General features: G+C 38.8%; 10 protein-coding genes across 14 annotated transcripts in view; 3 read left to right on the plus strand and 7 right to left on the minus strand.

Annotated features, from left to right (window-relative positions):
• Positions 1-13,628, plus strand: part of apcdd1l (adenomatosis polyposis coli down-regulated 1-like) — a 15,796-nt gene extending 2,168 nt beyond the window's left edge. The window contains exons 2-4 of the mRNA XM_020629423.3: positions 8,676-8,859; positions 10,322-10,841; positions 11,186-13,628. Of these exons, the coding sequence (XP_020485079.1) occupies positions 8,676-8,859; positions 10,322-10,841; positions 11,186-11,953 (1,472 nt within the window). The 3' untranslated portion in view covers positions 11,954-13,628. The remainder of the gene's footprint in view (positions 1-8,675; positions 8,860-10,321; positions 10,842-11,185) is intronic.
• An 8,834-nt stretch (positions 13,629-22,462) lies between these two features.
• LOC109980843 (vesicle-associated membrane protein-associated protein B/C) lies at positions 22,463-43,006 on the minus strand. Its single transcript, XM_020629388.3, has 6 exons — positions 42,754-43,006; positions 36,899-37,051; positions 29,050-29,153; positions 27,530-27,610; positions 26,581-26,760; positions 22,463-25,212 (listed from the first exon to the last, which is right to left on the minus strand). Exons 1-6 carry the CDS (start codon positions 42,809-42,811, stop codon positions 25,057-25,059), a joined length of 732 nt encoding a protein of 243 aa, XP_020485044.1. The 5' UTR covers positions 42,812-43,006; the 3' UTR covers positions 22,463-25,056.
• Positions 43,007-45,795: 2,789 nt separating this feature from the next.
• rab22a (RAB22A, member RAS oncogene family) lies at positions 45,796-59,505 on the minus strand. Its single transcript, XM_020629395.3, has 7 exons — positions 59,188-59,505; positions 57,834-57,913; positions 55,963-56,044; positions 51,789-51,860; positions 50,576-50,682; positions 49,911-50,020; positions 45,796-49,254 (listed from the first exon to the last, which is right to left on the minus strand). Exons 1-7 carry the CDS (start codon positions 59,221-59,223, stop codon positions 49,157-49,159), a joined length of 585 nt encoding a protein of 194 aa, XP_020485051.1. The 5' UTR covers positions 59,224-59,505; the 3' UTR covers positions 45,796-49,156.
• A 160-nt stretch (positions 59,506-59,665) lies between these two features.
• ppp4r1l (protein phosphatase 4, regulatory subunit 1-like) lies at positions 59,666-77,848 on the plus strand. Of its 2 annotated transcripts, none has more exons than XM_020629396.3 (20): positions 59,666-59,829; positions 61,878-61,922; positions 62,435-62,564; positions 65,213-65,319; positions 65,510-65,652; positions 65,826-65,972; positions 66,312-66,419; positions 67,511-67,576; positions 67,985-68,143; positions 68,896-69,020; positions 69,467-69,984; positions 70,070-70,413; positions 71,037-71,123; positions 71,279-71,464; positions 72,999-73,160; positions 73,344-73,444; positions 73,611-73,731; positions 74,390-74,524; positions 75,090-75,231; positions 75,760-77,848. In XM_020629396.3, the coding sequence occupies exons 1-20, from the start codon at positions 59,823-59,825 to the stop codon at positions 75,903-75,905; spliced, it is 2,979 nt and encodes a 992-aa protein (XP_020485052.2). In that variant the 5' UTR covers positions 59,666-59,822; the 3' UTR covers positions 75,906-77,848. The 2 variants fall into 2 exon arrangements, with proteins under 2 accessions (XP_020485052.2, XP_029132365.2); XM_029276532.2 differs by having other exon boundaries at positions 69,506-69,984.
• Positions 77,849-78,130: 282 nt separating this feature from the next.
• LOC109980850 (pre-miRNA 5'-monophosphate methyltransferase) lies at positions 78,131-79,680 on the minus strand. Its single transcript, XM_020629397.3, has 2 exons — positions 79,434-79,680; positions 78,131-79,148 (listed from the first exon to the last, which is right to left on the minus strand). The coding sequence occupies exons 1-2, from the start codon at positions 79,632-79,634 to the stop codon at positions 78,591-78,593; spliced, it is 759 nt and encodes a 252-aa protein (XP_020485053.1). The 5' UTR covers positions 79,635-79,680; the 3' UTR covers positions 78,131-78,590.
• A 1,125-nt stretch (positions 79,681-80,805) lies between these two features.
• cox14 (cytochrome c oxidase assembly factor COX14) lies at positions 80,806-82,495 on the plus strand. The gene is made up of 2 exons (XM_020629398.3): positions 80,806-80,963; positions 82,011-82,495. Exon 2 carries the CDS (start codon positions 82,021-82,023, stop codon positions 82,195-82,197), a length of 177 nt encoding a protein of 58 aa, XP_020485054.1. The 5' UTR covers positions 80,806-80,963; positions 82,011-82,020; the 3' UTR covers positions 82,198-82,495.
• Positions 82,496-82,540: 45 nt separating this feature from the next.
• On the minus strand, positions 82,541-108,548 carry cers5 (ceramide synthase 5). Of its 2 annotated transcripts, XM_065954647.1 has the most exons (11): positions 108,020-108,548; positions 95,736-95,841; positions 94,642-94,772; positions 94,226-94,283; positions 94,050-94,100; positions 89,968-90,060; positions 87,854-87,982; positions 87,179-87,285; positions 85,999-86,155; positions 85,366-85,515; positions 82,541-83,617 (listed from the first exon to the last, which is right to left on the minus strand). In XM_065954647.1, the coding sequence occupies exons 1-11, from the start codon at positions 108,190-108,192 to the stop codon at positions 83,453-83,455; spliced, it is 1,320 nt and encodes a 439-aa protein (XP_065810719.1). In that variant the 5' UTR covers positions 108,193-108,548; the 3' UTR covers positions 82,541-83,452. The 2 variants fall into 2 exon arrangements, with proteins under 2 accessions (XP_065810719.1, XP_020484993.1); XM_020629337.3 differs by lacking the exon at positions 85,366-85,515 and having other exon boundaries at positions 108,020-108,374.
• A 2,719-nt stretch (positions 108,549-111,267) lies between these two features.
• LOC109980872 (glycerol-3-phosphate dehydrogenase [NAD(+)], cytoplasmic) lies at positions 111,268-117,006 on the minus strand. Its single transcript, XM_020629422.3, has 8 exons — positions 116,848-117,006; positions 114,036-114,213; positions 113,768-113,908; positions 113,479-113,617; positions 112,880-112,992; positions 112,413-112,649; positions 112,197-112,303; positions 111,268-111,466 (listed from the first exon to the last, which is right to left on the minus strand). Exons 1-8 carry the CDS (start codon positions 116,889-116,891, stop codon positions 111,370-111,372), a joined length of 1,056 nt encoding a protein of 351 aa, XP_020485078.1. The 5' UTR covers positions 116,892-117,006; the 3' UTR covers positions 111,268-111,369.
• A 2,985-nt stretch (positions 117,007-119,991) lies between these two features.
• Positions 119,992-134,445, minus strand: smarcd1 (SWI/SNF related, matrix associated, actin dependent regulator of chromatin, subfamily d, member 1). Its single transcript, XM_020629419.3, has 13 exons — positions 134,218-134,445; positions 130,046-130,221; positions 129,496-129,538; positions 128,720-128,842; positions 128,140-128,262; positions 127,815-127,931; positions 127,027-127,128; positions 126,107-126,268; positions 125,528-125,625; positions 124,692-124,827; positions 122,965-123,087; positions 121,185-121,286; positions 119,992-120,873 (listed from the first exon to the last, which is right to left on the minus strand). Exons 1-13 carry the CDS (start codon positions 134,401-134,403, stop codon positions 120,820-120,822), a joined length of 1,545 nt encoding a protein of 514 aa, XP_020485075.1. The 5' UTR covers positions 134,404-134,445; the 3' UTR covers positions 119,992-120,819.
• A 3,529-nt stretch (positions 134,446-137,974) lies between these two features.
• asic1b (acid-sensing (proton-gated) ion channel 1b) overlaps positions 137,975-143,453 on the minus strand; it is a 173,471-nt gene continuing 167,992 nt past the window's right edge. For all 3 annotated transcript variants that reach the window (XM_020629372.3, XM_029276533.2, XM_020629371.3), the window contains 4 exons: positions 142,835-142,926; positions 142,407-142,486; positions 141,231-141,332; positions 137,975-140,493 (listed from right to left, as the gene is read on the minus strand). In XM_020629372.3, the coding sequence (XP_020485028.1) occupies positions 140,398-140,493; positions 141,231-141,332; positions 142,407-142,486; positions 142,835-142,926 (370 nt within the window). In that variant the 3' untranslated portion in view covers positions 137,975-140,397. The remainder of the gene's footprint in view (positions 140,494-141,230; positions 141,333-142,406; positions 142,487-142,834; positions 142,927-143,453) is intronic.

Here is a 143,453-nt window from a genome sequence, read left to right on the forward strand (position 1 = left end):
AATATTTGGAAAGAGTCTGGTGGATCCTCGGACGCAAGAATTTCCTGTTTTGTCCCAAGTTTCCTGAACTTAATTGAACTGAACTGGCTGGGAATGTTTTGCAATCCAAAAGTCGAACATCTTTGATATGTCTTGAGACAGACAAAACCCTTCATCATATTCAGAAAAATTAAACCTTGGATGCAAGTGTTCCTGTTTTGGGCCTTTGAAAGTCCAATTTGAAAATCCTGTTTGAAACAGCCACTGACCGGATCTCCGTAGACGTCTCCAAACCGAGCCTTTGGTTTAGGGTGAATTTGGTGTAATCGCAGCTTGAAAACATCAGCGGACCATCAACTCTTTTTGTACACTATCTACATCTCTAGTGTCTTGTCTCTCCATCAAGAAAAAACACCACAATGCACGACAGGGGCTATTACAATCAGGATCATCTCCAGTGTTTGACAGAACATAAAACCAAATAAAATCTACCTCACATCCATCCGACCAAATTACAAAAGACACGAACAGGGAAAAAAGCATGACATGGTGCAATAGGTGAATGTGATATTGTTGATTTTCCAGCTCTTTTCTTTATAACACAGGTGTGAGGTGCAGCAGGACGATGTGTGTTGCTGCTTTTTGAAGCCTCTAACCACAGTGGAGCTGGCAGCAGCGTCCGCTGGGCAAACCCCTGTAGATCCCTTGTCTAAATAAACGAGGCGGCTGGATTAAGCAGCTTACTCTGTGATGAAAAGACAACAGTAGTCATGCATGGTCTGCCCCAGGGACAGAGAGGGGGGACTCCTGGTCATGGAGACCGCTATGAGATGTTAGGGTTAAAGCCCAGGGAAAAAAAAGGGAAAGGAGGGACTCAGGGTTAGAATAACACAACAGACCTCATGTTCTTTGAAAAACCTCTAAATCAACCTGACCGCAGCCTGACTTGGGGACAAGGGTGGACGGATCGAAAAGAGAGCAAAACAGGGAACTGCAGCAGGAAGGCCTAAAAATGAAGTTTGGAAATACTTTGCATATTTTCTGTAAGCTGTCATCAGTCCATGAAAGTGAAGGGAGGTCAAATATTACATTAAATAACAACTTGTTTGACAGTTTTAATTGTTAATAACTTGATATTGTGATCATAATTTGATCATTACATAACAGTATGGAATCCCAGCCACACTATTATATTCTTGTAGTTTTGTAGTTGACATGTTTTGTGACTTCAGGCTCTGTTAGCTTAAGCAACAACAATAATGGCAGAAACTTTCCGTCTGTGACATTAAAATAAACCTGTTCACAATCCACCAGATGTTAAGAATTCACCTTAAAGAGGTGTCACATCTTGGGATGAATCTTTGGACTTATTTGAGAATGTTAAGAAAGGAGAAACATCTTTCGTTTTGTCATGCAGGTGTGAATATGTTTTTTAAGTTTTGAAAATTCATAAATTCAGGCTGAAAGTCGTAGAGAAACTGTTTTTTGCTTCCTCTTTGTTTTGGTTGGGTAGTTGAGCAAACTTTTTGAATAGTCATGATGAAATTTAGCATCACTAGTAGAAGAAAATTCCACAATCTACAGTAAATGGGAAGAGTGGACCTAAGAAGGCTTTTACTTTATGAATGAGCTGTCCTTGCTTTTAACAATGAATATGTTCATCCTGTGTTGTGCATGCCTTCCTCAGAAAAGAAAATCAAGAGGAATCTGTAAAAATGAAAACTGTGACAAACATGTCGCAGGTCAAAAATTCTGAGAAGTCTTAATATGAGAAAAAATTGTTCACACAACACTTTTTGTGTTTGTTATTTGGACCCTTGGCAAAGAAGCTTTTGCGTCTCTAAAAGTTCAATAGTTTTGGCCCTGATGGCCGTCATTTCATCACTTATTGAAATTAAACAATCAGAGACGTTTAGAGAAGAAAAAAGGTTGAAGTTTACAGCATGCATGATACTTGAATTGAAGTGAAAAAACAAAACAGTCTTGCGTTGAAAGCGTCGTGAGCCAGAAAAAGTTGGGAATCACAGTCTTATAACACCTTTCCAAGATCTGGAGGACAGCTCAGAAACTCAACAGTAGCTGAAAAAGCAGCTGTGAACTGAGATTAATGTGAAGCAGTCAACTAAATATGTGGAATGAGCAGAATCTCCACAGAGCTACTGTATCATCGCACACAAAGAAAAACACGCTCTCACACACATGCACCTCACTAATCTTGTCATGAAGAAGCGTCATTCCACCCTTATTCAGCCCCTCAACTTCATTCACCTCATCAAACACAGACAGACAAGGAGGGAGAGGAAAAAAAGTCAGGAAAAGAAAGTAAAGAAAGGAAGGAATCTGAAATCCATCCACATGAAATGAGCCGTAAACATCACAGCTTTTTCATCAGAGGAGGGGGGCAGCAATCAGAGGAGGGGGAGGAGGACCAAGAGGGTACGGGCACTTCAGGGACAGTTTGGAGAGTGCTGTCCTGCACGATTTAGACACAAGACAGTGACAGAGGCTGTATGAGACACAGGGGGTGACAATAGGGTAAGGATGTAAAATAGAAAGAAAGAAGGAAACACATGAGGAAGTAGTTTAAATACTTGAACATGGAGGGATAATTCTTGGTTTGCCATCTTTTCAGCGCACCAACAACATTTATTTTAATTTCACAGCCTTAACTTTCGCAGTTTTAATGACTGTCTGTTAAAATCGTCGATAGAAGGAACTACGAAGCAGACAAAGACGTCTCTCTCTAATTAGAAATTACCTAAAAGTCAAGCCCTCGATTCCCCCTGCAAACTCTAAATCAAACCTTCCTGGATGTGGTTCTTGTTTTTGCAGGACAGCTCCAAATAAAGAAGCACATAAAACTGTATTTTTACTGAGGTTCTGCGGATGAGACTTGAGAGAGGAGAGCGACGGCTGCCAAACCCTAATCATAAATGCAAACAAACAAACACAGTGTAGCATGGAGGTCTTTTATAAATGGTGTCCCTTCTGTGCTGTAAAGCATCAATGTGGGCTCTGTGTTTTTGTGTTTTTGAGAACGTGCATGCATGCATGTGTGGGCAGTATAATATTGAAGCTCAAAGACAGGTAGATTACTTTGGCTGGTCATCAGTCGGCTGAAGCGAAGGCTGGTGGTGGCGACAGACTGTCAGTCCAGACCACACGCAGAACACAGGCCGCTGCACTGACCCCTTGTGGGAGAACAGGGACACTGCAGGAGGACAAACTGGAAATACATTCTGTTTGTGCATTTCTGTTATTTAAGATCTTGGGTGTGTTGTTCAGGTGCTTTTTTGTCAAGTATATCAGCAGAGCAGAAAGGGGGAAAAAAATGAAGAAATGGCTTAAAATCATTATAGCCTCATCTCAACTCAAGCACGCCTTTTAAGTAAGACTTCAACCCGAATTGATTAATCTAAGTTGCCCTTATTCAATGTATAAATTGCCCTGGTCCATTTGAGCAAAATAAGATTGCATTTGGTTGTAACCTCTCTGGTGTTGTAGCTTTGTTATAGCAATCAAAACAATATGTGCAGCTTAAATGTTGGTTGTGTCTCAAAGGATTTCAAACAGCAGTCAGGTGTGCATAAGACCAATGAGACAGTTTTCTTGTGTAATAATTTCTCCTGGTCTTACTGGCTGTTAAGAATCCTGATCTCTTGTGCATTCAATTGAACCAACCTGGGATCAAATCCATTTTCCGAGTTTTATTGAAAAACATGTGTAAATGTTTATTTGCCGCTAATATGAAACTTCAGACACTGAAATAATAAACTCCAGTGAGTGTCCTCTAGAGTGATGTTGAGCTGCAGCAGAGCGCAAATCCAGAAAAGAAGAACACTTTCAGTTAAACTTTTCATTCCCTCTCAAACTTGTTTTTTTGTGTGCACAAATTAGGGAAATGAGGACCGTGGATGTTGTAATTGATCCTGTCAAACTGGAATCATATTACAAACATATGCAGTAATGGTAGGATGAAGATGAGGAGGATTTTTTTTTTTGCCAGCAATCGGTTTCCCTTTTCACATGTGCATCCCTCTGTTATCAAAAGACAAACCTGAAATATATAACCGTAACCTCTAACCTCGGAGGAGCCAGTACAGTGATGAGATTTTATTGAATTATTCACATGCTACATATTGACCATGAAGTCACTGATGTTTGTGACATGTTTGGATTTATTTAAAACTTGAGTCAAACCCGATTGGATTAAATGTTTGTTTTTACACTTGATGAGGTGAATAGTTTGTCAGTTAGAATAAAAACCCTCACAAATGTCTGTGATCCTTACTGGTTTTGCAATGAGGCTTTATAACTGACATCCACATGATTTCAACAAAACATTTGGAATTTTTTACACACAGTAAATGTAGTTTGACTGCTAGTTTATTATGTACATCTAGCTAAAACTAATGAAGTCCAATACACCAGTGCTTCAATAAATCTTACCTTAATGAAGGTTATAAAGTTGTGTTTGTTAAGATTGTTTAAAGACATGTTTACTGTCTACTGGAGGCTCCTGCTAACATTCTGGTGTGTTAAACTGTGAGTATCCATCAGTGTGTTCACACATGTACAAAACTCAGGCATGTGTATTAACAGCTTTTGATTATTGTGAAGGTGGGCTTTCAAATGGGAACATGTGGGTCGTGGTAGCCTAGTGTAAAGTGTGTGCACGGAGAGCGGGCTGTTCAGACCGGTCCAGTTGCTCCTTTCCAGCATGTCGCTCATCACTCTCTCTCCCAGGTTTCTGACTCTATACACTGTCTCATCTCCAGAATAAAGGCATAAAGAGCCCCCAAAAGATCTTACAAAAACAAATTCAACACATTTTCTCAGTCTCTACATTGGTTTGATAATAAATCAGTCCATGACTCAGTATTAAGCACATTTGCATGGAGACAGTTTTGATAACTTAAACAATCCAACATAAACCTCAAAAGTTACTAACTGCATGGTTAATAAATGAATCTGACAGTGAGCTTTATTGGTAAAAACACATTATGTGTCTCTCTGAAGGTTGCACTCAACTGTTAGGCTGCGGTACAGACTGAATCAGGGAGACGTTTAAGGCCCCATAGTGGAAAAATAAATCAGTGGGAACTATTTCAGGGTTAAACTAATCATATCTGACTGCATGTGTAGGAAGTGAATGAACTAAAACAGTCCCCCATCTCCTCCAAATTGAAATGGGGGTCGAATATTTTCATATGTATTACAACATCTCCTCACTTGTGGTTGGAATAGGCCCTTTGTAGAAGAAAACCATGATGAGCAATTTTGTTTTACTAAGCTCTGCTGTTATGAGCACTGTTTTCGTAAATGCAACCATATGCCCGACTGGAACGAGATCCAAGAGAGGGGAGGGGGGATGAATGACAAGTGACCTCAAAAAACACTGTATAGAAATGCTTTGGCAAAAACAGAAACTGGAATATGGCAGCCAAATGACTCCACAACACATACAGGACTCTGCCTTTTGCCTCATTGTCCATTCAGAGTTCTGTATGGGAGGAAGCGCTCAGGCAACATGTTGCTCGCAGCTACAAAGGCTAGATGACACGAAGCAGACCGACGGGATGACTTGTGAGATAGAGTGAAAATTAATTAATCCTGATTAGTTTTGTTCCGCGAGCACTCCTGTGGGAGCTCAGCTGGTTCCAGCTGACCGGATTCCCTCGCCAGCTGCAGTGACATGGAGCATAAACAAACGCATCACCGCGTAGGGGAAAATTGCAAACATGTTTCATTGCCTGTGACAGGAAGAAAAAGTATTAATCATATCAAAGAATTGACAGACTGCTGGAAGAAGGGGAAATGCGCCTTGAGCTTGAATCTTGTTTATACAGTTCAAACAGTCCAAATAAATGGATGTGTTTGTGTGTGTGTGTGTGTGTGTGTGTGTGTGTGTGTGTGTGTGTGTGTGTGTGTGTGTGTGTGTGTGTGCGTGTGTGTGTGTGTGTGTGTGTGTCAGGTGAAAGGATGTTGGGAAATGGCTGAGCTGCACATGTCTGTGGTTGTGATGAACATATGGTAAGCAGAGACCAAGGAACAAAAATATCCTCTCTCTGACACTAACAAGATTAATAAACACCTATCACTCTGCAGCAATCTTGGAGCCCTTTGCAGAAGAAAAACATTCAACAATCAGAATCCAAGACTTCCCTTTTAAAGTAAGAATTTCCTTCAGCTCTATCTGGTCAGTCGTAAAAGAGCAAACTGACCCGGGGCTCAACTGGAAAATCAACAGGTGATGTTCTCCCAAAGTGCATGCAAAGTCAAACGAAAGAAAAGTGCTGCGAGACTTTGCTTGTAAAGCTGTCAAACCACAGATGACCGAGAGGAAAGCTGAGACGTGAGAGAAAGAATGTGAGACCTCTGAGGATTAAAAGGAAAGAGGGAATAGAAGGGAAATACAGGAAAAAAGCAGACTGGATACAGCGACTTGAAAGAAGAAAATTGAACATTTTCTGAAATATTCTTCTGGCAGACATCTAGATCGTTAGATTTAAACCCCTCTCATATTTGTCTGTTGAAAATAATGCTACAGTCAGCAGTTTAATGTAGTAAAAAAATGTGTTCCCTCTGAAGGTAACCAAGTCCACCTACCATCAGACGTGGAAAAATAGACTCATTATTTATCAAAGAAGAACTGAAGGTTGAAGTTAAAAAGTAAAGAATTTTGAAAAATAGTCTCTGATGCACATTTCTACCTGAATTTCAGAAGTATGAACAATTGATTTGAGATTATGTTCAAATCAGTGGGATGGGAAATATCTTCTTTTACAGACTCTGCTCAAACATCAGCAGCAATGTTGACCATCATAGACATCACGATCGCCTCTAGATGTCTCCTTTTATGGTCTATTAGCATCTTCATACATCTTTGACATTTTTTCATGTTGATCACGACACAAAGGGACTGTTACTGTCTCGTCCCCTTAAGGTTGAAAAAAGACTTGATGTTGGGAAAGTGGTGTGCAATAATGCAAAAATAATAACAATGATGATGATATATATTTTTTTCAAATATGTAAAAGCAAAGCAGCGTATTCAAAGTATTGAGTCTGTTTTTTAAATAATGGGGAGTAGAAAGAACATATCTTTGTCTTGAAATCCCGGAGGTTAGAGTAAAAAGTTGTCAGAAAAATCAATCAACAGAAACTTAGTTTTTGTACTTAGCTTGTTTCTACTAGGGATGTTCCTGGTGACTAATTTCACTGTCGACTCTACTCAAATTTAAATTCAGACTAGTTTTTGTAAAAAAGACATTCAGAAAGCAGTCAAAATAGAGCACAACTCTTTTTACACAGCTTAACAAGGGACCACATGGATAAACACTGTAGTACTGGTTTGTGAGTGAGGCTAACTTTAGCAGTGCTAGCACCATCAGGCTTCCTTTCCTCCTTGCAGGTTAACGCCCACATGCCTGTGATAGTATCACCATGCTTCAGTCGATGTGCCAGTTTAACTTGACACAGCATACATACACCTTTATCTTCATTTTCTAGATCAAAACACTGCCAAACCTCTCCGCGCAGCAAGATGCCATCGTTCTGTGCTGGTTTACAGCCAGGTAGAGCTTTATGGCAGTATTACAGTAACCTCATATACATGCTTTATTTAGTTTTTAGTTTAATCTGCTCAAAAACCACGATAAAAAACAAATAAGTAAGATAACTGTGAGAGGAAAACAAGAGGAAAAGTCTGAGAGAAAACAGGAAATCAAGGTGCAAGTTAGAACTCATCACCACTGATTATGTACATTTGTTTGGGACAAATGAAGCTGAAGCTATCACTTCACACACACACGTTGCCAGGACAGACCCCAGAAGGTTTTCAGCCATGAGGGTGTCATCAGAAAAACTCCTTCTCCTCTCTTTCAACTGAAAGCAGAACAGAGCACTTGGTCTTAGCGTGTTGACAACACATGCACCTCTGTGCAGCAACATGTAGAAAGAGAAGAAGGTGTAGTTATGACCATTGACAGGCAGACAGATTGCAAGTCAAATCAATAAACATTACAGAGTGAATAATGCTTTCACTGAGATTAACCTAAACGCCATAGTTTAGGGGAAAACTCAAGCGAGAACATTAATCACTGTAAGTGTCTTTTAAATCATATTATCAACAGATGTGTTTGGCTCGAATAGCCTGCTGCTGTCAGTGACCCTCTTGTTGTGGTATCTTGATGATAGCAATGCATATACACAAAAAAATGAACACATCTGCAGGCGCTGATGTGCACAAATACCCAACAATCTCCTTCACATACCCCTCCTGACCAAAAGACACGGCCATGTTGTTGCAGCTGCAGGCTGATTGAAGTAACAAGCCAAAACTGTCCGCATCCAGGCCAACATCCTGATTCCCAGCTATGTATGGTTTCTATAGCACCCGCTTTCCACTCATTACATGGAAAATAAAACAAAATTGTAGCTTGCAGTCAACCAGAATTGTAGTTTGAGGTAACAGGGAGAATATATAAATATTCCCTTATGGCTGTTATCTGTTCGCTTCACTTTCTGAAAGAGGAGGCCGATAATCAACTCTGCAATGTAGTCAAAATAGTGTTCCCATTTCCTTAATCCACACATAATCAGTCTGGAACTTTAATGGAGCCTCTGTGTTGATCTGATTGCATATTAACGTGTGCTTTACTTATTATGTTTTCTGACTTTTTTCTGCCTCTGTAGTTGTGTTTGTGGCTGGAACTGGAGGTAAACTATGGGAGGTGCCCACAACTTCCTTTACCTCTTCCTCAAACCACAGTGAGAGCATGCAGTGGGAGCACGAGTGTCAGTACCGCCACCTACAGGACAGAGTGAAAATTACAGCAGACATCCCCCCGAGACTTGATGGCACATGGGTGTCAACAAGGTAAAATCTTCAACTAAATAGTGTTGCAAGTTGAAAGGGATTGTATTAAAGGTCAAAGGGAATAATTCAATCACGCTTTGAATCTTGAATACTGAAAGCAGCACTAAACATTTTTTTCTTCTCATGTATAAAAAATAGATTTTCCTGTTTTTACATTTTCTGCCAATCATTTTAAAAAGCTGTATTTTAGTATTTTATATTAAGTAACTGTATTTTCTTTTCCTACAAAGCGTTTCAAATGTCTGATGACTCATCCTGCACTCAGGGTTGTTGACAATTTGTTTTTGACAAATTAAAAAGCTTTGTTGAAGCTAACGATCCAATCAAAATCATGCCGATGTTATGTCCCGCCTTCTATTTTGGGATTGATTCTATCCTGTTTCAGGAAATTTCATTGGAAATATTTCAAGATGTGGAAGTTAGATACTCTCGAAGTTCAGATTCATGGGGACTTAAATAGGTGTTGCTCTAAGTTCCACTCACCTTTATCATGGTTTATGGCTTTTTTCAGTTCATTGTTTATTTTTTTGTCTCGGCCGTTTCGATATCAGGGACCAATAGGCAGCTGTTCTCATAACAACAACTCTATGTAAACCCTTTGTAGGCGACCTGATAGACACCATTCACAGGTGCTGTGACAATGCCGACTTAGTGTATTATTTTGCAATAGGTGGAGACAAAAACAAAAGTATCACAGAGTGAATCGAACTTACATACACAACTCCAAAGTGATGCAATTGTAGGCTGCTAGGCTGGACAGCTATTAACAACCATCTTCAATTGGCTGGTAATTCATTATATTGAATACAAAGTTTTCACAACAAGTCTTATAACCTAACCCCATCTTTAATACTGATGCCTCATCAAGTTCAGAAAGTTTGTAGGCAGCCATGTTGGTTTGAAACAAACATGCCTCAGCGACACTCCACTGTAAGGTCAGTCATCATATTAGACCTGCTGCATATCAGATAAACTGTTGTGATTGGCCTGACCAAATTCAGGCTAGATAGATATCTGCCTGATTATGAGGGGGGCCAAAACATCTCTAAAGCAAATAAACATGAGCTTGTACATTTGTCTGGTTGTTGCCGAACATCTGTTAATGCAGGTTTGATTATAAAGTCAACAACATGAAGGATTTGGATCCTGTTATATAAATATGAATGTCATAACTATGAAAAAATGTTCACCATGAAACCTGACAGTTTTGTTGCTTTCTGCCCCGAAAGATTTAAGTTTGAATTGCCAATAAAAACTAAAAATGTGCCCTTATAAAGTCAAGACTTGAATTGTCTAAAACGACTTGATTGACTGGATTGAGATTTACCCACAAAACAAAGACTGTTCTGAATAAAATGTCAGAACACCAATGTTTGCTCACTACTGCCTGAAATGTAAACATGACACACATCATTGCTAAAATGATTACCCTGTGTTAACCCTCACATTGTTCTGTGTTCAGGTGTGAAGTTCGCCCTGGTCCAGAGTTCCTGACCCGCTCCTACACCTTCCAACCCAGCCGTCACTTCCAAGCGCTGCAGCATTACTACACAGACAGCAGCTGTGCAGACCCTGCATACTCCCTGATGATCAGGGGAAGGCTGCGCCTGCGTCAGGCCTCCTGGATCACACGAGGGGCCACAGAAGCAGAACATCATATCAGTAAGGTGGGCATTGTGGTCCACAGCCCGGTAGCAAAGCAGAGGCTGGCCTCAAGGCTGCCTCAGGCCTGCGTGGGTCCAACCCTGAGTCGAGTGTTGCCGGGGAAGCTGTTTGAAATGTACAACACCCGGGCAGGGAGGGGATGCCTGGCAGCCCTGGGTTTCTCTATGTTGGAGATGGAACTGATTCGGGTGGAGACGCAGCACCACAGCCATGGAGGAAAAGTCCAGGAGCTATTTTTAGGGGACATTCACACTGACTGGACTCAGAGGACTCTTCACAGACCTACAGGGTACCAACAGCCACTGCAGAACGCCATGGTGAGACATAACTGTGCATTCTTTCAGCTATAGTTCATCAGAAAGTTAACTAGATTCATTGTGTGAAAAGGCAAAAACTAAAAATGTCTTGAGTTGTTGGTTGCTATGTAAATGAGCTCTGTGTTTTCATAGCCTTTGGATAGTAAGTAAGTGTGATTCATTATCAGAAATGTCCAACAGGAAAGATCACAAACAAGAGCAACCACAAAATGGACAGTTTCAGATTTTTTAAAAAAGTTTTAATTTTGGACTGTTTCCGAAACAAAACAAGCACTTTTGAGGGATTAACCACACTTTTATATATGATATAACAAACAATTAATAAACTTATTTGTTGTTTGCAGCATCACATCCACCCCTGCCCTGTATGTGCCCTGGTGTACCGCTCCTCGGAGCAGCGCCCCCCGGGATTGCCCCGTAGCCCTGCAGCTCAACTGTCTTTATCGGGCCGCTGGGTCAGCCAGGGCTGTGAAACTCGTCCTAATATCCTCTTCCTCACCCGGGACTTTACCTTTAATCCTGACCAGCATGCATGGGAAGGCGTCTACCGTCACTTCTCTGACCCCATCTGCACTAAGCCCACATTCACACTGAGGGCCTTGGGCCACTACGCACAGGGAAACCCCTCAGTGAAGATCTCAGGGGCCACCGAGTTTGTCTTCAAGGTCACCCAGGTCTTAGTCACAGCTGAAGAGGAGTCCACAGCAAAGTTGCTGAACGGGACAAGGCCGGGAAAGTGTGGTCCAGTGGGAGGCTGGGAGGTTGGGGTGGAGCAGGACCTGAATCCAACAGCTGGATGCAACCTGCTGGGCATCAAGCTGCCACACAAAGAGTATGAGCTCTTCAAGACTGAGCTGGACCACAGGAAACACCCGTTGCTTTTCATCGGAGAGAGACCGACCGATGGGTCAAGTCCAGACCGACCACAGAGGAGACCCACGTCCTTTCAGGCTCCCATGGTGGTTTGTGGTGGTGAGGAGACCCATCCCTCACATCGTTATGGCTTTAACAGCAAGCAAGTTCAGTCAGCAGCCAGTGGGACAGGCAGACTGGCACAGCTGGTGTTATTGGTGCTGGGATGTATGCTGTTCAGCTGGTTGTGTTGTTTTTAGAGACTTTGCTCCAGAATCAAATCTGTTACACAGCTGAAGTCATTGATGGACATTCATTTCTGGCAGCTGTCTTTCACTTTTCTTCCATATGATGATGAACACATGCGTGATAGTCAGAAAAAAATCATGAGACACCCAGGAGGGCTGGATAATGTTTGGAAATCTGGCTCTCAGATGCTGCCTGTAACATCACTTTAATGACTCTTAACTTCAACTGCATTTCTACCTAAAACTAATCTGTATATAATCCAACGATTCATAAATGTGCCGTCACTTCAGCATGTAAAATATATATTATTGTAAACCCTGTTTCTTTTGTATAATGATCAGATGTTCTCATTTATCAGATTTATTTGTTTTTAATACTCTTGGGTTCGGTTGCTTCTTCATCAAAACTGAAAGCTGCGGACTTTCCAGCAAACATCACTCAAGACTTTATTTTTAACCAAGATGCAGTATAACTAATGCACTTTGTACAGAACAATGTCTCCTAACAAACTGGAAAGAAAGATGGAAAGTACAAACATTTGTATTAAGCCTTCTAATAGCTGTCATCTTCTTTGGTCGGATGCCACTGTAGTGAAGTGTTGCCTTGTCTCTATTGTCTTTCAAAGCTTGTGCAGTTTTATGATTTTCTTTCAGCAGTAAATCCTACAATTCAGGCGAGTGCTGCACAAGGTAAAAAAAAAATAGAAAAATGATGTGAAGGAATCAGGTGCTCTTCAAGGATAAGGGACAGAGGTCAAGTTGCATGTGAATAAAAAATTACTGACCAGGTTATTTGGTTTATTCAAATTAATTTTATGGTGTAAAAAAAGTCTGCGGCACTCTGATACAGTATAAAAATCATTTATTAATAGGGATGTGTCTACACGTTAAACTCAACTAAGTCTTCACCAGGACATAATGGACAATTAAAAAACAGGACGCAGCCATCTTAAAGAAAGGACACAAGTCAAACATCCCTTCATGTAGTTTACAGATGTCATAATATAGCAGAAACAAATCCTGCCAGTATACAAAGGAGGATATATCAAATAAAGTGTGTGTAACCAAATAAAGACATGTCTATATCACAAAATTGATCAATTTTACCTCAAGGCCAGCAGACGACATAGCATGACATCATAAAAATAAAGTATATAGTATAAACAAGATATAAAAGCAGCCATGTCTAAAGTGCCTCAGATTTTCAGTTGCACACTGCAGACTTTTTTCACCATGAACTTTTTTTTTGCAAATAACCTGAACAGACATTTTTTATTTATTTGCAAATCATAAGAATATTTATTATAACAATTTATACTTAACTTTTTGATAAAAGGAATATTTTGATCCAATATTTCAGTTACTTTTGCCATTTAAACAGTGATTTTTTTTCTATGATTATTAAAAATGGCTTTTCATAACATTGTGTGGTTTATGAGTCATTAAAATAACAGAGTTTCCTGCTTTGCTAGCCGCTGGCTGAACATAGCGGTCAAAAAGCTCCACCAGCACTTTTAACTGTATTAGACCAAAGCTTGTAATCAAAGTCATCAAGGAACGCACAGCAAGCATCATCTGAACTTAAAGACCTTTTAGATCAGCTGTTAGTATGCTATGACACTCACAACAGGGATGCCAACATGACCTTTTTTGTTGTTGCTGTTTTTCATAGCTGCATGATATGTTTTACAAAATCAAAAAACTTAAATAATTTAATTTAATATATTCTATTCTATTCCTAGTTGAGACAACAACTTCACCTTGGTAACATGTTCATATGAGTGTTTTGTTTTGTTTGCTTGTTTTGCATGTTTTGGCAAGGCAACCCATTCAATTGTTATTTTAATATTTTAGCAGAAACAGATGTCATTGTCAAGTTGGTGCTTCCAGAAAAATCAAGTACAGTCAGTTGGATTATCCTCTATGAACCAGGAATGTCTTCTAAAAGTTTCACGACAATCCATTAAATAGTTGTTGCCAAAAGTAGTGGAGAGACACCAACCCACTGCTACAAGTAAAACATTTTACAAGTGGTGTGTCCCAAAGCTGCTGTTTTCTCTTAAGTACCACACAGAAAGTTGTGATTGTAGCATCAGCTGGATTTCATCCTCTCGCCCCTGCTCATACTGTGGTCTGATTCAAAGCCCAGATAGTGGGTGAGCGTACAGCCGTATGATAAATAACTGTCATATGGTTCACACATTACACAAGACATTCCAGTACACGTCCAACCGCAGAAAACACACACAGAGGGATATCAGATTGGATGCACAGAGTATCGTAAAAAAAAACACACACACACACACAGAGCTGTAAGCCAAAATAAATAGATTTCGCTCCAACAATATATGAGCCGAGAGCAGAGCAGCAGTTAAAAGAGACAACAGAGAAATATATATAGCCCCAGATTTTCAATGTTATGACTGAAGCAAGTGAAGCATTTTGCTACACTGAGAAAACCCTTCAATTTCAATTCAGGCAATTTAACTCAGTTTAGTACAGGTATCACTCCTGATACTCACCTGTGTCACAACTTTTACATGCAAACATGTTTGTTAGTTAGCTGGTTGGTTGGTTGGTTGGTTGGTGAGTTGGTTTGCTGGTTAGTTGGTTGGTTTGTTTGCTGGTTAGTTTGCTGGTTGGTTTGCTGGTTAGTTGGTTGGCTGGTTAGTTAGTTAGCTAAATGGTTGGTTGGTTGTTTGGTTGGTTAGCGGGTTAGTTAGCTGGTTGGTAACTCTCAATAAGATCTGATCAAACTACACCTACACAGTTCTATTAAAAACCTAATGTCAGCTAAATTCTACATTTGGCCTGGATATAGTTTTTGTCTTTTTGCTCACAACCAGCAAGGATTTTTAAGTTTTAAAGAGCCCATATTATGCCCTTTTTGGGGTTCATATATTTAATCTATGTCACTACTTTTGTAATGACAATGACGTCACACTGACAAATTTTTATCGAGGGGGGCTAGGACCGAGCGTTACATGCGGCTAATGCTACAGCTAACAGGAGGACGTAGGAGAAGCCGCGTTTCCCCGAATGTTTGCACATAGATGTGCCTAAACATGCACAGGACACTTGGAAAACACACAAAAGAGCATATAAAACCAGAAAAAGCATAATATGGGACCTTTAAAAGCTGTTCCTTTATTTCTTCTTTTTTTTGGTTTGATGTGGAGGCTTTAGCCATCTATCCCGTAGTTCAAACGATGACAAAGATTGAGCTGAAAGATTTTGCAAGTTCTGAGGAACCACACACTCCACTAGTAATTCTTTGTGAGTTGAAAATATTGATCCTCAAAACCCATTAATCAGCTCTTCAAAATAAAGAATGGCATTCCAGGTTTCTGTGCCCTTTTAAATGAGGTAATGGTTGTGGTTTCTGTAAAAAGGAAAACATAATGAAGGAAATAAAACATATAAGTTCTCTCTCACAGTCAAATTGTGGGGACACAAAAAGAAAGAGAAATAAAGTGGCAGTTCTTTCCAGAGGCTGCATATTGTTCCTATTAACTCCTGCAAGAATGCTGATGGCAGCTGCTAGACCAATGAGGTCATCATTCAGACTTGGATACAGGATTGAGGTCTGTAACCCCCCCGCAAGCCACGCAAGGAGACCAGAGCTGGATACAAAGAAGATCCAAGAATGGATGATTGACATTTATTTATACAATGATGTGCAGAATCTGTTATTAAATTGATTATGAACGGGGATCATTCGTATTAGTAACCTGTAAATCCAGCAGCCAAACCGTGAAACATGCTGGTTGTGTGCTGGAGATGCTTGAGTGGAGAGTTTTAGGTGAAGAGTTAAGGAGCTGGAGCAGCACTGTTTTTTATCGTCATTTTGTGGTTTCTGTTGTGCACCACAGAGAGACTGAAAGGCAGAAGAGAGTGAGTGCAAGGGCCATCCTGTTAGCAATCAGGCCTTGTGGCTTATTGAAAGCATCCACTCAACAACAGAATAAAAACGAGGATGAAACCAAAACCTCATTTATTTAGTAAAATACAAAAGAAGTGATGATTGCAGTCTGGATGGGTTTGTTTCCTCTGGGCTGATATTAAATAATGTGAATCTCAGCAGAGAGTAAACCATTGAAGGTAATTAGCATTTGTATAATTCTTTACATAAAATATTTAAATATGCACCGGCTGGGTTCTTTACATACCGGTATTTAATTTTCTAACATTGTGGGAAAAATTTCAATTAGTTTTTTGTTTTTTGCCCAGAATGAGATAAAAACAAAAAATAGAATAAACTTTCTTAAATTTGAGGCTTCAGACAGGAGTGGTAACAGTTAGCACTAATGCTGGAAAATCATGTTATCAGGGCCTTTAGCACACCTAAAACTATAGTATAGTAGCACCTATTTGCTGTCTGAGGAGTGTAGAAGAGATGTATCAAAGACCAAATGGATATCTCTTCTTAAAGCTACAGCCAGTATTCAGTTAGCCTAGTTTATTTAAGCTTAGCTTAGCTTAGCATGAAGGCAGGAGGAAAGTTTGCCTGCCATCTCTGAAGATTAAACACATTTAAATTTTATTTAAAAAAATGTATGTAAGGATATTTGAGTCTATAAAAAAATCCAGAGAGCTAAACCAAGATTGTTTCCTAGCTTGAAAGGGACTTTAGAGGGATATCAATATTTACATCCTTATTAGAGGGAAAAAGTACATTTCCCCAAAATATCAAAAACATAAAGGGACATTTGCATTACTCAGTATTTTAACAGAAAACCTAGCAAATTTGCAACAAGTAGCTTAAGGAAACATTCTTTCTCAGCATCACAAGACTAGAAGTTATGTACGAAACAGATGTAGGCCTATATGAGGAAACTCATAAAGGCCACAAGCACAAGAAGATAAACAAAAAGCTGTTTGTGGGCCACCCAAACACATGCAAGATTTAAGGTTATATTTCTTTAATAATAAATCTCTTGAGTTTGTTGTTTGACTTTCTGTAAAGTAGGACCATAAAAGGCCCAACCTCTTCATAGGGCTTCAAGAAAAATGTTCCTTTAGTCAGTAAAAAAGAAAAAAAAAAAAAGAAAAACAAAACAAGCCCTAAGGAGTTTCCTTTCAGCTTAACCAAGTTTCCAAACCGCTAACAGTTTGGTGGTTTGGTCTGACAAATGTTCTGGTAAAAGAAAGACACAGTTCTGCTTTTGGACAGAGAGTCAATAGAAAATACAGCAAAGGTCCGATCTCCTGCCTTCCCATTAAACATTTTTTTAAATACAGTTAATACACACACACACACACACACACACACACACACACACACACACACACACACACACACACACACACACACACACACACACACACACACACACACACACACACACACACACACCAATGGTTAAAATGACATCACTGCAGTAGTACGGGTAACTTCCAGCCCTCTCCCTCTCTTACTCATTCAAATTTCAGGCTCTGTGAAGAAAATCCCATTATTTCTATGAGAATATGAGCTGCAGCTGCCTCATAAAAGACAACATCAGCCTTCACTCGGCTGGCTCAGTTGAAACAAATGAGTTTCTATTGAAAAATGTGTCCCCTTGGCTCTGGGACAGATGAACAAAGTGCTATGTTTTGCCCACAGAGCTGCAGCTCGGGGCAGCGACTGCACTCTCCTGCTTGATCTCAGGCCAAACAAAAAGTGGGTTCCTTTCTGTCATGACCTCATGCTCATATACTTAACCAACTACTGAACAGGTCCTGCCACATACCGGCAAGTAATTTTCTCCTCAGCCATCAGGAAGAAACAGAAAATGTAATGTAAATTTCTAAATTTTACAGAAATTGGTCTCTTTGTCTGATAATATACTGTATATTTAAATTAATGGCATAATTTTCAATGTCCACTTGACTTTTTAAAATCCTATTTTCATATCTCAAGATGAAGCCTGAAGCCCCTACTGTAACAGAACCATACACATAAGAAAGGAGGACTACATGCATCACTCATAGCACTCTGAAATATAATAAATCATCTTAACTTTTAAGGAAAATAACTAGATGTCAGAGAACTGTCTATGAGCAGCAGTTTGAAGAAGTATGACATGATAATACTCAAGTTAAGTAAAAATACATAAAGTTGAACTCAGGAAAATTGACTACATCATATTGAATCATCTTTTTTACGGCTTAAAAGATTAGTCCAGTGCTTCTCTATATCTGAATCAGCCCTTCCAATGTGGTTACTTTTGACAACTGCGGGACAAATTGTATCCCAGAAAACAACAAAAACATGACAGATGGACAATAACGTGTATCAGTCATCATACGAGACAATCTTTTTCACATATTTGTTGCCTTTTGGACTCATTTTGACAGAGAGAATCCCCCTAGGAGCTATCTGTCAGTTGTGGTGGCTTATTAAATCAGGTCATGTTTCTTTTCCAGGGTTAAAATCACACAAATGATTGAAAAGGTTTTTGCTGGACTGATCTGCCACAGGCCTGTTCTTCCAGACTGCATCCCTCAGTGCCAGTTGTCCTGCCTCCAACCTTTCTGGCAAGCTGCAGGTCCTTTTTCAAACAGTTACAGCTCCAAAACTCTTACAGGGACCTCTTGTAAGTCAAAAATCTACATGAAATGTGGCTTATTTATGCGCCAAACAACTATGCCGTGCAGAGGATTTGGTTTCACTGTGTGCAACTTTGAGGGGGGAAATTAATCATAGGTACATATAAACATGCCAAATTTGTAAAAACCTGTAGATAAAGCAGAAGATAAATATTTTTTTCTCTTTGTGATTTAACAACACTGTAAAATTATACTTAATGAGTTGCCAAAAGTAATTACAGCTCAGTTAACATCAGGAATAGGAGTGTGACGGGCCGATGCATATTTAAATATTTTATATGTTTAACCAAGTGGAAGGGCGGCCAGACATCGGGTTTATTGTGCAGACCTCATTGAAGACCAGCAGATTCAGTGAAACAGGCCAGGAACAGGGTGGGAACGAGTCAGACTAAAGATCAGTCTAAGAATCTGAACAAAGGATAAAAAGACATCCTCTGAGGTGGTTTCAATTAATAATAAAAACAGCCAACAGAGCAAGCGCAGCAGAAAGTCAAGAAATTGTTGACCTATTCCTGTAGGAAGTAATTGATTCCCTTAATGTTAGCTCAGATCTTTGTATTGTCCTTACTTGTAAAGATGTAAACATTTGTCTGGAGGAACACTTGACCAACATACAAATCATAGAAAGCTTATTTTTCCAATATAACATTGTTTATTCCGTTTGTTACTGTTGATTTTTCGTGTTTTTGTCCATGAGATTCTTCAAAAAACCTGATGTGGACCCAGCAATAATTCAGAAGTCTGCGACAGATATTGACATGAAACTTACGTTCCAGGGATCAGAGTCCCCTTGTTGGAAATATGTAAATAATTCAATATTTATTTGTACAACATCAATTCATAACAAATGCTAGCTCAAGACACTTTACAAAAAGAGCAGATCTAGACTGTACTCTTTGTTATATTATTTAAAAAGCCCATGAGCAAAGCCCTTGGGAACTTTTAGCAAAGTATCAGCAGCAAGGAAAAACTGCCCTTTAACGGCAGAACTCAACTGTGTTGGCTTTAGTGCTAGCAAACTTTATCCCACTGTCTTCTTCATTTCCTTTCATCTTGCTGTCAATTTCTTTGGTCAATTACCTTCCATTCACCTGCCACTTGTGTAATAAAAGCCATGCCATGAGGAGGAAGAAGAAGAGAGAAGGTGATTCAAATTGCCAGAGAAATCTGTTAAGAGCGCCATCATTTTTTAAACTTCAATTATTATGAAGACCTAATCAAGACAAACATGTCTGTTTCTATGTTGCTCTGTTCTTCAGGTGAGCAGCAAACCTCAGGACCTCTGGTTATTTTAATATTTTCAGTATTTTAAAACATTCCACTGTGATTTACTTTGGAAATGGATTATTTCCCTACAGAATCTAAAAATGTAAATAAGTATTGGTCTGTTTCCACCATTTAGTTCGCAGCTGTGTTTTGCAGTGGCCAAGTCAAACAGCCGAGGAGCTACCGAGCCCAGGTGCACAGCGGGGGGTTCCTGACACTAACTCTGCTCGGCTGCCTCCGACCACGAGGTGAAGACAGAAGCACTTTCTGGTTGTTTCTGACACAATAACACCTAATTAATCTCCACATTTTTATTACATTCAACACCTCGAGTGCAAAAGTAAAATAAATCCAACCGGTAATTACTTTTTTTGCAGCTATTTATTTTAACACTCTTTTCCCTATGCAAATTTTGGTACTGCCAAATCAAGCAAAGCAGTAGCAACTAACAAGCCAGGACAAGTTTGGATGTGAGCAGAATTATTATGTTGATGACATATGAATGTTGATGAAGCTGTCCTTACAATGTTTTGTAATAATAAGAAAAACTCTGATAAGCAATGAGGTAAGGTTATCTCAATTGATTTAGTGTAATCACTCATCTTTGTGTACACCTGTAATGTTTGTTTGTTATTTTTTGGGAATGCTATGGTTAGGAGTGGCACCGGGGAAAGGTGATCGGGGGAGATCTGGTTGTGCTTGGTTGTTTTGCGTTTGATTAGCCTACCTAGAAAAAACACCTGTAAATCAACAAACAAAGACATAAATCTGTTGATTTCTGTTAAGTGCCCCTTAAGCAAGATAGATAACCACAACAATTAACTAGCTAGCTGTGGTATTATATTTTTTTGACATATTAGTGGCTGGATACATTGTCAAATAAACCCACAAATTACCTAGTCAGCTCTTTGAGATGGATAACTCCCTAGAACCTAAGACTGCACATGTGGTTTAGCTTGCTAGTTAGCTAACTACATTATCTTACTATCTAGCCAAGGTAGCTAACTAGCTGGCTAACTTAGCTAACTAACTTAAAAACATTGGCTTCATGAGTAGTTATTTGATGGCACTTTGAAAACAAGTAGCTTGCTAGATGGCTAACTAGCTTGCTACATTAACTAACTAGCTAGATTAGCTAACTAACTTTCAAATAAGATCATCGTCATTAGGAACGCCCAGGAGTCAGAACTCGCTCTCTAGAATTTTAGTCTTGTTTTTGTGTAATGAAGTCAATCACACTGTTAGTACCATGCAAGTTCTATCTGTTGACAGGTCGTCATGCTGCTTTCGCCCCAACTATCATGTGTTCTAATCACCTGGTATCAGCTTTCAAAACAAAGGTAGGCCTACTCCTGGAGGCGTCCATGCTGCTTTTCCAACTTGTTGCCAACTTGTTGCCAACTTGTAACCGGAACGAGGTCAACTTGGTTGTGACGAAATTTCCAGCTCCGACATCCAACTTCTGAGGTAAATGGAGCGTACCATTAGATCCAAGGAAATGGTGGCCATCTTGGATTTGACCTCTCACAGGCCCTCAGAGGTCATATCTGATTTCCATCCACATCTGAAAATATACCTTATGGCATAAATATACTAACTGTATCCTTTAATTTAACTTTTCAGACATGATAGATTTTGTGTAGGTCGATTTGCTACGGTATTGAAACGTTGTAGTGGTGAGATTCCACTTAGTGCTTAAACTAACTTTGCAAAGACATAACCAATAAAAGCACATTTGATTATCAGACCCAGACTCAAAGGATGATTATTAAATGTAACATTAAATGGGGGGGGGGGTTCAAAATATTTGTGTGTCAATTTAGGGTTTGTTCTTATGAAAATATGAGAACCATTTAGACATTTCAACCTCATTTGCCCACTACGCTCTGCCAATGAAAGGCGTCTGATCCAACCTTTACAACAGGGTCCTAAGACGCTGACTAGACTCTTCTCTCCTCTGTTGCCCCCCGGTGGTGGAATGAACTTCCAAACTCCATTTGATCTGCAGAGTCCCTCTGTACCTTTAAGAAAACGCTAAAGACCCAGCTCTTTCATGAATACCTACAAACTGATGATGGTCTCAATGTTATTGATGATGATGGTTGTGACAATGGTTTTTGTTGATAACGATGACTTATAAGATGGTTTCTATACTGATTAGAGCTCTCAAGAACTGCCGTCAATGTTGTGCTTTGCCTCTGTGCAATTCCTGTCAGCACCTGTGTGTCCAATCGGACTCAAAGCTGATCGTTTGCTCTTACTGACATTGTTCTCTTTTTTCTAGATCCTTGCTTGTGTTGTACTTACTCTCTGATGTACGTCGCTTTGGATAAAAGCGTCTGCTAAGTGAATTGTAGAATTTGACACATTTTATTGACTCTATTCTTTAAAAAGTTTTCGCATGGTCAGTACCTTTATAGTCTGTATTGCTTTTGAAAGGGGAATAAGCTTTGCCTTTATGGTTGTATTTTTTTAAACCTCGGACTAAATGAGCTAACCTCTGTAGCAATAGTTGGTGGAAGAGATCACAAGATAACACTTTCTCTATACTTGTTTGGCACATTTCAAATCGTAAACATACCCACACTACAGGAACTTAGGGACCACCTTTGTATAATGCACTACATACTGTATATGAATGTTCATGACAGGAAATAACTTCACTCGGTTTGGTAGGGGCTTTATTCATTTAATTTATTAAGATGCTACATAGTCCAACCAGGTTGGGTAGTTTTTATACACCAGAGAGACTACTTGACTAGGAATATTAATCTTCTTCTCAGATAGACTTATTTATTTATTTATTTATATACATACAAAACAGTTTCCCGACTGCTTACATTGATCACGGTGATGGTCAGAGACTCCAGAAAAGGTTAGTGTAGTGTGTTTTTACAACCCTGCCTGGATCAACTAGTATTTACATTTTATTGTTAGTTCCTGTTTGGAGTGCCCGATAAGCATTAACGGAATCAGAGCCGGACAGTGGTAAATTAATAATCACGCAACAGTATATTCTGGTTCTTTTAAAATATTTTACTTGTTTAACATGTTCTGATACTCCAACCAGGATTCAATGAACAAAAAAAAAGAATTCTGCAAGTACTAAGTGACCCAGGTCTGATGGCCTGAGACTTGACTGTAGCTCAGGATCAGCTCTGCCCTCATTTTAAGCAGCAAGTCATCCTCAACCCAACGACTTTACAGAGATACAGTTAAAACACAAGCTGATGTTTATTTCAATTATTTAACCAGCAATCAGATCCATTGTGTTCCACCTCACTTTACACGAAACGATGGGGGCATTTTGTCCTTTTTCTTTAATTTTAGCAAAGCGGGGAAACACCCAAATTTAAGTGGATAAAATGGGATAAATAATTTACTCTTTTTCTGTCAAATATTGCAAAGCAAAATGACATACTCCTCTTCTTCTTTCCTTGTGCAAATTTGGATATGGAACATTATGACAGTTCGTTTTTTTCCCTGTTGTTTATTTTTACGAGAAAATAACCATCAGTTTTTAGAACAGTACATTGTCATCATGTGGTCCCATCCAGGCCTTAAGCCAGTCTGCTGTATGCTTATTTCCACCCCCATCTTTCTATTGCATAAAAAACATGTGGTATGCTGAAGGAAGATCAAAGAAGAGACACTCTTAATCTTTGTGCATTAAATACAAACACAACTTAAAATGCAGTGAGGATACAACATTAATAAGCAACGGATAAATGCTGAACAAACACCCAAAATTAAACTGCAGTGGAGTTGAAAGAAAAAACAGCAAACTCACCAGCAGTGGAGGACATGCGGCTCAAAACACTTAGTTGATCTCTCGCATACATTTGCCCCAAGCAAAACAGAAAGTCAACAAATGTATGGCTCAGTAGGAAACAATAAAGAGATGGAAAAGACCAAGGTGCCTTACACTCTTAAAGAACCTTGATGTTGTTGAAGTTGGCAAGGAAGGACATAACCATTCAACTCTGCATGCACCTTCTGTCCATTCTTTTCTCACTACAGTATATGTATGCATGCTTTCTCTGACTGTGCGTGTGTGTGTGTATATATATGTTATTGTACTGTGTGTGTATATATATATATATATATATATATATATATTTATAAACCTCCATCTTGGCCTGAGAATAACTTGCCCAAACAGGTCACAAGGCAAGGCTTTATCTGGAGAACAAAAATGAACTAATCCTACAAATCTGGAGCTCATTTCTGGTAGCTGCAATATTCTTAAATGCTTCAACCCTAACAACAACAACAAAGAAAATTTACTTGAAATCATAAAAATGGAACAAAAAACACAAAAGAAAGAGAAAACAATCAGAAAATGTAGTTGTGCAAACCTACAGCCAAATCACATTATTATCACCATTTAAAAAAAAAGCAATTAAATTAGATTGAAAAGTCCAGATGCAACACTCTGTTGTGTGAACGCATGCAGTCAAACGTCCCCCTCAGACAACCGGGGGTGTGGTGAGCACTGAGTGAAAGGTGAGCGGAGTAAGGTAGAGTGAAATAAAAACACGAGGAAAGAAAATACCTATGGTATTGTGTTTCATCCACTGATCAAGGTCGCTCTACAATCAAGGATGAGCTGATTTTTACAAAGCCTCTGATTGGACAAGTCAGTTTCTTAGCCCTGTGTGTAACCCCGACTGTGCGGATCATCTCTCTGGTTAATCCCTTCCTTAAAGGGGGTTTAGCTGGAAGGAACACCTGGATGTACTGTACAGTGGGGAGAATGGGGGGGGGGGGGGGGGGACTTTGTTTAAATATACATAGGCTCTGGCCTCTGCCGTTTAGAAAAAGAAACAACAATACACTAAAATGACATTCGTACAATTGCAAACTGACTCAATCACACCAACACCACTTTGCCGGTGTTAGAAAATCCATTGGTCTGAATCACGAGCATTTATCATGTTTTTGTTAACCCCCACCCACAAAACCATTCATCTATACAAGAAACTTTGGGAAGAGGACCAGAATGATTATGTGATGATTACGCAGAGGCAAGAGCTGTAACAGTAGGTTTGTTCATAAGATCATAAATCGTTTTTCTTCTTTTTTTCCTCATACATTACTTTTGAAAGTTTTTTACATAAATGAGACTGAATCAAAACTAGTACCACCCCCCCACCCAGCGACATTATGGCATTTCTGATCCAAAAATCCCAGATCCCGTGTTTGCTTTTCTTCCCCCCCCAGAAAGCATGCTGCGGCCGACCGAACTGCGCTGCCGTCTACAAGACCAACTTGCCCACGATGACGCCCACCACGAAGAAGAGCACGATGAGGGCCACTGAACGGGCGCTCAAGCCCTCCTCTCTCTTCATGCCAACTGAGGAGTGCTGAGATGACATCATGTTGCTCTTCCTCATCCGAAGACCGTCATCCTCCTAGAGCAATAAAAGGGTGTGGAAAAAGATATGAGTTAGGTATAAGGCTTATTGAGGAATAATTAAATTAGTAAAAAAATAAAAGAAAAAAACAGAGAGCAAAATAAATGAAGTGATTGTTGAAGTCGAAAACAGTCAGTTTGTCATCAATATGATAAGACAGTATTTATTTACTAGCTCAAAGAAATAGGATCTGCTTAAATCTTCATCTGACCAAATCCCCCAGGGACGGCAGAAGGCGCCAGGCTTCAACACACTTCATTTCCCAGCAGCGGGTGGGGGGGGGGGGGCTCTCTGTTAGTTTAATCTCAGCCGCAGGAGCAGCCAACAGTCGTTCTGCCTCTGGCAAGAACTGAGAGGGGAGAAGGAGGAGGTGGTAGTGGTGGTGTTGAGGAGAGGACCGCTTTCCCTTAGCTGTCTGTGGTGTGTGTGTTTGTGACTCATTTCCAGCCAAACCTTAATAAACCCCCAATTTTTTAATCTTACTTCATTGATCGTTGTGATGGATGTCACACTCATTGATTTCTTGAACCCTGAGGTCTGCCACTGATTATAGAAATGAGCAGTTTTACTTCTTACAAACCTCAATCTGGAGTTAATGTTAAAAAACACTAAAGGGTGGAGAACACCGCAATGTCTTGTGTTTCCAATCAATTTTCTTATCTTGATTGTGAACATTGATCAGGACAAGAAATAACCAGGAACCACTCATGTAACTGTGATCTCATCGCTCATTTTGTTGATTGAGATAAAACGTTGCTCATTTAGTGGAAGAAAAAGTTCCTTACAGTTTTTAATTTAAGCCTGAAGACAGATGGGTTGTTTGAACCATGTGTTACGAGATTAAATATACAGCAGATATTATAGTTATTAGAATAGATTCATCATTTTCTTAAAAGAGGAACATCTTTTAGTCTTATTTTAAGCAGTGAAGCAGATATTCCCCTCTTTTAGCTAGGGTTGTGTATTGGCAGGAATCCTGCAATTTGATACTACTATCACTATAATGATAGTGATGAACAATTCAGTTCATCACAACTTATTTTTCTTATTTATGGAAAACTCATATAGGATTTAGACACCACCATTGCATAAAAACAATTTGAAAAGTGGACCCTTCATTTGTTACACTTAATAACAGGAAATCAGGAAAACTGGGAAAAGTTTTACCCTCAAGAGTCTCTGCAGTTAGTTTAAAGTGCAGAAGGCAAAGCTTGAATTGTATCACCATTCTTTTCAGTTCTCCTTGCCAAACACAACTCAAAAGAGTGTATCAGTGCCACTGACACTAGTGATACCTGTGGCTTTGCTATATACAAATGAAATATACAAATTTATCAGCTGAAGTCCTGGATTCCTCTTACTCACCCTGATCTGTTTGTTTTCTTCCCGTAGCCTCTGAGCCTCCATCTGCAGCCTCTTGCACTCCTCCATGATCTTCTTCACCTCCCCATCGTCCAGGGTGGAGCTCATTGACTTCAGAGGCAGCGAAGAGGACTCTGACTTCAGCAGGTTGGACGACATCATCTTGTTGGACTCCATGTCGTGCTGTAAGAGTTACAAGTTATCATGCAAAGAGTTGTCTTTTGCTAAAACAGTGTTTCCACGTTGATTTTGTCGATGTAGCTGCCTGGCACATGTATATTTTTAAAGTTTATTTGAGGAGACTTGTAGACTTTTAACAAACATTACTTCTGCGTATTCACAGGCCTGCAGAAACACAGAGCCTCTACCTCTATGTCTGGGGTAGAGTTCACCCAGGGGTGCCTTTTATAAGTGGAACAAGTTGGTTTCAATCAGCATTGTCGTTGTGTAATGGACTCTGTGTTGCTCAGTGACGACTGGGAGCCATGTGTTTGCATTGCACAGCGCAAGATGAATTGCAACCAGCTACCATGGGTCCTTTTCTGCTCCTTGTGATCATGAAGGCAGTAGAAGTAGCTCATATCATGACGAGATAATATCCCTCTAAAAGGAAGGGATGCTTGTGAGTGTAGCTGAGAGAGGTTAAGAAACTTTAGAGACAGAGCAAACAAGAAAGAGTGAGAATGAGCAAGACAGGAGGAACGATGAAACATTTTGGGAAGTTTTTACATATCAAAATATCAGAAGAGGGATGTGAGACAGCCTAGCAGTAATAATGAGGGGTGTTGGAAATACAAGTAATAATAAAAAAAATCTTTGGCACCCTGCTGAGGCCAAAAGAAAATGAGCAGGAGACTTTGAGATGCATATTTCCTATGCATATTGAAGTTGCAGTGATGGTGAAAACTGACATGGTGAGGTGTAGAGCAGTGCATAATCAGCATGTGCTTACCGTTTTTTCATTCTCGGCTGGCATGTCAAAAACACACCTCAGCTTAGAGTCCATCAGCTCGTCTGGCTTGGCCTCCTTCCACTAGAGACACATAAAGGAAGAAAAGTAAATAAAAATAATTCCAACAAACGATACTTTTAAAATCATATCAAGGCACAAGGGACCAGTGTAACATAGCTAAAGAACATACAACCAACTCCAACATTTGTCGGTGTAGTTTTTTGTTTATAGCAAGTCAGACTGAATGGCTTCAAAGATGACTGTTATATGCCAAGAAGAAAGACAAAGGGAAGGATAGTTTGAATATTTCAGATCAAAAGCAGCGAACTCAGAGTGAGGAGGGGGCTGGCTGCTGATTATGGCTCTTCACAGGAGGATTAAAAGCTCCAGTAACACCCCCACTGGGTCCAAGGCTGAGGCCACTGAGTAGAAACACCAGAGTGGTGCTTTGCTGCTCAGCAGAATAAGTCATATTTCAAATGTAATCATTTCAATTTAAGCAAATGATGACTTTGACGATTATCTTTACAGTAAGATTGCCGTCAATATAGCATGTAAGGTAAGTAATTTGAATCTTTCAGGGTACGTTAGTACTGTGAAATTATCTGAGTGGGTCAAAGTCTTGCAACCTTTAGTTGTTCCAATTGGGTGTCTGACTCCACATCTCATGTAAAGCAGGGGGTGTGCTCTTCTGATTTAAATCTAATTTCTGTGAAGGTTACGGACACAGGCATGGACAGTTATGGAACAGGATTCAGGCTGTCTTGCAGTGGACTCTCTCTATTGTTAGAATGGCTTAGGTTGATTCAGTGTGTGTAGGTATTTTTTATGTAAGTGTGAGTCACTACATCATGCAACACATTTGCAGGCAGATTAAAGCTATCCAGTGGTGTAAGGTCCCGTTCTCTCGGCAAGCCTTAAAGCTCAAATCGGAATTTTTGCTCAGATACGTTTTTTCTTGTATGGCTGTTCACATTACAGCATGCGCAGGAGAAAAAACCCAATCACATCACACTGTAGAACTGATGATCTACAACCATCAGTAAAATAAAAAGTGTGTTCTTCCCAGTTATTGAGGTAACTTTATGGTTAACCCTGTTTTTTCAGCAATACGAAGGTGTTTCACTTCTTACTGGGTTAGATTACCGTTAAAGTTGCTTTCCGACCTCACTGTTAAGACTGAAGCCACACTGGAAAAGATCCGGACTGTATCCGATTTGGATTCACATATTAAAGTGGCCAAAATCTGATTTGAAAAGATCTGATATCATGTGACCTGTGCTATTCACACTGTCATAAACAAATTCCGATCAGAGTCACAACGGAGCAAAATAATCCGATTCAGGTCACTTTATCCTGCTGTGTGAGCATTGCCTAAGAGACCACACATGCTGCTTTGGCTTAACTCTCCTCATTTTCTTTTGCAATGTGTCAGCGCTGTGACACAACCTCTCATCCTGGCTGATTGACTGCCTCTTTCCTTACAGTAAAAGTCATGAAATCTGAAGTGAAGCACTCACCACTCCCTCCATGTCGGTCATGTCAGGAGGTGCTAACAGGGACTGGACCATGAACTTGTGTTTGCTCTTCTCATTGGGATCGTAGTCAAAGGGCTGAAGCATAACTGAAAAACAAAAACACAACCAGTGTCAGCATAGGCAAGAGAGCATACGTTATAAAGACTTCAGGATTCATTTTCTCATTCTCTGTGAAAAGAAAAGTTAAAACAAGGTAATAAAATCAAAGAAAGACTGCAAGCTCAGGTTGGGTTGTTAAAATGATTAAGGACAGTGGTTCAGGGAAATCCATGCAAGAGCGAACAAGATTAATCTGCCGGATCCAGAGATAATAAACGAGACAAGAAAGAAGAAACATAATATCATTTTTGTGAAAACTTTAAAGGATAAAACCCCTGTTTCATTGCACTGCTCAAAGATATAGGAAGGGGATGAAAGAAAGGCTGCATTAATGTGATGTCTTGTAAGGACCTTAATACGTAGTTGTTCAATGTAACCACAAATGATCATTAAGTGTGGACATTTTCAACAAACACCATGAAAGATAATAACATACTTGGCAATTTTACTCATTGGTTTAACCAGGGAAAGGTAAGAGATGTCAGGAAATGAGGGGCAGAGAGATGCAACGAACATTCCCTAATCAGCCAGACACTGGGACGGAAATATTTACGGTAAATGTGAACACTATCAGTTTGTATTGGTAATATACTTTATTCTCATGTCATCATAAGTTGTTAAAGTATAAAGCCACACATCCAGTTAAATATAAGATTCAAAATATTATGACAGTTATTTGTTTCTATATACACGTGAAACCACTGCCGTAAAGATTGATACTAAAACTATAAGTCCCTTTAACAAAAATAAACTTCTTTAAGAGGATCTATTATTTAAGTACACAGCTGCATGAAAGGATTTATGTATATCATGAGGAGAGGGAAACAGGGGTGTTATGACAACGGTTGCACCACAGAAGACACAGCATGTCATCAGGAGGTCTACCCATGATTCCTCTGGTCACTTTTTGTTGATGTGACTCCACTTAGTTTTGTTTCCCTTTTTCAGAACCTCGTCCTCACTTCCTGTCTTCACCCAACATGTCTGATGAAGTGTCTTGTTAGTGCCCTTCAAACTGCTGCAGGCAAGCAGGCAGGAACACAATGTGATTTGTGGGAGAAACCTGCTGCACCACCAAACGCAAAATAAACACTTCTGAAACCCCAGCGATCAATCCGTTACTTTTCTTTGTCAGCATCTTTCCTTCGCCCTCCCTTCCCCAAGTCTGTGTCCACTCGTCTGGATTAAATTTGAATTAGTGAGTATCAAATACCCATGAATTTGTCAAACACTAAAGTAGGGCCTCCACGTCTTCAAGGCTCTGGGCTTGCCTCTGCTGCACGGAAAAAAGTGCTGGAGATGATTTATGTCCAAGTTTGTGTTACCATGACGGCGAAACACTGACAGATCTAGAAATACCCCAGGGGGTAATCTTTCTAACAGCTTCCAACCCTGTTTTTTTTTTTTTTTCTTTCTTAATGTTACATATCCCTCTAACAAAAAGCAGGTGTGGGGTTGGAAGACTACTTTAAGGCATCACCACATCAGGCCTCTCAGTCACTGGTGTGTTATTTGATGTCATTCCAATGACTGGGAAGGTATTTCAAAGCTGTAACGATGATTTACAATGATCACTTTCTTATGTCCGTTTTCAAGTGGAAGGGAGGGGATGAAAATAGCTGTTGATTGGTTATCTATTTACTCCTTTGACTTCAGCTTTGAAATGAGTAATTGTGAGGCATATTTGACATCAGTACCACTGTTTTGGGTGATTCTTTGGCCTTTGCTTGAAACAAATGACCTCCTAATTTCAAAGCAAGCACGGCTATCAGGATGGTTTTCATACATGGCACATGCCAATTCTCCCCAGAGTGGAAAACCACGGAGATGTAGTGCATCATTAAAGCAATCAGGGCGGTTCAATATCCCAAACCAGAAACAGACGGCATGAACAGATTGAGAATGTCCTGTTTGAGTCAGAACCAATTTGCACGGTCATCTACCTCAGGTCCGAGGGGACAATACTCGAGAGAGGAGGCAGGATAGCATGTACGTTCATTGAGAAACAGAAAATAACACGAGAACTAAAGAGCCAGAGCCAAAGCCTGAGAATGAAAACACACACATCAAGCGGGTGAAAAATGATTTACAGCTTCTTTGATCTACAGTCTCTGAACACACTTTTACAAAAAGCTACGTCTGCTAATGGCCTGACTTATTCCTTCTCCACGCAGTGTAATCATTTATAACACTCACAGAGGCTAATTGTAGTCAACACGGTCAAGCAGGAGGGTTATCGCCTGTCTGCTTGTTTATGATGAATGGAACCATTAGAGGGGTGAGGAAGGCAAGAAAACTTTCCTTTCCTGTCGCTAATTAAATGTGTCCCACGAGAAAAGGCACTCAAAACAGTCCCTGCTAACTATTTACCTTGAAGTGCTTACAGACGTCCACCCAAGGTTCATATTACCTCATATTCACAAATACATGGAGCCAGTTTTTCAGATACATTTAACAAGATAATATAAGAGTAACCAGTAGGGATGCAAATGGGTGTCGGTTGAGCATCGGTAGGAGCCAACATCGGACTTGTTGACAAACATCGCCAATCAGTAAATGATGAGGCATACACTGATGTCAGTAACCAAAGTGTCTCCATTGTGTCACTTAAATCTAAAGCTGGAAAGCTAGTACAATTGTTCCTTAAGAGAAGAGGAGTTTGATTTGGCAGAAGACTTCAGATGTTGGATAAACTGATTTGTTTTCAAGGTCAAAAGTGACAGACAATGTTGGCAGTTTGGGAGTCTTAGAGTCAAACTATATCTGACAAAGACCAGCTACATGCAGTTTGTAAGACCTGAAGTAATGACATTTCAATACTCCAATAGCATAGCGCATTTGAAAAAGGGACACAAAGAATCATCAGAACCAGTTATGGTGCCTCTCTAACCAGGAAAGTTTTATCTTCCAACTGTGAAAAAAAAGATAAAAAAATTCATAGATCTAAATTTTGACAATTATCTGTCTTCAAAAAGTTCTGCCAAAACAGAAAAATATTACCAACTCAAATCTAAATCTAATAAAATCCAGACATGAAATAATTTAAATCAAAGGCGAAGTTAAGGTGAAATGCAAACCAGAGCTGTTCTGATTTTAGCTTAATGTGCAAAATGATACCGGTATATGGGCTGAGGATGTGTGTGTCTTAGTGTATTATGCTACGTGTACGTCATGTTTTTTCTGTATATGAATACGTATCTGTAGTATATTGTGTGTTTTTATGAGCTGAAAACTTAAATATTATAGTTTCAGTATTATATAGTTAAACTTTAGGTGGAAAAGCCCAAAGAGGGGTAAAAGTAGGAAATGTAATTGCATTGCCCTGATCAATTATCATTGTTATCATTATCATTTATGTAGATTCCTACATATGGAGTAGACCTACACAAGGTTGTATATTGCTGAGCTACATCTTTGTTGTCCTTGTTTAAATCAATTAAAACAAACCAAATATATAGTTTAAAATGTGTCTATAAATATTTTGTTGTATTCACACAAGAACAGCCGAAAACCTATGTATTATGCAAAAACGGAGTTAAGTAGCAAAACTTAACATTTGAATTTACACAGATTTATTCAGTCAATCTGCAGATTTAACAACTTATTATAAATCCATTATCTCATCACTTCTGGAAAGTTTTAAGTGCAATTTTTGAAAAATGCAATGCTTAATTTCAATGTCCATATGGTATGGACACAATCTGTATTCTGTCATCCAGTTTCAATAAAAGTACAAACCCTGACCCACTTAATATAAATTCTCAGCCGCATTGCAGAAAACAAATACTGTGTCTGACAAATTAATGAAAATAAAGAAACAGATTTGGCAAAAACAAAAGATAATGTCTCCGTTTGATTACGAAAACACTGCACTGACTAACGGAACAAGATACGAGGTGGATTAGAAGGGGACTTTAAGACATGATGCGACACGAAACGAGATATGATATGACACATGATCTCACACTGCTCGTTGTGTGACACCCCTATCTATAACAGTAACCTTTTCACAGCGACTCAGAGAAGCCTCAGTTGTAAACGACTGTTCCCTATCTACGTTTCTCTATATTGCTCAACACTAAAGCTTGGTCAAAGATCAGCAAACCTACAGAGACGATATAGCGTGGGAGTGAGAGAGAAAGTCAACCAGAGCTGTGGCGATACAGGCCTTGAGGGAAAACTCACCGGGATGTAGGAGCCAACTCTCATGAAACTTTCTCATATTCAGGCTTCTCGTGGCAGCAGGATCACACACAAAATGATTGTGCTCTCCTGTGTCCATCTAATTCAATATCAACCAAAAAGGATATACACCAGATAACCCATTTTAACAACAACCCAGGAGTTGACAGCAATACATCCACCACGCTTTTAAAGGAACCAGCTGAACACTGAGAAGTTAGGTTCTGTTGTGGAAATCTAGTTAGTAGGTTAAAATGTCAAAAGACATTTTTAAAATATAGGAGCAGGCTGAGTTGGAGCATTAAAGCATAAAAGTTATATTGAAAAAAGTCAGGAGAATAGCGCTGACCTATATTGAACTATAAGTTTTATGAATTAATTTAGTCCATTCAGAGTGGATCATTCAGTGATTTTACAACAATAAGACTCTGCGTATGTACTGAGAAAGCTGCTTTACAAACTAGCTTCAATACAGACCATAGTCTTCTCAGCTGTGATGCTTTCCTACATTTTCTGCAGACTATGCTGATACTAATGTCAACTATAATTTGAGCACACTTTACTGGATAAACTGTGTGAGTCCATTTCTAAAATCACAAGCATCGTTTCTGATCTATATGTTCACTATAAAAAGTTTCCATACCAGGAAAATGTGCAATTATTGGTAAATGTCTGAAAGGCAAACACTTTTAAATATGTAAAATGTGTGAGAGAGCGAAACAAGTTTCATGCAGAATGGAGACCAATGTGTTAAAGGTTTATTATTTGAAAAATAAAAAAGAGAAAAAGTTTGAAGTGACTCCTTTGGCTTCTTTGTCCTGGCATCATTAACTCACATAAGCAGGAGCTGCTTTGTTTCAGTCTTTTATTCAGTATAATATAGGTCAGCGCGGGCTTATGAAGCCTTCAGAGATAACAATAGAGCAGTTATATGTTATTGTGGTGTTTTTCTTTTTGCTTTGTGCCTCCATTAGAAAGATAACATGTCCTGAATATGTCAGACAACTTTCTGACATAAAAAGCTCAATATTTGTGGACACAAGAATCTTCAGGACGTTGACGGCACATATTTTCCACTCGAGCTGCTACATAACACCAATCAAGCTCAGCAACATTCCTGTGGTCATGGCTACATTATATATTACATATACAGTTACAGCTGGGTTATGCTTCAAAAGCACTATGTGTATCTCAGCTAAGCCAGCAAATGACACATCTCCAGTTTGTAGGTATCCTGTGGCAGACAGCTCTCTTTCTCAGTGCAAGTGGATGTGTGTCTAAGTAGCTTCTTTGTGCTGATTTTTTTGTAAATTACAGGCTAGCAATACGAGACAAACTAGACTGGAAAGTGTTATATATATCAATGCAGTCTTGTTAAATTAAGGGAAATACCGTTAGTTTAGGAGTGACTATTTGTGAAAAATTCTGAAATTCTTTACACGAGACCCCTTTTGAAATGTTTTGACAACCAAGACATGTTTGTTCTACTCTATTCAGAGCTGTTTTGTATGCTCAGGAGACTTTATCAGTTAAGTATAATGTAGGAAGAAAGAAAGGTTGCCTTTTTGTTGGTGCAGTTTTGTTGTAAACAAACTTAAGTTTACACACACAAAGAATATATTTTGATGTATATTTAATTATATGCTTACAGTCTTTTCCTGAACTGCTTCTGCACTGCTGCATATTTCGGGGTTTTAACTCCACCATCACTTGTTCTGTATGTTGTCATCCACTAAAAAAGCATGGATGTAAAAAAAGCTAACATTCACCATCAAGCATCCAGATCTTATGCAAGTCCTATGATTTGAAGCTCATGCCTCACTCACAGATCTCTCCTTGAATTTTAAGGTGTTATGAAAAATGCTGTTGTTGCAGTTTGTAACAGTTACACTGCAGCAAGATTCGAGAAACCTAGTTAAAGAAGTACAGCATGTATACAGGAATGCTGGGCTTTGTTTGAAGCTGCAGGTTGTGTACAAGGCTGCAGGGTTAATACTGACATGAACAAAGCAAGTGCTTTTAGACAGTCCAATGTCTTTACCATTAGGTATCAAAAAAAAAAAAAAAAGATAAGTGAAACGTTTGTTAATCAGTCTAACTTGTCCCTTATGTTGTTGCTACATGTTAAGATAAATTTAAGGGAATAAACAGAGGTAAAGTCAGATCTATTGAGCACAAATAAGTGTAGTAATAAGGCTTATTTAGCGCATTCACGCAGTCCATGAGTTTTTTTCCTGCCAGTTCTTTCTGCATCTGTTGCTGCAGCTCTGTTGACTGTAGTCTGGATTATGTGTTTACCTTCTTTATATTCCTTAATATCATTATATTATCTGAGTTTTTAAACTATGACCAACTCCTGAAGGCAGACTCTTTCATGATCGTGATAGGTAATATGGAGCTAACATGGCTCCTCTTATGTGAATGCCCTAATGGAGACTCTGGGTTTGACTTAAAAAGGTTTATACTAACAAAGGTAACTTTGTGTGACTGCTTTTATCAGGGTTAGTGAAGCAAGATGACTAAATAATATCCTGGTATGTTGGTAAACCTATATGTTTCTTTAAATTAACTTAATGAGTCCAGTTTAAAAGCATACAAAGCCAACAAGTTGAGAGAGCACAACCCCTTGTTATCCTGATAAGTCCACTGCTTTTGAGTGCTCCCTAAACACAACAAGGCTACATGTGTTTGCCCATACTAACTACATCCGCAGAAAACAATCTCCTTTTGGGGCTCGAACCTGTGACCTTTCTCAACCCAATAAGTGGAAGAAATGATGGCAACTGACATAGAGAACTGTGCTGATTTGTCGCTCACTTGCTGACTGCAGGCCTCTATGACACAGTTTGCAGTTGTTGACACCAGATATGGGAGTTTGTAAATTGAGCCCGTGGCTGTAAAAGGCAGAGGTGGCACAGTGTGGAAAAACTAGCCTGTACCTGTCTCGACTGGGAATGAGGACTGGCAGGAGGAGGAGGAGGAGGAAGGGGATGTAGTTGGTCATGGGAAAGGAGAAGCTAATTATGTAAACAGAGCAAACAAATGTATGATACTAAAAACATTATGGTTCTGTGTCCTCCACGAGAATGACTGAATGACAAAAAACCAAGAGTGAGAAGAAAAAACAGCAATACCCTTATATTGGAGATGCTCTAAAGAGTAACGTATTGTTTTTTTTTTTTTTATCCCTTTTGAAACTTGTCACAGGCACAACTGCTATAACATGATCTTGAAATAACATCTGCATTCATCATTTTACCATAACATTGTTTTTCTGACTCAAAAATTAAAGAAATCTCGGTCAAGTGAATAAAAAAGAATTGCGAGAGATGTTTATTTCTTGTCATTTGTTCTTTTTGCTCTTGAAGGATGTCACGTGTCAGGTAAACAACCATTTTAGAGATTATTCTTTCTCACTGATCAGTTGTCTGCAGGGTTTTAAATCCTCTTTTTTTACTTTGCTCTGGGATAAAATGGACCTCGACATGTGGTAATACCACAGGAACCAACCACCAGGTACCATATACCACATACTCTCTTCAATCCTTACCTGAGACGTTGATTGACGTTCCTGCATCGATGATTCCGCTGTTTGGCCGCACACAGTACCGGCGCGGCGCTGTCGTCTTAACCTTGAAACACACATTCCTGTCTGTAGGGTTGGAGAGCTTGAGAATTGCTGTGACCACGTCTGAGAAAGGACCTGCGAAGAAGGAAGAGGAGGTGAAAACCTAAATAACATCCGTATTAAACAAGACAGGGTTATTTCAGAAGAACATGTGTTGGTTTGAACTTATATTATGTCTTGTAGAGACTGCAATTTTAATTTTAATTTCAACATACGTAAAATAACTAAAAAGGATCAAAGTTATTTGGCATCAGATGACATCACATCACATCAATAAAAACTGAGATCTATTTTCGTTTTGATTTTTATAAGTGTTTACCACGTTTGGAGTTATGATCTCACAAACCACATTGATCAAGTTGATTAAAATTCCACATGGTTGGAGAAAATTACACATACACAGACTGATGGAGAATGAAACTGGCATTGGCACAAAAACTCAAAGGAGCCTGAAGTGTGTGTAAGCTGAGGCATCAGAAAGTGACTCAATTAAAGCAAATGAGTGTCTCTTAGTAAACTAATTGATATACATAATCAGCATGCAATATCAAATTCATTATCTGTTGCTACACAAAATTATAATGAATAGACCTTTATGAACCTCCCTGACAAACAAAAAATAAAAACAACTGACAAGAACTGCTTTTTACTCTTAATTGTCAAGAAAAAGAGTTGCTGTTATATATTGCAGAATTAACATAGAAACACTGTTGAAATTGTGCAACCAAAAACACAATGTGATACTGTGCATAGAGTACACACAGCAAAATCAATCATTTGAGATTTTAAACAGAGGTTGCTAAATAATCAGGACTAACATACAAGCATGTATTCTTTATTTTATCTGAAATTTTAGATCATCATAGTTTTGCTGCCAAGTGCACCAAAGCTTGTTTTTAATGATTAAAAGTTTTACTCAAGTCTCAAGATTTAAAAAAAAGATTCCCACAATGCCATCATTGTCTATCATGTCTGATACTGACGTCAAATCAGAGTTTGTCCAACAGGTGACTTCCTCTGCTCAATGAAAAGCCTCTTCTCAGCATTGAATAGATATGACACTACAGGTACAACAACGGCTACTGACATCGGTTAATGCCACATTATTTGCTGATGTCTGTCAAGAGGACCGATATTGGCTGATACAGATGTTAAACCAATGCATCAAATAAATAAATAAAAATAGGAATATAACATCAAATTAAAAAGAAATGCTATTGACTCTTCAGCCATGCAGTCTCATTCCATGATGTTTCTGTTAAAATAAAGTGTTCAAACAATGTGGAGCTATTGTTTTTAAAAATCTGATTAGAATTGATTTACATCTTCTTATTGTCCATATTTAATCCCTTTACACCACACAGAGAATTCATTAGCATTGCAGTTTTTCCAACCTGGGAAAAAGCTCTCAATATGTGCCATACCGGTCCTATTTAAACTGCTGAAAATAATACAAGATGTGGGAAGACTGAATCAGAGGTCCAGAGGCACCAGACAGATTAATAAGTTCAGTTATTGCTCTTAAATTTAACACCAGCCAAAAGAGCGGAGAGCACCTTTGATTCATCCGAAGACGAATGAAGTGAAGGAATTTCCACTTTAGCGTGAGGTTTTCTTTTCATGTGAGTGATAATGACATAAACAGAAATGTAAAGTCTGTTGGACATTAGAGCTCTTTGGACATTAAAACGTGCAAATCTAATCGTGCTAATGGATTAATGCTGGGGTAAATCCAGAGTCTAATGAGTCTTAATTGATATTATCTGCACATTACTCATTATGTACAGGTTGTGCTCTTACTTGTATCCCCCATTTAATTCCAACAAATCTTATTCCATGAATAACCAAAATGCTCCCTTACAAAACCACAGAGTTACGTATCACTAATTTATTCTCATTTTATTCTGGAAACAGTTTATTTATTGACAGAAGTCCAGAAACTGTTCAAAGAAATGCATCCAGATTAGCTAACTGGCAACTATTAGTCACTCCTGTGTTTTTCCAGAACGTCTGCTGACATCAGAGCTATATGAAAAAAAGGTACGTTAACATCACAGAAAGTTAGCAAGTTAAGTGCCACCACCACCTATTTCTAATCAATTAAACTTAAGAAAGTCACCGAAAATAATTTTGAAGCTTTACAGTTTGTTAAAAAAAATAACAATATTATTCATAAATTATCCTATGTCAATGACAGGAATAATAACTTTTACATGTTTTAGGAAGGCTTGACGCAGATTTAGAGATGCGTCTAATGATTATTTCCATTGATATCATTGGTTATTTTTATGGTCCATAAAATGCGAGAAAATGTTGAAACATGTTATCTATTCCAAGATGTCATCTACTATCTTGATTTTGTTTTTCCCACAACCCAAAGATAGTCCCTTTAACATCAAAGACAAAAAAAGAAACCAGAAAAAGGTCTATAAAAAGCTGGAATCAGACCATTTTGACTTTTTTTTTTACAGAGTCACACTAAGACACTTCTTTTCTATAATTATTTATCCATGTTTTTATCACTGTACTGCTGCATATTAAGATTTGTTCATCACACAGTATCTGAACCACCCGATTGCCAGCAATAAGCAAACATCTATAGTGGTTGTTGTTGGTTTGAGACACTAAGACAGTCTTGTGATGTTTTTTAAGCTGCCGAGGCGATAAATAACTTCTACGTAAAACTCATGATTTCTCACAAGTGTTCACAGTGAACTTAACATTTGATGACCAACTTCCAGTTTAAATACAAACAAGATTGGAGCTGGAAATTGTAATTCATACACACAAATATAAGAAAAATACAAAACTTAGCCTAGCCAAACTTTCTACTGAAGCATATATTTCAAACTAACTTGTAAACTGGGTCGCCGCTGTTGCTAGTATGGCGAGTAAAGCCTGTTCACTTGAAAGAGGCCCCCTCACTGTGCATGAAAACATGGAACTGTTTCAGAATTAGCACATACACCAGATTCAAGATAAAGTTTCAGTTCAGCAAACATCCAGAGCAACTGACACTTCCCTTCTCCTTTGAGCAAAGACAGAGAGGAAACTCAGACCCTCACAGGCTTGGCTCAACTTCTAAAGGCCTTTAATGAAAGGGACTCACGCCACTGACTACTGTACACCTGATCTACTACTTCCTGTCAAGTTTCTTGGGAGAGCACCCAGCTCAAGAAAAACCACAAAAGGCAGTTAAAAACTATTATGAAGAGCAGATATTCGAAGCTGTCGACTCTCAAGGTTAGATTTAATAAATAGGAGATGAAAAGTAGGGAGCTGGCAGTTTTTTAAGATTTGTTAACAGCACCCCTGACGAAGATGAAAATGATTACAAAATGGAGAAGCCCAGTCCCTAAAATTTGAGTGTTTGGCTCACAGATGGTCTGAGACTTTGGCTAAAAAATTGTCCTACGATCCGTTTACTGAAATTTCACACTACATGCCTACATATTACATGGAGCCTGGAGCATGGGATTTCTTGTTTTGTGTAATATACTGAGAAGGCACATAGCTCCTTTCTTTGTGGTTAATGCTTGTCCATGTACACATATGATAAGACACCAAATAAATGGAATATACTTGTTACTTAAGCGTCTTTTTAAAATATATCTAACACAATTTCGGTCAACGATTTCAGTTATAAATAAACTTGCAAGCTATATCCAACTACAAGTAACCATAGCAACAGTTCATCTGTTTCATGCTAAGTAATCTGTAGAAGGATCAACCAGATCATATTTGATTTGTTCTTGTAATCCGTCAAAAAATCCTGTTAAGACACCTCAAGAAACAAAAAACTGTGTGGACATAATAATCAATGAGCTACACTCTCCACTGCATGGCATATTCCTTTATTACAAGTAACATAAGGGGAGGATTATTTTTGAGTGAGTTCCCCATCATCCTCATGCTGGAAACACTCACACACCAAAATTGCAACAATGAATTTCAACAAAAAGTTGAAATCAGTTTTGGTGCATGTTTCTGAAGCGTATCCCACTACCATAGAGCTCTGTTCTTGCTTTTGGCCAAAAGAATTGTTAAAATATTATTCTGTTTTTAGTTCAATTTGACCAGTGCCAAGTGCATCACAAGTCTAATACCACTATTCCTACAGTATTAATAAGAATAACAGCTGGTACAGTGTATGTCTGTTGGCCTCTGCTTGTATAAGGTGTAACAACCTGGAATTCAAATTAACTTAATTCGACTCCAAAGAATTTGATTAATAAACAAGTGCAGTCCAAAATGCAGAAATGTTGAATGCACAGGTGAAACTAGGAGTGTACATTATACAAGACAAATATCTTGATTGTTGTTTTAACAATGTGCAGAATGACAATATCGAGTATGTCAATCATTTTGCAAAAAACTATCAAAACACGCCTGCTGATTTGATAGTTTTTGTATTGCATTAACGTGAATAACAAACAACTGTTTTTTTTAAATAAGCTGTTTTTACTGTTATCATAAACAAAATCTAAAAAATTATTAACAAGAGCGTGATAAACAAAAAAATAAGACTTTTCCAAACACATCTTTGAGATTTACTTTACACATTTTTGAGGGATGCAACATTCTGTCAATTAACATTATAAGTAAAATCCCCCCAAAATATCGCAATATTATATTTTGGTCAATCATGCACACCCCTCAATGCACCTCAAGCCAACTAGCAGATTTACTGCAAATCACTTAAAGCTTTTATATAATTTAATATTACTTTGAATGTTATTTCATATACCTGCATTACTACTAAATGTATGAACTATTTTGTGATGGTCTATTTCCCATAATCCCAACTAGCTCATTTTTGTCTGCACTTGTATCAAAGCAGCCTACAACTTCAAGAGGACGCATAATAATGTATCTCCAAACTTCAAGAGGATGCATAATAATGTATCTCCAAACTTCAAGAGGATGCATAATAATGTATCTCCAAACTTCACTCCTGATTAGAGTAAAAGTTTGAATGTGTTAATCTCGTTGAGAGGCCAACTTTCGTTTGAACAATTTAAAAAATGTAAGAAACAATTAAGCTTCTTACTCCAGAGTTCAAGGTGCAATATCTCACACTGTGGCAGGATCTCTGTAATCTTTTCAAATCGGATATAATAGCACCATATGTGTTTATGTAACAATATTTGGGCCTAAAGCAACGTGGCATCTTGCAGCCAAATGCAGGGATTCACCAAGAAGTCTATTAGCGATAATAAAGCTCAGGCATGTTAATGACCCGTGTATGTAACACATGAAACAGGAGAGGTGGCTCTGCTATTTCGTCCTGAGAGCTGTCAGGTTATTAAATGACAGCTGGCTGGACAGCAGAGCGAGACAGCCAATCAGAAGGCGAGCTAATGTTGGCTAACTACCCTGCTAGAGATGTAGCAGATCATGTGCAGTGAAATGTAATGAATTCACAAAGCTATTGCGTTGTGAAATATTTAAGAAGACTGGCGTTTTCCTAGTGGGCATTCGTGGCGTTTGTTGCACTGGTAAAACCCGATTTAGAGGGAGCAGAAATAATGGTGACAGGGCCCGGCTAGCTTAGCTCACCGGAGCTAATCCAGCTAGCTGTTCAGCTAGTTGACCTACCGTCCCCTTTTTTGGGCTTTTTTTTTTTTTTTATTGCACATACATCATCAAATGTCTACTGCAAAGTCTACCCAGTTTGGTGATCGTAACACCGATCAGCCCCCTCCTCACCCAGCTGGCAAAGACAGCTCCCCCCCCCCCTCCCCTCCTCCCGTCCAAAGCGGGCCCTCCCCTCTTACCTCTGAATTTGAGTTCGTGCTGAGGCTCCAAGAGCAGGACCTGTTCCGGCCTGGCCATGTCCCAACAGCTGGAGCGGGGTTATCGCGCTGCAACCAGTTCCTGTCGGTAGCCCCCCGTGTTAGGATGTTTTTGAGGGTTGAAAACGCCAGTAGAGATATTCTATCAATGAATTAGCAGTGTGGATATCCTGTCCCCCGGTCACTGGTGCTACTCGAGCTACTAACGCCTGTTGTGATGCAGCAGGAAGGGACTGAGAGACAGCCCGGTGACGTCACTGCCTCTGCAGAGCGAGGGGGGGGGGGGGGGGGGGGGTGTTGGCAGGGTGCACCCATAAGGCTCTGGGTGCACCTACAGGGGATAAAGAAAGAGGGACCACCACATCGTTTATTAAGGAAACCTGAAGTATGAGAGGAATAATATTGTAAAAAAAAATGCAGGCTCTCAAAAAGTTTAGAATCGAAGTTTCTAAGTTATGATAGCCTTATTTCACTGAGTGCTTTTATGTCTTTACAGTTGTAGAAAATATCATGGTGGGAAAGTGCAAAAAAGAAATCTAAATAAAAATAATAATAGTGATTAGTATTAGAGGTAGCAGTTGTAATGTTTAACAATTATAATCATATCAATTGTAATGTCAGGAAATGTGTTTTATTAATTTAATAATTTTAATACACTTAAATCAATACTGTCAATAATAAAATGTACATGTATGATGAAGTCAATTTAAATTTTTTATTTTTTTTGGCTCAAATTACTTTTGGTTGACAAAATGCCCAAGATGACACAAATACAAAATATAAACTTATTCTGAATGTTTTGCAGTGAGATACATTTCAATACCCAATTACAAATGTACACGTTGCTTAACTTTTTTTTGTACATGAAAATTTTGACTTGAAATCACAGGAAGGCCGTACTTATTCTATTATTGATGGCTCTATTCCAATTAGTGTATCACAAAGCTGGTGTGCACAATTTCCTTAAGTATCAAATTTGCAGCAGTCTTTTAATGTACTGCAGGATACCCTAAATGACCTGCGATTAGTCCTCAATGCTGACAAAACTAAATGTATGCTTTCACAGAGAGCTACAGAAATTAACAAAAACGATATCAAGATAGTTGCCAGAAATGGGCTAATGATTGAGAGAGTCACAGAATATAAATATCTGGGCATGTGGATTGATGAAAGACTGACATTTAACTTCCACATTAATAATCTTATAGGAAGACTCAGGCAAAAAATGTGCTATTTCTACAAAAATAAAATTGTTTTTCCAATGTTCTGTAGGAAGAGGGTTGTGGAGTCTGTTTTAATGTCAGTCTTGGACTATGGTGATGTCATCTATAGGCATGCACCTGCCACAACGCTTAAACGTCTCGACTCTGTCTACCCTCTGTATTAAGATTTATTACAGGTGACCCCTATGATACACATCATTGTATCGTGTACAACAAGGTTGGATGGTCATCGCTAACAGAAAGACGTGATATGCACTGGCATCTTTTTATTTATAAAGCTCTCACAGAAAAATTACCCTCATACCTGATAGAACTCATACATCTCTCGACTGGGCATTACTAGACACATTCCTCAAGACGTTTACTGTTGAATGTTCCTCGAGTCAGATCAGAACTGGGAAAATCAGCTTTTTCTTATTCTGCACCGGACTCTTGGAACAACATACAGCGTCTTCTTGAGGGAAATTAACTTTTACCCTCTGGGGATTTTAGAAACCGGATTTTAAGCCTCCCAACCTCTGTTTGTAACTGTTTTACATAACTGTGTTTATTTATTGCAGTTTTGTACTTGCTTAATTATCTAAGTACATTTTAGCCTTTTTTTAGACTGATTTTAGCAGTCTTGTATTATCTTTCCCCTGTTTTTCTTTTTGAGTTAATGTCTGTTTTCTAATTATTTCTCTAATGACTCGATGTCATTGTAAATGAGGGTTGCCCCTCAATGATCTTTTGAGTATAAATAAAGGTTGAATGAATGAATGAATCTGTGAACAAACCTGGTTTATTTTCAAGCTACACCTGTGTTTGACAGGTTATTCTTACAATATGTAGTCAAAAAGTGAAACCCTCGTGTTTGCCTGACTATGAGACAGCTTAACGGTAGAATCAATCATGTAACTGGAATCATTCCAGTGTGTCATTGCACCTTTAACTGTTGTCATTAATTGATTAACTCTTCATTTGTTCCCCCTTATTTACAAGCTCCCCTGTTATTGGCACAATACCATGCAATGATTGATTAGAACAGTGATACTTCAGAGGAGCACTTCATTATAACAGGTGTAATAGTTTACACCATGCTTCTCACATTTCCCACTTACCAAAGTTACATATTAATGGAGACACCAATATACGTTGAATCAAAAGGTTCCAGCACTGTATAATTTCATTGTCAATGTAATATAGTGAGGTTCTTATGACATAAGGAGATTGTTAAATAAGTGGTCCGACCTCTCAGGACTATTAAAAGTGGAGTGAAATGTCTTCTGTCGGTCAAACTCACATCTCAAGTGTCGTGTTCTTATTTATAGCCAGGCGGCAGGCTGCCAACTGAACAACACAACCAATCACCACCAACATTGTCACTGTATTCCCAAGGAACATGCTCTCTCTCTGAGGCGTAACACAAAAGAGTGAGAAACTTAACACAGACCAAGATACAGATTTTCCTGAATGTACTGATGTGATATTAATATTGCCATGATTGTTAATGGTCTGCCATTAAGCTTATTTAATAAAACTGAACACAAAGGACTAACACTCTCTCCGACACACGTAACAGGAGGGGCAAGTTATATTTTTTGTCAATCTTTTATTAGGAAACCAATTGACAATACCCTTTTTACACATTTTGGAATACACTGCAAACATTTTTTTTTCAGGCAATTTGTTACAATCGATATGAAACATAGTAAAAAGCTAAATATGGTAACTACAACGCTGATGGAATTACTGCACATTGTGTACAAGTCTGTTTAGGTCACACAACTGGCTTGTAATAGAATATAGTCATAGAAATGAGTGCAATTGACGGTATTTATTTATACTGAAAAATAAACATGATACAGATAATCATCCCAGGGCCAGCCCAAGACTAATGCTATTTTTCAATGCAAAACGTCCATACTGTCGGTATCCCTCCTGTTTTCAGTTAAATGGGACATTTTTAAATGTGATTTGAACTGTCATTATAACCATACATCATCAATAAAAAAAGGTTGATTAAGTGTGGTGTAGTTAAACGGCTTTGACATCATTTGGCACCATGTCCTTCATAGCAATAAGAGCCGGGCAAACCGTCAAAGCCTAAAATAACGTCAGGGCATGTTAAGGAGTCCGACACCTTTCTAAGTATGTTTCACCAAGTGATTTCACAGAGATAATAACAGACGGCAGACAGATTGAGTAATAAAGGCCAATGAATACAAAGTGCTCCTTTCAAAGTACCGGACTGATTCCCTTTTTTAATAGAATGGCTTGCGCTAGATATTAAATACTAGACAGATTAACATTATGACATAGTGCAGCAGAGTAAATCAATAAATCAATTGGAAGTTTAAATGTTCAAATGTCACTGTTTTTAAGGCATTTGATTGGCTCCATAACACTACTCCAATGATAAACTGTGTGTGCATAAAATTGCCATCAAGTCAACAGAAAAACAAGGTTAATGTCATTATCTAGCGTTTGAGACTGAGGAAAGGCCATCACATTTTTGTACGAGTGTTCGCTCTCACTCTGTTACAGATTTCTTGGGTTAGGGCCCATTTTACATAACAAAAAATATTGCACTACAGGAAGTAGAAAGCAGCACTGCTCAGCACAGCGATGATCAGTAACAGATCCTTTTTAAGATGCTTGAAGGCAAATAAGTGGCTTGCACTGACAGTAGAGTGCATAATCCACATTTATAAATGTGGATATGCAGTCGACTTGAAGCCACATCTGTGTTATTTGGCAACTTTGTAAAGAGGTTTTTGGGCTAAAAGGGACTCTCAGGAGATACAGAGGAGCATGAGATTACACAAAATTATTACGTCCGTGGAGAGCTCATGATTCAACTTCTACTGAAGTTTAATTAGGCCAATATTAGAGGGAAATTACTCTACTCGAACATAACTTAAGGATTTCAGAGGAGAAAAGTTGTCATGTTTTTTAAGGGGATGATAGGGCCTTGTGAACGCTGCTGTAAAGTGCACCACATTTCTCTGAAAGCTGGACTTACAATAAGTGCCTGGAATTTAAAGGAATGAGTCAAAAAAAGCTTGGAGAAAAGAAATTACAAAGCAGAGGTTTGGAACAAAGCACATACAGTAATTCAGAGCAGAAAGGAGGTTCATTAAGGGGTCAGCACGTCGACACAGAGCCACGTCTAATTCTCCACCTTAAACATTACGCAAAGGGGAGATTTAAGCTCTTAAATCTGATTTCCCTCTAAACCTTGTCAAGTTTTCAAGATCATACTGTTTCCATCGCAGGCAAGGTAGTAAAACAACATTACATGTGCAATCTGATTGAGGAAAGAAACGGGAAACCTAAAAAAATGTTTATGGGACAATTAAAAAATTTGGCAAGACCTCATAAACATTAGCCTGGCCTGTTAAATGTTTTAAAGCTGCAGCAAAGTATAGAGGACAGGCAGGCTCTCCGAAGAACATGAGAGAGAAATAAAGCTCAAGTAATATTGTGAGACAAACGGTAGTATGCTGCATGCAATATGGGGAACTTCATATTCAGTATTCAGTTAATACCTTTTGAGTAATAACAGGAGGAAACGTGGAGCACATCTGGACTGTTATCATATGATAATAAACTTCAAAACTGTCATAGTCAGCACTTTCTGCACTGATTAAAGCTCCATCATCAGGAGATGTTGACTGTACAGTTCTTGAGAAAATATTTCACAATAAGTCGTTGTCTTTCTCAGGGGGAGTTGACCATCAGAATACTCCCCCAAAAAAGCCAAAGACAGAAGGACAACAAGGTTCACAATTAAAGGAATAGTTTTTTTCTAGGTAAAATCATGCATTTGTTTTCTTTCAGAGGTGGATAAGAAGAACACAAATACCTTCCTTTACCTGTCTGTTGGATATATGCAAATGACATCCACATATTAGCTTACCTTTGCATAAAGACAGGAAACTGGGGGAAACACTTTGCTCTCATTTGTTTGATAAATCCATTCAAAAAAGGATAAAGAAAAGGCATTCACTATTGTAAAAGGGTTATGTGTTGTGAGTTTATTTGCTGGGACCAGTAACTTCCCAATATATCCACTGGCCAACAAATCGTTGGCCAAATTAATGCCTGAACAATGGAACATTAATTTGGTTAAAGGGTGGTATTAACAGATATAATGTGTTCATTAAGTAGATTTATTTACCTTTGAACAGATTTGGCCCTCTTCCTTTGCTTTCCTGTTTCCAGTCTTTATGCTAAGCTATGCTAATCGGCTGCAGCTTCATATTTAGCATTACAATATGACAGTAGTGTTGATTTTTTCATCTCATGTGCAGCAAAATTTGAGCCAGCATACTTTCCCAAATTTCCAACTATTCCTTCCAATGCAAAGCTAGTAGGCTCCCAAATACCTTTCATTCTTACAGTTCCACCATGTGACCACACTGATCGCATATTAACACGTCAGTCTAATGTGAACAATCCCGCTGGCTTGACCCTAAATCAGCATGATTTCTTGAAATAATCTTTCAAACAGCTCAACAAATTGAGATGACAGAATGGTATTGATGTTTCTAACCATATCCTGCTTCAATAAAATCTCATGATAAATATGTGATTATGCACATGAACTGTATAGATGGATCCTTCACAAAGTTGACAAAAGGAAATAACTTACATAATGGCAAAATCATTTGGTGAAATTGAACAATTTTCATTCCATGATTTGATTTGAAAATTGTAGATTTGTACAAATTTACAAGTACAAACAACTTCTGACTTCTTTAAAGATCTCTGGTCAGCATAGGGCTATAATACACCAAACAGAGGTCAGTGTCCATTACAGAAGCCAGTAAAATGTATTTATATATTTATATATATATATATATATATATATATATATGGGGGGCTTTTATACATCAAAAGGTATAAATGCATGTTTTTTTCTCATTGCTCAGTATCCTTGAAGTACGTCTCCTACAAGAAATGTAACAATAGCTGTCTTGCGGTAAAAATGCTTTTGCTCAGCTATCAGTCTGCTAATGCTGCATCCGGGTGTCACTGATGGCGGGTTGTGTGGTTGTGACGGTTTGTGGTGCCTGTAAGTTGGAGCAGGTTGTGGACACAAGGGGAATGGAAAGGTCAGGCTACAGGCCATGGGGGTGGGGGGTGGGGGGGGGGGAAGACAGTCACCAGCATCAGCATCAGCAGCACGTCCTGCGAGACTCTGAAGCCTGTCGTCCCAGTTTGAAAGCTTTTCCTGATGTTCCTCCTGCTGCTTCTGCAACAGGGATCCGCTTACCTATGAGATGACACACACAAAAAAATACATGTATGCAGATGTAAAGCATGAAGCTTATCACTATGTCATCTTAGATTTAAATCCCCCAAAGTCCCATGTTGGTCGGGCACTAACACAAGTATTTCTTTCAAAGTTGTTTCTACAAACATTATTAATGATACAATAGTTGAGCTATGGATGTAAATCAAGTTTTCATGTTTTGACAAAATACAGACTACATACTGAACACGTGCTCAAGGTTATTTTGTATTTCACAATCATGCCCACATTGTTATAAAGTTGCTATTTTCTCTTTATGTTTCATTTTTCAGTTGCTATACCGAGAATGGGTTCAATTGCTCTCATAAGTAGTTGTCTGCAATTTTGTCTTTCAGAACATGGTGTCAAGATGTCCCAATAAAGTGGATTCTGCTTTTCTTTCACCATGGAGTTATCTGTAGCTTATCCTGAACAAGCTCTCTCTTCTGCCAAACATCTGATACAGATCCAGTAAACAATAACACTGTTGAACTAAATCAAAAATCTGGTCAAAACATTCTCTACCTGCTTTAAAACTCCAAGGCAGACGAGATAATTATCTTAAAGCAGCACAATAGTTAATTAGTCATGGCTCAAAGGGAACCTGAGGACGAGCAGGCAGCAGAAAACACACTCACTTATCTCTATAAACACCTCGTTGATGTTAATGGCGTTCTTGGCGCTGGTTTCTACGAAGATGGCATGAATGGAGTCAGCATAGTCCTTGGCATCCTTCTCTGGCACTTCCCTGTAAACATCAGAGACATGTTAGAATAATAACGGTGTAATATGTGAACTAAATCTCCAATTTCATGCATCATATGATAATAATCAAATGTACTTCTACTGCTATTACATGGAAGACTGACCAATTTCATGGACAATCTTATAAACAAAAGGCTTTTTTATTTTTATAACAGATAATAATATCTTTAACTTCTCTTCAAATATAAAAGATTAATGAGATGTTTATTCAAAACATGTTTGCTGTACCCATCTCCAGCATCTTGAAAGCGTTTAAGCTGACTATCAAGGTCAAAAGAGGCGAGATTGTGATCACCTTATAATTCACAACAACCTGTTTACACAGAGAACTAAACAGTAAGGGAGCCAATAATACTCCTTCATTGCAGTGGAACATATGAGCCAAACATTAAATATTATTCCATGTTTGCAATTTTAGCATTGACTCACAAGATTTTTTCACTCAAACCAGACATGTGAGATCCTGGCATCACTCTAAGGCTGTAAATAAAAAAGGAATAATCATAGTGCACCTTAGAAAATATCATTTCGGGCATACCTTGCGTCTAAAAGGTCACATTTGTTGCCAGCGATGGCAACCACAATATTAGGGGGGCCGTGCTGTCGCAGCTCCTTCACCCAGTTCTTCAGTGTTTGGAAGGATTCCTGTGAGGATCATACAGGTGAACATGTTAAAGTCAATAGCTCCTCAGAAGTCTGAGGTTGGACATGTTGACTCGAAACCTCACTTAACCATAAATCAATAGCTTTTAAGTTCTTATGCCAAGACTTAGATTTTTTTTTTGTTTAAAGGTGCAGTATGAAGTTTTGGTAGAGAAATGTGAAAGTTGGAGAAATTTATAGATGGTATTTGTTCATAACTCTCTACACAAACTGTCCTCAGAGGAAAATGTGGTCCCTTTAACACTGTGAAGATGAAGATCTATGCGAGAAGTTATGGTTGGGGGGCCCGCAACAGTTAAACCATAACTCTCCTGGTAGTTTTTTAGCTCCAAACAGTGTTCAGGGACCCATTTTTTCCTTTGAATAAAACTTGTGTATTTAGTTCAGAAAATTTAGCATATAATTGTTTCACTTCTCAAACTTTCAAATTTCAGTAATTAATAATGTGACAGGTCAGGGAATAAGACTTACAGTAGATCATATGATAGATGTCATATGTTTCTTTATAGTAAATATGAAGCTTGAGTCTGCCGTCTTTTAGCTTAGCTTAGCATGAGGACAGAGAATGGGTGGGAAATGGTAAGCCTGGCTTTGGTCCAACGTAACTAAACCTTTATACCTTAAGTCCTATGTAATTAACACACTACACAATGATTTTTAAATTCATTAAAGAATCTGATTTGTTAAAATGTTAATTTTAAAGGGGGGGGTCATTTAATTTCTTGAGACTGGACTGGAGACTACGTTTTTATAATGCGCTTCCATTTTTATACAGATAGACAAACAAGATATAAGGTGAGAATGAGTGAGCTTGGGAGAAGTTTTATAACTTTTAGAAAAGAGCAATGCTAGCTGTTTTAACCTGCTCCAGTTTGGGGATTTATACTAAATTAAGCTAACTGTCTGTAGCGTCACAGTTACCATGTAGACATGAGAACCATAAAGAAGAAAATTAATGTCTTTTTAAAAATACAGAGGAGTTACTTCAATACCTATTCATTCAAAATGAAGGAAAGACGTAACAAAACAATGAAGTAAGTAAGTACTTAGTGGATTACTCGGTGTAAGGATTAAAAAGTAAATAATACCTCTTTTGTGATGTCATAAACGATGATGGCCGCAGCTGAACCTCTGTAGTACATCGGTGCCAGGGCACGAAACTGTGAAAGGACAGCGAAGAGAAGCAATGATTAGTAAGACAAGGATGAAGCGGCGATTTCTAAAGCCAGTGTTTATGAACTATCAAAAAGGAGACGCACATCCCTCAGTGAGAGCTGGATCAAAAAAACATGATTAGGTAAAGAAAAGCAAACAAGATCCCCACCTCAAGAAGCTCCCGTTTGAAGGATTTATTGAATAAACCTTTAGTATGTTCTTCTGACACTACTATGTCTTTGTATGGCCTTGAAACCTTTTAAAACCATAAATAACAAAAGGAGTACTGACCAGTTATTTTAAAACTCTTTTCCAGACAATCAAGTTTGAAGACTGCTCACCTTAATGTTCTTGAAATGTGTTCATTATATATGCGAGTACATGGTTGCAATATAATGCGCCCTCATACATATCCACTCTACAAACAAAGATTCAGACACAATATTAGGGCTTTGGGTGGGTATATCCAATCCATTACATAGTCACAGACCGTGGTGTTTACATAACTGCGAGTTTTATCAGACTGCATTATTAGTGCTGACTGTGAAAAACACAAAAAGTAGACTAAAAATCTGAGAAAATTCACCCTTGTATCATTTTCAAAAACTGAACGCCCAAGTGGTTTGATGTAAAATGTGAGTATGGTGAGACTTTCCACACAGACCTCACACATGTGTTATATATCAAGAGAAAGATGAGCAGAATGTGTCCAAAGCTGTTAAAGTTTTGATATTTATAGAAGACCAGTTGATCTTAACCCAATAGATCAAAAAGCACAGCGTAATCACAACAACATGTGAAGAAGCCTGGGAGGCTCAGGGGGGCCTCCTGTTGCCAGGTTTTGGTATTTTCCTGGTTAAATTTATTTCCAAAGCTCGCTGAAACATGGCTTCAACACTTAGCCTGGACTGGTTCTATTCAAAAACCAAGTGTTTGAACCAATGCCAGCTGCATTACTTTATGGAATGAAATCATTCTCTCTTTTCTCTGCTACGTTGATCCAGACTTAAACATCTAAACTAGAGAATGGATTGCAAAGATGTTTGACACACAAATTCATCTGCCCAGAGCACGACACTCACCAGCATGAAGCGCTCCAAATCTTTTACTCCACCATGAGGATCATTTTAAATGTTTTTGAGTTGAATGTCACAAGAACTAATTCACAGATCTTCATGAAACTTGGAACAAGCATTCATATTCCTTCAAGGTAATGCAGGTGCAGTTTGTGACCATAAGAATTATAATTACTTTTAGGGCTGTCCAACTTTCAATCGCTGAATTTCAATTGTTAATCACAAATTCCATGAATTCCATTATTTTGGATGAAAACAGCTTTTGTTAGGCTTTTATTTTGAAATGTTGTACTGTCTTAAGACTGAGGGTACTTTAATTCCTTTTTGAGTACAAACTTGCATTTATTTTGAAATAAAATTAGGAACTATTAGTAGATCGTAAGTTAAGAAAAGCAAACAAGTTAAAGCTATAAAATGCCAGTCGACATGTTTATATGTTCATTTTAGCATGCTGCCTTAAAGTTCAAAGCTAATTCGTCTGTATAGTCATGGTGTAATCTTGTCACAGATGAAGAGCCAAGGTCTGAAAGGCATCGACCTCTCGATAGGATAGGATACAACACGATACAATATCATCCCTGTCCATCCTGGTTGGACAAACTCAGATATTTTGGTCATCAAAAAACACACCACAAGTCTAAATCCAAGAAATTCAATCACAGTTTTTTTCTACTGTTGCTACAAGTCCTTGATCTCAATACAGTTACTACAGCCTCTACACAGTTTTTAATTTGCAGCAGCCTCTCTTGAACTCCTAACCTTTTCTAAGGCCTTCTTGCAATACACTGACTGTTCTGGGGCTCATTTTGCTTGTGTCAAGTTTTAAATAATGATATTTATTTAAAAAGAAACAACCGTGACTGAAAACGACCTTCACTTGGAATGACCTGGACCTTCCCGCCAATTCTATTTTCCTTTACAATATGATGGAATAAACTATCCATCTTGGAGTGACAGTGTTACCTCAGGAAAGCACACATTCCACATAATTACAGTTGTTACTGGCCCCAAGTCCACCAACGGGAATCCAGCTTTGGCAGAGGCACTGTGGAGAGGGCCGTCTGTATCACTGCTGGTTTTGCACCACCAACAGTCCTGTGTGGTCTCTCTCTGCCTTAACCCAAAGAGTAATCACAGCGAGACCAGACGTCTGACCACACAGCAGCCCAGAAAACAGCCCATGTGAAGCCCTGTAAGTGCTGATTAATTACCGAAACCACAAGCAAAAAAGACTACAAGGGTGCATAATGAAAGAAACCCTCCAGTTCTTGTAGGCTGATGGTTCGTCTTGCCTATTTTCTATGTGAAAGAACAGCCGGAGAGGAAGGGCTCGATGGGCTGTTGACAACTGGGCTTAGATGTACTCATGAGGCCTCATCTGGTCTTGAGATATGGATTGTAGAAATCACAGAGCTTCCTTTCTGCCCAGGCCTCCCCTTGCATGTGCCTTGGCTGGCTTTGTTTTCCCCTGTCTCAAATCAACAGCTTTTGATTGGCCAACACTCCGCAGAAGTAAGAGAAACAAGCACAGAAGGGCTTCAAAATACCACTGCGCAAAAACCTACCCAAGGAATGCTGCTATTTTGCCCATTGAGAATGGAACCTTTTTGGAGACTGGGAAGCCACATGGTAGTGAAAAACATTGGAAAGAAGAGGTGGAGAAAATGGAAAAGCACACAAAGCAGCAATGACAGAAACAAAACTGATTGTTGCCAAGAAAATAATTGAAAAGAAACACTCCACTGGAGAAAATACAATAGAAAGGGAGAAAATAACACAATCTGACATGGAGATGCTGTGGCTGGAAGATAAGATACACTGGTAGGCAGTACATGTCAGTGATCTGAGACAGCTAGGGTTTCATCATCTGGTCTTATCCTAAACGAGGGCTGCATTGATGTGCCCCTCAAGGGTCTAGAAGAAGGCCGAGGCCTCTGGAGGGAAAAGGAAGATAAAAGGCCAACAGCATCTTATCTCACTCTCTGGAGAGGACAGCAGCAGGGATAAGGCGTTACAACAGCAGGGGATTGTGCAGGAGAAAAGGAGACGGGTAGCTTAGAAAAAAAGGGAAGAGTCAATGCAGGGAAATGTGGGAGTGAGTCATGCGAGAAAGTAGTTCCGTACGCTACAAATACCTGGGGTTGATGTTGGTGGTAAGGACTTTAATACTGAATTTGACTTAAAAATCAAAAAATATAATGTTTCTTCTATAATCTGTAAGAGGCGTTGGGCCTAGACATGAAGCACGTTTGGGTTTAAAAAATTATTTCTGCTTTCCACACACTGGTTACATAGAAAAGTGGCATATGATAGTTACTAATTGATGGTTATATTATATGATAGTGACATGCACATGTGTTGTTTCTGAATGTTGCTGAATCATTGTTTGATATCATTTCTGCTTGTTGTAGTCTGTTGCTTGCTTTGGAACTTTTTATGCAGCAGTCTTGGCAATGACTCTTTTTGTAAAAGAGATTTGAGAACTCAATGGGAATATTTTATTATAAATATAATTAAGTTACAACTATAAATAGGAATAGTAAGGCAATGACACTCCATCTGTATCTTGAAATATATGAATGCAATGAGGAAGAAAAGGTGCAATGGAAGAGAGATGCAGGGCACCAATCAAAAGAGTGTAAATCATGAATATACCACACATGTCTTTTGAATGATGGAAAAAGGGGGGACTTCTGTTACAAGAGCATTAAAAAGGGTAATAACTCATCAATAGAAAGATAAATGTTGCCCCCTATCGGAAATATTGAGTAACTGCACCTTTCACTCTCCTTGAGGCTGATTTAGGGAGTGGTGGGAGCACATGCGTGTAACTTTCTCACTTCCTTTAACACCACATGGGAGGAATCAGTAGATTTTCACATCGGCCAAGTCAAACCGATTGATTACAGTATCATAACTGTGTGCTGTTGTGGTTAGGCTGTACAGACTTAAAACACTCAAGATTTACAATGCTCCACTAGTCTATTCAAAAACAATGTGAAGGGCCAAAACCTCAGGGCATATCACTCACCCGCTCCTGTCCTGCTGTGTCCCAGATCAGGAACTTGTGCAGCTCATTCTGGTATTGCACCGTCTTGGTCATGAAGGAAGCCCTGGTGAAGAAGACAAATTAGTGCTTCAATTGTTTTGAATAAGACACAAGAGAAATATTAGATGATCAAACAAATAAAACAAATTCATAAGAGCTGCAACTTAAGATTCAAGGTTTTGTCCCAAAGAATGATATCAACCTATGCACCCTGTCCCTGCTTTAATGCAAATACTGTAAAAAGATGAAGAAGATATACTTTATAAATCCCGCGAGGGGAAATTCAATTTTACACCCTGTTGTAGAACATGCTACACACATGTAGCTACATGCACTAATTGAGAGATGTCTGAGTGAGGGGGCGAGCACTCCTGAGCTGGTGGGGGGGTTCGAGTGCCTTGCTCAAGGGCACCTCTGCATTTCTCAGGAAGTGAACTGGAACCTCTCCAGCTACCAGACCAAATTTCCAGACTTGGTCCGCACCGGGACTTCAACCGAAAACTATCTACCTCTTGTAAATTAACCCATCTGTTGCCTAATTACATCATTTATTATCATGTTCATTTCAGCATTAATTGCACTTTTCATCTCTGCACTATTGTATTTTTTAATTAGTCCTTCTTTATGCATTTGTTTACTGTTTCATATTTAATGTTATACTTTTGTACATAGAGAGCACAGTTTACCAAAGTCATATTCCTTGTATTTGTGAGCCAATAAAGCCGATTCTGACTCTCATTTTGAAGTCTGAGACAGTAACAGCTTCCTTTATAGCCTCATCTGGTTTGTAGTATTATTACAATGTGTACCAGCTTTAGTAAACAACACACTCCCAAATGAAAAACTTTCTCTAAGACTTGTAATAATTAGAGTTCAGCAAATAGTTTATTTTTGATATGTTTTGGTTCTTAAACAAGCTTTTGATTATAAATTCAATAACAATATGTCTGCCAATATGTAAAGGTTATTTCACAAAAATATCCAACTGTGTTTGTTAGAGTCATGCAGAGTCTGTTTGTAATTTAGTGCCTCAAACAATCAGGCCTATTTTTCATCGGCTATCTGTTTGTTATTAAGTCGTTATAGAGGCAGCAAATAATGTCCAATATTTTGATCAATACTCATTTATTAAACCAACTTTAGTGTTTTACTAAAAGTATGTTCCATAAGATGTAAAACATGTCTTCATGTCCTGTGATCTGCGACTCGACTGAACAAACTGTGAGCCTAAATCCTCAGGAAGACGTTCTGAGGTGGACTGTACAAAAGAATCTGTTTCGATTGGGTGAGACCAGCAGGTGAGTCTGTGTCCGGCGGGACAGGAAGACTCTGTAGTTAGCAACCTCAGAGCACTGGATTCTCGTGGGTGAGCAGAGCGGATCACTTCTAGTAATCGTTAATTATTATTGACAGACCCAACACAAATCTCCATAACAAATTGGTGAATATATTTTATATTCTATTATCATGTTTCTGTATTTCTTTTGGATCTTATTTCATTAATTCATTTCTTTTTAAACATATTTTCCTATTTAAGCTTTTGATGCTTTGTGTAAGACCTTTAATGCAGTCTAATATAAGGCAAAGACAATAAGCCACTCCTTACAAAGAATAAGATAGAAGCAGAAACATTTATATATTTACAGAAAAGTTTTATAAGCAATTAGTTGAATATCAAAATTGTTGCTAAATAATTGTTTTAATCTTTCAACTTTTATTACATGTTATTACATGTTTCTAAAGACAGAAATGACCTGACTTCACAATTATGTCCCACAATACTAAACACACACCACTGAAACGGAGAAGTAACATGACTTGTAGCGTGAGAGAAAGCAGGAAACCGAACTCACCCAATTGTTGGGTTGATGTTTGGGTCAAAGCTGTCCTCCACAAATCTCCAAACAATACTGGATTTTCCAACGCCAGTGTCCTGCGCAGACAAAATAAAGAAGATGCTTACTAAACACGGCCATAAACTATTAATAGAAGTGTAATCACAACTATAAAAACACACTCTCTGGCAACGTGCCCAGACATTATGGCTTTTTCATGGCAGCTTCTTCCTTCCTGCTTCCCGTGTAGGTCTGCTACTTTGTAATAGTTAAACAGGGAAGACGCAGTTAAGCTTACATTCTTGTTGCATTGTTGTTTTGCTGTACGGTATTTGAAAAAGGAGGAGTGGAGGATGTTGGAGGGGATATTATACAACGTTTCATAAAGTTAAATATGTATTAGGGCTGTAACTAATGAATATGTTTATTACTGGCTATAAAATAACAGCAACAATCCATTACTTCCGCCTGGAAAATTTAGGGAAAATGTTCTCCGTGCAAGTTCAAACGTTTTGTTTTATCTGACAGGCAGTCATAACCCTTTAGATATTAGATTTACAGTCAATTAACCTCACAAGCATATTATTGGGAGGAGGCTTGAGGTGACTTCAAGAATTTCTTAGTGAGATTGATTATAAGACAAGATAAACTACAACCATTATGGCAAGAAACTATGTGCGCTTCAAACACAAAAGGGGTATTTGTCAAGTGTAAAGACCTGCTGTCCATAAATTCATAAATGTCATTCTTACCTTTGTAAATACTGACCAAAGCAAAGATCAGTGACATTAAATAAAATACACAGCTAATACACATGTACGGCTGAAATAAGCAGTTATTTTTCTGATTATTATTAGTCTATAAAATGTCAAAAATAGTTACAGTGTGCCATAATAGATTCCACTGACCTAACCTGACATCTTCATACGCCTTGATTTGAGCCCAAATTGATGTAATCAGCAAATTTGGATTTCAAAATATGGAACCAGGAAATGTTTGGCGAGTTGTTTTACTTTTGCTTTTACTTATTGGTAGATTAGGGAGTAAACAGATGCTATAATGTTAAAAAATGATGTGGACTATAAGCTGTTGTTAAGACTGTTTAGAGATGTGGACAGGTTGTTCATCCTATGGCTGACTTAACATTGAGAAAGTGATCAAAAGACAGTAAAGTAATCAGTCAGTTTAACTTATACAGGCTCACAGATTATTAAAGTGATAAAACAGAGAAATGTCCATCAGTCTGATGAAGTCTGATGAAGTCTGATGAAGGAGCAGTGTGGCTCATTTGATGCCAGGTACAGATAAATACAGAGAAAGTATGAACTAGAAATACGCAGGTTCAAATAAAAGTCGATGCACACTTACTTACCCCCAGGAGACAAACCTTCAACTCTCTCAGGGCCATCTCGATCTCCTCTCTCTCTCTCTCAAGATGACTTTATGATGAAGAGCATTGACAGTTTTCTCCTCTGGCTACCTCTTTATGTTGAATATTCTTCAGGTGGTCTTTTGTTTACAAATAACTTTACCTCATCGTGGCCAAAAGCTGCCAAATGCACATCTCAGGGCTGGGGTTATAAATCTATACTGTCAGCGTTAAAAAAAAACGTGGTGGTAGTCCGCTGTTATTGTTTGTTATTAGTAAACAGCTAGCTAACAGTGAAGACACCAAAATCGCTCAGTCTCCATCTTGAACTCCTGCGCGCGGTCACGTGACTTTTCCGGCTTTTTTTTTTTTTTTCCTGTTTTGTTTGTTTGGAGACACACAAAGCCCCCCATAGGCTGTGTTTATGTTCAGGTATGTCGAGGTACAGTCGTAGCTGAGACGAATTTTATCAAGTGACACCGTCGTTGTTTTAACTTTTATAATCAACCGGGTCTTACAACAGCATCAGGAAGTACTTTTTCAGGAAGTAGTTCTCCTGCCTTGTTTGAGTGACAGCTGTGCGGTGGTGACAGCCCACACGGGACGGGCAGCCCCGCAGAGCCGAGCCGAGACTCAAGATGGCAGGTAATGGCACTTTTTTTTTTTTTAAACACTTATTTTCTTCCTCCTTTTCACGTCGTGTTGGCACCTATTAAGCAGGGGGTTTTTTGTTTTAATGCGCTTCTACTTAAATAAGCGGCTCCTTGCTTTTACTACATTGTCGGCGGTCTCAGGCGATGCTAAGCTAAGTCGAGCTAAGTCAAGCGAAAAGGGCTGGACGAGCCGTGTTAGCAAACTTAGCACTACTAGCCAGCTAGCTCACGAAAAGCGTCTCTTGGGTTATCGACAATGTGTGACTCCAGGGCTTCATTTAAGTGGTTGAATATTCACGGTGAGCAGGTGATTCTTCAGCTGCTGTCTGCTGCAGACATTGGGTGTCGTAGTATTCCTCCAGAAGCGATAATTATCGAGCTGTTGCCATAGCAAAGGCTAGCGAGATGACCTAGCTAACGTTAGCCATGTTGCTAAAGTCATTTTCAGCCGTAAGCTGACCAAATCCTCCTTTTATACCATAACAAAGGGGAGGTGTTGTTTCTTTGCCAGCATGTGGTTTTGTGGGGGTCTTGTTCAACCAGCTGCAGTTACGTTTAATCTACTTGTAATAAAACATGTAATGTGTCGTTTCAAGGCAGCAGTTGTTTTTCCACATTTCGTGCACATTCCCTTGCTGGTCCAGCTGTAAACACTGGCTTATAGCCGTCCCACCACATGCTGCTTCTTCTGGGATCTCTTTTCTAGGATCTTCTTTTGACCACCCTACACAGTGCTGTTGACAGGACTAAGTGTTTTTTTTTTTTTTAAAGAAACAAAACACGTTTGCTTAGTAGAGTTTTCTTGTCGTGTTGGTATGAAACTCTCTGAACGTCAAGTGTGTGTTCCTCTCATTGGACTGTGCGATACAAGGGAGGCAAAGCTGAACACACCAATCAACCAAAATAGAAGCTGATGTTAGAGCATTATGTATTTCTTAAGGCTTTTTATGCCTAAAGTTACTGGAAACTATCTTAAAGCTCCATCTTAGATGTACATTATATATGTGATCGTTGTTTGGATTGTATTGTATGTGTGGGAGACAGTTCAGACATGAAATAAGACTGCATTATATTGAAAACATAAACAGGGATTTGCCAAGCCTCATGCTTAAATAACTCCAGGAGAATAGAAATGTTAGTACCTCGTTTGAAAGGTATTGTAATTTAGCATTTCCTTTTAAACAAACCAACGCCATGGCCTTGTCTTCCTATTTGTGACATGGTGAATTTAGATTAGGTGAAATTAATTGATTAATTTTATCTCATTCAGAGAAATTGAAGCGTCATTGCTGCCAAACGAATGCATATAAGAGATATGCTACTATAGAAAAAGATCCCAGTTTACATTATGAGCATCAAAATAAACAATATCCCAAATATTATCGGCAACTTTTAAGGATATCGAGACTAAAGTGGATGTAAATATAACATTTGAAAGAATGTACACCCCAGAGAACATAGTCAGGTGGTCGTTTCAGTGTCTTATGACTGCAAATAAAGCATTGAGAATATGCATAGATTTGCAAAAGTAACATACTCACACAGAAATGAAAGCTTCCTGCTGTTTAACAAGCAATTCTTCGGCCACAAGCATCTGTACCTCAGGCGAATACCCATATGAAGGCAATAAAAGATGTTTGTTCGTACATCAAAATAACCTGTGGCATTCTGTTGGAACAAGCACCTTTACTAGATACGTTTTGTAAATGTTCGACATGTATTTAAGAAATGAACTAAGATACATAGTAGCTTCAAATCAATGAAAGGATATCACATTTATCTTTCCTGTCTTATTTTGATTTCTTCTTTTTTGTATCACTACACTTGTGACGTCATGTGAATGCTCAGCGTTTCAGCAGCACACTGACTTATTGTCTGATTAAAGCAGACTTTGTTCCTTCTCAGTAATTGTCAGCCTGTAAACCTGCCAACCCAGTTCTCCTTTCATTTTGAAGGGGGAGTGGTCCTATATAGATAAATGGTATGTTGATGACATGTTGTTCGCAATGGATTCCCCCTCTAATCGCCTTATCCTTGCAGGTCTATCTTTATACTTTGAAGATGGCCATGATGATTTAGATGACTGTGAGTACACTTGTTTTTCTTTATTATGAAAAAAAACAAACAATATATGGATTGACAGTTTAATTCTGAGCAAATATGTGGGACTGTTGGTGTTTACTAGACTTGTTGAGGTGTCATCTTTCTTGGCAGCCCCATGCACCCGTGTGAAATTCATACCTGTCAACAGTATTTCAGGGTTTTACACTATGCTATTATTAGCATTTATATAGACCAACAGTCCCTGTTGTCTGCATTAGCTAGGGTGATGAAACAGCGTTTAGATCCAACTGCAAAGCCAGTGTGTATTTATGGCTGGAAAATTAAATGGAATAAACCATTAGACACAAGACTTTGTGCTTTATTCACACATTTAGTCTGACTCAGTAAATTCAACATGGTGCTTTGATTACTGTAATTTATCTTGTCAGTCCTCATTCAAATGTTTTGTTTTTGTAGACTGGCAGCTAGCTGTGTGCTTCAGACATGTTTCCAGTTTGTGTGCCTATAAATTGATCTCTTCTCCATTCCTCCAGTTGGGTTCGATGACTATGGTTCAGAGTGCGACGGCATCCGCATCACAGCCTTCCTCGATGCGGGACAGGACAACCTTACTCCTCTCGGGAGGCTAGAAAAATATGCCTTTAGTGAGAATGTCTTCAACAGGTAAGGGGAGCCCTGTGGTGTGCTGTTGAGTCAACATTGTGCAAAATCAGACAAAATGGTGAACGTCCAATCAGACAATTACAGTAAATAGAGAAGACATGTTGTTTAGTCACATTCAAGAATGATGTGTTCAGGCTTTGACTCTAGATGAGGTTAAAACAATTTGTTCAACAATAGAAATTTTCCTTGTGCATGCAGAAAATCAAACATAAAAACAAAACAGAAGTACAGTAAAGCCTGGCTCAGACTGCAGGATAATTGGGCCGATTTGATGTCCAATTCCTTCCTGAGAATCGCAGGGTTGTTCCTGACTCAAGGCAGGTGGAACCGATTTTCTGCTCAGATTATCTTGTAGTGTGAGTGTTTTAAAGAACCGATCTTAACGTCCCTGATCTGTTCGGAGATCGTCGGGGACGCCCCGCTTTATTTCAAACATGTTTGATATTTAGAATTCAAAATCTTGATGATTATATCATGAAGGGGTCGAGCAGAAGTCGTGTGTGACTACAATAACCGCAAGAGACAAAGGAGGACGGTAATAAGTGGACAGTAGTGGCAACAGGACGCAACCCGCACAGGTGCACCAGACAACTGTAATGCATATGTAGGTTACAATCTTACCTCAAGCTCTCACTGAGTAATTTACAATCCATGTGGTGCATGTCTCCCCAGACATATTATCACCCAAAACATCTTTGTTTTTTTACATGTTTTTCCTCTCTGAACAAAGCATTAGAATCGCAAATTTAACTGCCGTTTATTTGGTTAACATGAGGTCGTGGAAGGTGATGGTTCCTCGGCTGGGCATGATAATCTTAATAAAATCCAGTAGTCTGTGATGTGCCAAGATTTTCATATCTTGTAGTGTGAGCATGTTTGAGATTATGGAGAAGAATATTTGTGACGATTCTCCTTATACTCCTTATTATATTCTCCTTATGTCGTGTGTGATAATGCCCAAATTCAAAAGTGTTTTAAAACTCCTACAGTTTGAGCTAGGCTTTAAAAGTGTCCTAGGTACTTAACTGTAAGAACCGAATCAATGTGTAATATACAGTCTAAATGGGCTGTATGCTTTGGTAGCAGACAGACAGACAGACATCAATAAGTTGCTGTCCTCACTGATTGGAGTAATTTAACACAACATGGACAAGCAATTTATTTTAGTTACACTTGTGTACTGCTGCTCCTGCTGTTCGTAGCTTACGTTAATGGATACATTAAATTAAAATCAATGACCTCTGTATCTGCACTTTTTAAAGTTAAGGTATTTCAAGAAAGCTTTTTGGACTAAAGCCATACACTTACCAATTGCCACACTCGTGCCTTTATTCAATTATGTTTCTTTTTTGACCATGGCTGTTTCCACAATATCATTTTGGAAATGAAAATTCATCCTTTTTTCTAAATGGCCTTCCATTTACAGTAACCAAGCTTATCTCACCCTTTATGTAAATTTTTGTTCAGTGTGTGATTAAATTTAAAAAAGTACTATGTTTTAATCTGTCTTTAAAAAGGATGACTTCTTTAGTATTTTTGCATTGCATGTGAAAGTAAACTTTGGAAAACTACAAAGTAATTAAAAAAAAAAAAAAAAAAACTTGGGTGTGATTTTGAACTTGACCTGCAGTTGGGTTGATGTGTCTTCATGTTCATGACTTGTGTTGCAAGCATGTTTCTGTCCCCAGTGGTTTGAACATGAAGGAAACATCTGCAACCAAGTGGAACTCTGTTTCTAAGAAACATCTGTGAAATGATTGAGGTGTCACTTCTTGTAGAAAGTGATAATAAAGATTGGACCAGATTTTTTAAATGCTCTTTAAATTTAAAAATAATTTTTTGAATAATGTTTGGCGCTAATTTAAGTTCCATGTTCTATACTGTGTAAACATTGAAGTTATTATTTTCCCTTTGAAAAGACAGTTTCGTTGTTAGATTGTGCACATTGTGTTGCCTGATTGCAAAGTAAATGGCTGAATGAGCCTTAAGTTACTCCATGATACATTTTTAATATTTTTTTTTAAATGCTACTGTATAATGCATTAATTGTATCATAAACTCTTTATGGAAATATTTGAATGTTAAATCAACACATTGTTCCATCTCAAGTCATCGCGATGAGTTTTTATAGTCCTCTGGATAACATCTGCATTCCTGTGTATTTACTTATCACATACCTGCTTTAACTCTATAGTGCAGGAATGCCAAAGACTTGAGCCAGGGGCGGATGGTGTCTGTCTGAACATGGCATTTGTTTGACAATGCTAGTTGTATTTTTCAGTTTTTCCAACTTGAGAAACATTTACATTTTTTTTTTTTTTTTTTTTTTTGGGAGAATTATGATGCGCTACTTTCTGTGTAGTGAAAGCGAGGCAGATAGCTTCTCTAATACTGCTCTGTTGTCCTCACAGAAACATGTTTAGCTCTTGTCTTAATGCTTTTCATGCTCAGCTGTGCAGGGTTCAACCCTCCTGTCATTTCTAAGCCTGTGTGTGTTTATAATTTACTTGACAGCTCTCTCTGTGCTGTGTGTTATGTTGTGTGTGTGTGTGTGTGTGTGTGTGTGTGTGTGTGTGTGTGTCTCCGCCCTCAGCACTCCTAGGTATTGGCAAGCACTCCACTAACTTGACGCTTTTGTTGCTTTCTAGGCAGATCGTGGCTCGCGGCCTGCTTGATGTGCTTCGAGAGTTCAGTGACAATGAAAATGACTTTATCAGTGTCATGGAGACAGTTGCCAGAATGTCAGAAGATGGAGGTAGATGTATTTTCCTTTTTATTTATTTAGTTGTCATGTCTCTGGATACGTTTGAGCCTTTATTCCTTTTAATTTGTCTTTATTTCTGAAACACTATTGAACTTTTAACACAGTACGTGAACATAACACTTGTTGCCCTGTAATGAACACTTTTTATGTTTGAAAGTCAACCTTCAATGTGTTCACACAGAGCCCACAGTACGAGCTGAACTGATGGAGCAGGTCCCCAACATCGCCATGTTCTTACATGAGAGTCGGCCCAACTTCCCTGCTGCTTTCTCAAGATACTTGGTTCCCATTGTAGTCCGATATCTCACTGATCCTAATAACCAGGTAGGATTAGTCTATTACCTTTCTAGCAGATCTTTTAGATGGATCTCTAAGCAGTTCTTTCTTTTGATTGGTTCTTCTGCCCGTTTCTTTCTCAGAGGAAAAAGGAACTTGCGATAAGAGTTCAAACTGTTTTTTTTCTATCTTTCTATCTTTCTATCTTTCTATCCTTCCAGGTGCGAAAAACCAGTCAGGCAGCGCTGCTCGTTCTGTTGGAGCAGGGTCTGATATCTAAAGCTGATATGGAGACTAAAGTTTGTCCAGTTCTGCTTGAACTCACAGAACCCAGCAGTGACGATGACTACAAAATCGAGGCAGTTGCGGTAAGATTTAAGAGACATTTAATAAAACTGATTCGTTACTCATCAACAGGGTGAAAGGCTTTGATTGAATTTAACGCAAAAGACAACTACAGGCCCAGTGTCTTTCTTTAATAACTTTACTGTGATTGGTTACTGTATTTGTTTGGATGGAGTATGACTGATGCCAGCAGAGATTGTGTTTTTTATATCATATAAACTGAACTATATCATGTGTTACTGAACTGTCAGTTTTAACAGCTCAGTGGTGACTGTGGTTATGATTTGTATGCTACTGTAAATGTGGTTCAGTCTCTTTACACACAAACCTCCTCATTATTCTCTCCGTGTTTTCTCTGGCAGATCATGTGTAAAGTTGTCACCATGTTGAGCAAAGACACAGTGGAGCATCTATTGCTGCCACGCTTCTGCGACCTGTGCAGCGACGTCAGACTCTTTCAAGTCCGCAAGGTAACACTCTAAAACCATTTTCACTTCCTCTAAAGGTCAAGGAACTTCATAAAGTCTAAAATTACTTTACAACCGATGAGATAATCTGTTTCAGGCTGCAGTCGCAAACATTTATTTGACCTAGGGTTTAACTGGTTGTCATCAGGATAAATGCAATAACACTGTGAGCAGCCTTAACTCTGTTTTGCACATCACTTACTACGCTGTTGGTTTCTTTGAGGAATGTTTATTCTCAGGAATATATATATATATATATATATATAAAATTCTGTGACTTTGTTCTGCTTTTGTGTAGTCATATTTTTCTTAAAGACTGAACTTTGCAGTTCATTTGTTTTTTGCTATTGTTGCCCGGGGCAACAGTCTTGATAAACATGTAAATCCCCATTTCATTCAGTGAGTCATCAGAGAATCAGCTTTTGGTAAATTGAACAACATGACTCCAAATTAACATATTATGTTCATACAGAGTATCAATCTATTGACCACATTTTAATGATATAATATAATAGAAGTAGTGTTTATTGTACTGATAAAAAATGATTATATTTAAGGCTGTGTGTGTAAGAAATGCTACCTAAGAAAGAGCTACAGAACGAGAGATGGAAATATGATGAATTTGAGGTTCAAAATAATAGTTAAGTGAAGCTTTTTCTGCTAAAAATCCAGATACCAGACTGTTAAGGACTTTTCTTTTTTAAATATGGAAATTAGATTCACAAGGTCATGTAAATCCCACGTGGAAGAGATGCAAACTGCCCTCAAGACATTACACAAAATAGCGAATGCATGTGGCTCTTGTTGCTAAGTGACCAAAGTTAAGATGAAAGACAAAGTTGTACACTCACACTTAATGATTGGAGGAGATTTAGTAACTTGAAATGTCTTCATTATGATATGATATGTTAACATAATAACTTTTGATATATACTGTATTCTTCCTATTTGTGTTTTTATAGCCCTTAAAAGACTCTATGCACGTCTGTAATATTTTTTGCTTGATGTCTGGTGGTTAAAGGAACGATCATTGATATTTATTTGGCATGTACACTTTGTTGAGTTGATTTTCATGTTTGTTTTGTGTCTTTCAGGTCTGTGCAGCTAACTTTGGAGAATTCTGTTCTATTGTGGGTCAGGAGGCCACAGAAAAACTACTGGTGAGAGACTCTGAGATGTGAAATAAATCTGATACTACAATTTTTGTAGTGAGTGAGTTTTTAACTCATGCAGTCTTGTTTTACATTCTGTGAAGAAACTAAAAGTAAACCAAACTGTCAGCTAGAAGATAAGCATATCTATACAGTTATTTTTAGACACCTGTCAGCAGGTCAGATGTGATACAACTACCGTTTACAACTTTATGTAACACGAAGGTTTTGTACTGATCAGAGAAGTGTTGCCTTAGAGTGTCAAATTATCTGTGTTTTTTTGTTCCTAAACTCACTTCACATCACATGGAAACATGTACACCACAATTGTACCCTTATGCGTCTGCTGTTGTCAAATGCTTTCAAGTTATAAAGTTCAATATTAAGTTATTCAGACTCTGTTCTGATTGTTTTTAGATGCCCAAGTTCTTCGATCTGTGCTCAGACAGCCTGTGGGGCATCAGGAAAGCGTGTGCTGAGTGCTTCATGATGGTCTCTAATTCCACATCTCCAGAGGTGCGACGTGCAAAACTATCCCCACTGTTCATCAGTCTCATCAGTGACCAGTCTCGCTGGGTAAGACAAACACACACACAAATACACACCCAAATCTAGGACAATTTGAAATTCATAAGCTTTCATAACAACATTTTTTTTTTTTTTGTGTAACTTCCTGAACAGTTAATTTTAGAATCCACTGCATCATTGTCTTGTTCCTGATTTTGATCTCTTGTGTTCACTTTTATTAGAATTTTTTTTTTTTTTTACACTATCATACTGCTAGATAAAATGTAAAAAAATAAGGGCGCAAAAACTTAATTCTAATTATTGAAAAACTGTAAAGTATTTCATAGAAATCATTTTTTTCCCACAAAACAAGTGGTGGGGTGCTGATGAAAACAAGAGAATTTGACTAACTGATGCACCTATTAATTGGCAATTAAATATACTACTTTGAATGCAAATGTGATTTTCAGTATGGCTTGAAGCTTTAAGGATGTCGGTGTTCTGGCCTTAAAGAGTCACTAGACTTGAGTGTAATGTTTATTTTCAGTGTGGGTCCATGTGTTGTACATTTGGCCTCTAATCACGTCCATGAGGTTTCACACACAGTTGAGAAAGTTTGATGTTATCTGTACATGCGGAACTAACGTACAAACAGACCAGCAGTGTTGTTGGCGGTGTTCTATTGTAGATTAGTAGGTATGAAATGCTGCTCAATACAGATAAACTGCTCATGAACAGATGAAGATCCTGCTCAGTAGATTTAAAAAATCTCTGTAGTGATAATAATGGAACTGACATATTTCCCCGTTCTCTACTTTTAGGTGCGACAGGCTGCCTTTCAGTCTCTGGGACGCTTTATTTCTACCTTTGCCAATCCCTCCAGCACAGGCCTTCACTTCAGAGAGGATGGAGCACTACTAGAGGTCCCCAGGTGTACATTAGACAGGTAGGTTTCATCAGCAATCTTATTTTTCGTTGAGCATTTTGTGTATTGGTACAGGTTGTATTTCTTTATTTGTTGTTGTTTATCTTGTATTGTTACTCAGTAAAGTAAACTCTATATGTTCTGGCAGTAAAACCATCATGAGCGTTTCTTGGCACAGATGCTGATAATTATTGCATCACTGGTCCGTATTCCCTGGGTGTGATCAAGTCGGACCAGTTTTTTCTTTTTGTTGGAAGGTTTATCTATAAATCAGGGATGTAAACGACTGCATGATGGCACTGATGTATTTCATGAATCCAAAGTCATGTTACCTATTTAGATGTGCTTTGTTGAGTTTAAATTTACTCTACTTGCTACGCTACAATTTGAGTTGGTTGACCAATCTGTTTCTCATCAATGGTGACAAAGTTGTGTTTAAGATATATATTTTGTTACTCTTATTTCAGCGACTGCTCCCTAAACTCTCTCAACTGCTCCGACTATAGTGGCTGCCACACGGGAAGAACCATCACTCACACGCCTCCCAATCAAGACGGCCGCGCCACACCTTCCCCAGAGCACGTGTCGACAGCCGATGATATGCACAACTATGACGACAACCACGCTTCAGTTCCCAGAGAGATGCACAGCAGCTTCGCCCGCACGATCTCAAACAGCAACGCCAGCTCAAAAACTACAAACAACGCTAGGAACACAAAAGACACAGAGCAGACAGACGAGAACTTTAACTCTTTCCATTATTGGAGATCGCCCTTACCAGACATCAGCGGGGAACTTGAAATGCTTAGTAGTCAAACATCAGTGGAAGAGACAGAGAATGAGGAAAAGCAGGAGGAGAAAGAGGAGGAGAAACATGAGGGCAACTGTCCTGATACCAAGCCCAGCCCCAGCCAAGCTACAAGTGACCAGATCCAGAAGGTCTTAGACTGTTTGCAGCCTCACATGGATGACCCTGATGTGCAAGGTTGGTTTAAGAGTGTAGTGTTTGTACAATTTTGCCAATGTATTGTCTACATTAGATTCATTTTTTTTGGTGTATTTACCTTCAGCTCAAGTCCAGGTGTTGTCAGCAGCTCTGAAGGCAGCCCAGCTCGACAGCCCCACAGACGACAGCCCGACAGACCCCATGGACCCCACGGACCAGACTGAACCGCAGCCAGAACAGCAGAGTGAGAGTGACTCTGACAGCCCCTCTGTGGAGAGCAAATCTGTGGAGGTTCAGTCAGAGAGTGAAGAGAGTCCCACAGAAGAGGAGCAAACAATGGAAACCTCTCCATCATCAGAGTCGAGCCCTGTCCAGGAGCAAGGAGATGAGGAGACACAGACTGAGCCGCTGGAGGACCAGGAGGACCAGGAGGACCAGGAAGAGTCGCCATCTGACTCACCTGTTCCAGTAAGAGACTATTTTGGTGCAGCATGCAGATTTGCTGTAGATACAGATCGTTTTATTTGTAACTCAACATATCTCTCAATGGTTGCACCACCACTCGTCAGATATTTCATGACATGGTCAGCTGTGTCCTGCTTCAAAGAATCATTTTTAGTATTCAGACATATTCATGATGATGTCAACATTAGTAAAAGATAACGTTTATAAAAAACATGCCTTCTTAGTTATAAGATCAATTTAATTTTAACAGTAACAGCCCGGCTGTTGTCTTCAGACTTGAGGGGGTGTTTCGTGATCATATTTATCCAGCATTTTACTGGAGAATGAAGCAATTAACTCCACACCTGTCAGAAGACTGGATTTAAGTCCTCAATCCTGATTTGTGCATCTCATCAGTCTTTGACAGTAGAATATTTTTGAAGAAAACAGAAGACCAGTCGTATCCTTCACATCTCTGTAGATCCAATGATAGTTAAAGGCTGCCGCTAACTCAACCCATTGATTAATGACCTTGTGACCTTTGCTAAAGGAGAAAAATTAGCTCCCTGAATGTTAAATGTATCTTAAATTTGCAGTGCGCCTTCTTGTTTCCTAATGGTGTGGGTGGGTTTTTTTTTTCTTCCAAGGAGTCTGAACTAATTGAGAGTGTGGAGGAGGAAGGAAAAGAAGACTCTGCACACAGCCCAGTGTATGAGGAAAAGCCTAAGATCCAGGTCGGTCAGCAACTTGTATCAATCATCCTGCAAATATTGATCAAAACCTCACAGTTAGCATAGATAAGCACATACATGGATTATTGAATACCTGCTCCCTATGCATCCTCTCTCCTCTTTGATCATCAATCTTTTTAATCTCTCTCCGTTTGCAGAATGTCATCCCGCAGCAGCTTTTGGATCAGTACCTCTCCATGACCGACCCAGCCCGGGCTCAGACAGTGGATACAGAGATTGCCAAACACTGTGCCTTCAGCCTGCCGGGGGTCGCGCTCACTCTGGGACGACAGAACTGGCACTGCCTCAAAGACACCTATGAAACGCTCGCTACTGATGTGCAGGTAGGCAGAGAAATTCAATTTTAGAGGGTCATGGGGGATTTGCTGTTTAACTCCATGAGACGAGCTCTAGTATTGTGATTTATGCAGATATTGAAGCCACACTTTGATGTGACTTTGATGTAAAGCTCTGTTTAATATAATTTAGCTTCAGGCTCAACTGTTTGGATTTTTGAGCTATGGGAATAATGATTTAAATTTGTTGGAAATCAGTGCAGAAAACACAAACTATGAACAGCTGTGGTCGCAGAGATTTAATCACTGAAAAAACATCCAGTGCATTTTATATATATATATATATATATATAATATAATTTAAGAAATTGTCAATTTAATTCTTTACAGAAGTACATGCATGTTAACTTTACATACTGGGTGCTAGTGATGTGCAAAACTGACCAAATTTCTAAATGTTTACACGTGGTGAAGCAGTCTTGTGTTGGAAATGATTCTCTGCTTCCAACTTAGACGTTGTCTGTAAATCTTCTGTAGATTCATCAGCTTAACTAGTCGTTGCTCTTGCAGCGTTTTAAATGTTCATTCTGGTAGATCAGCATTTCTGTAAGTGAGTATAATTTGATTTGGTGAGATTCTTTGTGTAGGTTTGATACCTGTATGCTCATCACTGTTTGAAATCACGGGACTCAGTTCTAGATTGTTGTTGTTTTTTAAACGAGGTCGAGAAGTGAATGTTTAAAGCTGCTACCAGAGTTTCTTTCAGCCACCTTATTTAGAAACATATCCTCAACATTGTGCGCAATTTTCTTAGTTGTGTGCTTTTGTTTGACTTGAGTAACACTAGTTGTGTAAATGAGTTACTTGAGGATTTGTGATTACGAGGAAAATGTGTGAGAGGAAACGTTGCAGCAGAGGGCGTGTGACAGCTCTCAGTCACACTGCTGCTCATTACTTCACAGCACTGACGATCACTGTTAGCATGACAACGCTTCACTGTTCTGCTGCAGGTTCAGACCGGTCACGGGAGGGGCTCAGATTAATGCCACAGCATGTTTGTTACCTTTTTAAAAAAAAAAATGTCTCATGCATTGCATTATCATTTAGTATGATTACCAATTCAAATCATCTTTGAAGCTCTAATGTAGTCTACTATACAAAATACCAACAATGTTGATAATAGATTTATCTGTTTACACTTTCTCTAAGGGTTAACATTCCTCCATTCCAGTTTCTCATTTGTTTGCTTTTACACCTTTTCTGTTTTACATTTTTGTCTGGTTGAAAATAAAGGATATCTGAGGGAGCTGTCTTCAGCTTTAGGAAATGCTTATCAAGTTTTTTTTCTCCACTTTTTTGGATATTTTATAGAACAACAACTTATTGATTCATAAAACAAATATCACAGATTAAATAACAATGAAAATATGTGTAAGTAGCAGCCTTAAAGTACATCACGAAATAGAGTTCCTATATTAGGAACTCTTAAAAATACTTTTTCTTACCAGGACTCCTGTTGGATCAAGGCTGATAATGTAACCCTTTTTGGGTTTCTCTCCCCCCCCTTCTATCTCACTCTCAGTGGAAAGTGCGACGTACGCTGGCTTTCTCTATCCATGAGCTGGCAGTGATCCTGGGAGACCAGCTGACAGCAGCTGATCTGGTGCCCATCTTCAACGGTTTCCTTAAAGACCTGGATGAGGTCCGCATTGGGGTGCTCAAACACCTCTACGACTTCCTCAAGGTGAGATATGACAGTTTTTTTATTTAGTTTTAGTTCAAGATGTGTCACCAATACTGTAAAGGATGACGTAGCTGTTTTGGTTACTGTAAAAATTACAGTTTCAAACAGAGAGAAAACAGTAGGGTCGGTAGCTTTAGAGGTAAAAGATATCAGAACTTATTTGTGTGTTATTTCTTGTTTCAGCTGCTTCATGCAGATAAGAGGAGAGAGTATCTGTATCAGCTGCAGGAGTTCATGGTGACGGACAACAGTCGCAACTGGAGATTCAGATATGAGCTGGCAGAGTATGTCTCCTTTCCCTTTACTCATCAGAATATTATACAGGCTCTCTTATCTTATCTTATTGACACGAGTGAGAGTGCCTTTTAAGTATTGTAAATAGTTGATTTCCTAAATTGATAATATTAATCCCGTTTGACAAAAGTGTTCTCTCACTTCCTCTCTCTGCAGGCAGTTGATCTTGATCATAGAGTTGTACAGCCACTACGACGTGTATGACTACCTCAGACAGATAGCACTCACACTATGCTCCGACAAAGTGTCAGAGGTCAGGTGGATCTCCTACAAACTGGTGAGTGAACACTTGTTGTCTTGTTTTTTTGGAGGGAAAGAGCTGGCAAATTGTGACAGATGTTTAGGACACACTGACGGATGATGTGTCTGAGTGATACAGTAATGCCCTGACTGATTTAATCATCTTATTGTATGTTACAAGAAAAAGTAATCACCAGAGGGTGCAGAGTAATTTGTTTTAGGAAGAGTTTTACTTTTTTTTTAATACCTCCCCTTTATGTTCTACTGCAAGACCACAAGAAGTTGCACCCCTTAACTTTGATATTGTGGTAAACAAAAGGGAAATAACGTTGTATTAGATTCTCTTACCTTAAAACAGAGTCAGATTGGTTGTTTCTTTTCTTAATGATAATCATGTTTGTAGCTTCCTATGACATAGACTGCTAATGGACAGATGTTTTGACATAATTCTTTTGCTGCGTAATTTAGAGGATGACTGTTTCTTTAAATGCAAATGACAGCTAACAACTTTTTATCTAAATAGCTTTATATATGTAGCAATCTTTAAAGGGGCTGTTGAAAATACCTCACCATCAATCCGACAATCTGCTCATATTCTGCAAGTTAGAACAGTTTGTGCTTGAAATTCTGCATTTAATACTTGTTAAATAAATGAAGCTTACAATTACGTAATACATCACCTCTTGTGTTCACAGGTTGTAGAGATCCTCCAGAAGCTGTATGCATGTGGGGCCGATGAGCTGGGCCTGAACTTTATCAATGAACTCACCGTCAGGTTCTGCCACTGTCCCAAGTGGGTGGGGCGGCAGGCCTTTGCCTTCATCTGTCAGGTCTGTAACGATTCTCTCCCATCACTCGTCTCTTTACCTGCAGTTCAGCTCCATAGAAAGCTCTGTATCTGTTTGATCTCCTGTCTGATGTGTCCAGTGATTTTGTGCAAACAGGATTGAAACATGTGTAAGAGGACAATGATTTTCAATCTATTCATGAGTCTTTGAACATTTGTGACGGTTTCCTTTGATGTTCTTACTAAAGACACTTTTATGTTTAAGATTCTACATTAAAATGGTTGTAAGCAAAGATTCTTTTTGTGAACAATAATTTATTCTAACATGCTATTATTTCTAATTGGAAACGCAACCCGGTTGTTTTGGTATGTAATTGTCATGTAACTCACATTTTTATCCTTCATTTGACTCCACTTATGTGGATATAGTAATACTACAGGAGTTCACTTTTTGTTCATGAGCCTGTTTGTCGTCCGTTCATTCTGTTTGGATGATTTTGATCAGATCTGTGGGCTGGCTCTTGTGACGGAGGTACATCCTCCCCTCTGTGTTAAACATGCCAGCTGTGTGACTCTGCGTTTTAATGTTTTCCTTGTATTGTCTGCAGGCCATAGTGGAGGAGGACTGTATGCCCATGGAGCAGTTCAGCCAGCACCTCTTGCCCAGTCTGCTCAGCCTTTCCTCAGACCCAGTAGCCAATGTCAGGGTACTGGTGGCCAAGGCTCTACGACAGAGTGTCATGGAGAAAGGTATTCGCACACAAGATTAAATGATTTATGTGATCGATTCTTTCAATTTACTATAGGCTATAGTCCTCATCAAAGCGGCCATGGGTTCGAATTGACCTCATAAAATAACTTGCACTAAGTGTGATCATTATAATTCTTTAAATAACAAAAATGTTTCAGAGTGCCTTAATAAGTTTTCTCTTCCCTTAGCCAGTGGATTCTTTGTCTGTAAAGCGATCATGTATATTCCATTTTTTTTTTAGTAGTTTTCTCAAACCTCAGAACATTGTTGATTCAAGCAAATGTTTCTCAAACAAAGGTAAACTGGGCATTTGTTAGAATATGTTTTGTCTTTGATGTTTTCGCAGTAGCAAGATATAGAAACAAACAACCCACAGTCTACCGCTTATGTTTATTTAATGATGGTGTTTATTTGGTGTTTTTGGTCTCGTCATGGGTTCAGTTTTCAATAAGCAAACTAATCCTGAATGCTTTACTGTTTTACGAGTGTTTCTTTCTAGCTAACCAAGTCTTTTGTTTGGTTAACAGCATACTTCAAAGAGCCGGGCTGTGCCTACTCAGACGAGCTGGAAGAGACTGTGATGGCTCTGCAGTCTGACAAAGATCGAGACGTCCGCTTCTTTGCCAGCCTGGACCCCAACAAAGGCCTGATGGACACAGCTCCCTTGATTTAGTCCCAGCTCCCTGAGTCCCGTTACAACCCACCTGCCTGTCTACCTGTCTGTCTGTCTCACTGACACAGTCAGCGAAAACCTGCAACACCAGCACCCGACCAGATCCCGCCCCCCCCCGACCACTCACCTGCTGGGCAGACCTGAACCAATCACCTCTCAAGAATAATGTCAGATGTTCAGACTCCAATTTTAAAGGATGAGCATGCTCAGAACAACACAACCCAGTCTCTGGTTGGGCACTACAAAGCGCACATTCACAACAGAAAATGCAGAACTTGTCAGTTTTCAGAAATGAGCAGGACTCAGAAGTTATCGGCAGTATTTACGCCTGAACTGTTTCCCCATCTTCCTCCTTCACACTAACATCAGCTCTGCCCTTCCCTAATCACAGACTTGTAAAAACTACGACGGGCTCTTTTTCTCTCTTTCTCCAAAGCTAATTGTAAGCTTGATTATAAAATTGATTTTTTTTCTTAATACTTCTTTTTGTGGATTTCTTAACGAACAACTGGGCTCCGCCTGCCTGACTCTGACGTGTGCACTAACTCAGGGGGACTCATCTGAACCTAGACAGCATTATTAGCTCACATGATAAGCAGCAGCAGCTCCTGTTTCCCTGGTGACAAAAAACTCCAGCTGTCTGAGCGACGCACCAGCCAAACCAAGTAGCTCTGCTGGTGTCTGTCGCCTCATTCTCCTCCTTAAATGCCTCTTGTTGTCTTCTGAGATGTCCTCCGGTTTATCGTCTGTTTCCCCTCTCACTCTTAATCTCTGCGTTTCTCCACCCGGTCTTCATGGGCCAATAAAACCACTACTACTGCACAGAAGAAACCGTGATTCTGCCACTCAGCGTAACTCTTAATTCAAACCATATCATGGACATTTTTAAAAGAACACCATAATAAACTGTTAATCCCCCTCCCCTCCTGGGTCTGTTTACCAAAAATGTGACAACGCGTCTCCCAAGCAGCAGGAGACTAATGAAATACCTCTGTGCGGACGTGACTGGCCAGTGTGTCGTACGTGTGGAGGGACATTCGCGGTCCAAACTGGCTCTGACTGTCCTCGATGGGTGATTCCTTTTTGATTCTGTGGCGTCAAGTAAAACACCTTAACAAGGGCTCATGATGAAGTGACAGGGTGAATCTGAGAAAGAAGAGGAAGAAAGCAAGCACACTGATGGATTATGCATGCCCCCCCCCCCCCCTCCTCTTGTGTATAGTCTCTTCTAATTCCTTAAGGATTGACCTCCTGATGTTGAATTATGTGACCATGGTAGCTTTCAGTGGATCTGACTGACCAGTTGTACAGTAGGATATAGGAATGGCTGTGTAACGACACTGAAAGACGGCTGATCGTTGTTTCCCTGTCTTGGTGGAATGATTTTTAAGTATGAGGTTTCTCAAAACTCTTTGTACAGCTTAAACCTGTGGAAAAACAGTGTGTGTTTATGGAACCAAGGCCAGTTTAGTCGAGATGTGTGAATATTGGGAGCAGCATCCAAGTCACTGTTTGTAGTCTCTCGAGCTTGTTGGTTTTCCTCTGTTGTAAATGGTAACCCCTCAGACACCCCCCTCATCTTTTTTTTTTCTTCTTTTTTTTTAAAAACATAAACCGGACTTGAGAACTTAAGCTGGTTGTGGCGTGTGCTGTGCATCTCAAGTCTTTCTTCCTTCGAAAGGAGAGCTCACTGCGGTAATGGCGGTGTCCACTCATCTCGTCTGTCTGCGATTTGTGTCCATCTCATTTTTTATGTAGTAGAACAGTTAATATATACATTTTATGAAAATTATTTTTCTTTTCAATTATGCACCACTGTTCAAAGATTTTATATCCTAACTTTACAAAATTTACAACCTTTGTAATATTCAATGGTTTCTTTTAAAAAGACATTTTATGTAATGTTATTTTTAGTATTCTGTAATTAAAATGATGAAAATTAATGTTTGTTGTGCTCAAGTTTTATTGTGTAGTTTGTTATTACTGAAGCCTGAGGCTCAGCCAGCTTTGATATCAATCCAGACATTTTTAAAACATCAGAGTTGAGGCAGAACGTGTGACATATATATATTTTTTTAACGATTGGGGAAAGTAAATGGCATTAAAAAATATATTTCATGGTTTTAGCCCTTAAGATTTTTGTTCAAATTTGCTGTAGCCAAATGTTTCTATTTTCATTTTAGAGCTGCAACAATGAGTTAAATAAGCACATTACTGCTCATGAATACATTTTGATTTCTTTATTATTTTAAGATTGGGACTGTTGGTAAGATAAAAAAACAAGACATGTGAAGATAACTCATGCTCTGGACATTCTTCTCTTTTTGTACTGACATTCAATAGATTCAATGATCAATCATGAAAGAAATGAGAGAATAACTTTGTTGATAGTAATGACAATAGTTATATATTGCAGCCCTTCATGTATAGTAGATGTATCTGTCCATTTATTACATTCATTGATCACTACTTGCATCTATTCAATGTCAGAAAATAAATGAATGTTCTTTGAGCAGGTGCTGGAGCCAAATTTAACATCTTCAGGTTACAGTAAACAAAACAAAGTGTTTACTATCTTTTTAGTCAAAGATGAACACCTGTCTGTACACAAAAGCATTCATATTTTACACAATATGCAGGTGAGCTTAAAAATTGTTAAACTGCAGCACAATGCAGCTTTGACGCTCAGTCTCGTCTTCTTTTAAAAAGCATCAGCTTCCGGGACCACGTGGTGCAGCCAAAGATCTGTAAGAGCTCCATGCTGCAGTGTTTCTCCAGATGCTCCCTGACATGTTCTGCTATGTCCCCTTGGATCTTGAGGGTCTTAAAGTGTTCAAAGTCTGAGCGGCCCAGCTTCCTCAGACGCCGGGCTGCACTGCGGTAACACTTCCAGGGCTGCACCTCGAGCAGGAGATGCTGGCTGATGGAGGCGAGGTGAGAGAGCATCTGCAGCAGGCTGGAGTCTCCGTGGTTCAGGTGGATCCACATGGTGACAGCCAGGCACGCACAAAGGTGGAAGTGGGAGCTGCCATGCTGGTTGAGGTAGTCCTGCAGCTGGTGTGTGTCTTGAGTGATGTCCAGAGGGATGAAGGAGATGTAGTCGGGCAGAGGGTTGGTCTGCTGAGCCCGCTGGATGAGCTTCTCGTCCAGGTCGAAGCCCAGGAGGTGAACTTTCCTGTTTTCTGACTCCTCTGCACATGCCGGCTCCTGAACCAGGTGCTTGTATAAGGCCACACTCAGATCCTGACACAGGTAAACAATAAAAGGACAGATTTGGAGGTATTGTGTATTTTAATTTGCTTAAATCTTAAGATGAATCCGAAAGGTGCCATGTTTCATCATAATGTAAAGCTATTAGTTATGCATCACAGGTAAATGTTTATATGCAGATAATTCGATTTGGATGATGACAGCTTATAGATTTGAAATGATGCATACTTTGAGAGGTAAAGGTAAATATTAGTGTCCGAATAATTTAAGTTTGCTTTTCAAAATCTTTGTTAATAGAGGGTGTAGATCTCTACTTACTCCTGAGTTACATCCCACGTCCAGGACCAGCGTGTCTTCATGAGCCTCGCTGCGTCTTAGTTCCTGAAGGAGTGTAGCTGGTATCAGTCTCAAACGCTCTTCAGGAGGATTGAAGGTGTAATAGTTTATGAAGTTGCCATGAGGTGCAGCTCCTGGATCTGTGATATCTTTATCCTCGGTACTTGTCGTGCATGTTGCCATTGTAGTGCGTCCGCCTCCAAAATATGTCCGGGTGAAACGTGTCCCATAGTGAAAAGAAGCACCGGTCTGGTCTGTGTCTAGACAGTGTTAGACTGTAGGTTGTGTCATTTACAGTCATTGGTCTGTGTGCCTGGTTTATTACTGTATTTGGTCGGTTTGATAAAAAAAATAAAAATATAAAAAAGGACACTTCAGACCCAAATTCAAGTTTTTTGCCTTATTTATTCATTTATTTATTTATTTACGAGTGGTTTATTAATACTGCTTCATCCTTATGTAGAAATCATGCTGTAGTAGATCACAATGTAACTACTGTTAAGGATTTTTTACTTCTACCTGCTTCTTGCTTTTAAGGATGTTAGTAGAATAAAAAACTGACAACCCTGTTTTCCTACTGTGACGTTGTCGCAGTAGATATAGTATTATGAATATAGCTATTTAATATGTGTTCATACTTTAAGACTTGTCATTTAATACCCTGTTCTTCAGGAATTCACAACATTAAATCTCGAACCAGGTCAGGCGGTAAAGCTGCTTGTGTCTCTGGTAAGTCGTGGGGCTGTAAAGCATTGACTACGTGTTACATTTTCAGCATTTGTATTATTAAAATATAAATACATACATCATTGTTATGATACAAACTTAATTATAAATATGAGATCTAGGCATGTTTTTTTAATTTTTTTAATTTTATAAATGTGGGCTGAGTTTGAGTCTTAGAATGTTACAATATAATGTACATTGATTTCTGTTGGGGCTGTTGAATGTTTTATTATCATAATAAGTATTATTATTACTAGTAGTAGTAGTTTTTTTAGCTTTGGTTTTTTTTGTTGTTTCCTGTCAAAGCGTGTGTTTGAGTATTTAGAAAAGCGCTCTATAAATCTAATTTATTATTATTATTATTAATTTATTATTATTATTATAGTAGTATTAGTTGTACATTACAATTTCTTATAGGAAATGGCATTTCTCAGTAGATTTCATATAATCAAAAAAGAAGAGAAAGGCATTCATAAGAAAAACATTAATAAATATGTAAAAAAAATGTTATACAAAATAGTAACAAAATATATAATATTGACTGTATGATAGTTTGGATATAAACGGGACTATATGTACTGTATTACTCCGCGTCAGTAGGTGGCGCTGTGTAACACTGCGCGCAGTTTTTACAGCTGAAGACAGAAGTCCCCTCTGGCTTGCCGTATCTTACGAAAGCAAAGGTTAGTTAGCGTGCGTGCTAACTTTGCATGTTGCCGAGCTGACATTGAGGATAACTCACCTACAACCTGTGTTTGATATCGTTCTTCTCCTTCACAGTAAAAGGTAAGAGAGCTAACGTGAGGATGCAGCTGTCAAACTGTGAGCAGCACAGACTGTAAGGAGTGATACAGCAAATACATGAACATTGATTCATATTTACATCACATACTGTTGAAAAGAGATTCAATGCGCTTTACAGAGTCAGCATCTCTTTATCAGATCCTCTTCAGTATGGTTTTAATCACAGACTTTACATTTTTAATGTGGAACCATTTACATCTGAAAACACACAAATTGTCGCAACTTGATGCAACTGTGCAGAACCTAAACGGTAGGTGTTTCATAAGTGCACATTTACTTTGTGAAAAGATCCACTTTCTGTATCATTGTGCTACCACAACACAGTATTTCTAAGGTTATTATCAGTATTATAAAACCTACTTGTAGTCATACAACTTGTCCAACTACAAGTAGTTAACTACACTGTAAGCAACATTTTGGTATTGAAGTGTCGCTTACATTTATTTTTTTGTTTGTTAATCTATCCAAAAAAATGTTTTTCCAGTTAGGTCTGCATGTAAAAATATTTATCGGTAAATAATATCTCACTTGAAATCAAATATAAATACTCAAGAATATAAGAGGGGGCGCTGTAGGTTTGGTATGTTGGTATGAGACATTTAAATTTAATTAAACAAAGAGTACGGCCCTGTGAGAACTTTTGTTGGGATCTGGTGCAACATATAAAAGGTGTATTGATTGGGTAATGTTAAAAGTGGAGTATTGATGTAGTGTGATATTGAGAAAAGCTTTATTTAAAACGATCCATGAAGACAAAATACCAATTTCTATTTTTAAAAACTGTAGATCAAAGAACTTCAATCATTGCAAAAACGAAATAAAAACCTAATACGGCTGTAAAACTATCCTGACCTGCAGATTTCTAATGTTATTTAACACATATACTTTGTATTATGTTAAATCTCAAAGGATATCATTTCATGTCTGAATTTGTTCTCGTCATCATACCCATACTTGTAAAGAAGTTAACCTAACCAGTTCTATTCTGCTGCTGATCCTGCTCTGACTTTGGCTTTCTGGTTCCTTCAGGATCGTCATCATGGTTTCTGGAAAGCGCCTGGCTGACATCGGCTATCGGACCTTTTCCGCCTCCATGATGCTGCTGACGGTTTATGGAGGATACTTGTGCGCGATGCGAGGATACCGCTACATGCAGAAACAAAACCAGCTGAAACTGGCAGCTGAAAACCAAGATCCTGAAATCATCAAAGACTGACATTGGATCGACTGCTCTTCTGTATATTGCACAAATGTGGACATTGCCCATTCCTCTTCTGTTTTCTCGTCTATCACAAAATCATGGAGATTCAAAATCTTCTCAGGATATTAATGTGTGCCAACATGTCCTCCACACTAGGAAGACTTGTTGTTAGAAGAGCTGCACCAAGCAAATTTACAAATATCATCTTTGCATCAACGACCTGTTTAGGATCCATGTTGTAGCGGCCTCTGTTGTGAGAGTGATGATGGCTGTAACTGTTTGTATTATATTAAATTAAATGCCTTTAAACACACAGTATATTTTAGTGTTTATAAACACAACCACAACAAGACAGACATGTTTTTACAACAGAATATATTTGGAAATATATTTTTTAAGGCACTCAAGTGAGAGCACGATACCAGACATGTGGTAAAGTTCTTATACCTGGATTCCTCTATAGGCAGTGACGTCAAACAATTTCATAAACATTTGGTCTCAAAAGTCGTCGTAAAAAACATTAAAACAGAAATAAACAAATCACAAACGATGCATTTCAAAGGGTAACTCCATGATAAATCTCACAGGGCAGAAAACTGCTGTTTCGAGAGAACTGCACTTTACACACAGTAGGTGCCCTTCTTTAAAGAGCTGATAAAAACCACAACTATAGCAACATCATACCTGCTGTGAAATGCAACACACTTCAAAGTTTTGACTTTAAAAGAAGCAGTTTTCTGCCCACTCACGGTCCAGTGTGATCAACCCTTAACACAGAAATAACCAAGTTCATCTGACCAATAAAACTGGGACAGAACATTGACACCAACAAACATCTGGCAGCAAATAAATCCCATAACTTGAAAAATAAGGCAATGCAAATCACTCACTTCAACTGATTTCCATATGTGTTCAGCTTTACATGTTACCTTGAAATCTCTGTCTTCCACGTCGTTACAGGGCTCCTTAAAGCAGATATCTCTGTGTGTGTGTGTGTGTGTGTGTGTGTGTGTGTGTGTGTGTGTGTGTGTGTGTGTGTGTGTGTGTGTGTGTGTGTGTGTGTGTGTGTGTGTGTGTGTGTGTGTGTGTGTGTGTGTGTGTGTGTGTGTGTGTGTGTGTGTGTGTGTGTGTGTGTGTGTGTGTGTGTGTGTGTGTGTGTGTGTGTGTGTGTGTGTGTGTGTGTGTGTGTGTCTTGCATATCAAGGGAACGTCATAAGATATCAACACACGAGGGACGGACTGCAGGGAGCTCCCAGCGTCAGGCTTTGTGTCACCAGCTGTTGTGGTTCTGCACCCAGGCTTTGGAAGCAGCACAGTGGCCGTTAGTGCCGTTCTCTCCTTTGTTAGGGTGAGGAGAAGCTTTCAGGCTGTCTGAGGGCGTGTCGGCCTCTTCCTCTGAGCTGCTCTCGATGTCACTGCGGACATCGTTGCACACCTGGGTGGCAGATGGAAGCGTAAACATCAATAAGCACTTGCAGGAAATTATAAAAATACTGAAAGGCAGAGGTATGACACAAATAGAATACATTTTACAGAACCTTTACAGTGAACAAGCTACTTGAAGTTCAGTTCATCTTTTTGCTGCAGGATGTTGTGATGTCAGTTATTTCAGTGTTATTTTTTTAATGTAACTGTGAATGTGAATAATTATGAGATATCGTAACAATTCAAAAGTGTTTCATTTTTGTTTTGTTATTTAGACCATCAGTTTATATACTATCACTAATAGAGATCTGTTCATCATCAAGAGAAAAGGACTTTTAATAATAGACACCTTAAAAAAAAACTATAAAATACATATGAAGACAGGAGTCATGGGGGAGGTAATAAAGCTTAAACTCATTTATGTAAAGCAAAGTAATCAAACCCTGAAGAAGCACATAGTTTGAATTTGTATCATTGAAGTGTAATGGACAACCAACACAGTGCATGATTCTCTATTTCAAAGTCAGATAGGAGACATGAAGCGTTCACAATCCATTCATACATTTTCACCTTTCTACAAAACTGTTTTATTTTTTATGGTATAACAGAGTTTGAATTTAAAGATAATTCCTTAAATCTGTTATTGTCAAAAAGAGGGGAGAATTTCACATGCTGCAGAGATTCAATAATAACAAGAGTTGACTTGAGTCTTAGATACTAAGACGTTTTAAACATTACAGTTCACATAGAGCACATTCATTTTTAGAAACTCAGCTGGTCTGTCATCACTTTAATACCAAAGTGATGACAGAGAAAGATTTCATTAGTGTCCAGAGCTACATGCTCCCTTACTGCCCTTCAGGGAACAGAAAATGTTTCTACTAGAAATTTAAGTTATGTTGTTTAACCTTTGATTTTAATCGATTTGCCGCTCTGCAAATTGTTGAAGTGGGTGGTTTTTGTTGTGAAGTTGCACTCAGTGACGATTCTGGAGTATGTTGGGGCTTTAGGCATATATCAATTGGGGGCCCCTCCAACCAGCGCTCATCTCCTTTATGTCTGCCAATGTCCCGACACTTACCGTACTCCTCTTTCAGCAACAACTCATGCGACGCTTAGCCGGGCAATGAGACAGAGGTCTGTCAGATGGGGCCCCCTTAAGGAGGTTTACTGTCGTTGCCAAACTTGCACATTTTGAGCCACTGCTTTGGTTTAACTTTTTCAGCCGTCAGGGGCCCCCTACTGTTCTGGGGCCCCAAGCAGTTGCCTGCCTTGCTTGTTGACAAAAAGCGCCTCCAGCTGCACTGCATACAGGAGTTGCATCTGAAATTGCTTTGTAGATTATCCACATTTTGATTAACTCCAGGTTCCTGAAGCAAGACAATGTTGCCTAGATGCTCCGTCTAATTTGCCCTATTTTGATGTCCACGCCCACTGGTTGGACTTCATGTTGTGTTAATAACACCTGAACCTGTTTTTGAACGTTGTGTTCCTTAAATGCACATAACAAATAAATAATAATATATTTGGGAGCCATATTGTGGCGAGTCTTTGTTTGCATTATTACTATAACAAAACTACCCATCATTTACAACTCTGCCCTCACTGCTGTTTCTGTGAGTGAATCTGTGACTGTTTACATTCTGCAGCAGTCGCCCCAATTTAACCCACACTAACTCCACTGAAGCCTCAAGGGAAATTAAATGAAATTGATAGAACTGGTGGGAATAAGAAGAGTAACTACAACAGAAAACTTACAGCAACAAGAGAAAAGGTGAAAGGTCTCAGAAGGACAAAGTAAACGGAGGGAAGCAAAATAGCAGGAGGAGGAGGGGCTCCCTGGACAAAGACAGAGAGAAAGGCAGGATCTCCCTCTCTCATTCCAGAGGGAGAGGAAACAAACAGCCTCTGCAGAGAGAAAAGACAGATTCAGGGACGGCTGGGGGAAAAAAAAAGTGTAGAGGCAGCGAATTCATTCCCAAAACTAGCTATGATGTGATGTTCATTTCTATGAACATTTGGGGTATAGACAGATGCCTGACTGGAACTAAGATTTATTTGGTGCCCTTTATATCCTCTCCACTACTTACCTTAGTGTTGTTAAACCCACATTTAATCATAAAGAATTTGACAAGCCTTTGTTAGTCACCGCAAATGTTTGTAGTATGTTATTCAGATGAATTGTCTCAGGTCTATCAGGTTCATCTTTGCTTACACAGCAAAGGACGGTTTTGTGAAATAAAGCTTCAATCTAGGTCACTTCAAACTGATTTTAAGATTCTTCATTTCACGCGTGCAGATTTCTATCCTTTCGTACATTTCTTTCTTTAAATTTAAATACCAAAGATGCTTGTTAGACTTGTATAAAACTACATTTCTGTAGTGACCCACCTTGCCCCGCATAATGGCTTTAATAGCTATCCGGGCTATGAGGTAGGCCCAGATGATGTGCAACAATTGGAGCACGAGCAGTAAGACGTTGAAGACCCACCAGGAAGGGTACGGCCCCACTATGGCCCAGCTCTCAAACATAGTGGAGTTCAGGACCCTGAAAAACCAGGGACACAAAGAAGTGTGTGAAGGCACATCATTTACTTCATGGTCTCATTCACTCTGACTGACACACGAGAAATAACGTATCCCAGGGAGAGGAAACAGTAGTCAGGCTGCACTTTCATCATATTATTAATCCGCACTCCTCTAATGAGACCTATTAAAGAAAGACAGGACTGTAATTCCCGTCTGGATGCCAATGGCAACAAAGCAGGGGAGTTACATGGCTGGACTGTACTGTCTGGTAAGTGTTGGTGAGGTCATGGCTTCCTTTAAATCCAGGTGAGTGACAGCAGGTAGTCAACAGACCCTCCTCCCCCAGCAGAGGTTTGGATTTCAGTCCAGATAGCTGCAAGGGCAACACTAGCTTTATCACTCATCCCCACCAAGACACTGAATATGGCTGCTCAGGTTACTTTCACCAATGATCAGGTTCCCTATTGTCTGCTTCTCTGGAGGTTGAGCTTCAACATACAGGTCTCTGTTGAGGATGAGTCACTTTCCAGACAGCTCCCTTAGCCCGAAACACTAAGCACAGATATCTGCTATATAAGAAGTGTCGGTCACTGTAGGATAGGGGTGCTGGAAATTGCCTCTTATGACTGTCAACTGGTGGTTGTTACATCTTACTTAAGATGTTTTTCTGTACTACGGAGTGCTTGTGTTTTACAGAGTCTAGTTTGTGTGCTGCTGACCAGAGTTACAAATTACAGCTACAGGGTATGGGCTGAAATTGTAGTAATTTGGGAGATAAAAGCTCAGCAGGAATCTAATGTTTTTTTGTGCGCAAAAAAGCCTAAAACAACAGCTTACAAAGTGTTGTGCTCACAACTTCTTACCACACCTCCGCATTAGATGTTAACGCTAGCATAAACATGTCCAAAAATATGTTACATATTGCCAGCTTAAAAATGTGTAAAATCATAAATACATTTGTAATGGAATCCAGCACATTAATATACAATGAACTATTATTGCTGAATCGCTTTAATATTCACTGAGGTCTATTAGAACTCACCATATTGGATATATAACAAGTCGTGTGATGAAGAATATCACACTAAACAAAATGAACAGGGAGTCACACAAACGCTGGTACTTGGCATAGTTGGCCAGCTTGGCTGCCTGTAGGACAAAAAAACCCAAAACAAAACAGGTGTAAGAGGTCATTATAACCTTTGTGTGTACAGCATGTTTCTTCCCCCCAAGCAACCAGTGAGTCTAACCGTGGAGCTGATTATGTATTTTTTCTGCCAAGAGGAAGGAGCTGATAACACTAAACAACAATCACAGTGTATCTTTATTGTCCGGGCTAATGATGAATAACCGCAGTATAAAGGTTAAGGTTTAAGTCACATGACCATTGTATCAACAGCAGTAGTAGGATCCTATATCTTCTATAGGCTTCTTCTTTTGTTTAGTATCAGTAGCAAAAAAAGGTAATTAAATAAACATTCCCTTTTTATGAAAAAAGCTGTAAATAGAGTATGAAGTACAAGAAGCAGGTGGAGATAAATGAGTGTATGTCAAAACAGCAAAAATGCTAACATCAATCAAAAGTAGATTTTTAGGTTTGAAATGTGATTATAAATTATAAATAGTGCAGTTCAGTTTGTGTTACCTGGTTGCTAAAAAAAAAAGGAAAAGATTAATTTAGATAATCAAAGAGCATGTGAGCACAGTCACCACTGGCCTCTAGCAGGAAGTCAGAGGCATCGTGGACACACATCACCAGGCTTCCTACTCGCGCCATGTTGTTAACATAGGAAAAGCTGATGAGACAGACAGTAGCCAAGTGATGGATGAACATGATGAGGAAGTCCTGAAATCAAAAATAGAAAGAGGGTGTGTAAGATGACAAGGTCACATGTAGTAGTGTTATTACAGTGTCACACCTCTGTGTTTTGCAATCCAGGGCATTTGTGTAACACACATAATGCAACTGAGGATTAACAGATGACACAGTTCATCCTAGTGAACTTGTGGTCTAGACGGATACATTTAACCGCCAACTTCCCCACAAGGCGTGACATAAGCCTCTTTCTTACCCAATGTTGCCATGCTTAAATTTCAAATGCCCCGAAAACAATAATGTAAAAAAACATAACAACATGGATAAAACATTCCATCTGTGTCAAAGGATATAATTTACAGTACACAGCCCACGGCAGATTATCAAAACAGGAAAATTGAGCTGTGTTCAAGAACTGAAATTGAATGGCTCTAACCACCATGATAAGTATAATAAAGTAAACATCAAAGACTATTAACAGATTTAGAATCAAATCAAAGATCATTTAAAAAAAGAGAAAAAGAAGAGTCCATACAACAGTTCTGACAGACAGACAGACAGACAGACAGACAGACAGACAGACAGACAGACAGACAGACAGACAGACAGACAGACACACACACACACACACACACACACACACACACACACACACACACACACACACACACACACACACACACACACACACACACACACACACACAGTATATATACACACAGTAGATGTATATTTAAACATTGTAAGCCACTTCTGCAGACTTTTACACATTTGATAAATCATTTGTTCAGTTTTATGCTTGTAAAATGTTATTTGGTGGAAATAAATGGCAGACTATAGATGAGGCCATAAACCAGTTTTCAAAAGAAGCTTCGGCATATTCACAAATTAAAGGCAATACTTTTAGTTTAGTCATTTTTGTGTACAGGAATAACTTCTACAGCCCATATGATAGGTTTGTCTGTTCTTTTAAAAAGCTCTATTGAAGGCCTGATGTGCAGTCAGTGTGAGAGGGAAGGTCAAATGTTGCTTGAATGTTCAGAACTGACTTTTCCAGAAGAGGAAGCAGGTGAGGGAGATTACATCAAACTTTAATCCAACTCAGAGCTCACCACGATCTTAAATAGAGGGAGCAGATTTAGGTGAAATATTAACATGAGGAACATCAGAGGACAAAAACTTGGCCGGAGACTTCAGATGGAAGCTTAAGATAAGAGACATTTGTATCTGACAGATCAGTCATCTGGGCTGACAGCAGCATACTGCGGGGGTGGATAGATAGATATGTAGACTGAGGGAGGCATGAAACAAGAAAAAGGCAGAAATGGCGGTTTTATGAGCACATTGAATCTGACTACATCAACCTTTAGTATCTTACCACAAAGACTGAATTTATGAAACCAGCAACGTGCAACAAACATCTTTACAGATCTTCCCAAAAATGTTCTTATTTACTCCATACCTTTAAGATGCACACATGAATGCACATGCTTATAAAGGCCTTAGGGTGATGAACACACATGCAGTGCAACAATCCATTTCATATATATTATACAGGATGCCACTTAAAGGTAGCCTATAATGTAGAAGAGTAGTAAAAGCTCTGACCTACTTTCCCAGAGTCATTCCAATCATTTGCTGAATTAAACATTAAAAGCTAAGCGTCTGCGTCTGGAACTAACTCCAGCTCTAACAGGCGGGTCCTCTGGAATTTCTGTCATTGTAATTGAGTTAGGCCCACTCCATCTTGCATTCACATGACACCGTGTGCCCTCATGCTGAAAATCGAAAGCATTCAGACTGAGCAGCATCAGGCCCCGCTCCAGCCCTCCAAAAAGACATGAACATGTGACTTGAAATAAAAAACCCACATGGGCACACATTCCTACCAACATACTCTCTGCCAAAATGAGGAACAATAGGCGTATTTAAAAATGTTTCACAGGGAGTGGCAGCTCTTGAGTTTCCAATGGGGTTTGACCTAACAGAAACAGATCTACTGCAGTTCTGCTTACCTTCCTTTTAATGTCTATGAACTGGGAGAACATGAGTGACCAGTAGAAAGCCAGCTCTGTCACATAGTAGTGGTAAAGGCCTGGAGTCATGACCTGCAGAGACAGACAGGATCAGAACGTTTCAGGGAGGCAGTCAGAATAAGTGTCAAATTCATTTTTAAAAACACAATCTGCTGAATTTCATACAATACTAAGAGTGAGAGATTGACAAGTGACTACCAGTGTACAACTCATCCTCACATACATCCTTACCCAATGAGTTGCCCTGATGTCAAAGTTACTAAAGCAGCGAGGTTTAAGAACCCTCAACGTGAAACTGCAGCTTGAGTCAGTTAACAGCGATCCTGTCTTATACGGACACTAAAATGTAGATAAAAGATATTAAATGTTAATACTAATTAGGGCCTGAGCACCGACCTCGGAGTGAGGACCCTATTGTATCTCTAGGAGCTTTTAGTCATGGTTTTCCTTTGCACAAATGAATCATTTATTTGGGGGTCTTAACGTGCACAAAAACTCACAAATTTTTGCAACCGGATCGGGATTGCGTGAAATTTACGTATTTTAGTGTTTCTGTACAAGTGCAAGGCAAAATGGCTCAACGGCGCCCCCTTTCGATTTTTACAAAATGTTTTTTTGACTACATACATGAACATTTCGCGACATGTTAAGCATCCCAATACCTACAAAAAGGTCATTGGAAGTCATCATGTAATGTCAACAGGAAGTCCGCTATGATTTTTTGAATGTCAAAAAAGCGGCATTTTCAGTGTTTACAGGGTACCTACTTGAATACACCTGCTCGAGACCGTTTATCTGATCAATTCAAATTTGGTATCAAATGAAAGTAGACAAGTTGAAGATTCATAGTTGTGCGAATCATAAGGTTTCACCATAGGGCATGGCCATGGCGTGATGTCAAAATTTGTCGTCTCGCCAAAAAAAGGAAATGTTTATAACTAATATTTAGTGAGCAATCATCACCAAAAAATTCATGCATTATACGGTACCCATCCTGAACACATCTATGATTAATTAATTAGTCACCTGTTGACATAGGAAGTCACTAATTCTGAGCACTATTTCATTTGCATTAGCCATTGCTACGCGGTTGCTCATATCTTCCTCAAAATCGCTTTTGGCAATCTCAAGACCTTGGCCATACTACCTTTCGAAGTGCAAACTCCTGTCAAAAGCTGTTGCCTTACGGATACGTTGTTCGCCATCAAACAAAGAGTAGTTATTTGAGGGGCTTAAAATTGCTAAACATGGTCATATACACACAAAACTTCCTACACCTCATTCCAGTGGGAAAGTAAAACTTTTCATGTGAGTGTAATGAGTGGACGCTGCTAAATGGCTCAGTGGCGCCCCCCTAAAAACTTTCTAAAAGGCATAGGGAGGCCTTTTTCCTTCACTTCACAGGGTTTTTCCTGCATAGACATTTGTTTGGCGCCTCCAAAGAGGTTTCACCCAGCGCCAAAGAAACTCACCATCACCAAAAGAAAAAAAAAAAAAGACCATTCAAATTGCCGTTCAAGTCCTCTCTGAATGTATGTTTGAAATATCAATATATCAAACAAATGTTGAACAAGCAGAACATAAACTACGCAACTCTGACTTACAGCATTTAATTCCCCTCTCATCTGCATTACGCATTCAGTTTACGCTGGATATCCAGTCCAGGCACTGTTTGTTTGTTTTGACTGAGTCAAATGCAGCTTAATTTACCGTTTTTGCATTGCAAATAGTTCTGAACTTGCAAATATTGTACTGGTATATCTTCCCATGTTAGATGGATTATCTCTTGTTTTAAAAGTTATTTACTTATTTTTAGTCTTTGCATTTATTGTATAATCTTTAATTGAATACTAACATGTCTTTTTTGTCTCAACAAGTTATTGAATAGAAACACATGTACAAACACATGTGGCTCGTTAGCTTAATGGGTGACTTAAAGGAGCACTATGTAAGTAGAGAAATTTTTAAGTTGGAGAAGTGAAACAATTATATGCTATATTTTCTGAACTGAATACACAAACTTTACTCAAATTAAAAAATGGATCCCTGGAACTCTGTTTGGAGCTAAAAAGCTACCAGGAGAGTTTCAGTTTCACTGTTGCGGACCCCCTCCATAACTTCTTGCTTAGCATTTTATCTTCAAGCAGTGTGCCAGGGACCAAATTTTCCTCTGAGGACAGTTTTAGTATAGAGTTATTAACATATACCACAGAATCAGTACACTTCTCCAACTTTCACATTTCTCTACCAAAACTACATAGTGCACCTTTAAATTACCCGTAGGAAAAGAAAATGGATGGATTTAAGGTTTATTTACAAGATCATCCAACTCATCCAACAGTTTAATCATACTAATACTGATTAATTTCCCACTTAAATTAGGGCTTTTTCCCCTTAATTTGCTCAAACAAAAATACAATCTTCCTTAAAGGAAAATATGCGATTTTTCACACTGAAATGTAGCAGAAATCTAATATATCCTCTGAAAATAACTCTGTGAGTCGTGACTGCCTACAATGAGTGTGACACAGAGTCCCTCTATCTGTGATTCTTTCCGAGCCATAGCTACACTTTGTTTTAAGGGTGCACCGATCGATTGGCATGAGACCGGAGCCGACCGATTTTCAGCCTGATCAGCCCTGATCAATGACAGGCCGGTCCTCACAAGTATAGACGATTTTAGGCCGGTCCCACAAAGAGAAAAATAATGTTACTGGCTGTTTGAATCTCCAGAATGTGAAAATTGAATGCAGAGAATTCAGTTAATGTGTTAATTGCTCGCCATCAAACAAGAAGTGGCTGTAACTCTTGTATACTTTGTCGGATCTGCTTCAAATTTCACAGGTGTGATCAGGGTTGGCAAGTAATTCATATTGTGATTACAGCCTGATCATTTCTGAGATGTTGAGCCTGATAAATGGATATCTAAAAAATGAAGAGCTGATACCGCTAGCAATAGGATTCTTTTATATATACATTTATGAAGTTAAAAATAAAGTTGATGCTCAGCCCCTAAATTCGTTGCTTTTTAAAATTGGTCCTGTGAGTTCATCCCTTAGCGGGACACTTAACAGATAAAAACAAATTCAGCACTCCCTAGCATACATGATAATGATGACAAATAAGACAGAACCTGGTTACACGTTTTTTTACTGCAATTTATAAAACTCATTAGTCATCATAAATGCTAGATCAATTACAAGCTCAATTTAGCTCATTTATCTATCTCATATTTTGTTACTTCAGTGCATGAAAACTGTGATGCATTTATACATTTTACCCAGAAGATAAAACTGAGAAACAAACTAAAAGTTAATGTTTGATAATCTCTTCAAGAAACACAAAAAATGAATAAAGTTTTATTTAATCCAATATTTGCATAGCTTAGTCCTGCTCTTCGATTTACAAAACAGCCCAACATCGAAGTAAACAAGAGACATCAAAAGGGACTGAGAACATGTTGGAAACCATCCCAACAAACTTCCGTCTTTTCACAGTTTATATCATCATTTAACCAACTCCAGCCATTGGTGCTGGATATAAGTGTTGACAATAAAACTACCAATCCATGTGGTTACTCGCCAACATGTTTGCAGAGCAGCACCTCAATAACTCACAGAGTGTCATCTAAAGCTGCAACTTCCCGTAAAAAAAGGAAAATGCAGACTGCTTCGTATAGCTGCATAACAACGTGCTGAAAACACGTATGAGTACATGAGTATGAGTACATCTTCATGATGTGAACACTTGTCTGACTGCTTTTTATGACACATTTGTATTCATATAAGAACAGTAAAAGGGCAGTGAAGTAAATAAATGCTAACAATGCTTAAGCTGTTTGCTCAAGTGTCAGGAAGGAGAGGAAAAAAGTCAACACAAGCTACTTTTCTGCTTTCCATGATTAACTGTGCACCAGTTTATTACGGGGCAAAGTCTTGTAATTCAATACAACAGCCCATGTTCATTTTCTGTTTGTTCAGCTAGCCATGTAATATATGAAGCTGTAGTTTGTATTGGAGTGTGCTACGGATTATATAGATAGAGATTTAAAACCGTCATACCTGATAGGGATAACCGTACCAGCAATGCCGTGTATCCCACATCCAGGGGCACTAAAAAAACAAGTAGCATTAGTTCACCAAGCTATTCATAATGTTTTCATTTGCAGAAATATTTCCAGCCAATCAAATAGTTGCATTGGTGGTTCTTTCATTGATAACAACAAATGTTTGCACACCTGCCAAAGAAAGTGGAGCCCATAGGTAAATACGCACAAATAAAACGTAAACCTCCACCTAGATAAAGAGAAGAAATGGGACTATGTGTTAAGACAAAAACACACACATAAGTCCAATATGCATATCTACTTGCACATACTCCAAAAACTAGCAGAGCCTCACCACAGAAACACACACACACACACACACACACACACACACACACACACACACACACACACACACACACACACACACCACACACACACACACACACACACACACACACACACACACACACACACACACACACACACACACACACACACACACAATGTCACACCACACAATGTCACACCACACCTGCACAGACAAAAACCACCATTGAGTGCTCAGTGCTGAGGAGTAAAGATGAACACAATAGGCATTAACCTACATGCTTTCGCAGAACTTAGTGTGTGTGCTTGGTTTATCTTGGTTCCTGCGGTGTCTGAACCAACGCTGGACCTTTCGCACCTCCCAGTCCAGCTGTTTGGAGAGGCCACTGAGGTGGCGAGAGTCTGGATTCTGTGCACACAGAAAGAGAGAGAGGAAACAGGAAACAAGTCAGTTTGGATCAAAGAGCCAGACTAGGATGAAAGAAAAGCTACGCCACTACATCTACAGTATCAGTATAAGCATTAGCATTTTGCAGTTCTGCTGATGATCCCCTATTTTGGCTTTAATCTCAGAGAGAAGCAAAAGATCACAGACTCAACGAGAGCATGTGAAGTCAGCAAATCCTAAACTGGTCAGGGTGAAGGTTGCAATAAAAGTTTCAGTGAAAAGTGCAAGCTACCCTTACTGAAGTTAGATGTCTCTGCCAAAGTTACATTCAGGGCAGAAATGTTTCGTCACACTTTGGCTAGGCAAATCTCAGTTCTTTAATCCACCAAACAAATCAATGTAAGATTGTTCCTGTTCTTTGTGCCAGTAAAATGAAATGGATCTACTATGAATCTTTTGATTAATTAAGGGCTTTGTTTAATTGCCTTTCTCTGAAGATTTCAAGAAAATAAGGCATGAAATTGTGAATTCAGAATCTGGAAAAAGTTTTCACTGAACTCTTTTATTTACTGACACACACACACACACACACACACACACACACACACACACACACACACACACACACACACACACACACACACACACACACACACACACACACACACACACACACACACACACACACACACACACACACACACACACACACACACACACACACACACACACACACACACACAAAACTCCCCCCTTCACATCAGCCTAACATCCTTCACTATTCATCTCTCACCAAATCCAAATTTAGTCAACATGGTGTTATAATCCAAAGGCAACTTTAACATAACCATTACAAGACTTCTGTACATCCTCCATTTATTATTTAGTTGACAGACAGAGTGAATAATGTGGCATATTATCATCCATTACTGATACAAATGCTTCTCTAATAGAAGCAAGAATATGTCAAGAATGACACCAAACCTGTGTGATGGATGTAAACACTTTCTCCAGCACTGCATTGGGCTGAGCTCTCCGTCCAACACCAGGATGGACATGTAGACTGCGGGCACAGCTACTTGCAATAAATCTGTATCAGAGGTAAAGTACAGAAACAAAGGAGACATGAAGGGTCACAAAACATTTTTAAAACTTACATAACAGTTTTGAAAGGAACAAAAATGACAGGACTGGTTTGGCCGAGATTTTACATACCATTCAATCAATGATCAGATAAAGAAGGTTTCTTTGTACATGCAGAACCGTCAAACTGTCAAATACCTGATACTTGAACATCATTTAAAGTCAAGGCTCTTTTTTATATCAAGTGGAATGCAATTCTCAGCGGCAGTAATATAAAATGAGTTGCATGAATATGATTTCCAGATGGGAGCCCAGAGACACGGGTAAACAAATCAGGAATGAGCTACAGCATGAAGAAGGTCTGCTGAAGGTTTCAAGATAAACTGTGCAGCTTAAGACTGCTGGTAGAACTAACAAGCTGATATTCTGTAGGAAGGTCTTTTTTATGTGTATGTAGGCTTTTGCTTAAGTACGTATATCTTATACACATGCATGCAGAATACACAATATACCATTCTGCTAATTGTGCCAAGTTATTGCAATGAATTACAAATGCATTGAATTTACCAAAATATGCAGAGATGTACCAGGAATGGCAGACCTGAAAAAACCTGCTTGCTAGTTAAAAGTAATCAATAACATTGCAGGTTTGAACAAGTGTTAGATGAGGAAGGAAATGCATTCATGATTTTCCATAAACCGTTTTAACACATGCAAAAATCTCCTGGTAACTTCCCCAGGGTGAGCTGCATGTGTGAAAACAATATCTGAGAAGATATGTGAACACTGCAGTGATGACATGTATATAAAGCCAAAGGTGCTATGTTCATGCATGTAATGAATCTGCTTAATTATGTTGGCTGCCAGCCAGTGTGTTATTGAATAAGTGTTAGTTGATACTGTGAATAGGTCCAATTACATGTAGCGTTGATATAAAGACAAAACAGTGTAATTTTAGAGTTGGACTTTGTCACTTTGTCCGCACTCTTAGATTTTCACAACATCAGGAGTCTTGCCTCTTCCTCCACTTCACACCTTGAGAGACATTTTTGAAAAAGCAACTCATGAAGATTTCAGGGGCAGTCTGTTCTGAAATTTTCTAATAATTTTCAGGAGTGTATGTGTGAAAACAGATAGGACTTCAAAGATAAAAACACTGTATTTTCTGAAGGGCCCCTTTAAAATCTCTTTAAGAATGTCTGGCCAAAGAGAACCAAATTAGTATTTTTGTAGATATTCCTAATGATAATTCAAGTGTTTGTCTTATCTTGAAATTATCTTAAAATGGTTAATGACTCATCCTGCACTCAGAGATTATAATGATTTTGCATCTTATGAAAGACGTTCTTAAGTTTTTATGTCCCATCCCATGACGCACAGGACAAATCTCTTTCAAGACACAAAGATATGCAAAATCTAAGTGTTTTCTAAACTGTTAAAAGTATACTATGCACAACATTAGCCACTATGATGCTAGTACCAACACAACCACTACAACTACCACAGACCAGTTCTCTACTGTAGTATCCTCCCACCTATCAGCTGTTTGGAGAGAGAATAATACTGTTTGTCCCTCTCCTATCTCTGTCCCTTTCCTGCTGTGGCTGAGTTAGGGGTTATACTTAGGGGTTAAAGTAGACTGGTACTTTCTGGTTCTGTGTCCAAATAAAAGATTCAGTGGCAGTCACGCTCACACTTTCAGCCAGAAAACACATCGGCTACCGTTTTGTCATCTTAAACAACAATTTTTCTCATTGCTTCTAAGTTGTTTCGAATTGCTTCTGAACTGTGTGTGCTGTTGTTTTGATCTGTGTTGTTTGATGGAGTCCAGCTGCCTTTCATTACTTGAGCAAACTGTAGCCTGTCAAATTTGCCTAACATGCCGATCCAGATAAACCCGATGAAATTAAATGCTGTAGTTTCAGAATATATTGAAATTCCTCAAAAAGACCACCATTAGAAACGCTATCGCTGATTTCAGGATGCGAGTTATTAATTAAAGCAGCATCTTCCGTGCAATTGTAAATGACAATAATTGCTTCATAAAATTGTATTATTACAGAAAATGCAGTGTGAAATTGGGAAAAGCGGTGGAAAATTTGAAGCAATCATTAGATCTTTATGGCTGTAATGTGTTTGGATTAAGTCTTTCCCTGGATTTGGATTGTGGGGAGCCTTGCTGATGCAGCAGGACTGTTTTTAGCAGAAAAGTTTTGGTGTTTCATGATATTCTGTTTTATTCCAACAAGACAGACGGCAGCTCAGACAAGCTGTTTGTGAGGTGACAAAGAGGGATTGCACTGTAATACATTTCCAAGATATGCTACTGTGCATGGGTATTTCTTTACTTCATAAACACAGCGCATGCCAAAGGGCACGTTTGATTTATTGGTCCGGGACATTTGATGTCAGGTGTTCCTAATTTATTTCTACTCAATACAGGAATATTGAAACATTTCTTCTTTAGTATGTGACTGTGTGTAGCCGAGTAGAGGGGATCAATATGAAGAAAGGAAGGTTGTGGTAGTAGTATCAGCAAGCATTTAAAACTACTCTCACCCCTGGTTATACTCCAGGGGAGAAAATATAAACAAGGAGTGCAGTTAATGTGTCCTCAGCTAATGATGAAATGAATGAACGAATGAAATAAAGCAAAGATTTGCTGAAGGGGAGCTTCCCAAATCCCCAGTGATTCTGGGATATCTGCTTTACTATGGGAACACTATGACCTTGAACGCACCCTGCCTGTAGGTCTGTTCTACATTATGAAAACACTGTCACGTTCAGCTGGAAAAGAAACTCTTAGCTTAACATAAATGTTTATCTGAAAAAGGTGGAGAGAGCTGTGTCACAGGTAAGACAAATGGTTTATTATGTCAAACATGACTTCTGCCTTAAATTCACTACTGTAAATAACTATCACAAAAATCTCTTCTTGGCTACTATGTGTGCTTTAAAAAAAAAACACTTTTCATGTCCAAACATCAAGAAATCCTTTTTTGTGAGGAAGGCATTGCTCCAACATATCAAGTTGAATTTCAGATGGAACCTGTGAGTCAGGTTCAGTCAGGTTGAGGTTCACACACTTTGAGTTTGGGCCAGATTTTGTGTCTGTCGTTTGTCTGCAAGAATGGGTCTTTGTGTGTGGTAATACACTGAAAACCATTTCGTCCAAATATTGGGTTAGGGTTAGTTAAAAAGCCTGACAGGACAATTAAAAATGAATCAGAAAAAATTACATTTTACTTATATTTTGTTTTGTGTTATTAAGAATATGCATGTTGTGTTAAGGCTTAAAATCTCTTAGCTAAAGTGCTACCAAAATACATAAATGTAACCCATACCATCTATTTTAAAATAAGGAAATGAGAACTTTCCCTTCACACTGTTTTGTTGAGCAGGATAGTAAGAGGCTACATCAATCACTGACAGTTTTGTTGTTACAAAAATGTAAACAGAAACTGTTGGAGAAAAACATTCCTGTAGTTGCAATCTGTGAGATCTATAAATGTGAACGTGTCCCTCTAAAATAAAGAATAAAGACAAATACTTCCTTTTGTCAGGGGAAATGTGGAGCTACTGCACTGAAACTGACTTCGCAGCTCAGACACGGTGGTATACCACAGTGGCTTTGTAAACAGCTCCCTCTGTCAAGTCCTCAAGGTCAACCCAAGGTATTTTAAGTCAAGTACATTTAAAACAACCAAAGTTGACCATGGTGCTGTACAAGTTAAAACACAATATCGAAAGACCAATATGTATAAAAAGAGCAATAAATAACACAATAAAAAAAAAATCCCATTAATAGGAGACTAATAAAAAATGTCAAAATGTCAAGCTCAACTCGTATTAAAAGCCAAATTGTCCAACAGAAAGAGCAAGTTACTTGATTGAGCGGTTCTGATATTAACAGGAAGACGGCCTGCTTGTAGAAAAAATACTCGCAAATGCATAGTAAAGGAAAACTAACATCACAAACTGGAAACTAAATATCAATGTTATTCTGTAAATCTACAAAACTCCAACAAACTTCTCACTGACACACAAATTGACCCTAAAGATTACACGTGAATAGTAGTTTGTGACTCTTGACCGTTCAGCTTGGAAATTCCTTACAGTGTTAACGCAGACTCCAAACTATTTTCATGTCTCTGAGGAAAGTGTAGACAAATGAGTCAGTAAGTGGTGCAGAAAACCGCCCACCCACAGTCTGAAATGTCACAGTGTTACAAGATCATGTGACCTGATAATGCAGCTCTCAGAATGTCAGCTGTCTGGGTTACAACTGCCAGATGAACGCTGATGATACTGTCATCCATGTGTCCACTAAAACATCCCTTTCCAACAAAGAAATATAAAAACAGCAGAGCTCCAGCTGACAGCTTAAATAGAATAACATACAAATATAAAGTCTATTACAAAATATAGAATATATAATAGAATATAAAAAAAGTTAAACACATTATCTTAATATACAAGCAGGCAATAAAGGTCATGGACCAGAAACCCATGAGAAAGCATCACTGTGACATTTTAAGAAAACAATTGTATACATTGTTGTAACCTGAAACTAGTTTTTAAATGTCTAAATAATCATTGTTTTCACATTGTTTTCATCACTGTTTTCTGAATAAGCCATTAGGCATCAGAGCTCTCATAGTGCGATCAAAAGCCACCATCAGTGGTGATTTTTCTGTCACACTATAACAAAGACTACGACTGTACTAAGACCTTATTTTGTCTGATTTATCTGCAGAGGGGGCAAAACTTTGGAATTCTTCATCTACCATCTTAAAATTAGAGACCTTTAGTAAAACTTTTGACAGAGGACTAGCTGAAATAAAAACCCCTCCACGCCCTTGCCCCTCTCCAACTGCCTTCACCTGTACACCCCATCCCGGTACCTCCGCTCTTCATATATTGGTCTGCTTTCCATCCCCCACACCAGACTCTGTTCCTATAGAGACCTTCAGCGTCACAGCAGACACCCTCTGGAGCACCCGCCCTTCAGACATTTGCAATACCCCCATCTTTGGACTCAAACACCATCTGTTCACCCCAGCCAACAGTCTGTCATAACTCCGCCCCTCCATCAGACCCCCAGCCTTTGTTAATTGTCTCACTCTTTCTTGTATTCTTCTTATCTTATTCTTATGTTACTTCACCATGTAAAGCCTCCCTAGCTGGGTCCCTTGAAAGGCGCTATATAAATGTATTATTATATTCCTATAGCCATTTAATCAAATATATTTTTAAAAATTCAACCCCTCACTCTTCAGTATTTTTTGTTTTTATTTGTGGGTTGATTTATTAGGCTATACAAAGAGCTAAATGTAAACCCATTTTTTTTTTTGCCATTACAGGTTACTTGCCTGCTGTCTTGCCAGCCATATGCAAAGTAAAAACAAAATGTTGTCCTTTAACCCTGTCTACATTAAATAAAGTCTGGGAGCTTTAATTCAAAGTATGGGATTACTGATTTTTCTTCAATGAATATAAAAAAGTGCCTTAACAATAAACATGCGATACATTTCCATATGATCAGACGGAACTAGAAAATACCAAAGATAGTCGATGCAAGAAAGGTGAAGTGACAATTTACCTCTAAGTGCTCACCTTTTGGTGTTCAGGAAACTGTTTTATAAAGAGAGAATATTATTATGATGCAGAACCACTACTGAAGAAGAGCAACAAATTGGCTGCACTTAAAACTACCAATCTAACCCAGACAAGGAAGCTTTACCTACTCATTCAAATAGTGCCACACCCAGTGCCCATATAAGCTCAACAGCCTGATAGCATCAGGTGAACCAGCGTTGAGCCAAAGTGAAATTCTCTATATGATGAAACCAACATTGTGTAACTGTTGATAAGGAGAATGTTCCTGGTAGTAGGAATCTGACACCTGCCACAAAAAAAGCCAGAGACTGTATGTTTCTTTAGGAGGAAGGTCAAGAAAGAAAACTTTATCTGATTGAAAAGCAGTGCTCCTCCCTGTGTTTTTGTCTCTATGTATGATCCAGCTCTTAAGCTCCAAGTTCTTTGTTCTCCTTATCCTGAAGTGATGTTTAGTTCAGAGAGATGAAAAGTATGTGGATCAAAGAGCCAGCTCTCATACCAGACAGAAAAAAGACTTTTTTCAAAAACAGGGCCTTTAAACCTTTTTTTCTAAACCTTTAAGTCACCTTTGGAGAAGAGTTTTACCTTTGCATGATAAATAACTATTTTGACAGTGAGCGTGAACAGGCCCAAAAACGGTGTTGTGCTTATCACTGTAATAAATCAAAGAGGGCACGTTCTGCAGAGCAGTTAGACTGGATAGATCACTTTCATGTTGCAAAATATTATCAAAAGTTACTCAAGGCAATCTGCATGTCTTTGTTTAAGTGCAGTATAAGCATTAAACATTTTTTAATGAGTAGAGCAAACATGCAGTGATAGCTGTCTATAGTTTTATCAGCTACGAGCTCAAGGGTGGCAACGTTTTAAATGTGACACAGCTCGAGAGTCTGATTCATTCTGAGTTGACTTTACAAAACTGCCCAACTATTCAACAACCTCTCTCTAATATACGGTCCCCCCCCCTTCACATGTGTTGCTGACTTTGTCTAGGTTCTGCTGCAAGTACAGGCCTTTAAAATGCATGACACACAGGAGGATGAGTTGACAGTTAACTAGTCTGTGCAAGCCTGAGCCTGCAAAGCTAATTGGCAAACAGCAGCATGAGAGGGGGAACAAGCAGGAGACACCAGCTAATCTATTTCTGTAAAACGTCAAAACATCCCTGTTCCCCCTCAGAACCTGACCACTCCAACATACACAGAGCCTGTAACCAAGGGACAGGATCTGTGTGGACACTTGTTGCTCTGATGGCTGTGAACAGCCATCAGAGAAGAAGAGCAGCAACCTACATACAACCTTGACACTGTGAAAGCTTGACCCTATTCATAGCACAGAGCTTTATGTAATTGTGGCCTTTCTTTCACTCGCAAGGATATAGCATGTTTTGAAACAGAAGTCACAGCTCCTCGAGAAACTTTGGGTAGAGACAATGCCAGATTATGTGTAAAATAAACAGATCTCTGAACAGGGAAATAGACTAGAAAGTTGGATTGAAATGTAAACATTAATTTATGATTTAAAAGTTTGTATTCTACTTAGATATTCACAAAATACTGAGGGGAAATAAAAAAATAATTTCAACAAAAAAACAACAAAGCTAATAGAGCCGTGTCTGTTTCTGGAGGCTGTGTAGGCGTGGCACATCAGGTTTTGATTTACGGTAGTTTTGACAACATGAAAAGCTTCAGCTTTATATGTTTGAGCCACTTCACTTAAAATCACAGGACAAACAAAGCATGTCGCCCTTTAATCTGAGTATAATTGATTTCAATTTGTCCCTAATTGGCAAGGAAGAATCTGCTCTCCAATCCATTAGTCCTGAGTTAATACATGTAGAATCTATTGGCAATAACATGGCTTTGGGCATCAGAGGGTTTCTGGTTTCTGTTCATAGTCTGAGTATTATGACCCATTAGCATTTCAGCAAGCTTTATTTCACGCTGGCAAATGATCTGTGTGGAGAGCAAAAGAGGTGTAAGCCTGAATTCTATTAGCAGTCATCTAACAACAATTTTATATATCAAACTCTGATAACAGTCCTCTGCATCCAGGTGCAGCTAATCCACTCTTAGACATCACCTCTCAACTCCAACAACACCATTGTTTCTAAAAGTCGTTAGTCTGACTGACTTCATCATTTACAACTGGCTACTTTAGAGGCTGCCAAAAGTTGTCTGTCACCCGCAGAGACTATTCGTCCTCAGACTATAATTATGGATGTCCTAGCCAAGACACACAATTAATCTTAAGTATAATAGTAAACAAACATGTGTGTGTTTCTCAAAACATGGATGCAATGCTAAATGATGGCTCCTTCTGTTGTGTTACAAACATAATCTCACTTGACTTCTTCTATCAAAAGTAGATAACTTCATTCAAAACTCATACACTGAACCCTACTTCAATCATCCACAGATAACACTAACAGTGGGTTGAATAGCCAAATACCTGCAAGATTATTAAAATAGCCTGACTATGCCCACTTCAATCCAAATATCAGGGAAAGTTACAAACACTAAAAACACAATAGATTAGGATTTTTTAGATGTTTATATAAAAAAGCCTTTAATTGCATATTTAGATATGCTATTTACAGTTTTGTTTTCAGTGGCTTTATTACATCAAATCCACTTTTTGTTTAGCATCTATCCTCACTTACTCGAGAGTTCTGACACAGTTAATACCTGGTTGTTTTATGAGGAAACAGTCGAAATCAGCCACAACAGATTTCAAGGCAATTCTGGTTTCTCCTAATCTCATGCGCATACACAACACCAGTAGGCAACACATGACACAGCTTAGGAGAGCCTTGCACACTCTTCCCAGCCTGACTGCTCTCTGTAACAAAGTCACTGCCAAGTTAACAGGGAAGCGATGATTGTGATCAAACAAGAAGAAACTGGTCTGGGAGAGGAGGGGCTGGTTGTTCCCAAGAGAGCCGTCACACCAGTCAGAAAATAGGAAGAACTTGCATGTAGAAGAGAAATCTTGCAGATACTGTACATACTTTGATTATTACATGCCATACCACAGCAGTGGCTGGTTAAATGTACCCTTTAAATTAAATAAATACATTTCAAAAAATATAAATGTGTTACTGCCATGCCACCACCATACCTGTAAGTTATTATAGTCTTCCTAACAGCACTACATTATCTCTTCTTTACAGCATCTTAGCTCATATTATGGTGAACAAATAAAAGTAAGAAGGAACATTTTTTTACACAAACTAGACTTTATGTAGAGAGCATAACTACAGCTAGAAGAGGCCACATTTTCTACATACAAATGTACACTGCTAATTGTATAATATAGGAGTTGAAAAGGCTGTCAAGAAGGTCAACACACACACACACACACACACACACACACATGATACCAGCCCTTATGTCATGCGCCACCCTTTGCTAAAGAAGTACGAGCCCCGGGATAATGTGAGTGACAGAAGCGTGTTAAGTGTTTACTAGAAGATATTTTTTATTTAAAAACTAGGGTACATAGATATATGAACAAAATTCAAAATATATAAACCTCCCAGCCTTACTTTGTATATGTTTTAAGTTTTATTTTGGGGCTTTTTATGCCTTGATTCGAGAGTCATAATTGAACCCCTGTACATGATGCGTGCAAACTGACCACTATGCCAACGTCGCTCCTGACTCTGTCTGGTCTAACATTTTTATTATTGCTCACTTTCAAGTGAGTTACTAAACTGCTATAAACAGATCACAAAAGTGTGAATTAGTGATTTGACTAAATGCCTTGACTGCCTTCTTTTATTACAGCCACTGGCTCGTGTTTGCAAGTATTTTGAGCCAATCTGCCAGGCAGGCCACAATAATGGACAGAACATTACATTTAAAATAATTATAAGTATGCTTTTTAAAAGGAGCGTTTCTATTGTTAAGTAAGGATAATATTTGAAGAAAATATGGGGTCTAGTATTTCCTCTATCTCTACAACTCTTTTAAAGGGAAGTATAAAGAGAAAGAATGAGATATGTGTGTTTAGGACCTGCTGAGAGAGGAGTAGGACCTCAAGCTGTGGATGAGGGTTTTTTCCTGATAAATAAATGAATGAGGCAGCAGGCCGGTTAGAGTGTCAGACAGTGACAGAGCAAACACTCTCTGATCGCTGTGAAGAAGTCTCTCCCAGAGGACAGCCTCACACTAGAGAGGGACAGACAGTCAACTCTGGCAGCCTCGATGCTTATCAAACGCCTCGTGTAGACATCACCAGTATCTGATTGCTCTTTATTTACAGTTACTTGATCTTGTCTTAATCAAACAGACAAAGGGTGATGCTGTGCTTGGGGCTATTGTCAAGTCTAGAAACCATGCCAGAGTGATGACAAGCCATCTCCTGCTTCCAATTCAGATTTGATGGAATATTGATGAAAACTATTATCAGAGGATAACCTTTTTATCTGTGTTCATCATGCATAATAATAGTATGAGGCGTTACAGCACAAAATAACTTCTGTGGCAAATGAAGTTTATGTACACCTATCCATTGTTGTGAGCAAGATAGATCTCACACATGAACACACCTTTCAGAATTTTTGATTTATAAATGCAATTGTCAGAGGTAAAGAGGATAAAACAGTCACAAGTTTTCCCAGAGTTTAGCCACACACTTGCTAGCAATCGCAAGACTTGTAATAACTTCATTATTCGAATTGGGGTATCTACTGACATTTGATCTTTCAATAAGCAAAACTTCTGAATATTTAGATCTTGTTTGAACCACAGACTTTAAATCAGGAATCTCATCAGAGCTAGATTTAGAGCAGAGTGGTATTGGACTAAATATTGCAGCAGTCAATGTGAACCTTGATCAAATTACTTTTTATAGACGTGTCATTGGGTAACAATCAAAACATCAATATGTGGCAACAGTTGTCTTATGACCATACGTTACTTCTTTACACTTAAGCAACAGCAACCTTAGCATAGACTGAAAGATTGACACTGTTTTCTGACAACTTTCCATCATCTCACATTCACTGTTTTGGCCTTTCTTGTTGTAAACCTTAATTAGTTTTATTTGATCTCATATTCATGTTGAGATATATTCTGGGCACTAATGGCCTAGTGGTTAGTTTGCGTGCCTCAAGTACAAAGGATGTACAGTCCTCGAAGCGGGCGGCACAATAAAGGCACAAAAGTCCAAAAATGAATCTTTAAAGAAAGATAAGAAATATTGAGATAACTATATCACAGCTCCACCAAATGTCCCCCTCAACCTGACCTGGCTTTGACACTATGCCCCAAAACATTTAACCAAGCATTAGATTTTCATTGGGTTTATAAATAGTATTACGCAATGCAACTCTCCTCTTCTTAATACTGAAGCTGCAGTAAATAGGATGCCCAGCCACTATAATACATACATGTGAAATCTATCGGATTAATGAGAGGCCATACCCAAAAAGAATCAATTTGTCTAAATTAAAGATATAACACTAAAACCAAATAAAAACAAAATACAAGTTCAGCCAATGAGTCACAGAGATTATCCTGTTGCCACTACCTCACATCAAACGTGATTCTTCCAAAAACATGAACATCATTTTTTTTTTTTTCACACACACACACACACACACACACACACACACACACACATATTTTAAAGGGAGGTATTTTGAAATATGTTAGAATAATCTGGATTCACTTCTATTCTTGTTCTCCTCAAGGTTTCCGACAGTCAGAAGGAGTTTTTCCCTTTCCCATTCATTGGTAGATACATTTGATGTCTCTGTAAATAATATAATAGTATGGTCTATACCTGCTCTTAATGTATATAAGTATAATGAGACTTCTTAATTGTTCTGATTCATGAATGAAAAAATATGGATAAAGTACTACCAGATACAGACCAGACAAAGCTACATACACTTGACCTGATACTGATTAATGTGTAACTCCACTCTTTCCTTTCTTATCAGCACAACAGTAGTAGCTCAAACCAAGCTTATCATTATTTGAGGAAGAGGGTCAAGTCAGATAACTGCAAAAACATCTGAACAATGCAACAACAGTCAATTTTAATAACAGGAACCTTTACTATAGTTTGGAAAAGTAAATGCCTTCAAGGACATCTCAGCCTGGATGTGTCCGTAGTCCTGCAGATGGATGTCATCCAAGTGTGGATTGGGCGGTGATTAGTTATCCAAACAAGTCTGAACTTATCTAATATAATCAATAGAAAGGGTTCTTTTGAGACAGCTATGGTTTCCTTAATTGACGTAGGCTTGGTTGTAACGGTGTTTAGTGCACTTAGTTTGCAGCACTTCATTTTAAGGTAAATTCAGACCACTCCTTGCATTTAAGTAGAGGAGCAACCAGTGAAGTACAACTTAAACTATTATTTAAAAGGTAGAATATGTGACAATGGGGGAAATATTGGTGCTTAACAAATAAATAACCTTGGTTGTCTGTGTAAAAAAAAAAAACACAAAGCCAGCAAAACCCCATCAATCCTTTTTGTGTTGTTCAGATAAAGCTCCCATTACACCTATTCTCAGGGAATTTCCGCAAACTCACCAAGGAAATTACACGTACCTTTCGAAAAATATCCTGACGAAAAAAATTCCCAAAGCCAGCGGTAAGGCAGTCAGCAAGTGTCCAGCTTTGGGGTACTCCACCCCGGGAGCTGGGTCCGCTAGATCCGCCCAGGTTACGTTGTGTGGCAACCAGAACCGCTCGTTCCAGAACCAGGCTGAAAGAGCAGCCATGTTTCACGGTGTTCCTGTCCCCGGGCGGTCAGACGAAATCACTTTCTTATCCAAAAAAGAAAAGAAGAAAGAAACTTGCAGAGCACTTTTCCTGGCCCCCCCCCCGCCGCCCTCCGGACAACTTCTGTGATGGTGACTGGCCACAGTACACTCAAACTTCTCCTCTCCGGTGTGATGGAGAACAGAACAAAGACGGGACATCCGGGTTAGGGGTGTCAAAATAAGATTCACATCGTTCGTCGTTCAATCTGTGCTTTCGATTTGTTGTAGTAGTTTCAAGCAGCTGTGCAAGCGATTTAAGTATCCTTTAACGCGCTATAAATATGCCATGTTTTTTTTTAATATCAGTTTTGAAAATGTGTCGGAATCATAAGAGGGTATGGTCGCAATCGTGTCTCGGAAATTGATCCGTGCTTTAACTTGAAGGCAAATGAGACTCGACCATAGACCGTAACTAAATATATTCAGTCTATGGACTAGACCAGGGAGGGGCAACTTCGTGCACAGCAAGGGCCACATTCATTTAATTCTCACTGCCAGGGGGCCAAATTGTAGCATACAAAAAAAACCAATTACAGTCAATTATGTCTCAAATGTAACTCAACATATACCAGTGATCAAATATTATTATGGACATATTTCTGGTTTTCATGATTTCATGGCAGATTTTGTCATGTTTTCTTCATGTTTCCAATTAATTGATTGATATGTAAAAATGGACCTGAAGGCCACGTTCTCATCGCCAGACCGGGCGAGTTAAGTCAATTATCTTATTCATGTTTTGTTTTGTTAGTCTCAACTAAGTTTTGAGTGTAGGCCTATGTCATTAAACCTAATTTTTACATTGGATGCGCTAATACCCGTTCTGGGTCTTAATTGAGGGTGACGCTGTGGCTAAGGCAGCCCTCTGCCTCCCTCTATGGTTTGAAGTGGTTTTGACCGTTTGACAGTGTGAAGTGGTCCCTAGTTGTTGGACGTGTGTGCAATTGGTTACTGTGTATTAGTGTGCAGTGTGCCTTAAGGGTGCGTTTATCGTCACTTGCTGTGTTTTTAGGGTCGTAGGGGGCATGAAAGCCCAAATGGTGGCTTCTGGTTAATCTTTTGCTATCATATAGCCTTCACTGATATTAATTCTATTATATTTGGTTGAGTTTGCAAACCAATGGGTTAGTGCAGAATCCAACCAATGGGGGGGAGGGTCCTAGAACTAAAGTTCCTGCAGTCTGAAAAAAAAGACTAATGCTATCCTGTATGTGTTTTAATTTCCTAAGTAAACAGCTAAACTTCCTGTGTTTGATGGCCATCACCAGCTTGACTTCTCTTGGACTGCCGCCCTGAGATAAGGACTGGAATTGAAGTGAGGCGAGTCCCTCCTCCGTCACTAAGGGGATGGGTACTGTACATGCATCCCCGTTGTTTCTCTTTAGAGCCATTCAGCAACCATTTTATGTTTGAGTTATTTTAAGTGAATTTATAATGTGAGATTTAACTGCTTGCGTTCAGATCCGCCTGACAGGTAATCTTGAAAAGTATTAAAGGTAGATAAACTGAGTGAAGAGAAGGGATCGTGATTGATGTGATGGCACCCCCACGTGGTCAAATAATGTACTACAACTACAAATTGTCAGAATATTATGTTACAGCTTGACCTATAGAAGTATAGCATATTTTATCTCTGTGAGGGATCAGACATGTGATAGTCCTCACACATGTAGTTATTCATTTAAAATGTGCAAACTTTGACAATAGCTGAATATGACACTCACATCAAGTTTTTTTTGAAGACAACACAATGGTGAAATATTTGGAAACACCTTATGCCTCTATCTGTGTTGTTCAGCAGGGATGAGGCAGCTGCAGTGCTGTCCAATGTCTAATTATAGATGGACATTTGCCCCCTTGGAGCGCGTTATTATTAGAGATCTCAAAAGGCAGTTGACTCAATAACTATGCAAGGGATTTCAGCGAGGGAATCTGGACTTTAAAAAAGTGGGAAATGATGTAACTTTACGGCCCACAACATCACTAAGCAACAAAGCTAATGAAAATGAAGAAACAAAAATATTAAGTCTGATCAAAGAGCATACATGCAAAGGATTTTTTTTTACATTAGTGTTTTATCTTTTGGAATACTGGCAAGACAGACTGAATATATAATACAGTAATATTTCACAGCCAGAGGAAATAGGCTACCCTTCTGTCTGTCAAGGCGCCCTTAGCTGAAAGTCTCACCCACAGTGACTAAAGAAACTTAACATTGATGGGATGCATTGGCATATGGTGTCAGTCAGGACAGATGGCTATTAATGAACACACATGGGCTTCTTGCATTTTAACAGAATCTAGAAAGAGATAGCAAGGATGTTTGTGAATGAATAAACAGCATACACAAACAAGTTTGTTTGAGAAGAGAAGGACAGAGTTTTCATTATTTGCAATTGAACTACATTTATAACAGTATTGTCAATAATCCTATACTGTGCAAACACAGCTATCACAGATGAGCACAGAGACAGGATGTGCTCTTACAGAAAGGTTGAAGTGGACGCTGTAGAAAATGGTAAAGGTGAAAAGTTTAGAGTGGCAGCACTGCTGAGCTCAGGTCATGTTACAGTGAGGCAGGAGGGTGTGCATGAGTGTTTCATGCATGCAGATTTCAACATCAAGTCAAAGTGAACACAAAGTCAAAAAGTTCAATAATTTATTCCAAAATAAATCTTTTGACGTTTTTGGCTACATCTTAAGAAGACTCCAGAAGAAAAAAACAGTGCATTGTTTAACACTGAAAAGCATAAATCAGTGAAAAGGCAAGTTAAGGCACTTTTTTTAACCAAGAAATTATGCAACATTTCACAACATTCAGGTCGGTTTGTGTATTGTGTAAGCCAGAGTCATTCAAATGTAAGACTTGGTAGATTTAGATAACATTTTTTTTCCCACATGTATGCGTCTAATCTGTAAAAAAAAACAAAAAACAGGAGTTCTGTATCGGTCAGTAACAGCAGCTCAGGTTTAGAGGGCAACTTGGCTACTTTTTACATTCAGCTTGATATTCAAACAGACAAGGTCAACCCCCCCCCCCCCCCCCCCCCCCCCCCCCCGCAGTCACAAGTGTAATACAGTAGTGTAAAAGTCCTTTCCCAACTTCTGGCATTCGTCGGTCCTTTTGTCAGTCCTTCACATGTGCTCTGGGTGGTTCTGCAAACAGTTGATGAACTCTGTAACGGGGTGACTGTTGAAGCAGATCTCATACACAGCAGTGAAAAGAGGGAATCTGGAGAGGCAAAAGAAGGATTCATGGATGAAGTTAATTATTAAAGCATTGGTCAGACATTTTGGGAAATAGACTTTTTCATGTCATTGCTGAGAGTTATGTGAAGATATATATACCCCTCTTCTGTCTGATCCGCTAAAATATGAGGCTATAGTTAGCAGCTGGTGAGCTTAGCTTAAAGACTAAACAAGGGGAAAGCTCATCTAGCTTTGTCGAAACAGAACAAAATCCATCTATCAGATCCTCTCAGCTCACTTTTTTTTTACATAAAATATATTGTTTGTTCAAGCTTTACCATAAAGAGCTGCAAGCTGTTGCTCTGTTAAACTTCCTGGAGTGTTTCCTGGCAACAGAGACAACAAGACTCCAGGAGTTGTTGCACATGGGTCATACATAATCCAGCACATAAGACTTCAAAAAACACAACTGGTTGTTTAAAGCTTTGTTTTATAGAAAACAAACATGGTAAAACATTCTAATTAATATTTTTTAAATTAGATTTTTAAATGTGTTGTACTCAAATGAGAATAGCACCAGTGTTGTTATTAAACTCCTGGTAACCGAGCGTACACATCCAGGACTTTAAGTTAACTTGTCATGTTTAATACCATTTATTTCATTAAATAACCAGTCAAATACCCATTCAAACACAGCCGTTAAAAATAATATCAGGAATAAATAACAAGCCATCGTGTGATAAAGCTTCAATCTTTAAATTAGACAAACTTACTTCTCCAACATGTTTTTCTGCTTCAAGATTACGTGGACTTCAGATGCAGTTGCCGGACCTTGAAGCTTCTGTCCGTTTAGCATTTCATTTTCCAACTGCTCGATGGTCTAAACACAGAGACATTTGATTTTAAAGTATCGAGATTTACATAAAAAGGGGAACAATATGGCCATTCAAAGAGTGACTAAAAAGCAGTATGAAATCAGTTCCTCTTACTTTGCCTGTTTTGGCGAAAGCTTCTCCGATCTTGCGGTTGCGTCCCCCGTAGCAGGTTGTGATGAGGTCAGCGATGCCGCAGCTCTCCAGGAAGGTGGCGGGGGAGACGGGGCAGTCCGTGCAGAAGACCTTGGCGAAGGCGATCATCTCCATCAGGCCGAGACGGATCACTGCTGCCTTTGTGTTGTCGCCAAATCCCAGGCCGTCACAGAAACCGGCTCCGACTGCTACAATGTTCTACAGACACGATGACAGGGGTTTTTTTATGTTATTGTGCTGCTGCTGCTAGGCCTACATGTTATAAAAAACCTCTGAACTTTAAATAGCCTAAGTCCTAATGATTAGCCATGTCAATGCAGATGGTGAATAATATTTTTTAGAGCTACAACGCTGAAAGGTCTGCTTGTGCTCAGATGGTTGGGAAAAATCAGGATGTTAATCTGCTTTTAAAAAGGAAAGAAGCCGACCTTGAGTGCCCCGCAGATCTCCACAACATCAGACTCCTCGACCACAGTCACACGGAAGTTGGTGGTCTGCATCAGCTTCTTCAGGATGGGCCCGTGAACTTTGTCTTTGCACCCTGTGTCCAAAAATGACAAATCAAAACATCGTCACTTTCCTCTGGCAGCACTTGAGGGATGTATATTTTATGAAACAAACAAACAATACAGAACAATTCATATATCAATATTGCTATTTAAACGTCAGGATGTTTTGTTTGTTGGACAAGAAAAAAAGAGAAAAGATTTCAGTACTTGTGTTTATGGGGCTTTACACGGTACACCAGAGGAACAGAGGTCACCACATTACTATAACTATTACTTGATATAAAGAGATGGAAAAGGCCAATTGACTATAAAAAATATTTTAGTGTTTGGAAAGACAAATTCTATAGTTTGAAGCCATGTCCTCCTTGACTAGAGCTGGAGCCTCCATGAACTGTTGATTATAGTATCTAGTAAACCTAAGCATTGCAGTGAAATTATGATCATTAGGTTTAAATATACCAGTAGCTGGGATTTAGCTCAATGATTAAACTTGTCAAATATTCAGTTATCCTCCGTACCAATGGTCGTTTCACAGAACTTCTCTTCAGCGACCTCGTTGGCGATGTTTGCTCCCATGAGGACTGTCGTGTCAATACCCAGCTTCCCTTTGATGACCTCCGAGATCAGCTTCAAGCCCTCAGGACCTGCATCCACACCCTACAGCAGACAGAAAACCACAAAATGAATCATGAGGGTATACTGTACATCCCACTTGTACATGCATTGAACTGGGAACCTTCTGTTCCGTTATGGTATTGTATATATGGTATTGTATATATAAAAATGTTCTGGTAAGAAAAATGACACCTTGATAAGAGACATTCCTACAACATCCGTCTTGATGTGGTCTTTAATGGTGTCACAAACTCTAACAATGAACTGATGTGGGACCACAAAGATCAGGATGTCGGCTCCTTTCACGGACTCAGCCAAGTCTGGAACAGCCAACTGGTGAAAAAAGAGAAAGAAAATATGGGGAAATGTTAATCAAATGGCAACATCGAACTATGAAAATAATAGTGTATGTACCTTTGACTAAAAAAATGGTGTTAAATATGTCTTATTCAAGGCTCACCACGTTGGGGGGCAGCTTGTGTCCGGGCAGATATTTCACATTTTCATGGTCCGTGTTGATGATATCTGTGAGTTTGCGGCCGTTAATCATCTCTTCAAACACCCACATGTTCACAGTGGTGTCAAACTGATCGTACTTGGCTGCGTTGGCGCCCACAATCTTGGCAATGGCAGAGCCCCTGTGGAGACATGAGACACACAATGATCATCAGTGACAGTGGCTGTTTTAACTGGCTGTTTCCCCAAACAAGCAACCTTTTTCTTTTACTGCAGTGCTAATAGAAGAACAAAAAATGGGTATGCAAATTCTCCAGCTGGAGAGTTAATATTGATTATATGAAGGTGCTTTTCATTTGTTGTTTTTTGTTAAATTGAACTGTTTTATCATCAACTTTTGCTGAATTGTTAGCGGTCAAACGCTGACATTTGCTTCATGAAGAGCTTCATGTAAGGAAAACCACACTTTCTTAAGTACTGTACTTTCTTTAGCCCCATTCCATGCTATCTTTTTACCACCACCTCTACATCTCAGAGAGAAATATTTTACATCCACTTCATTTGGTTTATAGTAGAGCCCGTCCGATATGGGGCTTTTTGGGGCTGATACCCCATTTTGATATCGATTTTAGGGAGAAAAAAAAAGTCTGATATCAATATTTCGGCCGATATCTTTTTAGATCTATGTTCGATCCGTAGAGATAGATACACATTTAACGGTTGATCCCTCAAATGCAGTTATCAAACACTTGTGAAAAAGACACACAGTATAACAGAGAGAAGATGCTCACTCAACTGGAAAGTAACTGCATATATACGTGCGTCACAGCTTGACACTCTGGAGGGTGATGATGCTTATTGTGATCCATATAGTACACTAGCTAGTGAAAGTGAACTGCTATTGTAAAACAATAATACTCAAATGAAATGATATTTGGCTGTTGAGTAAATCTAGTAATATCAGCATATAGCTGAGATAAAATTAGCCGATACCAATAGTCACTGTATAAGCTATTATCTGCAGATATCATCAGCTGGCTGATTAATCGATCAGGCTCTAGTTTATAGCTGGCATGACCACTTACTTTAGTTTAAACAAACACATTGATAAGAGTTTTAATACATTTAACAGTTTTCAATATAATTTAAGCAATGTTTACACATTAGTCCATAATCATTTCAATCCAGTAAAACAATTTAATAAAGTTCTAATACTAGTACCGTTTTGGTCATTTGAGGCAAATTCTGATGCTGAAAGTCCAGTTATTTTTGTATCACATTTTTCAAAGGACATTTACTTGTACAGAATATTTCAACACCATTTGAAAATTATTTTAAACTTTGTGAGCAGGAAACACAAAGTCAAAATGTATAATGTACCAGTTTATTTTCAATCATTTCATAACTAAATCCTTAGAGTTAATCATTCATTGAAAGACATTAACTTATCCCTTCACAGTAAACAGACCTGTTTTAGTTTGAATCGGTGTGAAGATGTTTAGTGCCACATGATTGACATTGTTCTTCAGATGCTTTCACAGACAAGAATAAACACCACGAGAGATTGTCAGAGCAGAAAACCACTTTATGAGATAAGAGATATTTCAATATATCAATATGAAGTTGATATTTTTTGCACATATCATTTACATTTTAGTCCTGTGATATAGCTGTGTGCTTAACAACACAGATAGAAGGATGAACTGTTTCAAACTGCCACACTACTGTGTTGCTTTCAAATAACGTAATGTAACATTTTTCATTTCATTTTTTACTAATTTTAAATGCGTAACTACAAGTAATTTAAATCCACAATTTCCCAGTTTGGGATCAATAAAGTAATTCTATTCTATTCTATATTCTAAGTATGTATGATGACTTTCCAATGAGTGTAATGTATGCCGTACTTACAAAACTATGCTATACTTGCATGGATCAAATACAAGTAAGTATATCACAAATATGTATATCACAATTAACTAGTACTATTTTTTCCTTTTAAGCGATTTAAGAATATTTTCAACTTTAAAATATTGAAAATATGGATTATTAGAGTGCACCACTCAGATGTACATATCTCGGTAAAACTATTTATTCTTTCTCTAAGTAGCCTACGTTTTAATATTGGTATTGAAAATGCATCAATATAATAAATAAAAATAAAACACACTGACAAAGATCACTCCTCAATTTAATGAGTACCTCTTTTATTTTAGTAACATCTATATGAGAATTACATCATTCTTGCAGGACACTAAGTAGTGATGTAGTGTTTTTAAAATGCAGCAGGTCTTCTTTAACTTGAGTAAATATCTGAACACTTGGTGTTGCACTCCTTGAGTAAATGTCATGCTGGCTGAGGGATATCAACACCTGAAGGCTGACTCAGCTGATGATAAAAGACAGGAGCTGTGCCTTAAATATCAAGATGTGTGTGTGGTGTGTGTGTGTGTGTGTGTGTGTGTGTGTTTTGCATCAAAGGTCATCAAAACATTAACTGCCAGTGTCAGTCAGACCTCCACTCACACTGCAGGGTAAAAGCTGTCTTCAGTCTATTGAACACCTCTTTATTAACTAATTATTTATCAGCTGTTAAAAGTTGCTTGTACTCTTCTATGCTTTCAAACTTTTTTGGCAGCATTCATAAAAACACCTTTCAGTGTGTGTGAAATCTAATCATGGGAACATATTTAAAGATATGGTGACTCTAAACTGTGCACTGACATGCCTCCCTCATTTAACGCTAAGTTGGTGCATATTAAAAGCTGCAATAAAGCTGATTCAAACTTTAAAGTATACAAAGATCCTCCACTCACCAGTTACCAGAGCCGATCACACAGATTTTCTTTGGTGCTGCCATCGTGCGTTTGACCTTAGGGTGGAGCTGCTACCGGTGACAACACTGACTGAAGCCGGGAGTGAAGGTATTTATACCGAACACACAGCTGAGGCTCCGGCACACCCCCGCTGCTGGTTGGTCTGCTCCACCGTCTCTCAGGGACAAACTCTCTCTCTCTTTCTAACGACACACACACACACACACATACACACACACACACACACACACACACACACACACACACACACACACACACACACACCATAGACTGTAAATATTAGGCACACACACACACACACATTGTTGAAGCAAGACATGATACCAACTTAAATCAATAAAGAATAATCATGATCATACATTTGGCTGATTTATCCCCCAGTAATAAAGTCCACACAGTCTCAACATAACAGGCTGCTCGAGCTTTACTTTAGTTATAAGTAGAATTGATCATCTTAGGTTAGTGAATCTGCCACAATTAAGATAACACAATCATCATATTTGTACTTTTTGAGAGAGCTCATATTGTTTTAATCACTGTGGTGAAATGACATTTTCAGATACGCCCTCTTCATAAAGAATATTCCTGTTACGCTATATTTTTTACAGAAATATTGCCCCCTCTCATTTGTAATACTATTGTTAATTCTTTTCGGATCCAGATTTTTGGTATTTTTTACGCTGTTATTAAAGAGAGACAGGACATAGAGTCAGAAATCAGAAGAGAGAGAGTTGGCAGATGGAAGATTCTGGTCGCCCCCGCTTGGAGGACTCGAGCCTCTGTTCATGGGGCGTGCGCACTAACCACTAGGCGCCCGTCAGATTCCAGATTTAATTTCAAAACGTGATGAATTGATTTTAACTTAATGATTAAGATTAAATCAGTTGTGCCACATCTTTGTGGATTAGCAAACTCTTGACTAAAATACTGAGCTGTAAATAAACTATAATAACTTTAAATTAACAACAACAGTAACAAAGATGATTGTTATAGGTGTGTTACACATTGGATGTTTGACCACACCTGCCATCATCTATCTATCTATATCATCAGCCTATTGGTGTTGATATCTGTATTTATGGGCGTGGCCCCCAGTTTTCAAAAACTATCAACTGAAGAAGACATCTGATTGAAATTGTTGATTGAAATAAAAACTTTTTGTGGCATTAGATCGACTGTGCGGGCATGTCTTCTCCTCTCTGCTGTTTTTGTATTGCTCTGCATATACATGTGTATAGCCAGCCCATTTTTTCACCCATCATAATAACCCAGGCAACACAAGAACCCAACAACATGAAATGAGACCACCTTAATAACCTTAGTAATACCAGTTATATTATGTTATTGATTAGGTCTGTCTCAGGGGGCTTACAGCACTTCATATCTACCTCATCCTTTAATCTATAAACACCAAAGCCCTTTGACTGTGGCACTTTACCCTTTATTTAAGACATTGTGAGGGATGTTGTTGTTTCTTTTCACATTATGTTCTCTGTATGGAGCATGCTGTCTGTCTGTTTTTTATACAATACACACGAGTGTCCTTTGAACTTTTCTATACCAGGAGTTACACTCTATGCCCTTCTGTGATACTTTATTGTATCCATTAGGGCTGTCAGAATTAACTCGTTAATTGCAATTAATTCAGTTCTGAAATGTATGCTTTACATCATTTCATCGTGATTAATCACATGCTATTTTGTCCCTTTCCGCGTGCCGTGAACAAACCTCCAGTGTCTCCCTGTAGTCACAGTGATGGAAAAGAACAACACTGCTGCATTTCACTGAAAAACACAAACTAACTTTGAGACAGCTTAGTTGACGAGCCAAAAGTAATATCCACCTTATGACATCGATATTTCAATTTTTAACGTCCTCTTAAACTTTTTTCATTTTGATCAATGACAAGTTCCTTCTACGTTCCTTGTACATACCTTGTATTATTCTATTACTGTATTTTTTCTCCCTTTATTTAACTGATGTAAATATGTTTGATTTTTAACTTCTTAAAGTTAAAAAAATATTAATATTAAAATTATGTTCCTGTTTTCTTGAGCTGTTGTAACGCAAAAATTTTCCCCATGGGGGATAAATAAAGTTTATCTTTACGTGTCGTAACCTCCAATCTACCAGATCCTTACTTTATTTCTAAATAAGAGGGTTGGATTCAAACAGCAAGTAAAGACTCAGCTTAAGACTTAAAACACCTCACAATTTGTTTTTAAATGCAAAATAATGGAATTTCAAACAGTATAAAAGATGTGATTTATCATGATCAAACATTTTAATCGTTTGACCTAATCCTAATTAATGACGTCTTTCAATTCATTCTACAGGTCAACTTGTTTTTGCTGTACTCACTCAAATGTTTCAAGTATGCAGAGGAATTTTAACCAAACTGGTGTTTATGCAATGTATCAGTTGTGATCATGTGTTCTTGCAAATTTACTCTCCTCCTTTACTTGTTTTTCCATTTAAATCCAGAATAAAAATTACTAAGCCAAACATTATGTAGACGAAAGAAAACAAACAGTAACATTTTACATAATGCTTTATTCTAACATAAGAACATACAGAAAAATAGGTTTGGTCCATGAAAAAGTCTGCAGTTTGAAATAATACTACAGTACCCCCCCCCCCCCCCCCCACATTCCCACCTTCTTTTAAATCCTGTACCTGCCCCCACATTAGTGTCTTCTTGGAATAAGTGAATGAAATGCACACAAGCTAAAGTTTCAGCCAGGACAATCGTCTTTAACTTGAACAGGGAAACAACCGTTAAAATTAAAAAGGTGTCAGATCTTCAGCCAGTGTACAAAAAAGCTGCGACTTTGAGAAGTTTGTTCAAGTGTTCATGGCTTTTCTGCACAGAATTAAAATGCACAAAACTAAAAGCAGAAGATGTCACGTTTCCTCAGCTTGCAGACATGAATGCTGCGCACATTTTGTCCTGCAGATCAGCTGGTTTGTCAGATGTTGTGGCGCTGTCTTTTGTGCCGCAGAGATAAATCCCTGTGCTGTAACAATGAGGGCCGATTTAGAATATAAATACTGCTTCAACTATCTGAGCATAGACAAAAGAGTTAAGAAAAACATCTGCCAGGATAAGAGATACAATTTCACTTCACATCCATCTTCAGTTTATTTATGCTCAGTATTTACAAAACTATATAGACTAGAGGTACTCAGACTAGCTACTTCCATGATAATCTGTACTAGCTAACAAGACAAGTACTGATATAATACACATTTGAAAACAAGAATCATTGATAATAAAAAAGGAAAGAAAAAACTTCATACTAAATGCCACACATTCTGAAAAAAGATGTCGATTCTGTCATAATTGAGCTTCAAACATCTCTCTGACTGTGGCACAAACAAACCATTGAGAACTTAAGACAAAGTGACACATTAACAGCCAATGTGCAGCAAAAATCAAATCAAAATAAATCCTGATTGACTATTTAAACAATATCCAACAGAATGGGCGAGGGTTAGGGGTTTAAAATGTCAATTTACCTTCCAAAAAGGGGAACAAAAAGCCAGAGGCAGAAACAACAATCCCAGCTGATTTACGGGCTGCCAGGTATGCTCTGCTCTTTGTTCGCTTGTGTTCAATCTGCATTTTTGTGTGGGAACACATATCAAAATGACAGGAATGCTTTCAGGTGAGGCTTTAGTACATGCACAACAAAATACAAGGAGCTGTGCTGTGAGGGAAAAAAAATCAGAAATAAATCATACAAAATATTGGAAATAGCAACCAAACTGTGAACGTAATCGAGCTGCAGGGTGAAAAAAAAAAAAGAAAGAAAAAAAAAGACATCCTATATAACAGTAAATTCGTCTAGTATCTATCTGTCGAAGTTTTCAGAAAACTCTGCGAGGAATTCACTTTGAACATCCCACACACATTAGTCGTCTCATTTGTCGCCTGTGGACCAAATTTGTTTAGGTGTTCCTGATGCCGAGCGCCTGCTCCAGCTCCTGTCGCCTCTGCTGGACCTGAAAGATGATGTCACACAGAAGATTTAATAAACTAAGACATTAAGTCAATTAAGTTTATTTATCACGCAATCAATTAAAGACACAGTCACAGTGAAAAGCTAATGTCACAGATGAAAGAGATAAAACAACACTACCAGTCCCCAGCCATGTTTGTGATGCAATTTAATTTAACTTCTCAGATTTCAATGACAATAAATGGAATAATTCTTGAGATAACCGAGTTTGGGTTCATTGAATGCATGTATCAAAACAAACGCAATGTAATAAAGCGTTAGTAGAGGAAAGAGAGGAAAGGGAAATCACATTACCTTGGAGTAGAAGTAGCGACAGACAGCCTCCTGAGCCCACGGCTGGTAGTAAAACTCTGCTCTTCTCTCTTCTTCTGGGTTTGAGACCACATCGGTCATAGTCTGAAAACAGAGAAAGACACAAAGCTTAGACATAAAAAACCCACAAATCATTGAATTTATATAAAAAAAATAAAAACATGTATCAAAGGTCCTGAATTCAATACAGACTGAAGCTATAACAAGAATAGTATTTTTTTTTTTTAAGTCTGACTTCAGTGTTCCTGTGGAGGCACGGCAGCAAACTTTGGACTGAGTTCTTTTAATCTCAGAGCGATTCAGCAGACTGAACTCTGCAGGTGGTGACAGCTGGTCAGCAGTTCACTGGTGAGCGTGGCAGTCGCTGTGTAATAAATGTTTCTCAAAGTACTCCGTCTATGCCCTTCTGTGATACACCTGTGAGCAGCACACGCTTTGTGTGGTGATAGAGCATGATATCCACGCTGATTTAATGAAGTCATCTCTACCCACAGCTGAAACAAAGTCACCTTGCCACAGCGCAGACTCAAAATTTACTCCTAACATGACCTGAGGGGATTTTCTCAGCTTGAAAATGACTCCATCTTGGTGATGCCAGAGGGTTTGTTTATGCTTATACTTTGATGTTAGTTTCCAGTCTTATCTGTCCCCTGACATTGGATATCTGAAGTGAGATATTGATTATGTAAAGTGCAGGCTGACAGTCTGAAACAGTGATACTCTGATTCCATTTTTTATCAATTCAGTAGTTTGCTATTTTGTATCCACTTTCCAAAAACAATGTCCCTTTGATCTCTTTCTGTTGTGTTCGTCTACAGTCCACAGTGTCTCGTTAAAACATCTTCACAATGCGTTTGCGGTTCAAGCTAGTTTAAAGTCATAAGTCATCTACATGAACCAAATCAAAGTTCTGCTGTATTTATAAATAGCAACATGAGGACTTTCTCCAAACAGGGACATACAACGGGATTGAAATACCTTAAAAACAAGGGAATTGAGACAATAAAGCAGTGTTTCCCCCGCCCCCCTTGATGGTCAAGTTCATTTTATTTTCTATATAGCGCCAAATCACAACAGAAGTCATAAGGATACCTTTCCTATAGAACAGGTCTATACCTCGTCCTTTTATTAAACAAATTAAATAGCCTCATGTTATTTATCTTATTTACACGACGGCATGTCATTTCTGTCTCTACATGGTGGCGCGTCTACAATTCTCCTCTGCTCTCTGTGTCGTGCACGGCGGAGTTTCGCCCCGATGCACACACAAACACAGACACGTGTGGGAAACCTAGGGAAAACACTGTAAAGAATGATTGTATGAGGCGCGTAATTGTAGAAAACAAACTTTAGCAATAGTAATGGGGACGTAAGACTTTCACTGCGGGTCTTCTTGCCGTTTCAAATCTGATTTATGGAGGACAAAATTAGATTTCTCTCTCTAAATCGATGAAGGATTTCTTTCTAACCATCTTCAGAAGATTAAAGGAGAATGGCAGACTGTTTGTTTCTGATTAACTCACACCATCACTCCATATTTATCCCCAATCTAAACGTTTCCTAGTCACACTTTGTGCTGACAAGGCACAGTCAACATTTAGCGATGCATGGTGCAGTAATAAACTGTCTCAGGGCTGTGAGTTACATTTCTCTTTTTGTTTCTTAGCTGAAGAACCATGGTATCTGTGCTGATATTGGACCACAGATAAAAGTGCTTCAAGTTCTTTGAAGATTCAGTGCGAGGTCTTGATGGATAACTCACCTTGAGGTCTCTGCACTGGGACTGGAGCCAGTCATTGATAAAGCCCTGAGGATCTCTGGCAAAACTCAACATGAATTCTCTCTGAGTCTTCAGCTGGTTGATGGTCTCAATGGTTTCATGGATCTAAAAGGAATGAAGACAAGATGTTTCAGCAAAATGTACTGCATGCAGAGGTGCTCTTCTGTGACTTCTCACTGCTTTGTACCTGAAGAAAGTTCAGAAGATGCTGCAATGTTGTTTATTGTAATGGACATGTCTGATGTTGTGATCATCCATCAGTGATACTGCCCATTAAAACATGGTAAAATAATCTTGCATCAGCTTTTTAATGTCCTTCAAGGAATGGTTTTGTCTTTCTATTTCACTTTTTAGAATGGCTCTGGGATAATACTTTTATGAGTGGATCCCCTTTGTGCTATCTTACACAATCTGAGAATATATTTATGCCAGGATACGAGCAGAGGGAAGGAAGTAGACTGCTAGCAAGTCTGATGGGGGGAAAAAGCAGATTTGTTCAAAAATGTTTATGAGAAAGAAAACAAATTCAAACTGCAACTTATAGGAAACCCCTGGGACATTTCAGGTGCTGGCTTTTGATTTATTTTGTTGTATTTAATGTAAACAAATTGATGAACCATACTTCATTGGTTTATTGAATTTTTAGCCAATAAGATGAAGACAAAACACGACTGCAGAGTACGATCAAGTTTCTCTACAATTAAAAAGAAAGAAGAGCAGTGATGAATCAAAGCTTTTCTGTAAGAAGACATTTAATTAAAAAAAATATGTTATGCTCAGCTGATTGGCCTGATTCTTTACTAAACCACTGATGGATACTTTAAATGTCCTCCAGGCTGTCTAGGTTAATATTATTTACGAACCATATTGAGCCTGATGTAGGCGGCTTTGGAAATAGAATAGCTAGAGGACAAGTTCTTTATCGACCCACTACACAAAAGTGACACTTTATACTGGGGTTGCATTGTCTTACTATCATCTTATGACAGGAATACTGCAGGTCATTTTGTTTGGTTAAAGATTCAGCTCTGTGTAAGGGTGTTCAACACATTAACTGTGATGAGTATCATGGGAATGTGTGACCCCTGCTCTGTTACAAACGGTCTCTTGTCAAACCAGCAGCAGCTGGGTGTGAATCAGGGAATGTTACAAAACCCAAATTGAAGCAACAAAATGAGTGGCGCCCATAAACCATAAACAAACACTCTCCACATGATTGTTGATTTGTCCGCGTACAAGGACTAAACAGCAGGACACCTCCGTGTCTTATCAATGTGATTACAGCCGCCCCATTCAAGGTGAGGTTTGTACGCAGGGGGTCGAGAAAAACCTGACCGACATCAAAACAGCACAAAATGCAGCAAGTCACAGGCAACAATTTGTGAGAGCTGAAGTGAGTGAAATAGCCCTCAGCAGGTGAACAGTAACAGAAATGAGTTCCTTTTACAGTGTGAGTGTACTAAAAACAACCTTTACACAGTGACAGCAGAAGAGAGTCACAAAGACCTGGCTGCTAGTTTTGACCACATAATCAAAAATTTAAAAAAGTGAAGAAATTTTTAAGGACCCACAGTAAAAAGCAGAGAAATACTGGCAGAAACAGAAATATATCCCCTTCTTCCTGACCCACACTGAGCATCTGTCCAACAAAAAGCATCTGGGATGAACATCTTAGAAAGGTTGATGGGAGAGAGAGAAAGTGTGTGTACCTTGTTGTCCAGTCCTGCTATTTCCTGCTGACTGGCCGTGGAGAGCAGGAAGGAATTCATCTGGGTCTTCAGTGTGTCATCCACCTCCACATCAATGTCATAGCATGCAGTCTTCTTTTGGTCATTAGGGTCCACACTGTAAAAGCCACAGTGCAATCAGTTAGTGCCATGTGACATTAAACCTAAACAGGACGGGATCAAAACAGCAATCCACATTCTTACGTTGGGGAAAAAACCTTTTATTCCTCATTAATCAGAAACACTTTTCAATTCAATTCAACTCAAAAAACCTTATTTGTCCCTGGGGGCAATTCAAATTGTCAATTGTACTCCCGGGGGAACATCTGGGTGTTGCAGTTACTCTTACACAGAAAATAAGAATGAAGAAATAAAGGACATGTGAAAAGAGGTAAGACATGTGTTAAATATGATGTTATATATACAAGTATAGAACATAATATATAGTGAGAAATAGGAATAAACTGTGGAATATAAGCACTATGTACTTAATGTGCCTCTAGGATAAGACCAATATAAAATATATACAGATATGTGAATGAAGTGCCATATATAACCACAATGGGACTTATGAGGTGATTTAAATATAAATACAAGAATCAATCAATAAGAGTTAGATAGGACCAGTGTTGAAATGAAAAGTGTAGATACAGTACTTAAGTAAGAGCTCTGCACAGTTGGGTGATAAAAAAAATGTTGGCAGGCTTTGACACGCTCAATCTACTATTGAGCATACTGTAAGAGTAAAACAACACAATGCAAGAATTTCTAGACTGTTCACACGAAAAGGAGCTCAAACATCCCAATAACGAGTTTACCTGATCACGTGGTTGATAATGATTGGCTCTGGGGGCATCAGGAGTGCATGCAAGCGCTGCGGGATCTCAGAGAACTTCATTCGCTGAGTCTCAAAGATCTGAAAAATAAAAACAAACACACTGTCAAGACTTGAAAATGTACTGTCATTTGTAAAGTGTTATGAAGTGTGGCATGCTGACTAAGGCATTAACCAAAATGTTGAAGACATTTTTTGGAGACATTTTTTACATCGCCTTGCTTGAAACATTCATTTTTATCAGCGAGAGCAAGTAAGTATAACCATCAATATAAACTAAATTCAAATTAGGCTAAGAGGAGAACTGAAATCTCGACCTCTGGGATTGTTTCAGTTCACAGTGCACATCTTCAGCTCACATCTGAATGCGCCTGTCTATTATGAGGACATGTAGAATATAGTTATGCTGCAGATTTTCCTGGTTACTTAAACATCATTATTTTTTTACATTTTGTCCTCTCATATAGTCTAAATATAGTTGAGGATTTTTCTGGTGTACTTGATCAGGTAACAAAGTGTGTCACTTCACTTTTATGTGTATTTACAGGTGGACTCCACTCACCTGCTGCAGGTATTTGTCACAGTTTATGAACTCGCGCTCATGGGGGTCTTGGAGTTTGTGGGTCTTGACGTACTGCCACAGGGCCTGAATGATGACAGGTCTGGTCTGGGTGTGGATGCCAAGCATACGAGCCAGCCGAGGGTCCAGCTTAAACTGAGGGGGCTGTTTGGTAAACACAAAGAACAATGGAGATGAAAAGAGCATTAAAGGAAACTCAGTCTGCTTTTTAGATTTGAGTTTTTCATTTTATGACCTCCTGTTAGGTGGGGGTTATTTCTGTATGAGATGGACAATTATGAAATCGTGAAACAGACTGTGGATCATTTATTCAGCCATGGTCAGACAACACAGAAACACAACACACATGGCTGACAAAGTGCAGACCATCGCTGACCCATGCTGACCAAGATCTCACAATCATTGACAATCATTGGCAAAGTGGCCATCATGGGCAAAATGGCAAAGTCTTCATCACACAGTGTGGCTTATATTCTGCTAGAAGGTACAGCCCACAAATTCCTTTCCATTTGGGTACATCACTATAAAACAATAAAGATGACATGTCACTGATTTGTATACGTATCAGATGTAGACTCTCTGTCTAGCAAACAGTTGCTGACAACATATAGTTGGCTCCTATCCATTTATAGATCTGCTACTACTTAAGTGCTTCACCCATATAAGGTTACAGCGTCACAGACCCAAAAGTAGAATTACTGTGAGATGGTTGACACAATTTCAAGATATGTCCACAAAATTATCAAGATGAAAGAATCCATGAAAATACGTACTAACACCTCCCTACTACCTGAGCAAATATTTGAAGAGCTCCTAACAGCAGCATTACCATCCCACTGAGAGTCAGACGAAATACCTTTGTAAAGTACAGTTTGAAAGAAGGAGAAACCCACAACATTTACCTGGTAGTCAAGCATAAGCAGGACGGTGCAGCGGACCCCCACATCACCAGGCCTCTTCACCTGGAAGCCATCAGTCTCCTGGGTGGTGGCAGTTCTGTGCCACTAAAATTAAGTAAAGGACAGGCAGAGTATTTAATGATGTATCGACTGAGATTCTTCATCTGCAAAGACACATTTCAACTGTGACCTAAGCAATAAAGAAGTACCTGTACTACATGAAATCGGTAAACATAATACAAATACTATTATCTTAACATTTGCTAATCGTAATTAACAAGTGGGACAAATTAACTCCAGTAGATATTAGGAAAGAAATACAAATAAAGAAATCACAGGTTTGGAAGAATTTATATTCAATTTGCACCATAGAAAAAAAAATGTGTCCTTGAATTTTGTAATTCACTGATTGCTTCAGCTGTTTTTAAGGCATTTTTCAGATGCTCTGAGGCAGGAATTCTTTTATCTATTTGCAATAGATAATAAGTGATTATCTTTGGTTTGGATGTGTTGATGAGAAAAAAAAAAAAAGGTTATTCCAGCAATTACCTGGAAAATGTGTCAAGCAATTAAAAAAACATATTTCTGATGTGATAACCTCTAAAAAATACCTCGAACATAAGATGAGAATACTTGTTAGACTCAGTCCTTAATGTTATAAACGATGGAAAGACATAGTTGTCTCTCTTCTCAAAAAAAGGCAAGAAAATCAATAATTTTAAACGTAGTCCTGGACAGGACAACTGTGTAGGCACCAGCATATATTCTGGTACATCAAATCATTATCTTACCTCCACAAGGTGATTATCTGGACCGTACAGATCTTTGTCCAACTCAATCACAAGAGACTTAAAGAAAGAGGAGAACTTCCTCTTCTGTTTGGTGGCTTCATACTTGGACACAGCAGTCTGGAAAGCAATTTTGTTGTAAGTATATGAAACTGAAAAAAAGTTCAATTAAAAGTGTAAATACTCCTTGTTCACAGCTGTGGCTCACAGAAGTGAAACTTAACACGTTATACTCAAAGTGTCTGAGACAGATGCAACAAAATTTCAGTCTAAAACCAGATTACAAATACATCCATCATGATAGATATATTTCTATTATGAAGCTTACATCTTCCAGCAGGCGGCCCTCAACACGCAGTTCCCACGATGCCACTGTGCCTTCTCCATCCTCAGCATCGGGCTTGGCCGGGTTGAAGGTGTTTGATATAAAGATACGGAGCTTTCTCTTTTGCTGGGAAAAGTAAGTTTTAAAGGAACTTTGAAATGATGTTCTCAAGCTCTCACAGAAATGACTCCAGTTCTGATTCATTGGATCATTTACTGAAGGGAAAAATGAGATAGCTCCACTGTGACAGTGTGAACCTGTTTATATGATTACATCAATTTCAATGTTTCTGCTATTTGAACACACAGAAGATTCAAGTTATGTAAAATATCCAACATCAAAGAGACTGTCACCTTCAGCAAAATAATGTGGGTATTCATGTCTAAATCAAACTGGTCTGCAAAAGCAACCATCAGTATTTCATTTCTATAAACATAAACACATTGCAGAGTTGATATATTACCTTATCCCACAACCAATGACTCTTCTCTGAGATGTCCAGTTTTAGGGAGTTATAGAGGCCCCCAGAGTGATGATAACTTTAAAATGACCTTAGGGTCTAAATGATTTGAGAGAAACTTACCTTTATAGGCCTCTTTAGAGCCTCCTGAATGTCCAGTCTCTTGCGCATGATGGTCTGGTCCAGCTTCCTTTCAAAAGCCAGCAGATCCATGTAAGCCTGAGACTCTGGGACCAGTTCCCTGATCTGGGACACATTAAAGGCACTGGTCAGACTGAAGCCCAACATGTACAACAAGGCACAACCAGATAAAGTGTGAGTTTTGTATTTTTTCTATATAGTGGAATTATAGCAACTATAACACATTTTCGTTGATCTCATATCCTTTAAAAGCGCTCTTAATTACAAAACATGCTGAAATAACAGTTCTAATAACAGATTCTACATAAAGATGTAGAATCTGTATTCAGGGGTCTGGATGGATTCAGCGAGGTAGTTGTTGTTGTTTTAAGTTCATTTGTAGTCTGAGCTGTATTGACCAGTTACGTATCAACAGGTTTTGGTGTGTGTTATAAGATCCTAAAACTGTGTTGGAGTGATATGGACAAAAATTGGATTTATGTTCAAGTTCAAGAAATAATGAAGAGAAAGGGAGTATTTTTTCATGGCCTAGTTTAATGTCAATTCATTATGGGCATCGCTGCTCTGGGCACAAGACAGACCACCTCAAATGTCAAGAAGGTAATCTCAAGTGCTCAGTCAGTGCACTTCTAACACAGATTAGTTTCGCTTTGTTTGGAGCCATCTGAATTCAAATTGAAATGGACAAGCAAAGGTAATCATGTCAACACAATTGAGGACTGAAATAATGGATTTCCTGTTGTTGGATTGATACTCACCCTCTGAGGTAGAATTTTATCAGCCATCTTCTTCTTCTTCGTGCTGTGAAAAGAAATTAACAAAAACAAGATAAGTCTGAATGTGGGTCAGAGCGGAGCAGTGTAACATTTACATAAGTACAAAAGTCCAGTCCCTCACCTCAAGAACAAGAGGGATCTGTTTGACACAGGTCCAAAAACCACTGTTGCATTTCTCTCGCTCATCAACAAGTACTATCAGTCCTTCTTTTTGAACTAGCTGATGGGTCTTTCACATAAATCTGATAACATGTTAACCACGAAGCTATCAATCATACTTCAGTCAATACTCTGTCAATTAGCCTATTCAACGTTTAGACTTTAAATGTCAGGAAAAATGTGTGCAGAATGTCATCAATCTTGTAAGTCCAACATGTAGAGATAAAAAAACAGTTATTTTCACTTATAACTCAAGAATTAAGACCAGAAGACTCTGAATACACATATACAGAAAATAATTTAAGTTTAGCTTAAACATTGATCGTCTGTTTAAGGCGAAACACAGCAGCTGGAAATAAAAGTGACGACTTACTGCTGGTTGCGGTTCTGCTGCTGCACCTGCTGAATCTGGTTGGGGGCGGGCCTCTTGCGAGACGGGTCCATCACGCCGGGCATCACAGGGCGAGACACTGGACTGTTGCCATACCCGGGGGGGCCCATGGCTGGTCCCTGAGGTGTCATACGGCTGGATGGAGGCATGCCTGGTCTCTGCATAGAGAATAAAAGAAAGATCTTTTTTTTAATTTAATTTCAAATATCTCAATGATGGCTGCAACGTTCTGTTGAAAGTTGATTAAAGGTAATTATTTGCCAGCTATTTTGAGGAACGATTATTAGTCTATTCTCATTTTCAAGTCAAAATGTCAAACATTTGCTGGTTCCAACTTCTTAAAGGTCAAAAGCTGCTTCTTTTCTCTCATCATTTATGATAATGAATGAAGAGTTTATGGATCTGGAAATCCATAAACTCATGGAAACTAATAAGCATTCATCTTTTTGGCATTTTGTTGACTAAACAGCAGCTCAATAAATTAAATTAGTTACAGACAAAATGGCTGCAAAGCAGCAAAAATAATTAATTTGAGTTTTATTATTAGTATTAACAGTATTTTATATGTTTTTGTGGATACCTGATTTGTTACACCTTAAAGTCTAAAGATGTTCAAAGTGAACAGTCTGATTAGAAAAAGCAAACCGTTTTTTTTGGGGGGGGGATTAATGTCTTTTTAAATGTTTTCACAACTTTTGAGGATACAACTAAACAAAAGTCAGCACCCACCTTTTACTTTATTTTAAATGAACATCAGAAAATGCAAGGGCTGCGTTTTCATGCAAGAAATAACGCCTCCCTTTTTTAATCACATATCCGTTTAGAAAGGTCAACATAAATATGAAACCAAAATATCAGCAGTGCACATGTTCTGGTGTAAACAATTAAATCCAAATCAACAAAATTAATTTAGCCTTCATCGGTGTTTAGTATAACAAACACAAACAGCATAGCTGATGCTCTGAACCATTTACAGAAAAAAACAAAACTCATTGCCTTTAGGTATATTAAAAAAAAACACATACTTTGTTAAGGCACTGGTCGGTCCTACAACAATACCCTGCAACAATTTCAACACAGACACCTTTAAACAGGTTCATACACAACAAGTTCTACCTTAAACTCACCAAGCCGTGCGCTAAGAACTCAAACAGGCGACTCCTTGTGTCTAAATGCATGAGGGCAGGTAAAATCAGCTGATGACTAATTATCGATTGCAGCTTTCCCGTTCAGCAGTCAGTCCAACAACTGGGAGATTACAGCAAAGCATGCTCCCTCCTCTGCCTGCAGCTGAGGGTGGTTGGAGTGACAGACTTCAACTTGCCAACAATACAAGCGAGATGAATGCATTCTGCCTTTTCCAAACAGTGCAGTGTGGGCAGTAAGCCGCTGCATGTTGATCATTAAGTGCTCTTTGCGCCATACATCGGTACAACCTTGGCTTACTTGGGAACATCAGAGTTCTGCACTATTCAGAGTATGAAGTTAATTTGACTATGTTGTGAAAGGCAGCTTCCATGAGTGAAAGCCTCAAGGACACCGAAGAGAAAACAGATGTAACATCCTTTCACTCAACTATGCCTCAGGTCGCCAGCAGCTAAGCAGCAAGCAATACAACTTGTGTGATAAAGAACTTATCCTGATCACGGTTTAAAATACAAAAGTGCCATCCAGAGAAACAGCAAATTAATTTTAGATACACTCCGATCCTGTTCAAAAACACTCAACTACAGATGAGAGGATTAAAAGTTGCTTCAATAGAAATGATCACTGTATGCACGGATAACAGTAATAACTGTAAACTGCATATCTGAGTTTAAGAGCACTCTACGTGTCACTGTCGATGGTGCAAACAAGTCTAAAATAATCCTACTAACACTCCAGTCAAGAAACTCAAAATTTAGATAGATACGGTAATTAGACTCTTTAAGTTTCCAATTACATTCAGAATTTTAATCTTCAATAATACACTAGCAATAAAAAACAATAAGATATCACAGCACAATTTGCAAAACACCAGCCTGCACACAGTGTAGAGGTGCAGCAAAAGACACTGAACACATATATTCAGACCACTGTAAAGCCCCTGGGAGTGAGCAGGGCATATTTTATAGGGCTTCCTTCATAGCAGGCGGATAGTTGGATAAGTGATTAAGGGTTTCTGCATCAAGAATTCCTTTACCGTGCACTCTTTATCATTTATAGTCCAACCAGCACCCTGAGAGGCAAGAATAAAGATCAAGCAGTGAAAACCTTTAACAGCTGGACTGTTATCTAAGCATATAAATAGATGTATATCTATAAGAGACAAATAAAAAGCAACTTGTGTACAGGTGAAAGCAGGATTTGACTGATTATGGTGATGACTTCCACCTCTTTCACTCTCTACACAGGACTACAGCAGATATGTTTTGGACGACACTCCCATGACATCAAAAAAAGAAACCAGAACTGTTCCAACACCAACATTTTGTCAAAACAGATGCTAATCACTCTATAGAAATAATGCATGCAAGTGCATAAGGAGGGAAGCTGTCCCTGAAAAACAATGAATTTCCTCATAAAAAAAATATAACCCCTTTCAATCAACACTTTTGCACACCATATGAGTTTGGTGGTATCTGTTTTTGTAGAAAAACTGCTTTCTGCTGTCTCGATCTCATTTTGCTGTGGTCAGTTATGGGTGTCCACCTTAAAGCAGTGGCGTGTGCTGTGTAGCCCCCAGCAAATCTCAGCATGCAAACTGCAAGGTTAAAATGCTGGAAAAACAACAACATAGCAACCTGGTTACATCCCTGTCTCTGATTCTCTTCCATCATCTGCGCCTGTTTGACAGATGGTTGGACTGAGCTACTTACAAACTGAGCAGAAAGACCAGAAGATGTAGAATCTGCTGCAGTAAACCAAACCTGACACCCTCCCGCTGGATTGTGCTAAGGCATCAGTGTGTTTATTTGTGGTTTAGAATATGATCATCTTGAAATACTCAGATTATTGTAGATTAATATTTATAAATCCTTGTTTTATTCTTGCTAACATTGCTCTTTGTTTTTCATCACTTTCTGGCTCATTCTGCCCCTTCTCTCTGGTCAGAAATCTAGTCATTACTCTGACTTTTAAAAAAAATAAATGCTTGTTTTTTTTGTACTATGATACTTATTTGAGACACGTAATTAAAAAATAACTTTAAGTGCGTCAGTTTTGACTGCTCCAATGTCACATTTGGAATAAATCTGTTGAATTACATGAAGAAAATTATGATGTCAACTAGATCAGCAAATTTGTAGATTTGCAAATAGACAGAAAAATGATCATCAGCTGTACATTTTATTCTATATAGGAGCAAAAATAAAATATTAAATAACTTGGTCAACTGGTAGCTATGATATAAAATTAAAATCTTTGTGAAGTTACCAAACATGTTGATCCACTTGTTGTGGTTGTGTGATACCAGACATGTGTATTTAAAATAAGTATTAGGATGCCAAATCCAACCACTGATTTCTCTGTGAAGTTGTGAACACCAACTTTGTCTGCAACAAACCTCACCTTCTGTAAACTCTGGGTGTGAGTCTAACCTCACTTGTGGGATGTTTTTTTTTTTTAAATGAGAGATTTTGTGTTCATTATTACAAATACTGCAGTTTTCCTATTCATTAAAAAATATGCACAAGCTTTTTGATAGCTTAGCTTTAATGTAGGTCCAACTTTTCACCTCCACTAGAGCTTTAAAACTTTCCAAGTACGAAGCCTGATCACAATGCGATAAAAAAAGCAAACACAAGAAAGTTCATTAAAGTCAACCTCGTTTTGTTTAGAAAGCAGTTTAAGCGAAACACACACACACATAGCAACATTAGCAGGCTAAGCTAATTGGCTACCGTGACAAACTAGCTCAGCTTTTTAATGTTAGCGGGCGGGAGAGAGTGTGTGTGTGTGAGTGTGTGTGGATTCAAACAGAAAAACAAACTCTGTTAGTGACTCAAAGTGAAGAGTTTGACTGTTTTAATAAGGTCTTTTCGAGGAGGCGGCCTGCTACAATGAGCGCCGGTAGCCGTGGTTACGGTTAGCTGCCTGTGACAAAGCGGCGGTGAGAGGCTTTGTTCTAGCGGACAGGCTAACGCGTCAGCAGCAAAGATGGAGTGATATCTCACCGGGTAGCCAGGCCCGGGCATCGGGGAGCGGTACATGTGGTTCTGCGCGGCCGACGACGGTCCCATCCTTCCAGAAGGAGTCCCGGGGCCCATGCCTGGTCCTGCGCCCGGTACCGGCGGTCCTGGTCCCATTGCTCCACCACCACCAGCCGTCGGTGCCGACTGAAACCCCCCTCTGGCCGCCATCTCCTCTGTGAGTGAGTGTCGCCGCCGCCGGTGGAAGCACGGAGCTATCGCGAGAGCGGGAACTGAGGTTTTTGGGTTTGCGTTTACGGCCCTCAGCGACCCCTGTTGTGTGCGGATGGTACTGCAGAAAAACTGTGATCAGAAGAGTCTTTGATTGTCATAATTTAATGTTTGAAGTATTATATTAGTCTTAGCATTATTATTCTAAGGCAACCATCCTTAGATAGATTTTTGGATCTACATCAAACCAAAAACCAAGCAAGTCTGGTTTGTCAAAAGAGCTCCAAGGAGGTTCAACTTCCCCTTGTTTGTAATGTCACCAGGTCAGCTGTCAGCAGGGAACTGCAAACTGAATTTCAACCAAACCAAAGAGCATCTGGAGCTCCCAGAGCAGGGTGCAGGAACAGTATTCTTCCCATTTTTTTGTGGCATTAAAATAAAAAATAACAAAATTGTTGTCTATAAGTGAATTTAACCTGAACAAGCTATACAATAAACAGATATGACATCAAAACAAAATTGCAAATCTTTGCACTGACTTTTTTTTCCAAAGGGATTCAAACTTGTATGTTTGCACATTCTGAGCTTTTATTGAATTTTGGGTGTGTTTCATGGCTAAGTTGAATGTCAGTTCACGTTATCATGATCAGAAAAAATCACAAACATTTTATTTTACGAAGGATGTCAAACAAAATTGTTTTATTTCATCAAAGTCAGGTTCATAAATAACAGTACCTCTACTCTGATCGATCACAATCTGATAATTGAATCTTTTAAATAGCACCCTCATCATTATTACGTTTCACGTGGGGAGCCACACAGACACTTCTAAAATGGTTTCTATTAACAAGAAAACAAGTTAACAGCGGAGCAGCTGAGGGCCTGTAAGTCACCCACACAAATCTTGTTTTCAAACTTTGATGTCATTACATTTCCCTCCAATTAGTATGGAGCTGCAACACTACAATACATGGCGTCCCATCTGTTTGCAGAGCCTGTTTGTTTGTGTTTGATCAGAGCGCGCCTGTGTGCATACAAGGGAGGAGGGGTTAGTCATTTTTTGAATAAAATCCTCGTTTATGAGACAGTGAAAGTGTTTAAATGGCTGCATGGTGCTTCAAAACTCCAGAGAGGATTTGTCACCCATTTTTGTTGATTAACTCTCCTGAATTTGGGTTTCATACTTTAAACACATGAAAGGACCAATCAGTTTGATTCATATTTGAAATCTAATATGACGTCTATGAGTACTGAGAAACTCGACGCTGCACTGTTATTATTAATCTTCTTAACAAGCAGAACGTAAAGTGCAGCCCAGAGAAGTCGGGCTGCAGCCTTATCTATGACAAACGGCTGAGCATCCTAATTGCACTGAGAGATCTGACACGATAAATTTACACCAGAAATGTGACTCATCTGACATTCTGGCAGGAGTGAGAGCACAGAGTTGAGCTGGAGTATCAATCCTGCTTAAAAATTCATCTCTGCACAGTATAGATCCACAGATATGAAGCTGTCGAAAGCACAGTAAAACTTAGAGCCATTGTGTCAAGAGTCATAAATGGACATATTTTGGGTTGAGTTCTGACTGCAAGTTTCCCATGCTCCATGTCCTGGTGCAATTGGCTATTTTGTTAGTTGTGTTATAATATAACTGTTCGTCACTGGTGCAAGAAGTATATCAACATTTTACAGTTTAATTTAACTGACTGAGATTTGAAATTACCTCAATATAAACTGGAAATGAGACCATCCCCATTAAGATTTAATATTTCCATATGATAATCTTGAATGTCTGAAATCACTTCGGTATCAAACGAGAGGGTTTTCAGCACACCAAAGAAATGGTCTGTTTTCACATGTTCCACAACAAATATTCACCTTGTGTGATACATGTGACTGTAAAAAGACACTGTGTTTTGTTTCCCCTACACATGTTCAAGACATGATCAGCAAAGAGATTTACTGCTTTGTCCACAGGGGGCGCCAGAATCAACACAAACTGAAAATTCGACACAGGTGCCTTTAGTCCACGTTAGTGTCAGAACTAAATGTCAGAGGAGAAACATTAAGCATGAACTACGCATAAAGGAGCAAAGTAAAATGATTCATTATTAAGAACCTCTTATTTTTGTAATAATATTTTATTCATTGAATATTGTCCTGTGTAAATGATCTTTATGTAGTCAACAAAATGTAATATGGTAGAATTAAACCTGGTTATGTGTCACAATGAACTCGTTGATTTTAAATTTGAATTAATAATTGAAATGGTCAAAGTTATCTTAAAGTAAGTATCTTACTGTAAGTGGAATACAACAATGTGTCAATGAGAGTACAAAGAACACCTCATTGTTGTTCTTAATCTGATTGTTGAGCCCTTTTTTAATCTACACTAGCTAGTTCTTTTGTTTTTTCTGTGTAGAGTAGTTTTGTTGTGTTTTGTTATATTTTGATGAGTTTTGCTGCAGAGCCACCATGCCCTCCCTGCTGAAGAAAAAATAAAAACAAACAAAAACATATTCATTCATGTATTTTCCAACCTTAATTGAACCAGGTAATTAACCCATTGAGATCAAGATCTCTTGATACATTACAGGTTAAACTAGATCTCTCTTTTTTTGTCTATAATAAAGAATACATATAAATATACCAAATACCAATACAAAGTAATAATATTGGCACTGGTGGAAAAAACCCTTTGGCAGCGTGTTGAGTTGACACACTATTGTGGCTGTGCTGTAGTAGAGAACAGTGTTAGTGTACCACATTAAGGAAGCTTAAAACAAGCGTGTAATCTCCTTGTTGGCTCAGATGACAAACTGTGATAATAGGATTAGGAGGATATTACCTCTGATAGTAAAAGATCTTAAGTCTGAGTGCCGCTCAGCAAAAGCAGAAGGCATGGTTTAATTGACGGATGTGGGTGAAAACAGGCGCACAACTAGTCTCATTAAAGTATAACGACTCATTACAAGTTTCCAGCATGAAAACGCCCCTCACCCCCCACCCTGTGTCTAAATGACACCCAGCTGCCTGAGGTGATTAGATGAGGGTGATACAGCCATTTAAGAAGGGCAGGCAGTTTGGGTAAGAATCCATTAAGAGTGTCTCTCTTTTATAGGGTCCACAGGTTGGCACGGAGTCAAACAACAAGGTTAAATCAAGGAGGGAGCAGTCCTCTCTGATCTTTTTATTGGAGGGCTTAATGAGGGAAAATAATCATTTAACCTCATGTAGAGAGAAAAGACAAAGTTTGCCAAGATATTTTAAGATCTGCTAACCCCATCTGAAACTCTTGTAAAGCCCCTAGCAACAGGAAATCCTGACTTATTCATCATTTTGGAGAATATTTACAGGTTGTCTGAACTCCCTCTGGTACCTCCTACACACGCCCACCCCACCTGCTTTGCCCCTGGAGCCTTATCAGGATGCAGGGAGCATCTCCTGCAGGATTTCTGTCACCAGGAGGCAAGCAGACAGGCAGGCATCTCTCCTGCATCCTGACCCTCCTCCGCAATCTTCAGAGATGCCGGCTGCCGCTCAGACAAAAACACAAAATGCCAAAAGGAAATGAACAGCATCGTCTTTTATTTTTGATTAATTTGTCTTCTTGGCAGGTACAGACAGAAAGTAATAAAACCATCAGGGGGCAAAATCAGGTTTCAATCATTCAAAACAGGGAGAAAGAAAATCTTCATCAGATGGTGGAGCTGGTTCCCGGCAGCTTTAACACTCGTATATTAATGCAACCGAGGTTTCTCCATTAAATGATAAATGATGAATTAACTTTCACAGTAGATTAACAATGATGTTTGGTTCCCTGCAAAAAGTAATCATAAAAAAATTATACAGCTTAAGTAAACTCCTCGTCTTAGAATAACCCTTCTGTGCACGGTGGACTAATGTGCGGCTGACCGAGCCACAAAGACAATTTTGCAGGCAGACCATTTTTAAGAAAGTACAACCGAGCTCTGATATTCAGAGTCATGCATCACTGAGCTGCTTCTCTGATACAAGTGTGGCAGTTGGCAGCACCAGATGTACAGTAGAATACGAGACGAGCCGTCCGTAATGTGCATCTGCTCGCTGACTGACAATCTTGATGAAACTTGTGCAGGATATTTCTCATCCATCCTTTTGTCAAACAGCAGCAGAAACTGTAATTACATTTCAAGGGAGCTCCAAAACACCAATTTGGTTGCTTCGCAGCGGTTGAACTGCAGCACAATGAATGTTGGGAGTAGATAAGTAATTTCTATTTTGAACACCAGGCTCCTCTCCTGCCCCCCGAAGCCCCACTTGCCTAATGCTGATTTAATTCCAAGAAACACACAGAAGATAACATGTTGATTAGAAAAAACAGAGATAAGAAAATGTCTCAGATGAGGGGAGAATACTTAATAAAATATTCTCGGAGCTACGTATGATAGAAATGAGCATTTGCACAGTTTCTGCAGTTGAAAAATACAGTGATTTGAATGTGTTTACCTCTTCAACCAGACACACAGACAAAGGCATCAGAGAGGAAAATCCACTTATTAGAATAAAACCCCAGAAGAATAACAATTTCCAAAATGATATTTACATTTTATTTATGATTTTTGATAACTAAATAGACCAGCCTATTACCTGGAAGAAGGATTATCAGGCAATATTGAGTATGCTTTTATATGAAAAGAAAAAAAGAAACCCAAAAACCAGTCGGATCAACACGACATTAATAATATGACAATATATCAAGAAGAATAGTACGTTGTCTTTTACATCACCTCTACATACTGGCGGTATTGTGCTTTGATAAGACGTTTGCAACTAGAACACAGATACAGAAAAAACCGTAACAGCCCCACGAAACTCCCAAAGATTTCAGCAATCAACTCTCGCCTGGAAAAGCAGAAAAACGATTCTCCCGTCACCTCAGCTCGCAGTCGAGATAAGAGGGAATGGATGAAGACCCCTCGACTCATCGGGCACATGTGGAATGCATAAAAAAAAGAGGAAGAAAAGAAAAAGAAGAGATGAGAAATGAAAATTAGCAGTAGCTCATCCATCCACACAATCAAAACGCTCCTCTGTTCCTGCTTGGATGTAGGCACCCATGAACACTCACACACACTGCGTAGCTACACTCATACACAGAAATATATGGGATGTATCATCCTCCTTTTTCCTGTATATCATTGAGGCAAACTTGGTCATTATAATATCTATATATTTATATTTAAAAAATAAAATGAAAATCATAAATGATAAATGAAAAAAACATGCACCGGACAAATACGAGCATGCATTTACATGATGAGACCTGAAATCTTCACCAGTACATTTCAAACGGTAGATAACGCACCTCCATCCCATCGAAAAACGTCCCTGCACACCCGACTACACTCATCGCACACATAGATACATTCTTGTACAAACGACACAGACTCCGGCTTGTTGTTTTACAGAGCGCTGCAACAGTTACAGATGTTGCTACAAGTACAGTGGAGTAAGCAGAGAGGATCTTTGTCCTGGGTTGTGTAAAACCAGTTTGTGTTGTGGTTGTTATATAAAGGCATGGGGGGCTCTTCTTCTGATCTGTGGTGAGATAACTGTACATGTTCCCATGGTTATTTTTATCTTTTATTGTTTCGGTCTTTTTGAAAGAGAGGTCCTTGTTGGCGAGGTTTCTCCTTGAGCATCCTTATCGGCAGTATTCCAGAGAAAAAAAAACACAGAGATAGAAGAGCACTGCTTGAAAAGTTTTCTGGAAAAATTAACAGATATTTTGATATTTTGGAATTTCCTCTCAGCTTTGCCCTGGGTAGAAGTTCTTCTACCGTGTCTATCTTTATTTCTGATTTGTCTGCTTTACTCCCGTTTCTAAGTAAAAAGTGCCTTTGTTAGACTTTGTATCAGTTCCTCACACTCCCCTGTGTTGGATAAGTTCTTCTTGTGTTGTTTGCTTTGGTTGCATAACGCGCACTTTGTTGCTTCACCGGCGTCTGCTCAGCAAGTGAAGTCTTCAAAGTTGCCCTGGCCTGGGTGATGAGGTAGCATGTTGCCGGGATATGTCGATGGTGTACGCAGGTTCTCACAAGGAGTCTAGGAGAGAGAGAGAGAGAGAGAGAGAGAGAGAGAGAGAGAGAGAGAGAGAGAGAGAGAGAGAGAGAGAGAGAGAGACGAGGAGCAGAGAGACAAGGCAGGTCAGATAAAGTGGAGTCAGCAGGAGAGCAGAGGGGGGAGGCAGTCATCACACTAGAAATGAAACAGAAAATTTGAGATGGAACTGAAAAACGTGTAAACTCACTCTCAAAAGTATGACAGGAGCAACAAGCTTGGCCAGGAGGCACGAGGAAATACATTCATGAGAAATACTCTCCAGTTCAAAATAAAATGATGAAAATAATGAAGATGCAAGGAAAGAGAGGACTACCGAGTGAGTCGGGAGGAGATCAGAGGAGGGACACTGCTTTTCCTTTTTCTCTGCTGCAACTCAGACTTACAATTAAAGTGAACTGGCTTCATTTACACTGGAAGATAAGTGAGCTGTCACACCTTCTAAAGCTCTAACTCTGGCCCGTCCTTGCCGGTCCTGTCCCCCCAGTTTTTGATTAAATTTGCACAACTCTCCTACTTGTCTCTCTCTCTCTCAATTTTCTCCTCCACGCATTCCAATCACATTTCGCTCCTTTTGAGTGTCTCACGACTGTCCTCTCCTAGCTTCCTCCATCTTTATCTCTTTACCCTCATGTTTACTCTGCATGTTTACTCTGCATCGCTTTGAGAGTGTGTCCCTGTCAAAGCAATGCAGTCAAAGTGCTCAGCAGCAGCATACTGACATGGTGTTTCACATCATCCAGGCTCAGCACAGCTCCCCTGTCGTTGTTGTTGCGGCCTTTGTGTTTCTTCTTCATGCATCGGCACAGCTTGTACTTGATCACCTGAAAAAGGCGAAGACATCCATAACTGACCTTTAGGGATCAAAACTTTCTATTTCAGTCAGTATATCAATACATTCAAAACATCAGGGCGGTAGCCAAAGCCAAAGTTTAGCTTCTTTAACTCTGTTTACAGAGATACAGAGATCCTGCACATGAGCTGTATATTTTCATGCACACACTCACTTTACACTTTCATCAAGAACTAAACTCTTCACACATATACTCCAAAAGATTTCAGGAAACCCCGCCCCTGAAAATCTTCCTGAGTTGCTTATTCACATCTACCACTCACAGCGTAAAGTTTTCCCTTTCAGACGAGAGAAGGGCAAGGTTTTATGTAAAAAAAAAATACTGGAAATCCAAGATGGTGGACGAAACAAAATGTCAGTTTTTTTCTATAGATCAATGCCTAGTGTAATTGGATGTATCCACAGTATCAACTTAAGAGCAGAGAAGATCATACTGACTAGCAGAAAAAGGATGAAGCTGCGCTATTACGTTCGGTTTTTGCCCCACCTGCTTGTTTGCAGCAAATATTCCTGAATATTTCGATCAACGTTCATACATTGATTCAATCTGACTGCATGTGGAAACTTTATTCGGTGGCTGGCAGGAAAAAGTCTGGGTAAAGTCGAAGCAAGAAATTTATATCTGCTTCTACACATGCAGCTCACACCAACAATTTGTGATATTGTCATGAGTTCTGCCCGTTTGTAAAAAGAAAAGAAAAAAAAGACAAACATCATTCAGCAATGCTTAAAGAAGTGAAAGCATGAGGGGAAGTATACAACACATTGCTGCTCTAATGAGAACAAACACTTCCAGCTTAATCTAAAATATAATACATCCAAAATGTAAATGTATTCAGCATCAATGCTGCTGAAATGTGTGCGTGTGTCTATGGGTGTGACACGGAGATGGACACCATAACCCGGGTTGTGAGGGACACAGCGATCATCATGCTTGCTCAAACTTGCCTGTGAACACTGTAATAGTACACATTTTCTTGAACAATACAACTCAAAAAGATGATTCAAATGATCATGGGAGAAGTATTAAGAAGAATAATTTTACCTCATATAGATAGTCAAAGAGTTCGAGAATCGTGAGGATGCTGGCTCCGATAAAGAGTCCCATCTGGCCTCCAATATCACCTGGGAAGATACAAAAGAAAGCACGAATTGAATCCTCAATTCAAAACAGAGTGCAAAGTCACTCCAGTACATTTATATGAACAAGAGATAAGCTCCACAGCATACTTTAAAGAAAAATGAAACTGTGAAAGGTGGAAAATGTGACAGAAAACACCGACTACAAAGCAAAGATAGAGTGGAAAAAGTCACAATAGATTAAAGAGACAATTGTGTGTCTTCTGGACCTGAACACCTATTGTAAAAATGCAGACACTTGTGTTACTGTCAGTGTGGATGAAAAAGCATCTGTCATGTTGAATAGAACATATCATACTTTCCCATGCAAACACTTGACAGCCATTTCCTTACCTAGAAGGCCTGCCAACTCGTAGGCTTTCTTTTGTTCGATTGTTTCGTAGTTCAGCGCTTCAAAGAAGATATCCAGAACCAAAATGTTATCACTGTAAACAGAGAGACAGTAGAAGTCACATATTCTAATGTCTCAAGTTTATATTATTACACGCTTTTATTTTTTTTATCAGGGTGTCCTCAGGCGGACGAGACGACTGGGGAGTCTGCCACTTCCTGCAGATACGGAGAAGATGTATAAAGTTGAGCACATAACTTGTTGTAAGTAGGTAATTTCCCACGAGGTGCATCTGGTCATTCAGGAAAAACAAGGGAAATGATGACATCTGTTTGATTTTCTACGATGTTCACGTTAAGAAACATCTGACTACAGCAGAAAATAAATGAAAGGGGATTAGTTTAAAGGCCCAGGGAAAGGCAGACTATTATTTTGATTCCTGAATATCCTCTCTGTGGGCCGATCAGATTACAACCTCCCCCGCTGGAGTTGAGATCAAAACCGACTTTGTAGTTTCCCTTTTTGTACTTGATGCCCTGTTTTATTATTTAAATTAAAGTCAAGACGAGTGATGATCCGTCAGTCCTAAAGAGAAACCTTGCAGAGCAGAGGACTGATCTG

This window comes from Labrus bergylta, chromosome 5 (assembly GCF_963930695.1).
Source record: "Labrus bergylta chromosome 5, fLabBer1.1, whole genome shotgun sequence".
Taxonomy (NCBI): Eukaryota; Metazoa; Chordata; class Actinopteri; order Labriformes; family Labridae; genus Labrus; species Labrus bergylta.

What these genes read in the sequence shown, in the direction of transcription:
- ppp4r1l (XM_020629396.3), top strand. An exon ending in CATCTGACTCACCTGTTCCA is followed by an intron (nt 70,414 to 71,036) that starts GTAAGAGACTAT and finishes TTTTCTTCCAAG; the next exon opens with GAGTCTGAACTAATTGAGAG. An exon ending in ACAGAGTGTCATGGAGAAAG is followed by an intron (nt 75,232 to 75,759) that starts GTATTCGCACAC and finishes TTTGGTTAACAG; the next exon opens with CATACTTCAAAGAGCCGGGC.
- rab22a (XM_020629395.3), bottom strand. Translation starts at nt 59,223, where the DNA reads ATGGCCCTGAGAGAGTTGAAGGTTTGTCTCCTGGGG. An exon ending in ACACAGCAGGACAGGAGCGG is followed by an intron (nt 51,861 to 55,962) that starts GTGAGTGATATG and finishes GTCCTTTCACAG; the next exon opens with TTTCGTGCCCTGGCACCGAT. An exon ending in TTTATGACATCACAAAAGAG is followed by an intron (nt 50,683 to 51,788) that starts GTATTATTTACT and finishes TGATCCTCACAG; the next exon opens with GAATCCTTCCAAACACTGAA.
- LOC109980843 (XM_020629388.3), bottom strand. Translation starts at nt 42,811, where the DNA reads ATGGCCAGGCCGGAACAGGTCCTGCTCTTGGAGCCTCAGCACGAACTC. An exon ending in TGACCGACATGGAGGGAGTG is followed by an intron (nt 27,611 to 29,049) that starts GTGAGTGCTTCA and finishes ATGTGTCTCTAG; the next exon opens with TGGAAGGAGGCCAAGCCAGA. An exon ending in CAGCCGAGAATGAAAAAACG is followed by an intron (nt 26,761 to 27,529) that starts GTAAGCACATGC and finishes TAACTCTTACAG; the next exon opens with CACGACATGGAGTCCAACAA.
- smarcd1 (XM_020629419.3), bottom strand. Translation starts at nt 134,403, where the DNA reads ATGGCGGCCAGAGGGGGGTTTCAGTCGGCACCGACGGCTGGTGGTGGT. An exon ending in CTCTAAAGAGGCCTATAAAG is followed by an intron (nt 128,263 to 128,719) that starts GTAAGTTTCTCT and finishes TACTTTTCCCAG; the next exon opens with CAAAAGAGAAAGCTCCGTAT. An exon ending in AGGGCCGCCTGCTGGAAGAT is followed by an intron (nt 127,932 to 128,139) that starts GTAAGCTTCATA and finishes ATTGCTTTCCAG; the next exon opens with ACTGCTGTGTCCAAGTATGA.
- LOC109980872 (XM_020629422.3), bottom strand. Translation starts at nt 116,891, where the DNA reads ATGGCAGCACCAAAGAAAATCTGTGTGATCGGCTCTGGTAACTG. An exon ending in GTGATCGGCTCTGGTAACTG is followed by an intron (nt 114,214 to 116,847) that starts GTGAGTGGAGGA and finishes ATGTCTCCACAG; the next exon opens with GGGCTCTGCCATTGCCAAGA. An exon ending in GTTCTGTGAAACGACCATTG is followed by an intron (nt 112,993 to 113,478) that starts GTACGGAGGATA and finishes TTTTGGACACAG; the next exon opens with GGTGCAAAGACAAAGTTCAC.
- cox14 (XM_020629398.3), top strand. Translation starts at nt 82,021, where the DNA reads ATGGTTTCTGGAAAGCGCCTGGCTGACATCGGCTATCGGACCTTTTCC.
- LOC109980850 (XM_020629397.3), bottom strand. Translation starts at nt 79,634, where the DNA reads ATGGCAACATGCACGACAAGTACCGAGGATAAAGATATCACAGATCCA. An exon ending in ACGTGGGATGTAACTCAGGA is followed by an intron (nt 79,149 to 79,433) that starts GTAAGTAGAGAT and finishes TACCTGTGTCAG; the next exon opens with GATCTGAGTGTGGCCTTATA.
- cers5 (XM_065954647.1), bottom strand. Translation starts at nt 108,192, where the DNA reads ATGGCTGCTCTTTCAGCCTGGTTCTGGAACGAGCGGTTCTGGTTGCCA. An exon ending in GTCAGGATATTTTTCGAAAG is followed by an intron (nt 95,842 to 108,019) that starts GTACGTGTAATT and finishes CCTCTGATACAG; the next exon opens with ATTTATTGCAAGTAGCTGTG. An exon ending in GGCTCCACTTTCTTTGGCAG is followed by an intron (nt 94,101 to 94,225) that starts GTGTGCAAACAT and finishes TTGTTTTTTTAG; the next exon opens with TGCCCCTGGATGTGGGATAC.